Source organism: Equus caballus, chromosome 11, assembly GCF_041296265.1.
Source record: "Equus caballus isolate H_3958 breed thoroughbred chromosome 11, TB-T2T, whole genome shotgun sequence".
NCBI lineage: Eukaryota > Metazoa > Chordata > Mammalia > Perissodactyla > Equidae > Equus > Equus caballus.
Genome location: NC_091694.1, coordinates 22,022,688 through 22,164,869, shown reverse-complemented (window position 1 = coordinate 22,164,869; position 142,182 = coordinate 22,022,688). Strand labels below are relative to the sequence as shown.

At 44.9% G+C, this 142,182-nt stretch overlaps 4 protein-coding genes and 1 long non-coding RNA gene across 18 annotated transcripts; 1 reads left to right on the top strand and 4 right to left on the bottom strand.

Annotated features, from left to right (window-relative positions):
- Positions 1-34,698: 34,698 nt before the first annotated feature.
- On the bottom strand, positions 34,699-36,024 carry LOC138916252 (uncharacterized). The gene is made up of 2 exons (XR_011423232.1): positions 35,835-36,024; positions 34,699-35,380 (listed from the first exon to the last, which is right to left on the bottom strand). It is a non-coding gene; the product is annotated as an uncharacterized lncRNA (long non-coding RNA).
- Positions 36,025-36,996: 972 nt separating this feature from the next.
- On the bottom strand, positions 36,997-48,689 carry CCR7 (C-C motif chemokine receptor 7). Its single transcript, XM_001500181.6, has 3 exons — positions 48,606-48,689; positions 42,028-42,077; positions 36,997-39,075 (listed from the first exon to the last, which is right to left on the bottom strand). The coding sequence occupies exons 1-3, from the start codon at positions 48,613-48,615 to the stop codon at positions 37,996-37,998; spliced, it is 1,140 nt and encodes a 379-aa protein (XP_001500231.1). The 5' UTR covers positions 48,616-48,689; the 3' UTR covers positions 36,997-37,995.
- LOC102149228 (uncharacterized) lies at positions 43,130-73,729 on the top strand. Of its 4 annotated transcripts, none has more exons than XM_070227329.1 (5): positions 43,130-44,623; positions 48,592-48,691; positions 61,886-61,998; positions 64,449-64,574; positions 71,659-73,729. In XM_070227329.1, the coding sequence occupies exons 1-5, from the start codon at positions 44,471-44,473 to the stop codon at positions 71,737-71,739; spliced, it is 573 nt and encodes a 190-aa protein (XP_070083430.1). In that variant the 5' UTR covers positions 43,130-44,470; the 3' UTR covers positions 71,740-73,729. The 4 variants fall into 4 exon arrangements, 2 of the variants coding, with proteins under 2 accessions (XP_070083430.1, XP_070083428.1); XM_070227327.1 differs by lacking the exon at positions 71,659-73,729 and adding an exon at positions 65,544-68,056; XR_011423230.1 differs by lacking the exons at positions 43,130-44,623; positions 71,659-73,729 and adding exons at positions 46,844-46,965; positions 65,544-68,056.
- A 13,336-nt stretch (positions 73,730-87,065) lies between these two features.
- SMARCE1 (SWI/SNF related, matrix associated, actin dependent regulator of chromatin, subfamily e, member 1) lies at positions 87,066-107,016 on the bottom strand. 4 transcript variants are annotated; one of them, XM_005597432.4, is made up of 11 exons: positions 106,268-107,016; positions 104,222-104,273; positions 104,003-104,046; positions 100,980-101,084; positions 96,017-96,097; positions 94,986-95,117; positions 94,540-94,711; positions 91,368-91,540; positions 90,508-90,609; positions 89,640-89,850; positions 87,066-87,339 (listed from the first exon to the last, which is right to left on the bottom strand). In XM_005597432.4, exons 2-11 carry the CDS (start codon positions 104,226-104,228, stop codon positions 87,131-87,133), a joined length of 1,236 nt encoding a protein of 411 aa, XP_005597489.1. In that variant the 5' UTR covers positions 104,229-104,273; positions 106,268-107,016; the 3' UTR covers positions 87,066-87,130. The 4 variants fall into 4 exon arrangements, with proteins under 4 accessions (XP_005597489.1, XP_023508316.1, XP_070083420.1 ...); XM_023652548.2 differs by having other exon boundaries at positions 100,917-101,084; positions 106,268-106,372; XM_070227319.1 differs by lacking the exon at positions 100,980-101,084 and having other exon boundaries at positions 106,268-106,815.
- A 4,165-nt stretch (positions 107,017-111,181) lies between these two features.
- KRT222 (keratin 222) lies at positions 111,182-120,642 on the bottom strand. 8 transcript variants are annotated; one of them, XM_001500146.5, is made up of 6 exons: positions 120,453-120,642; positions 117,267-117,395; positions 116,202-116,422; positions 113,992-114,068; positions 113,675-113,810; positions 111,182-113,243 (listed from the first exon to the last, which is right to left on the bottom strand). In XM_001500146.5, exons 1-6 carry the CDS (start codon positions 120,546-120,548, stop codon positions 113,015-113,017), a joined length of 888 nt encoding a protein of 295 aa, XP_001500196.1. In that variant the 5' UTR covers positions 120,549-120,642; the 3' UTR covers positions 111,182-113,014. The 8 variants fall into 8 exon arrangements, with proteins under 8 accessions (XP_001500196.1, XP_023508314.1, XP_070083425.1 ...); XM_023652546.2 differs by having other exon boundaries at positions 116,202-116,437; positions 120,453-120,639; XM_070227324.1 differs by having other exon boundaries at positions 120,373-120,624.
- Between the last annotated feature and the right edge of the window lie 21,540 nt (positions 120,643-142,182).

Here is a 142,182-nt window from a genome sequence, read left to right as displayed (position 1 = left end):
TCGGGTAAAAGCTGGAGCCCTTCTCTGATGACAGTTCTGAGGTCACACAGCGTGGGGGAGGCTGCTGGGGGGAGAAGGGGTGCCATGGCCTCAAGAGCTGGGATTGCTCAACCGCTGAGCCTGGAGGGCAGTGGGAATCCAGCCTGGAACCGGGCAAAGTCGGCTCCACACCCTAAGAGATGCTTAGATCTTCACTTGTGGAGCCTATTTTCCAGAGAAATTTAATTCCACATTGTTTGTTCTCTGCTCCGCAGACGCCTCAGCTAAGGAAACCACAGAATCTCATTTGAAAAAGAATTTGGCCCCTGGAGCCCCCTCCCCACTTGCTGATGGGAAGGTGCCAAGACTTCGGTTGCCACCACACCAGCAAACCCCAAACCACAGGCATGCAGTGGAGTCACCTGGGGACAGAGGGAGGGTAGCTGGACAGTGAGCCCATGGGCCTTGTCACACGGGGGGCAGTTGTTTTGTGACAGGAGCTCTGGACTTGGAGCCCTCAACCTCAGTGTGGACCCAGGCTCTGCCACTCTGGTCTGGGATCTTGGGTGGTCACATCTGTGGCTAACCATGCTCACCCAGCCACTCTGGCCCTCCGCCAGACTCAGGTGAGGAGCTGAGCTTGGCGGTGATGGAAGCCACATATGGGAGTCAGGGAGGGGAGGAGGTGAATGAGGGAAGAATTTTCTAGTCTTGGGCTCTGCAGGTTGAGCTGGAGAGGCACCCAGCATTCCTAGGCACCTTCTAGTCTCAGGGGAAGGGAACCACATCCATTATGGCATTAATTATGGGTCAAGCGCGGCTCCAAGCACTTTACATAATTCACTGCATTTCTCCTTGTGGTAATCTTATGGTGTGGCTGCTATTATTCTCTTTTACAGGAAACTGAGGAAGCTGAAGAGACTCACCTAGAGTAACAGGTACCAAGGGCAGAGGCTTGGCAGAGGGGAGCTGTTCCCAAATGCTGTGTTCTTTCCACACCATGTCACTGGTCTCTGACTTGGCTCTCAGATTTGTTTCTTGGTGGGATTACAGTTGAAATCATCGTATTTTTGAGCTGGAATAGACCTGGTTCAAGTTGCTGTTTTAAAGATGGGGAAACTGAGGCCCAGAGAAGGGAAGCGACTTGTCCAGAGTCACCCAGCAGATAGCAGATCTATCCTCCGATGCTCACTGGTCATTTGGCCCACATGAGTAGAGCCCAGCACCCCTGAAGCTGAGGCTGTCTGTAGTGCCCAGTGGGACAGAAACTCCTTGCTCTGCCCTGGTTCAAAGCCTGTCTGTTGGTCTGATCCTGCCTGGTCTTTGTTTTTTTTGAGGAAGATTAGCCCTGAGCTAACATCTGCTGCCAATCCTCTTCTTTTTGCTGAGGAAGACTGGCCCTGAGCTAACATCTGTGCCCATCTTCCTCTACTTTATATGTGGGACACCCACCACAGCGTGGCTTCCCAAGCAGTGCCATGTCTGCACCCGGGATCTGAACTGGCGAACCCTGGGCCCCTGAGGCGGAACGTGCGCACTTAACTGCTGCACCACCGGGCCGGCCCCCATGCCTGGTCTTGAGAGAGTGTGGATGGCTCGGTGCACCCTGTCCCCACTATCATGGAGTCCTGTTGACTGGGTTCAGCGCTGGGCTGGTAGATAAAGAACCGCTTTATGCTGTCTCGTCTTAACAAGTATGTGTCACCTATGTTGACACGAGGGTGGGAAAGAGTTCAGCTTCCCATCTCAGCTCAACCACTGTCCAGCAGTGTCTCCTGAGCCTGGTCACTTCAGTGGTTAGCCAATATTTATGGAGGGTTTTCTGGGAGCAGTCTATGTGCTAGGTACTGAGAAAACAAAGAAGAAATAATGTCCCTGCCTTCAAGGAGCTCATGGGCTAGTGGGGGAGGCAAATCTGCAGTTAAACAATGACTACTTCACTATTTCATGACATCCTTGCACTGAAGGAGGACGTGTAAGATACAGTGGGTGTGTGGGGGAAATCAGAGTGGGCTTTCCAGAGGAGGTGGGTGCTGACCTGAGACTGGCAGGGTCCTTGGCCAAGTAGACAAAGCAGAGGCTTTTGTGTTTAGAAAGTGAGTTCAGCAAGTGCAAGGGAATGGATGTGTGTAAAGGGAATTAGGGGTAATTTAGAACAGTTGGAGTGTATGAGTTGGGATGGTGGTAATGACAGCGTGGGGACATTAGGTTAGCTATGGAGTGATGCCAGACATGCAAGCTTTCTGCCGTACAGAGATGTTTGGACTTCATCCTCAGGGTATGAAGTGGGGAAGCATGAAGGATTTTGATCAGGGGACGGACACAAACAGATCTGTGTTTTGGAAGGTTCACCTGGGCTGCATCAGGGATGGCCCGATGAGCCAGAGAGCCAATGTGGTGATCTGGGTGAAAGGGGAGGGGACACCTCAGGCTGGGGAGTGATGGAGAGGCCCGAGGAGTGATGGGATCGAGGGGCTGTGATCAGCTGGTGGTGGGCAGTGGGAGAGGAAGTTGGTTTCTGGCTTAGGTGACTGAGTGATTGGGATGCCGTTCGTCCCAACAGGGAAACTGGAGGTGTAGGTTTGATGGTGGGGATGAGGATTCAGATGAATGAAGTTTAGGAACCGATGATTTGAGGTGCTTGTGGGACATCCAAAGGGAGACGTTCGGGTGATGATATAAGGTTGGTTGATATAAGGGTTTGGAGTCCAGAAAAGTTAGGACTGGAGTTATAGATTTCAGGATCACCACTGCAAATCAAATGCACATGAGTTAGGTGACCACAGAATGCTCTGGAAGCAGTGCAGTGCAGGATGTTTTTGGCAGAAATGGTCAATGCCCTGTCCATATCCCCTCGGCACTGCAAGCCAGTAAGTCCATTAGAGGACTTTCTCTGCAGGGGGAGTGGGCCTGGCCCGTGCGTGGGACACGCCAGGAGTGTCCCTAGGGACAGATTCAGCCAGTGACAGATGAGAACTGGATGATGAAAACCACAGCTCCTCTCCCTTAGGGAAGCGTGTTCCTCAGGGTCTCCCAGAGGCAGTAGGATGGAGCTGGGTTGCCCAGAGGTGCAATCTGCCCCTATTGGCGCCTTCGTCTTCTCTGTGTCACTTTTCCATTTTCCTAGCTGGCTTCCTGGGATCACCTCCCAAGTAAACGATTTGTGTGCTCATTCTTGTCTTAGAGCTGGCTTCTGGGGGAGCCCAACCCAAGACGTCAGTTTACTTAATTAGGATGAGAGTCTGCACTGACCGCCTCCTGCATGTCTTGACTCCTAGCTGGCCTGGAGGTGGCTTCAGGTGCTTTCACTTCTGTGTCACCAGCACTAGGTCAACCAGGTCAAGCGATTACTCAGCAAGCTGTTGTTGAATATGTGAATGAATAAACACATCAGCGGCTTCTCACTGCTTTTAGGATCAAGACCAAACTCTTCAACCATCCCCACAAGGCTCCTTCCTACCTTTCCATCCTCACGTCATGCCACCCTCCCCTCTGCTCCCTGAACTACAGGCCTCTTCTCTCCTTCCCTTAAATTTTCCATGCTCCTTCCTCTCGGATGGCACGTGTGGTTCTCTCTGCCTCATCTGCTCCTTCGCCCCATCTGGGGTCTCTCAACACAGGCCTATTTAACTCCTTCTCCCTGTTCTCCTTGAGGAATCCTCTTGTCTTCTCCCCATCCTCCTCGATCAAGCTTCTCCCCAGGGAAGACTTCCCCGACCAGCCCTCTCCAGCCCAGGTCAGAAGGGGTCCTGCTCTTCTATTCTCCTGTAGCACTCTGTGTATCTTTGCATGCTCCCAGCATAGACTTTAGTTATGGGCTTATGGAATTATTAGATAATGTTTGGACTGGTATTTCTCAAACTTTTTTGATTGTGACCCACAGTAAGAAATACATTTTATGCTGGGACCTAGTTCACGTAATACAAGTATAACTGAATCAGTGCTTATCCTTACTATATGGGATACACTGATATTTTCCATTCCATCTCCTCCCATCCCATCCCATTCCATTCCATTCCATTCTGTATTTCGTTTTTTAAAATGGTGGCTGTGACTCACTAAATGGCCTGCAGCCTCACAGTTTGAAAACTGGTCTGGACACTCAGTAAGATGCCTGTAAACTCAGGAGAGTCGGGGCCGTATCCACCTTTGCTCACCACCGTATCTGCAGGGCATAGCACAGTGCCTGGCACAGAAATGTGCTCCATCAATATTTGTTGAATGACCCGTGTGATAACGTACGAATATGTATGAATAAGTGAATGAACTGCCTACCCCACCCAGACAGGAAAGTGTGGCTTTGATCAGATTCTTCCGTTACTGAAAAAAACCAGCCCACTTCCTGTGGCTTTGATCTGCAGCCTTCATTCTAAACTGCCCTGCCTCAGCCAACAGCTTCCACAGCTCATTTCCTGCTTTTTGGCTGCCTTATCTCTCTCTTCAAATATTCCTCAGTTTTCCCTTTCTGGATGAGTATGCCTGCCCTCCTTCCCACGCCTTTGGTACAGGGTGAGGTTGACCTCTTGGATCAAGTACTTCCCAAATCTCAGCTCCCTGGGGGGCAGGGCATTTCTGGATCAGGTACATCCCTTGACTTGTGCTGAGTGTTCATTGGTCCATATCTTGATGATGATCTTCAAGGCAGAAGGGGATGGGCCTGGGGGATAGACATTGATGAGAGAACCAAGCAATGTATAATTACAAACTATGAAAGATGCTATGAAGGGAAAGTTGAGGTTGCCTTTAGAGTACAGAATGGGGAACCTACCTCTGGAGGATCAGGGAGGGCTTCCCCAAGAAGGAGACAATTAATCCAAGACCTGAAGACAGGAGGAATTAGGCAGGTGGAGAGGGTGAAGGAGAGAGAAAGAGATGGTAAGTGGAGGGAACTGCAAGTGCAGAGACCCTGAGGTAGAAGGGATAGTGGTCCACTTGAAGCTAAAGAAACTCAGAGCTGGTGCACAAAGAACAAGGGGCTTACAGTGATGGGGCTGGAGAGCCAGCCAGCGGCCAGCCCTCATGTGCCAGATTAGAGATCTTAAATTTATCCCAAGAGCAGTGTGGAGCAACAGTGTTTGAAGAAGCGTTATGACAGCGTGTTTTGAAAGATCTTTGGCTATAGTGCGGCTGAAGGGTGCAGGTGGCGGTCAGGTGAGGAGGCCGGGAGACAAGTTCTGAGACTGTGGCAGTTCCGAGAGGAAGCAGCTCTAGGGTGGTCACGGAGATGCAGGCACGCGACCAGCCTGAAGAAATACTGTACTTAGCAGGTCATTTGTTCACTCAACACTTTTAAACACTAGAGTCTGCTCTGCACTAAGTGCCCTGGGGAGCCAGAGCTGGGCTGGGCTCTGCCTTTGGGCGCCTCGCAGTCTCTCTAGGAGGACAAACTGGAGGCAGATCAGCCAGGCTGCAAGGGCAAAGTGCTCTGGGAGGTTCAGCTGGCATGTGCCCCAAGGCACACGCCCAGAGGGAGAGCAGGCACCTGTCGCAGGGGGCTCCACTGCAAACACTGAGCTCCAGGCACAGAGAAGTCAGGGCTCTGGGGCAGGAATTCATTAAGGTCTTCTCCTCCACCCCACTGGTTTACAGGATGTGACCCCAGGAATCTTCCCTGTGCCTCCTGGGGTCTGCCTGCCCCGCAAAGGCCCTTTTCCTGGGAGTAGTGGAGCCTGAAGGTCTGAGAGGGCACAGGGGTCTCCCCATGTGCCCGGGCAGCTGAGCCCACTAGGCCAGGTGAGGGCGGTGTCCAGCTGGGTCCCACTTTCTTCCTGCCTCTGAGTCACCTTACTTGGAAGCGCAGTCTTTTGTAACCCTGCTTACTCACAGAGTCTCCACCCTCCTCGTGGCCGCCCTTCCCTGGGGGAGGAAGTTGTGGAGGAGCCCTGAGGTGTCTCTGTGAGCAAGCCTCCCCCAGACTCCCACCCAGGAAGGCATGGGTCTTCCCCCTTGGAGTGGGAGCTTGCTGAGGGCAAGGATGTTTCTTTGCCTTGAAAGTGGGGCTCCTGCAAGGCCTTGAGGAATTTCCCTCCCGGAGGCCTGGTTGCCAGTAACCTCCCCAAGACCCCCATGCCCCTTAAAAGGCTCTGAGAGACCCTCTTGATGTGTGGGATGGTGACTGGTGGGGTGGGTTTGTGGGGCTGCAGCTGCTGCCTCCCCATCTGTCCTCTTGATGCCAACGACTGACTGACTGACTGTCAGTGGTTCTAGCAGGGCTTGGGGCCTGGGCTGCCGAACAGGGGCTTCCCCACTCTGCCCGTTTCGTCCATAAAGCCCCAGGCCTGCTCCCTGCTGTGGCTGGGAAGGGGGTTGGGATTTATGGGGCTGCTGGGTATGTGTGGACTTCAGGCTCCTGATCTTAGGGCTGGTTTTCCCATCTACCCTGGGGTGCTGACAGCATGCGCTCCCTCCCTGGCATCTGGCTCCCACCTGGCCTCGTGTTTCTGCTTCATAGATCAGGCAACAGACCTGCACAGGGAGGGTAAGAGCTGCCTTCTGGAAGGTCAGAGGGAGAAGAGACCCTGCTGACCAGCACCAGCCCCACCATTGGTCCCCAGGACTGAGAGCTCAAGGTCACCCAATCCAGCTCCCTACCTTCCTGCCAGGAAAGGATTCTCTCCAACCTGAGCTGTGAACTGAAGCAGCCTCCAATTTTTGCTTCGGTCTTACTACCTTTTTTTCAGGGGGTGGGTGGGGTGGAGATTAGCCCTGAGCTAATGTCCGCTGCCAATCCTCCTGTTTTTGCTGAAGAAAACTGTCCCTGAGCTAACATGCATGCCCATCTTCCTCTACTTTATGTGGTACGCCTACCACAGCATGGCTTGACAAGCAGTACATAGGTCTGCACCGGGGATCTGAACTGGCGAACCCTGGGAGGCCGAAGCAGCCGAAGCAGAATGTGCAAACTTAACTGCTGTGCCACCTGGCTGGCCCCTGGTCTTACTACCTTTGAGTGTCTACCCACACCCCCTGAGACCACATAGAGGGGGGCTCGGGAGAATAGGACACCAGTTTCCCCCCACCCCACTTTATCCCAGCATTCTTAGTCTTTGGATGGGGTATCATGGAGCCGCAGGGCTTTAAAGAAGACGGTGGGGTTTAACAGCTGTGCAGTGGTGACAAAGAAGAGAAAAGGCAGTTAATTGCCAACAAGCATTGTAAGTGGAATCTTCTACAACTGGTGGAACTGGGAGACAGCTCCACAGACTCCCGTGTGCAGGTAAAGCGAAAAGGTCACGTGTGACCCAGGGATGCACCAGGGGCTGTGGGAAGATCAGAGGGCACAAGGGCAGCCTATGTCTTTGTTATTGTTAGTGCCATTGAGTTGATTCCAACTCCTGGTTGTCCTGTGAATGGCAGGCCTTTTTGTGCCTTCCTCTCACCTTCTGGCGTTGTATCAGACAGTACTCCACTGCTATTCATAGGGATTTTGTGGCCAATTTTTTCGGAAGTAGGTGACCAGGTCCTTCTTCCCATATGTCTTAGACTAGAAGCGCCACTGAAATCTGTCCACCATGGGTGACCCTGCTGGTGAGCAGTGGCGTTGCTTTCAGCATCGCAGCAACATGCAGTCACCACAGTGTGACAGCTGACAGACAGGTGGTGTGGTTCCCTGACCAGGAAATGAACCCAGGCTGCGGTGATGAGAGCGCTGACTCTTTATCGCTAGACCACTGGGGCTGGCTCTGTGTCTTCGAGGGCCTCAGAAATATCCCACACAAACTCCTTTCTAGAAGAACTGAAGAAAAAAACTCTTGGGAGTAGCACGCAAATTGAGCAGGGCAGAACCACTGGGGGTGAAACAAAGAGGAGGTTCAGAAGGTTCAGATGCTGAGAGGGGAGGTGTCCAGTGGCGGTGGCCTCAAAGAGAAGCCATATTTTCAATACTTCTGGGATCAATAGCAAGGAACCCAGGAGCAGAGAAGAAGGTACGAAAACTCCCCTGGCTCATCCCTAACCCCTACATAAGAACATCCCCTAAATGGACAGGGAAATCCCCACTTAAACACACACAACAGAGAAGGATTGCAAACAAACCCCGTACAAAGATGTTCCTAAGAAAGAAGGTAGGATGCCAGACCCTTTCTTCAAACAGAAGCTTGCTAGTAAGTGTAGACAAATAAAACAGGTAAGTCAGAGCTAATCCGCTTGAAGGGTGCTGGGCACTGAGGAAAGGAGTAAGCACCCCAAATGTTCAGCTGCCTTGTCCTCCTGCACTCTGCCCCCACAAGGGTTCTAGACGTATATACAGTTCTGTACTCTACTATACTTATAGTCCCACCCCCTCCCCGGCAGTGAAGGAAGGCTGCCCTGGGTGTCAGAGCAGGAAGTGGTCCCTGACGGACTCCTGCCCAGCGCTCCTTCCCTGACGCCAATCTGCCTGTCATCACTTGTGTCCCTCCATTCACTGAGAGCCTTCTCTTACCAGACCCTGAGGAAAACCCAACAGGACAAGTTCCCCTGGGTTGGCCCCGAGGAGCCCATGTCAGAGTCACTTAGTGGCCCCAGAAAGAAAAAAGAGAAACGTCAAAGCCCTGTGTGAGGCACCATTTTAGGTGGGGAGGGGAACGTGGGAGTGGGATGTAGCACTGTCTACTCCTTGCGTTGTTGAAGACAGAACCTGCATATTCTGTAACAAGATCCCCTGAATGAATTATGCTCTCAGCCTGGCCGCCAGGAGTCCCCTGGCCCACTTTGACCCTCAGCGAGAGTCTCTGGGCAGCTTCCTCAGTGTTGGGGGCACCCTCACAGTTCTCCCTGAGCCTCCTCAGGATGAGTGGCTCCTCGTGGAATGTCCTCCCACACTGTAAGCTCTAGGAAGTGGACCATGGCTGTGGGGAACTCCTTGTGGTCGCCTTGGCTACCCCTCAGACACAGACAGACACAACGATATACATATTCTGAGGTATTGAAGAAGAATTTGCCACACCCTGGAGAATTCTTTCCACCAAGCATTCCCTCAGAGCCCTGAGCGACCCAACTCCTTCACTCCAGGAACCCTGCTAACTGATATTTGTCCTTTTAGTGATTATATCTTCCCATGCACAGAAGCTGGCAGTCACGGGTTCAAGTCCCTGTCCCATCACTAATGGTATGCTCATGGTCATGTGTTCCCTGCTAAACTCAGTTTTTTCATCTCTAGAATAGGGATAACTGTGTCAACCTTATAAAGTGTTAGGGACGCTTAAAGGATATGTGTGTGACAGGATGGAAATTATTAGTTCATGAGTGTTCCTTCACAGTCGTTCCCTTCTCCCTGCCTGTTGGAGAAAATCCTGGCTGGCTTACTCAGATTCTTTGCCTCCCTCAGCCTCTAAGGAGGGTGCTGATTTGTCAGAATAATCCTTAGGCGAAGGTGATATAGAATTGGGAGGAAAGAAAGGGAGAAGGATCCGGGGCATAACTAAGAGAAGAGGGACGTGTGAGAGCAGCTGCACTGCGTGACGGAGGAGAGTGGGGAGAGAAAGGAGGCAGAAGAAGCATCGCTGTGAATGGATTTTGTTAGGGTTAAGGAATTCAAGTAAACACACTGAGCTATTTTGAAATTATTATTTTTTGGTTGCCATCTTTGATGATAACACAGCTTTGGGACTGGACCACTTGGGTGATGACCTTGTAAGTGGTAGATATGTCAAATGCTTGGCACGCAGTAGGGACATAGGCACCATGACTGGTGCTGTGTCTGCTTAACTGTGAATGATGCCTGTGTGCACGTGCACAGTCTCCCACATGGGGCTGGGTGTTTCTTGTGTGTGGGTGTGACCACGTCAGCCTGGGAGCTCCTCAAGGGCCGGGACTACACTTTGTCTCCCCGCCCCACCACTCATTAGTTTGGGGGCTCCTTGAATTCTTCATTAGACCAGTGACTCCCAATGTGGGGGTGTTCTTCCACCCCGAGGAGCTGCATGAGGCCCCAGAACAGGGTCCTGCTCACAGATTGTGTTACATCTCTACTTTGCCTGACCCATGGCTTGACCCTGCCTGGGTGGGACGTGAAATTAGAGGGAGGAAGAGGGGAGAGGTCAGGGCCTAAGATATTTTTTTCTGTCGTGTGCTGGCCAAGAAGGCAAAGAGAAGAACAACAGAGAAAGCATCCTGCCCCAGCCCAGCCCCTGAGCTAAACATGTCATTCCTGATAATGAAAAATCCTATCCCCACCCAGTGGGTTCCCGTAAGTCCAGGTGAGCTCTGTCTGGTCCTCCTGACTCTGTCTCATGGGGTGGGGCAAGGGCTGAGCCAAACCAAAGTTCTGTCTCGCGAAGTTGAACGTGTTCACTTGTGTTTGGCAAAGTGGCAGGATTGGGGGTGGAGGTCATGATGACAACAGCTCAGAAACTCCTGCAGGAAAGGAACAAGGTGTTTTCATGTGGACAAGTTAGAATCTGTCTGTCTGGGTCACGGCTTGGTTTTTGTATCTCAGCCTGGCTGTTGGGTAAGGCTCTCCATAATTCAGTTTAGTTTGCTGCAATTCAACTAGATTCCAACATTTATTGAGTGCCTACTATGTGTCAGTTGCCATACTGGGTGCCTGGGGAAATCTTAAGAACAAGATCAAGATGCTGCCTTTAAGGAATCCTTCTCCATCAGGGGGACAGACCTGCACACATCTCTGTCTGTTGCAGAGAGATTGAAGCTACAACACAGGTGTGAACAGGGGCCGGGGGTGGGCACAGAAGACAGAACAATTAATCTTCTGGAGGGTTGGGGAAGACTTTGTGAAGGTGGGAATGTCTGATTTGGACCTTGAAGAATGAGCAGGAACTCAAGAGGTGGAGAACGGGGGAGGTGGAATTTGTATGAACAAAGTGGGGCATGGTGAGTAGTTAAGTATGAAGCAGGGGGAGGAATAGTAATGAGCATTTACTGAACTTATTTAATCACCAGTTTCCTTGCATGTGTACTATCTCATTTAATCCTCCCAGTAATCAAAGGAGGTCACTACTGATGAGGGAACTAACATTTGGAGATTGAGCCAGGATCCGAATCAGGGTTGTCTGACTCCAAATTCCATGCTTTTTCTACTAGGCCAGTAGTTTCTTGAGTATATTCTATGAAACTTTTAGGATTCTGAGGAGGCGCTTTAAGGACATGTCTGATTTCGGTTTCATATTTAAAATATATTTTGGTCAACATATACTCAAATGTGTTATGTAATAAAAAAGAGTTTTCCTCCCATCTCTGTGCATATTTTTGAATTTCTTGTAAAATTGTACAACGTGTCATTGATTAGAAGGCCTGCACAGCCTGTTCAGGTCTATCCGTGTAAAACTGTAAAAGAGAACAAACTCCCACGCCCACTACCCTCCATTACAAGGCAGGTGGGACTTCCAGCCATGGTGGCTGACTACATGCACATGAGCTTATCTCCTCTTCCTCCACAAATGTCTTAGGAATAAATAATAAACATATAAATCTTTCCAAAGAAGAGAGTTGGAGGAGGGGTGGAGGCATCCACAGACAAGAGAAATCTTAACGGATTTCTGGAGGAGTGGTTTGATGGAGGAGTGGTGACTGAGGAAGAAGGACAGAGGAAGCTGCAGTCTGGAATGCACATGGCAGGGTCTGCAACCAAGGAGGGAGCTGCCCTGCCCATGGAAGCCTGAAGAAGCTTGGGACTTGGATATGCTGGGTACGGTGGAGAATGGGAAGGGGACGTGTGGCTGAAAATAGGGGCTTAACTGAAATTCTATGAGTGGGACCATTAACCTCCCTGACCCTGGTCTGCTGAGTGCTCAGCAGGTGTTTGCTCTGCACCCCTCATATTGCTCCTCCCCCCTAAAATGGAGGGTCTTTAAAGAAATTAAATTGTCTGAGGAAGACTGGGAGAGCTGGGTTTTAAGGCGGCATGCTAGAATAAAGCACAGTGCAGGCTGACATTTAGAAGTCCCAAACCGTAAAGACCAGCTCACGCTGGAACAAAGCCTGCCATTCATCTCCTCTTATCCATGTACACAAAGCTTCCAGGAAACTCTTCTACTGCTTCATTCTGAAATATGAATGGACAACCATAAGCCAGGAGCTATTTGAGGAAACCTGAAATGTGAAATAGAGAGACGAAGATAAACAAACTGAAAATAAAATGTCTGAGGAGACAGAGACAATTTATAGGTAGGAGAGAACTTAAAAAGAGAATTCAAGGAGACACTGTATCTGTAAAACATGAGTAGTGCTATGGAAAAGGAACAATTAGAGAACATAAAGCCCCTGGACATAATATAACCAAAATTCTGTGGAACTGTTGAAAGTTAGGGTCAAGCTAATCTCTCAGAAAATAAAGCAAAAGAGGAAAGAAACAGAATTTTATTAGAGAAAAGATAAGTGACTGAAAAAAAGAATGCAAGAGATCCATGCTTGATTAATAAGTATTTCAGGGAGAAGAGAGAAAGCCGGGAGAGAATTTTCAAATAAATAAGTGAACAGAATTTCCTAAACCAAAAAGACTCAAGTCTCGAGACCAACAGAGCTCATCAAACCCCCAGCATAAAGAACACACAAGATTTTGAAATTTCAGAATACCCAAGAATATGAAAAGACATCTCCTAAAAGTTCCCGGAGAGAGAAAAATGTCACCTATGAACAAAGGAAAACCAGAAGGCACCAGATTTCTCACCAGCTGTGCTGGATGCCAAAGGACAATGGAACCATAGCTTCAAAATTCTGAGGAAAAATGACTTCAATACCCAAGTAAACTGTCTATTAGCAACCAGGGCTGATCAAAGACATCTGTAGACACGTAAGGACTAAGAAAGATTACTTCCTACATACTCTTCTGTAGGGAGGTATTTTAGGGTGTGCTGCAATAAGACGAGGGAGAGACCAAGAAAGGGGAGAAGACGGAATTTTTGTCAGCTTGCAAGTTAGCTTGGTGTGTAGTTTAATTAATTTGTTTATTTAGTATGTGTTTTCTCTTTGATAGGTTTTGATACCAGGGTTTTGTCAGCTCTGTAAAATGCACTAAGTTCTCCGTCTTTTTATGCTCTGGAAGCGTTTGCACAGGGAATAATCTCTTTCTTGAATGTTTGCCAAAAAAACCCAAACCCAACCCATTTAGATCTTTTTTTAAAAGCAATTATTTGACAATATTTTCCATGTTGTCTTTCATCACTGTTTTGTGACCTTTGTGGCAGGTCATTCTGCTATCCGATCTTCATTCTTATTTTTCTTTTATTTGAAAGAATCCAGTTTTGCCAAGTCAGAAATCAAATTTCATAGGCCCCCTTGCAGAGAGGTGGGGCACGTGACACAGTTCTGGCCAATGAGAAAACACACATGTACTGAATGGGGTTTCCAGAAAAGCTGTTATTTTCCTGATAAAAGGGACAGATTTATCTGTCCCTTTGCCCTCCTCTCTTCCTCCTGCCTGAAATACAGATTGGATGCCTAGAGGTGGAGAAGAAATCCTGTGAGCATGAGGACAGAAACCACCTTCTAAAGATGGTGTAGCAGAAAGACAGAATGAGCTCTGGTCCCAGGTGGCATCACGGAGTGGCTCATCACCCTAGGACAGCCTTCCTCTGCATTTCCTGTTCTATAAGAAAAATATATCCCTTATTAGTTTAAGTTACCAACTGTTCATTTTTTTTTTTTTGAGGAAGATTAGCTCTGATCTAACTAGTGCCAATCCTCCTCTTTTTGCTGAGGAAGACTGGCCCTGAGCTAACAGCCATGATCATCCTCCTCCACTTTATATGTGGGACGCCTACCACAGCATGGCTTTTGCCAAGCGGTGCCGGTGCCGGTGCCGGTGCCAAGTGTTCACACCCGGGATCCGAACCAGCGAACCCCGGGCCACTGAGAAGCAGAACGTGCGCACTTAACCTCTGCGCCACTGGGTCGGCCCCCAGTTTTTGTTTTGTTTTGCAGCGAATTCACCTTCAATTGACACAAGCTTTAACCTCAGAGCTGCTTCCTGGAACACAGAGGGTTTTAGATTCTATGAAAAGGTTCTGAGTGAATTGTCATTAAGGGGGACAATTTTCTCCTCTCCCCATTCTCCTATCAGTCCTTAAAACAGGAACTTACATCCTCTTGGAAGAATTGGGAAGAAACCTTTCGACTTTCTTGGCATCCCCTCCCTGGTTCCTCACTGTGAGAGGAGGAGTGACCTCTTGGGTTGGTGGGGTTGGGAAAAGGTATTAAGTGTGCATTGCTCAGGCCGTTCCTGGCTTTCTCTCTGGGACTGACCTAACCACGAGCAGCGTGTGCTCTCTCTGCTCCTGCCTCCTCCAGGCAATGAGCACCAGGGCAAGCCCAGTCCCCGCTTGGGAGGACTTCAATAGTCCAGCTGCTCTGCTGCGAGTGGGTGGGTAAGTTCAAGTCAGGGGAGAAGGAAAAGGAAGCCCATTTGGGCCTTGGGTCTAAGCCACATCCTCCAATCCATCTGGACCAGCAATAAAGCTGATATTTTAATCCCTACTTGTCTCCTGTGACTATTTCTCAATTGGATCAGAACTTGGAGAAGCGAGGATGTGATTAACCAGCACCCACAAACCCCAACATCTGTTGAATACTTAGCCCCAGTGGGAAAAGCCGTGGTTAGATGAAAACAGCGGTTTAAAATTTTGGCAATTATTAGACAGTACTTCTCTATGCTTAATTGGTTATATGTCTTTTGATCTCACCATAAAAATGTGTTACGTTATTTGTTTTTTTGAAGGTAAGAGCCTGGATTGAGCGCCGTATGCTCTTCTAGGCTTAGCTGCCACTAACTTGCTCTGTGACTTGACTTTTCTGGGCTCCAATTTTATCAGTTATAAAATGAGTGGGTTAGACTAGATAATGGATAGGAGTCAACCCAAGCTTTGATATTCTTTCATTCATTCAACACAGTTTTATTGAGTACTTACTGTGTGTCGAGTGCTATGCTGGAGACTGGTTATACAATGTTGTACAAAACAAATATAGCCCTATCATCTTGTAGTTTAGAGTCTAGTAGGAGAGACAGACATCAAATAAACACAAAAATGAATGCATAATTATAAGCATTTTGCTCCTTTAATCAACAAAATTTTAATAAGTGAGCAATTGGCTTGGGTACAACGTTCCTGCTAGTCCTCGCTTACCCACACTCAGGGAAAGCCTCGCTAGTCCAACAGCCTCACAAAGCGGTGCCACTCATCATGCAGCTGTGTCAGGACCACTGTGCTCAGGCAGACTTATCAGAGAAGTCTGCAAAGGGCTGGATTCAAAAAAAAAAGATCAAATGTTCTTAAAAAATTACAAATTAATAACATGCTTGTTATGAAAAGTCAAGCAAAACAGAAAAAAATAAATGAAAAACAAAACGTCTTTCCCTTTCCCCCTCCAAACTCACTTGGAAATAGAAACAATGGGTGGACGTGTATCCTCCCAGCAAGCCACGTGCTGAATTGTAGGCTCTAGGAGAGCAGGGATGGGGTCTGCCTCAATCATGGCTGTATCCCTGCTGGGTGCCCAGGAAATGTTTGTTGGCTGAATTAATGAGTAAGTAATAATCACACACAAAGGCTTATATATAGGATTTTTTAAAAAGATCAAAACAAGGATCATACTGTGTATGGCTTTCTCTTGCACCTTGTTTTTTTACTCAAAAAATCCATAATGGACATCCTTTCTTGTCTTGATTCCTAATGTACCTATTCCCCTTGTTATGGGTTGAATTGTGTGTCTCCGAAAGATATGTCGAAGCCCTAATCTCTGGTACCTGGGAATGTGACCTTTTTGGCAATAGAATTTTCGAGATGTAATCAAGTTCAGATGAGGTCATTTTTGATTAAGAGGAGCCCTCATCAATATGACTGGTGTCCTTATAAGAAGACAAGAGACAGAGACACAGGGAGGAGCCCACGTGATGGAAGAGGCAGAGACAAGCCAAGGAACGCCAGGGATTGACGGCCACCACTGGAAGCTAGGAAGAGGCAAGGAAGGATGCTACCCGGGGCCTCAGAGCCAGCGTGGCCCTGCTGACACCTTGGTTTTGGACTTCTAGCCTCCAGGATTGTGAGACAATGAGTGTCTGTTGTTTTAAGCCCCTCAGTCTGCAGTATTGGTTACAGCAGCCCTAGGAAACGAACACACTCCTCTTGAAGGATGTTTGGGTGGCGTCCAATGTTGAGTTATTATAACAGTGATGACTCCTGCCGTTTTCTGAGCAGTACGGCTGGGGCCTGGCCTGTTTGGAGGGGGAGCCCTAGGATGTGTTCTTTCTCTAGAAACCCCTTGGAGCAATCATGGACCCCAGCCTTGCTGCCTCAGCCTCAACTCACACCTTGGCAGGGTTGCCAGGTTAAATACAAGATGCCCGTGTCATACATGGAACCTATCTATTCTAAAAAATTATTTGTTGCTTATCTCAAATTCAAATTTAACAGCTGTATTTTTATTTGTAGGCATCTGTATTTTTATTTGCTAAATCTGGCAACCCTAAACCTCAGGCTTCCCAGTTGTCATCCCAAACAGTGGGGCTAAGGACAACCCACCTGAAGGAGCCCAGAGATCCTGGTTTTCTGCAGGAGCTTTGGAAGATCTCTCCTAGTTCTGGATCTCTGACTCTCCCCAGCATCCTGATTGTTCTCAGTGGAACCTGGATGTCCTGTAGCCTCTGCCTCCTCCAGAACCAAGCTGAGCCTCTTGCCCACCTACACCAGAAGCAATGTGCTCATTTGCTCAGCCCCACCTTTACACCAGCAGTTCATGTCCGTCTCTCTTCAGCCTGCCCTCTCCCTTCCCCACTCACCTCCACTGGGCTTGGACGAGACAGATGTGGACCCAGCCATTAGGGAGGTAACTAATCAGTTCCAGGTGTGCCCAGTGAGACGGGAGAATGAAGAGTGCTGTGAGAGCCCCGGGCAGCGGTGTGCAGAGTCTTCCAAACTTCTACTTTTTAAAAAATCACTTGGGGGCTTGTTGGAAATGCTACTCCTGGCCGAAATCAGAAATCTCCAGGGAGGGGACCTGGCCTAGTCTGGAGGCTCAGGGAAGGCCTCTGCAAGGAGGTGGGGTCCATGCTGAGGCTGAAGGCTCAGTAGGAGTTAGGCAGGTGAAGCTTTGGGGGCAGAGCTGAGGGTCCAGCAGAGGAAAGAGCACAGCCAAATACAATGAGGAGAGAAAGGCCGCGGTGGGGTGTGGTTGAGTGTGGACAGCTGAGAAGAAAGCCTTGAATGAGCCTGGAGAGAGCAAATGAGCCACATCTGGCTAGGCCTTGTTGGTCCGGTTAAGAAAAAAAAGCAATGAGAATGAAAAGAAAAAGCAATGAGAGTGCCCTTGAGGCAGGGACCATGTGAGCCTTTTTAATAGATGGGTGATGGGTTCCCTCCCTCCTCTGACACTTGGCTTCTGGAAGTGTCTATGTTGCGCTCATGCTCAAACAGCTGCTCCCTCCCCACAGTCTGGCACTCACTCACCTAGCTGGGGCTTTCTGCTAAGTCTGGTGGGAATGAGATGCCATGATGCCGTAGATGTTAGCTTCACGGGCGGAGGGGACAGGGGGACTGTGGCTTGTGAGAAATGGGTGTGGGAGTTCCCCAACCGATTTAGAAAATCTCCATATTAGACAAGTAACATTCTAAAATGCTGTTTCTGTTATTGAAAAGACACTCTAAGTGTTCAAGTATGTAGTAGGCATACCATGTGTTCTCGTGTGGTCCCTTCCCTCTGAGTGTGGGCTGGACCCAGTGACTTGCTTCTAATGAACAAAATATGGCAAAAGTGAGAGAATGTTACTTTTGTGATTGGGCTATTAAAGGCTGTGACTTTCATCTTGCTTGCACTCCCTGTCCATGACTTGTTTCTCTTATTTGCTCTGATGAAGCCAGCGGCCGTGTTGGGAGCTGCCCTATGGAGAAGCCCATGTGCCAAGGCACGGAGGGTGGCCTCTGGCCAGTGGGCAGTGAGGAGGAAATCGAGGCTTTCAGTCCAACAGCTCACGAGGAACTGAATCTGCCAACAACCACCTGAGGGAGCTTGGAAGTGAATCCTTCCTCAGTCAGGCCTTGAGATGACTACAGCCACGGACAATGCCTTGATTGCAGCCTGTGAAAGAGCCTGAAATAGAGGACTCAGCTAAGTTGCACCTGGATCCATGACCTTCAGAAACTGTGAGATAATAAAAGTTGTTTTAAAACGCTTAAACTTTAGGGTAATTTGCAGCAATAGGTAACTAACACAAAGTATAATTTGGAAAAGGCCAGTCCCGCCTGTCACCATCAGAACATATATATTCACTAATTTGGATGTCTTCTTTTGTCACTATTGGTATGGGGGAGATACCATACATCAGGGTCCATGGTCTGTGTCTGTCAGAGTCTAGCGAGAAAACAGAAACCACACCGGTTATCTTCACAGAATTTAATATCAAGAATTGTATCACTTAACGGTCAGTATAGTGTGAAAAGTGAAAATCACCAAGAACCAATAAAAAAAATCACTCTCAGAAAATCCTATAGATCATCAGGACCTGGGCCTTGGAAACTCAAAAGCCAAGAATTATTTAGTTTGATATTGTTTTTGCAGCATTTCAGCTTCTCTTCCATTTCTTTGGGGCGGTGGAGGCTAAGAACCTATTTTGAACATGAACAGAGAGATTTCTCTCTCTCTCTGTCTTTGATCATCATGATTAATTGAATTAGCTAGTTGGGTGGGAGTATGATGGTTACACATTGTGTAGTGAAAGCATTTTCCCCATTCCCGACAGTCATACAGCTGTGGTTTTTCCAGGCCTGACTGCCCATTGTGTTGATGTCCCAGTTACTAAACCACTTCCCTAGTCTGGTTCCCAGTTTTTGACCTTTAAAGAAAGACCAGTGTACGCATTTATGCAGATAATTCTTGGCTTCCATTTGAATTATTTCCTTACAGTAAACTCCCAGGAATTAGATTATTGGGTCAAAGAGAGAGGAGCAGCTTTATGGGTGTTGCTAGGAATTGCTTTATTGCTTTTAAAGGAGCTATGCCAACCCAACCTCAATGATTTAGAGGGGAGCGGGTAGCTTCAGGGCAACAAGTTATTCACTCCTAGGAGATCAGCTTCTAGGCCCTTCAAAAACTACCTGAAAGGGCTGAGACAAGGGGAGTAGAGTCCAGTGCAGGTCCTGGGCTGAGAAGTTGGAGGTCTGAAGGTCTAATGGCAAGGGGGCAGAGTGAGCAGTTGAAAGCATCAAATATGGACAACAGGTCCTTAGTTCAAATTCTGGCTTTGTTTATCAATCTTTCTGAGACATTTGTTTTGTCCTCTGTAAAGCAGGAGCTATAGTAATACTGAACCTCACAGAGGTGAGATGAGGAGTAGATGGATTACTACATGTTAAGTGATTAGATCAGCGCATAGGACCAGCACAGGGTAAAACATTGAACGCAAATTGAAAGCGATCATTATTACTTTTTCTACTATTTAGTGATTGAGCCCCAGTTTCAGTCTCTTGGTTCTGTTTCCCCTGTGGCTGACCATCTCTTCCTCTTGGCTTCTGCACAAGACCCCATCCAGGCTCCCCAGTTTGGTCTCTCTGAGGCCAAATCAGTAGTTGTCTTGGCTTTGAGGCCTTGAGTCGGATGGTCTCTGGATGCCCCCTTGTGGACAGCTGGCTTTCTTTTGCTCTCCTGCTAAAGGTGAAAAACAGTGTTGTACTTGTGAGAGACCAGGTATGTTTGTGTGTTTTGGGGTTGGGGAGTCCTTGTTTCTGCAGATAAAACAGGAAATAGCACATCATGCCATCCTCCTCACTGGCTAGGAAGGGGATGGATCTACATGTCTATATACACTTACACACGCGCACGTGCACGGATGGGAGCTGCGTGTGCTGGTCTGCATGTGTGTGCACATGCGTGTGTGTACACTTGATGCGGCTCTTCTTATCACAGGGGTCTCATGGAGTTCAGCTGAGACTATGTGGTTTGAGAAATAAAGCACTGTGCTGATGTGAGGCCGTTATTGTGTATAATAGCATTATAATCACTCGGTTTATCCTCACTCTTTTGCACATTCAGTTCCATAGATATTTATCGTGTGTACTATGTGTCAGGGCTCTGAGGTCTGGGGAGGCAGCAGTGATAAAGACAGAATCTGTTTCTGTCCTCTCCCAGTCACCTGGGTGAGACAGATATGGGGGCCTGGAATTGGCCCCCAAGATATGTCTCTTTGGCATGAGGATTTAGGGCTGGTTACTTTGCAGACAGGAAAACAACTGAAAAGTAGAATTTACTTGCCCTTTGTTAGGAGACATTTACACAGTAAAGGAAATCTCCATCTGTAAAGATGCTTCCCTCTCTGTACCAGGAAGAATGAGGATGACCTTATCTTTAGAAACTCCTATCAATACAGAATGCAAGGACTTAAATCTGCATACTAATCTTATTCCTGTTTCTGGTAACCTCCTGTAACTGACTTCCCCCACCCCCAACATCCTCCTTTGTCTTTAGCTGGGTATGATATTTAAGGTGGGGGCTTCAGCCATTTTGGCGAGTTGCTCAGCTTGCCTGGGCCTCTCCCATGTATACATCTTATAAAGCTTTGTTTAATTTTCTCCTGCTATTCTGTCTCATGAGTTTTTTAATTCGTTCTCCGGCCAGAAGAACCCAGAGAGGGTAGAGGAAATGTCTTCCTCCCCTACACAGACAAGTGAGGAAACCATTGCAGTACAGGGGAGAGGTAGAGATGCTGAGGAAGGCTGCCTGGAGGAGGTGACACCTGAGCTGATCCATGAAACTGGGTACTCTAGCCTCCCTCAACTTTGGGCAGACGGGTTGGTATAAAGAGCACTGGTGGGGTTTCAGAAGTGCAGGTTTAGGGGCTGGCCCGGTGGCGCAGTGGTTAAATGCACATGTTCTGCTTCGGTGGCCTGGGGTTCACCAGTTCGGATCCTAGGTGTGGACATGGCACCACTTGGCAAGCCGTGCTGTGGTAGGCATCCCACATAGAAAGTAGAGGAAGATGGGCACGGACGTTAGCTCAGGGCCAGGCTTCCTCAGCAAAAAGAGGAGGATTGGCAATAGTTAGCTCAGGGCTAATCTTCCTAAAAAAAAAAAAAAGTGCAGGTTTTAACCCCAACACTGAGCAAGTCCCTTTCTTTGGGCCTGTTTCCTCCTGGGTCAAGCCAGTGGGTTGGCCGTGTTACCTACAGTTGATGTTTTCTGACCTTTTATTCCCTCAGCCTGAGGAATGCTCTTTCCCTGCACTCTTTTGTCATACTCCACCCCCTTCCCTGAAGAAATGAAAACCAGACTGAGTGATGAAAAGCAGTGAAACATTGATATACTCACGTGGGACACGTGTGTGCGTGTGTGCACACCCACCCACACCCACAGGCTCATGCACGTGCACACACACACATGTGCTCCTCCATTCCCACACTGCCCTGCTAGAAACCCCAGCTACCTTCCGGCTCACCAGTGAGCTGACAAGGGAGGGTGGAAGGGAGGGGAGACATTCTCCCTGGGGCTGAAGGAGGTGAGGGCTCCACAGACCCAGCTCCTTCCACACGGGGCTGCTTGGGCAGGTCACCTTGCTTTCCAGAGCCTGCTCCAGGTCAGCAAAGTAAACACCCATCTGGCAGGGTTTCTGTGAGGATTAAAACAGACAGATGTACAGTGACCCCCACTCTGTGTAGGACCTAGAAGGCTTTCAGAAAATGGGAGCTAAAAAGCAATTACGTTAAAAAACATCTACGAGGTCAGACACTTGTCCCTGCAGGAGGGACAGATGTGACAAGAACACCACTCTGACCTTCCCAGTGACGATCTGGGGAAGGACATCAGACGCGTATCAGACTCACCATAGGTGGCTCTGCACTCTGCTTCTGGGAATGCAGCTTATTAACTGGGTAACTTCGGCCAAGTTGCTTAACCTTTCTAAGCCTCAGTTTTCTCATCTCTAAAATGGGGACGTAGTAGCTCCCTCATGGAAGTGCCGTGAGGATCAACTGAGATAGTGCATGTAAAAGCACTGAATATGGTTTCTGGCATACGGTGAACACTCAGGAAATTGGTAGCTCCTTGTATTGGTCAGGATAGGTTAACTGGTTAACAAATAGGCCCAAGAATGTGTAACGGCTTAGAGACAACAGAAGTGTGTTTCTTGCTCCTGTAATGGTCTCAGGAAACACCGGGTGAAAGCACAGTGGGAGCCCAGGAAAGGGTGTGATGTATTCTGACCAGGGTCGGAGAGTGGGATCTGAGGGGACCTTGAAGGAGAGGCAGGACTTCCACAGGGTGAGACGGAGAGAGCAGGGCGGGAAGGTCACTGCAGGCTGAGGGAATCACATGAACAGTCAAGAGGCGGGAAAGCTCAGGGAGGGGGAGAGTCAGAGGCGGGAAGGGTGGAGAGGTGTGCTGGCAGCCCACAGGGAAGGTCTGGAATGTCAAGATAAGGGGCTGGAAATTCAGAGTCATAAGTCATGTATGGTCTTTCTGCAATGGAGTCTGGGGAGGAGGTGGTCCTGGAGATAAAGGAGGGAAAGAAGCGGGAGGAGGAGGTGAGGAAGGAGAGAGAGAAAGGAGGTGGGGAGGAAAGTCTGGGCTTCACAGTGGAGAGGAGAAGGGGGAAGGGAAGGGATCTTTGACCCCTCCCCCCATCCTTCTCCCCGGGGCCCCCAGGACTCCCAGTTGTCACCTGGCAGCCTCCTTTCTCGGAGGTCTGCCCACTGGGGGCCAGTCCTCCATGCTCTCCATGTAGGGAGAGGTTTTATCTCCTCTTTCCACTTTGTTCTCCTTCCAGGAAGGAAGCGGCTCCAGATGCTGTGGGTGGGACATTCCTTGGCTCTGCTTGCCGTTCCCACATTTCTCATGATTCCTGGTGACAGAGCTGGCACCTCTAACTTCCCTCGAAGAGGGGCAGAGTCTTGCTCAAGAACACCCTGTACCCTAGGAAATCCGAGCCTTGTTTTGAGCCACCCCAGCCCTCTACGTGCAAGACCTGCCTCCAGAGACGTGCTGTGGCAATTCAACTCACACCCAGGCCTGCAGGGCACCTGCCATATGCTCAGCACGGTGCCGGGTACCTGGGATGATACACTGAGAAACAAGACAAGACTCTGCACCAGGAGCTCATAATAGACTGGGGGAACGAGATATTCTTTTTTTTGGGGGGGGGGGGGGGCTGAGGAAGATTCGGCCTGAGCTAACATCTGTTGCCAATCTTCTTTTTGCTTGAGGAAGATTCACCCTCAGCTAACACCTGTGCCAATCTTCCTCTACTTTGTATGTGGGATGCCACCACAGCATGGCCGCCGGCGAGTTGTGTAGGTCTATGCCTGGGATCCATATCCAGGCTGCTGAAGTGGCGTGTGCAGTATTTAACCACTAGGCCATGGGGCTGGTCCCAAGATATTCTTTAGATAACCATAAACCCTGTGAAGTAGACCCCCAGGGAACTGAAAGAAGGAGAGTTCCCCTTAAAACATTACTTGGAGGAGGTGGCTTTGGTAATGGGTCACCAAAGGAGACATAGGATTCTGACAGGTGAAGATGGCTGGGCGAGATTTCAGGGGGGAAGAAAGAACATGTGCAAAGGAAGAGAGGAAGGGAAATGCAGGCCTCATCGGGGGACATAGACCAGTCCAGTTTAGCTGAAACAAAAGGAGTGTCGGGAAGTCATGGGGGTGCTGAGGCTGGGAGGTAGTTGGGGTTAGTTGGAGGAGGGCTTGTATGGGAAGTTTGTGTTTCATTGAGCTGGCAATCGGGAGCCTTGCAAGGTTTCTGAGCAGAGGAAGGATAATAAGGTAACTGGCAGCCTATGCTTTATGGGGAACACACCTTCTCAGCTGCCTTTGCCCTGTTGTGACATCTTCCAGCCCTCAGTGCGGAAGTCAGGCCCAGAGCAGCACTGACCACACTCACGGGGCCGAGGACTTGGGATCAGCAGGCTGTGTTTCTGGTGTCAAGAATTGTCAGGCTCACTTTTAAAGGACTGCTGTTCTGGAGGAAGTATCAGGCCAGAGAGGAAAGAGAACCAGAGAGGCCTGGGCTTGCCTCTCAGCCTCAGCACTACCAGCTGAGGGACTTTGGGTACATTGGTAAACCCCTCTGGGCCTCAGTTTCCTCAAAGTGACATGGGATAATAGTACCTATTACTCACGGGAAAATGAGACAACCACCCTGGCTTACTTCAATAAATATTAGTTTCATAAATATTGGGATTGGCATGGGTGGGGCAGGGGGAGAGGATCAGATATTCAGTGCTGCTGACAGCTCAGCCTGGAGAGGCCGTCCTTGTTCCTTTTCCTCTTGTGCCTGCCCTGGCTGGGGAAAGCAGTTCGCAGCTGTAAGCCCAGCCCTCTTCCCAAGCTTAGTTGTCTCCTTCACCTGCCCTCCTGCCTACCTGGTAGGATGGTTAGGGCCCTGGGGTCTGTGCCATTCTGGCCATAGTCACATCAGGCCAGTAGGAGCTCCACAGCACCGGAGCTTGTGGTCTCCCGGGAATGAGACTGCATGTGGGGCCAGGGTCTTTGGGCCCTATGCCCATGCTGGCACAGCCACTGGATCCAAGAAAGGGGCAGAAATCCAGGTCCCAGCAGGAGCTAGATGGGCTGGCTTGCCATCTCCCTTTCCTTTTGTTAATTTTCTCCAGGAGGAGAGAGACTGTGGATGAGCCTTCAGGACGGGGGCTCATTTTGCCAGTTTTTTTCCGAAGTCCATGAGGGGGGAGGCATTTGAACTGCCCACCTCCTTTGGCTGGTCTCAGAGTGAGAGCAAATGGTCTCGTGGCCTCACCTCTCTGGACCTGGCCGGTAGTGGGGAAATCAGACAGATCTTGGTTCTAATCCTGGCTCTGCCACTTATTAGCTGTGACTTTGTGTGCATTATTAACCTCTTACGGCCTCAGTTTCCTTGACTGTAAAATGGGAATAATAACAGTACCAACTCACAGTGTAGTTGTGACAAGTGAGCTAACGGTTACACAGAACAGTGATCAACACATATTAGGAGCCTCTTAAATGTCAGTTTCCTGCTCCCTTCCTTCCTTCCATACTGGGGAATATGATGGCTGCCTTGCAGGCAGAGCTCTGTGATGGGACACCCTTGAGTAGGTGGAGGCAGCCCCCTTCCTCATGGAACCCCTCAAAATCCCAGTCCAGGACACAGGGAAAAACAGGAAACTGGTGATTTCACTCCCAGCCGCAGACCTCTGGGGTGGAGTCTCCTGCCTCCCTTGCTCTAGGATCCAAGTGAAGCCGAGAGATAAGCGGGAGTGGCTAGCTGGAGTAGGGCCGGAATGGTGGAAACCAGCTGGACCTGTGCTTTCCCCTCTCTGAGGCCAGCATCTTCTATCAAAACTTAGCAGTCCGCATGTCCCATCCCGCTCTCTGCCAGCCAAGTGAAAAAGAGCCAGTAGCTAATTCACATGATGTTAATAGCAAGAAATGAATCAAGGATATTCACACCCTAGGGGTGTTGATAGCTGTTAATGGCTTCCTGGTTCAGCCAAACTGCCTTCTTACCAACACAACTCGCCTCCCTGAAGCCGGCTGGGGCTCATCTGGAGTGCTGCTTGCCTGTGGGCAGTGGAGGCCCAAGTTTTGACTTTAGTCTGGGGCTGGGGAGCCAACTGGGAGGATCTGGAATAGGGCTAACAGGGGTACACAATCCAAAGGTCAAGGGCAGACACAACTGGAGAAATGGGTCACCTTTGTGACTATCAGCTGCTGAAGAGTGGGTGAGCCAAAAGGCCTTAAAAGTTTAGGTCAGACTAGATGAGACCTTGCATGTGGCCCACTGCTACCACTGCCCCTAACTTCAAGAAGGGAAATGTCTGGAAGGTAGAGAGGAGGTAGAGTGGGAGGCAGGGTAGGACATGGAGCTTCTTCATGCCCAGGAGGAGACTGGCCATCTTCAAAGCAGGCAGCTAGGACCCTCTGTGGTTATGACCATGTCAACCTCATCTGAGTCTTTTGGCTGGAGAAGGAAGGCAGTGGTGGCTGAGGTGGGCTGGCTGCAGCCTCTCTTGGGTGTAGCTGAGTAGCTCTTTGGGTAGAATATAGCTCCCAGGAGGCCTAGGCCTGGGCTGAGCTCAGTGTGGGGGAGCAGCACCTCTCAACCTTATTGGGCTCAGAGTCAATTGGGATCTGGTCAAAATGCAGATTCTCATTCCAAAGGTCTGGGGCCCGAGCCTCTGCATTTCTCATAATCTCTCAGGTGCTGTGGTGCTGCTGGTTCAGAACCACGCTTGAGTAGCAAGGGTGGATAACTGGGAGCTGAGGACTTTCCGGGCCTCAGGCATGTCCCTCATGGGCTGGCCTGTGACCTCTGGTGTTCCTTCCCACTCTGACACTGTCCGTCTCTAAGACCACATGTTGATAGGTGGCCAGAGTGCTGAGTTCATCCAGTCAGCTGCTCCTCTGGGTGCTTTCCCAGGTGGGCAAAGGAAGGTGGCTGCCCTTCGATGGTGATTAATAAGAATAGTTAACCACTGGTAAGAACTCACAGGGATGAAACCTAATCACTTATGAGTGGTAGAATCTGGCCCCAGGATATTTTTGAGGCCTACGGGACCCTAGGTTTAGGGAGAGTGCAGCGATGGGAGCCATTTGTTTGTTTGGCAAACATTTCCAGCCAGGACCTCTCAGGCCCTTTTAGGGGTTGAAGGTCTTATGAATTCTTTTGTCGGGGCCTAGCACAATGCCAGAGCTGTGGCATCTGCAGAGGCTTGGCACACAGCCCCACCTGCTGGAGCATATGGCCCCAGCGGGAAAGCAGACACCTCAAGACCCTCAGATGGTGTTGGAGGCCCTGTCCCCCAGCAGGGGAGGCAAGTCAAACTGGCCATGCTCATGCAGGAGGGCTCCAGGAACTCAGGCCTCTCACGGCAGGTAAACACCGAGCTTTGTACCCCAGGAAGCTCCTTGTGCAGAAGCTTCAGCCTCCCCCTCTCTCTCAGGGCTGGGTTCCTGTCAAGGAGTTAGAGAAAGTTTCTAATATGCATGTGTGTGTGTGCACATGACTGTGTGTGCCTGTGTGCATACGTGTGTCTGTGTGTGTACTTGTGCCTGTGTGTGTGCCTGTGTCACCACCCATGTGCAAGTGCTCTATTATCTTTTCCTTTTTGCAGAAAATCAGGTCAGTGGTTTGACTGTTGTCGTTAACCACATGGTGCAGTGGGGAGGGGGCCTGAGCTGCTGTGACCTCCAAGCACTGACTGGTGGAGGGCAGGAGGCTGAGGGCTGGGGTCTGGGGCCACTGGGTTTCCACCGCTTGGCTCCGCAGGCCATGGGGTCCCCGGAAAGCAGCAGCAATAGCTGCCAATCTGGAGAGAGGACATCGCCGGCCACATCCTGTTTCCCTTTTGCATTCCTCTGCCTTTCCTTGAGGCCTAGGCTGCCTGCCTGGGGCTGAAGCCTCCCTGGTGGACGCTGTTGAGTAATCTGGGAACCGGGAACCGGGCCTGAGGAGAGGCAGTGGCCCTGTCTCACGGCTGGGGGCTCCGCAGGAGGGGTAGGAAGTGCAGAGAACCCGGGGTTAAACCAGGGTGGAGTGGAACTCTCCCCGCAGGTAATAATAACAACAACACCAAGGCTCCAGGCACCGAACACTTTCACACCAGTCTCCTCACCTCGCCCACAAGGCCCTTGGAAGGGGAGAGAGTGGGCGGTATTGTTACGCCCCATGTTGCTGACAAAGGTGCTCTGAGAGAGAGAGTGAGGTCAAGGACCTAGTTCAAAGGCATCCAAACTCCAGCCCCGGCCTCAGACTCCCCTTCTGGGGCCCCTGAGGGTGCCTGGCCCATTGTGCCCTGAGGGCCTGGAGAGGGAACTTTCCCTGTTGCTGCTGTGGGTGGTAGGAGGCTGAGGCCGCAGCTGCCATGAGCCAGGGATCCCGGCAGGCTTAGCTGGGCCCTTTGGCTGTGGGTCTTTTGCAGGCTGCAGTCAGGTGCTGGCCAGGCTGCAGTCATCTCAGGGCTTGACCGGGAAAGGACCTGCCTCCCCAGGCCCTAAGCTTGAATGGGATGGGGGACAGAAAGCAGAGCATCCTCTGGCAAGGACAGCCCCTCTACCGTCTTCTCATCCTGTCCTTGAAGTTCACCATTGCCATGTCCACCAATCGGCCCCACCCCCCCCCGCTCCCCAAGTCCATCACCACTCTGCTTTTGCTTCTGTGGCTGTTTCCTCGAGGCTCAGACAATAGAGGCTGATGATCCAACTGCTGAGAGCCCAATTTCCCCTCCCCCTGCAGCCAGAAATCATCTGTTACCCATCGCTGGGGCCCAGGCTGCCAGACTGAGACCTTTTCTTTCCCTCCCACTTCTTACTGGAAATGAGCCCCCGTCCACCCCCCGCTACTCCCCCCAACCCCCTAGGCCTCCCTCAGGGAGGTTCAAGGACTCATCTCTGGCTCCACCCCTCTGCTGGGCACCCCTTTGCAGCAGGAAAGCGGGTAGGGGCTGGTGCCCAGGGCCTCGGGAGGCCCTTCTGGGAGGGGAGCCTTGTTGTGACCTCTCCCGGTCAGCTGAGTTGCCCTGCGCTGGACGCAGACTCGGAGGAGCAGCTCGCCTCGAGGTTCTGATGCTGACGTTGCATAGACTGTGCTGGAAATTACAGAGTGCCTCAGAGGGAAAAACAAACTGGGGTTTCAGTTCCCATGGAAACGGCATCTGTTTGCTGAGGGCACGCGTCAGAGTCTGGATCTCGTGCTTGGAGGGGGCGGGGGGTGCACATGGGAGGGCAAGGTTGTCTTTTTACTGTCTGGGCCTCTTCCAGGATGGCATGTCTGGAAGGTGCCCATACCTTTAGTCTTGACTAGCAGCTCTTCCCACAGAGAGGCGTGTCTGCCTGGGCAAATTTCCGCAATGCAGGGGTTTTTGGGTAGATTTTAAATTTATGAGTCAAAGGCCTGGGAAGACCCTAAACTCAGCATTCATACACTTATTCCGCAAACGTTTTCTGACCTGTTCTGTGACAGGCACTGGGCTGGGCCAGCCAATCAGGAGTTGGTCTGTACCTGCTAAGTTTGGTGTGAAGCTTCCCTTCCTGGAAGGAGCTGTGGTCCGAAAGAGGCCTAATGGGGACCTGGTGGGGATCATATGATATGGGAGCACACAGGTGCAGCCATGCCCTCCCTTCATTCTGCCACTAAGCAAGTGACTTTTGTTCTCCTGTGTCAAGGGAGCAAATTCCTACATCTCCTGGGAAAATGACCCCTAAAAATTTGGTCAAGGCAGGTGCCCACACGAGAGGGGATTTTTCCGGTGACCGTTGTGGGAAGGGTGTCTACCTTTGCCCTTTCAACAGACTGTTGTCTAGGCTGGAGCTTTTCTGGTCTGGTCTACACCACAGTGACAGAGGTCTTTGTTCTCTGTTAATTTCTCAGATATTAAGCAAGCCCATAAGCAGAGTGTTTATTTTCGCATCACTTTGGAGTCACAAAGAGCTCCTACATCCGCTATTGCATTTAACGGAATTGTCCCGACAGCTCTAGGAAAGTTGTTGAAACAACATCACGCCTGTTTTCAGGTGGGGAAACTGAGGCTGGAGAAGACAGGGCACCTGTCAAGGTTACACAGATGGTAAGTGGTGAAGCTGGTGAGGGAGTCTGGCGCCGGATCCTCTTCCTCCTCGTCAAGGGGCACCTGGTGACCAGAGCTCCCGCCCCGGCTGAACTCCAACCCGCCTGGGGAATGGGAAGCAGCTGTGTGCTGGACAGACGGGGCGGTGGGGAAGGACCGCCCTGTATCTGGTCTCACAGGGGCTGCATATCAGAAGGACCACAGGCCCCACCTTTCACCCAAGTCAATTCGCTCTTCAGTGCCTCAGTTTCCTTCTCAGTTAATCGAGGGAGTGTGTGTGGGGATCTGAGGGATCTATGTCCTTGTGAGAATTCCAGTGAAATCAAGGGTCCTGTTGGTGGCCACTTTGGTGGCCGTTTCTCTCTCCACGTGGGTGACTGTAATGGGCACAGGGCATGACGGTGAGGTAGACACCTCTTAGAGCTGGTTTGTTTCCCAATTAACTCCTTGGTGTCTGGCACCACCTCACCAGATTGTTGGGCCCTCAGGGAAGGGCCAGAGCCTGGAACAGTTTTAAACAGGGAAGGTTAGGGTTGGGGTGGAAAGCAGAGGAGGAAGAAAAAATCCCAGGCCTTGAGGTCCTGCTTGGTTTGAGGGTGGATGTGGTGGGGTCAAAAAGGCCCTAGGGACGTGAAGGTTCTGAAAGGATGGTGGGCGATGGATGGTGTCCACCTCCTATATTTGCATCTGGCTAGGAAGGAGGGGAGGAGAAGACGAGAAATAAACACGTCTGAACATCTGCTGTTAAGGAGGGAGTCTGGAGTTTCTGAACCAAGGATCAGATTGCAAGGCCTGGCCTGACCAGGAGACAAGATGTTAAACGTCGGGGAGAATCCAGGAGGCAAGGCCACAGAATCCATGCATCCCTCACAGCCCTGCAACACGGCCATTGTTATCCCCGTCCCACGGAGAAGGAGGCTGAGGCTGGGAAGTTAAGTGGTTTGCCTGAGAAGGAGAGGTGGGGCTCTGGTGACTGTCCCTCCAGGGCTGATGGAGGGGTGTGTTTTTGGGGGAGGACAGGGCCATTGTTCTTACTTCTTTGGGTCTAAGATCTTCTAAACTCTTATAGGACCATTGCTCAGGCTAACTTGCCTGGAGACTCGGTTCCTGCCTTTCTCCATTTTTCTTGCTGTCTCTCTCCCTCTCCACCTCACCATGCCCTCCCCCTGTGCTTTGTTCTGCTCTTCCCCAACGTTAAGTCAATCAAACTGTGCCAATGGGCTGTAGGTGTCTGAGTGTTACTTGTGAGTGTCCATGGCCTCTGGGTCATGTGTGTGCTACAGTGAGTGTGCATGAGGGATGAAGGGACTTTTGCTGTCTGTGGGGTATGTGTGCACATATTTGTACTTCTGTGTGTATGTACTCTTGTCTATAAATGTCTGTGTGCTTCTTAAGCATACTGTGAATGTATGTATTTATGAATGGATGCCAGCAGGACTGGCTACAGAACTTGCTGGACTGGCACAAAATGAAAATGCTGGACCTCATATTCAAAAGTTATGAAGAGTTTCAAGATGGAGATAGCCAGGAGTTAAACCAAGCGTGGGCCTTCTGGGTGCAGGGCTCCACGTGACTGCGCAGGTCTCAGGCCCGTGAAGTGGTCGTGTATGTGAGTGAGTGTGCTACGTTGTGTGTGTGTGTGTGTGTGCTGATTGTGTGACTGGTGTGTGTGTGTGTGTGTGTGCGCGCCCCCGCGCTGGGGCACGAAATCTGAGCCATTTCCTCACAAGCCCCGGGCCAGGTCCCCGGCAGCTGCTGGTGCCCATCAAAGGAAAGGTGTGTTTTATTTTTGGCGCCTATGCCGCCTGCTCCCATGGTGCCCCGGGAGGCTTTTGTTTTACTGCCTTTGTTGGAAGGGTGACAAACACTTCCCTCCACCTGCTGCCACGGTGGCCCCACCAGAAACCACAGCTGGGGGTGGGGCAGCTTCCTCAGCCCCTCACCCACTCACCCTGCACCCCTTCCAGGCATCAATATGCCCAGAGCCCTGCCTGGCTGACCCCACCCAGACAAGGTACCTGTAGTACATCAGAGCTGGAAAGGAGGGGGAAATGACTGGGTCCAGCGCCCTCATCTCACAGCTAAGGAGATGCAGGCCCAGAGAGGGAAAGTCACCCACCCGTGTTACCCAGTGAGCCTGTGGCAGAGCCAGGATGCCTGCCTCCGGTGCATACAGCCCTGCAGGGCTGGCCTTGGGAGGAAGCCCAGCCAAGAAGCAGAGCCCAGAGGAGAGAAGAGGAGATCAAGCTCCTGGGGAGCAGGAAAGACCTGGTTGCTGCCTGGGGTAGGGTCACCTCCCTGTGGCAGGTGGGGGCTGTGTCGTTGTTATTTGATTCTCCTCCCCTCAGGTCGGAGCTGTGCATCCAGCAGGTTTTGAGAAATGTTGGCTGGCACATTTTGAAGATCTTGACACAATGCCTGGCACAAAGTAGGGCTGCATATATACTTGGTCATGAATAAACAGCTATTTAGCTGGCCTGTGGAGTGGTGGGGCAAGAGCATGGGCTTTGGAGGCCACCTAGAACTGGTTGAAATCACCAAGTAGCTTTATCACGTAGTAGCTGTGTGACTTTGGCAATGTAACTCAGCCTCTCTGAGCCTCAGTTTCCTCACCTGTAAAATGGGGCTCTACTAGGGTTGTTGTGAGGATTAAATGGAGTAAGATATGATGCTTAGTACGATGTGTAGTACATGATAAAATCCTAATAAGGTTGTAGTTATTCTTGCTAGCTGTGTGACCTCTGATAAGTTATACAACTCCCTAAACCTCAGTTTCCTCACCCGTTGTCCTAAGAATTCAGCGGGAGGCGCTGTACCTGGCACATCATAGGCGCTCGGGAAATGTGAGCACCTCTCTCCTGCTAGGTTAGCCCCCTCCACTTCCTCAAGGCCTCTTCCACTCTGAGGCTCTGTGATTCCTGCCACCCCTTCCATGACACCGAACCCCCCACCCCACTGTCACCTCGCCTCTGTCTGACTATCCCAGCGATGAAAGTTCACGAGCTCTAGGCAGTCCACGGTCTCCCCAAGTTTGGGGGGTAGGGGGCATGGGTTGGGGTAGGGTAACTGAGAAGGAGGCTGGGGGCGGGGCAGGTGTAGTTTTTGGACCAAAATCCAAGTCCTGCCTTCGGCGAGGGATCGAAGGATTCCAGGTGGGTCTAGGCTGCGTCTTGCTCTGAAGATGAAGACGAAGGCAGAGCGATGTCTCCCTGAAACAGCCAGGTTCAGAGCTACCCACCGTTCTCCCTCCTCCCGTTTCCCTGGACTCTCAAACTTGGAGGTTGCCAGCCCCAGCCCTCCCCAGCTGGGCCTCCCTGGAACGAGGGCGTGCAGGGACAGCGGTGGCGGGAAGAGGAGTTGGTGTGGGCAAGACGGCGGTGTCCAGGGAGTCAGCTGCGGGGGAGGAGGCAGAGCCGGTGCCGTCGTAGGTGACTCTTGGCTCCTGGCTTGACACAGGCCTCCGACCACGCCACAGAAAACTCCCCCCAGGCCTGGGAAGAATGCACCACTTGTTCTTTGCACGTGATCATGTTTCTGCTTCAGTCGCTCAAGTGCAGTTTGCATAAACCATACAAGAGAAATGTGCATGCATTTCCAGGCCTTGTTTTAAACACTGGGAAGAGGTTGGGGGCATTTCATCTGCAGCATCTGTTAAACTTCACAGTGTCAGATATTTACTTAGAACAAATATAAACTGTTCTGTCCTAAGCAAGCTGACACACGCATGAGAGGACTCCGGGCCAAGATGTGTTTCCTCACCGGCCCTCTTGCTAGCGGGCACGCATGTCTGACCTCGGGACATGTTGCACCACGAGGGAATAGAGCCGGTCAGAACCAGCAAAGCCTGACCTCTCCCTGCCCGTGCAGGGAGATGTTCTTTACCCGGAGACGAGAACCTGGAGGCCAAACCGTGTAGTGATTACTGTGACACATGGAATAACCTAGTGAGTGAATTCCCTGGGGTTACTGAACAATAGACAAAAATTAGGTTATATCCATCTTCAAGGGGAGTGGGGAGGGAAAGAACTCACAGCAGCAGAGAAGTCTGAACCGGGCTGGCCACACACACACACACAGAGGAGCCCATGGGAGAATTCATGTCCCCTCGTTTCTGATTTCAGACGAGATCAGTTGAGATTCATTAGTCTAGAGCTGCTCTGCCTGGTGAGCGAGGGGCTGCGTAGCCTTTTCTGCAGCAGACTCCTTGTCTGTGCCTCTTTCTGGGCCTGAGACAAGACAATGCGGGTGTGGGGCGTGAGGGGCGGGTATGAGTTTCTCCTCCCTGAGCGGCCTCTTGACATCTGCTCCCACGGTGGGAGGGCTGGGAGGGCCGACGGCGCTGCTCTTTAGCGTTGAGGGAGAGGCTCTCTCTCATTCTCTCCCTGGGGTTTTTCTAGGGGCTCAGATCAGGGAAACTGGGCCATTTCTAACCCGCTCCTGGCAAAGAAGGCCATGGGCCCACCTGTCTCTAAGACTAATATAGCTTATTTCTTCCCACCTGAGATTGGGAGGCCTGGGGGAGCTGTGTGTGTGTGTGTGTGTGTGTGTGCGTGCGTGTGTGTAGGTGTGTGTGTATAGGTGGGGCATCTTTCTCCCCACTGACAGTACTCTCCAAGTCTGGCCCTGAGCGGTTCAGTCCCTAGAAACCGCCCCTGCCCCACCTCCCTCCCCTCTGCCTTCTGCTCCCCACTCACAATTGCTCCTTTTCTCTCCCCATCTCGTTTGCCTTAACCCCCAGCCCCACACGCCTGTTTTTTCTCCCTCCAACTGTTCGCTCTCAACACAGAAATGCAACTGAGAACCTAACTCCTGAGAGATCCTTTCTTAGGATCAGTTGCCTGATTTCCTTTGGGCCTGCTGCCATATTTCTTTTGCACTTTATTCTCCTGGACAGAATGGCAAGGATGAGAATCATCTAAAGGGGAGAGGAGAAGTTTTCCTTAGACAAGAGGATAGTGCCTGCCAGAGAAAAGCTAGACGGTCTGGGATGAAGGTGGCATATGCCAGGGTGGATGTGTGGGGGTGTGCAAGCAAGTGCAGGAGTTCTGGGGGAAGAGCTCTGGAACCCAGATTCAAGTACTAGTGTTGCCAAGAGCTCCTGAGAGACCTCAGGTGAGTAATTTCCCTCTCTGAGCCTCAGTTGACTCACCTGCACAGTTGGTGGGAGGACAGACTAGCTAATCTCCAAGTCGCCCTCCAGTTTGATTTATAAATTGTATAGGCATGGAAATGGGGCTAAGGAATTGAATTTCGCTTCCTTGCAGTTAGCTACCATTTATTAAACATCTCTTAATGGTTACCAACAACTCTTTTCCAAGGATTTCTAAACATTTTACAGATGGGGATTTACTTTCTCCTCACAACAACCCTGGGAGGTAGGTCCTACGATTATCCCCATTACACAGATTAGGAAACCAAGGCACAAAGAGACTAAATAACCAGCCCAAGTGGTGCAGCTGAGATTCAAATCAGGCAGTCTGGCTGCAGAGTCCGTGCGCCTCACCACCACATCAACATTCCAGGCACTGTGCTCAATGTTTGCCAAATCCTCTCCATTTTGCAGTTGAGAAATCTGAGACTCAGAGCAGTTGAGCAACACTGAAGGTCACACAGCTGGGAAGCACTAGAGATGAGAGTCAAAACTGGCTGGCCTCCAGAGCCTCTGCTCTCTCCACCCCCCTCCCGAAATCCTGCCAGATCCTCAGGCCCCCAAAGCAAGTTTACCCAATATCCCTACATTGCAATGTCTCCTTAAGCAAGTCAGTTCCTCCCTCTGGGTCTCAGTTTCCCCATCTAGAGAATGAAGGGGCGTTGGACCAGCTGATCTTTGAGGTCTCTTGCAGCTCTGCGAGTCCCTGATTTGAGAGGTGTGCTGCTTTTGGCTGAAACGGCAGATCTGTGGCCTGAGGATGCAGCTGGGGTGGATGAGTGGACAGGCAGCTGGTGGTGGAAAGAGGGGACAGGGGCCATGAACCCAGGAAGATGGACAGTTGTATGAAGCAGGCGAGAAAGAGAGAGAGAGAGAGAGAGAGACCCTGGGGGGCCCGTGAGTCCCTTCCTTCTTCCCAGGGGACCCCCAAAAATCAGGGTAGGCACGTGAGAGTGTTGGGCCAGGGAGCAGGGGCCAGGCCCACAAGGAACCGAGGTCAGAACTTCTGAGATACAGCAGTTTGGGGAATTGACATTACTGGGGGTTTTGTTGTCTTTGTAAATACTTGGAGATGTCCAGTTATTTTAGAAAAATTTATTTGAAGCCGAGGTGGCGTGTTTGTGCGGTTGGCTGAGCTTCCTGTTCACGACCGCTCTGTTACATTCCTCCCCTTCAGGATCTGAGGATCGTGTTCCCATCTGCAACCTCATTAGGATGTACACACCAGGGGGGCTCCACACCCACCTGCACCCGGGCACGTTCCCCGCAGGGCCACACACGCATGCTGGGATGGCCCCGCTCAGCCCACGCTTGCACACACACAGCTGCAGCTGCACTTTTTAATATTTGATGCCGCTTCTGTGAATGCCAGGCTCATTCTTCTCAGGGTGCCGGTTCCTGGTTTGGAGGCCAGCTGACAAATGCCCAAGGCATCCTGCAGAGGAGGGTAATGTAATGTGCTTATGAGAATAGGGAATGGGAATAGGGAATGGAATCATTACCAGGCAGGCTCTATTTCCATCGAGGCTCTTTTCACTTTGGAAAATTGTTGAAACTACCTTTTGCATGGGTGTCTCAGCCCTCCCCGTCTGTGCCCTGCCCCAGTCCCCAGGCTATTGCAGTGCAGGGCCCTTCGGACACCTCCTCATACATCACAGGTTGGACTAACCTTCTCTTTGGCTTGGAGAAATCACGGTTCTGGGCAGGCATCAGGGCACCCTGTGATATGGATACTTCGCCTGGTGGGGGGGCAGTGGCTATTCCTTGATCCCTGCCCCTCCACGATGGGTATCCACACCATGAAAGGCCATTGTGGCAACAGTGAGGGTCATGGGTGGTCCTGGTTCTCAGGCATCCAGCAAAGAGTGCAGCCTATCACATGGGTCTCATCGTAAACCCCTTTAATCCAGCATGCAGTGGTCTCTGAGCCCTGGGAGAGGCCCTCCCTCTCAACACCAGTTCTGAGAACCTGAGGAGACTGACAAAGGGCCAGGGGCTCTAGTTCCAGACTGAGTTGGGACAGATGAGCAGACCAGCGTGTAAATGTTGTGAAGGGTCAGGGAGAGTTCCTAGCCATAAAGGTTACAGGGATGACTTGGTTCTTTCCAAAGCTTGGCTCAGACCTGTGTCTCTGCGTCACTGCTGACTGCACAGGCTGGGGTCCTATCCCATGAGCTCTGGTAGGGTATTTGCAAGATGGACACCCTGTACTTCCCCTCTTTCTAACCCCTTCAGCTTCTTGGGCCTGCGTCATTGGATGTGCTCAGAGCATAGCTCAGCAGACCTCGTGGCTCTGAGCGTCTCTGAGAAACGAAGACTGGGGAGAGGGGGGGTAGGTGGGGGTGGCTGGGTGGGGCGTGGGGGTTTGCAAAATAGGAACACACTCATTTGCCATTTACCAGAGATCTTTTTCCTTTCTTTTAAAGCTGTTGTTTCCACAAGGGAAAACTTTTATTTGTGTATGAGTAAAATGTGCTCTCTTAATGAACTGAAAGCAGAATAGGATGAGAGATTTTTGTCCCGTGACAGAGAACAAAGAAGCAGCTCATGGGCTTTCAGCAGCCAGCGTTGTCACCCACCCCTGGGCCCCTAACCTTTCTCCCTGGCCTCTCCTCCCATCCCAGCAGAGCTGAGACCTGAGAAGGGCTGGCCACACGTCATCCCTGCTCCAGAGCGCTGGCTGGGAACACAGTTTTGGCGGGGCTGAGGCAGCTGGCCTGGCCTGCAGGAAACACCACACCCCTTCGCTGTGGAGCGCCTGGGAGGGCAGCAGCCTGAGGAGAGGTGGCAGGCGGGGGCAAGTGTGCTTTTAGGAAGGCTTGGAGGCTGTCATTTCTTGTTGGCTCTGACGACAGTGGAAAAAGAGAGATGGAGGGAGGGATTCAGAGTTAGTTTGACCCATTGGCGTCCTCCTTTCCCCGCCGAGCCAAGAAGTCTCCCCATCACCTCTGTTCTTGGAGTCAAAGCCTTGTTTTCTGGAAGACCTTGCCTTAGCCCTTGAGTCTCAGAGAGGACTTCTTTCTAGGTGGGAAGAAGCTTCATCGAGAGGACTCGCCAGGCTCCTTCCACCACCCTAGCTCTCGACACCTGTTCCCTCACTCCAGGAGGTGTGAACTGTCTCTGGACTTTCACTTTTGGGTTTTGGTTAGAGGGACAACAACCTTGGTTTTGGAGCATTGCCGGATCTGGGGTAGCTTATCAGCCATGTCTGTTGGCAAGTTTGATTGAGGTAGCTGGGGTTGGGGTTAGCCTTGTCTGTGGCATGTATTTTCACCTTGAGATAAACCTTAATGGCTAGAATTGCCTTTCCATCTGCCGTGCTTGGGTCCTGAGTCATTGCATCTGCTCCCCATCCCCAATCCAGGGGCCCTGGGAGAGGTCCTTCTAGTCCAGACAGAGGAGCCTTCTATGGGGAGAAGGTGGTGGTGGTCTCAGCCTCCATACTCATCGAGGAACGCCGGGTGTGCCGGCAGGAAGACCACTGGCGGAGCCGCTCCTGGCTGAGGCAGCCCAAGTCCTTGAAGAGCTTGAAGAGGTCGTTGCGGAACTTGACGCCGATGAACGCGTACAAGAAAGGGTTGACGCAGCAGCGGACGCAGGCCAGGCTGTAGGTGACATCGTAGGCAATGTTGAGCTGCTTGCTGAGCTCACAGCTGCCGCTGTTGGTGATATTGAAGTTGGCCACTGTCTGGGCCAGGACCACCCCATTGTAGGGCAGCTGGAAGGCAATGAAGACCACCACCACAGCGATGATCACCTTGATGGCCTTGTTGCGTTCGAAGTTGCGTGCCTGGAGCAGCGTGCGTATGATGACAAGGTAGCAGAAGCTCATGGCCACCAGGGGGATCAGAAAGCCTACCACCATCTGAGCTACCTGGATGGTGATCAGGGCCTCCACATGCTCGGTGATGAGAGAGCACCGCAGGGTTTGCTCACTGCTGCTCTTCTGGATGCCGCTGTACAGCAGCTCTGGGATGGAGAGCACCATGGCCAGCATCCAGATGCCCACACAGGAGAGCTTGCTGATGAGAAGGACGCGAGCACGGTGGCGGTGGGCCGAGACAGCCTGGACGATGGCAACATAGCGGTCGATACTGATGCAAAGAAGCAGGAGCATGCCGCTGAAGAAGCTTATCTTGTAGATGCCAAAGATGAGCTTGCAAACGTGGACACCGAAGGCCCAGGACTTGGCTGCGCTGTATGCCCAGAAGGGTAGGGTCAGGAGGAAGAGGATGTCTGCCACGGCCAGGTTGAGCAGGTAGGTATCAGTCATGGTCTTGAGCCTCTTGAAATAGATGTAGGTCAGCACGACCAGCCCGTTGCCCAGCAGGCCCAGGAAGCAAATGATGGAGTACATGATTGGGAGGAACCAGGCCTTAAAGTTCCGGACATCCTTCTTGAAGCACACAGACTCATACAGTGTGTAGTCCACCGTGGTGTTGTCGCCGATGTAATCGTCCGTGACCTCATCTTGGCACAGGCACACCTGAGGGGAAGGAAACAGAGGAATGCAATCCAGTTCAGCTAAGCAGCTCTAAATCTCACTGCCTTGGATTGCCCAGAGCAGCGGTTTCAAAGCATGGCTCCCATCAGGAGCAGCATCTATATCACCTGCAAACTCTTGGGCTCCACCTATGACCTACTGAACCCAAATCTCAGGGGGTGGGGCCCAGGAATCTGTTTTTCTAAGCTTTCCAAGTGATTCTTTGGTCTGAAACCAGTGCTTCTCAGACTTTAACATGCATATGAATTACCCGGGGATCTTGTGAAAATACATGTTCTGATTCAGTAGGCCAGGGTGGAGCCGGAGATTCTGCTTTTACGGTAAGTAGCAAGGGTCTTATTTTGCCAGCTCTGAGAGACTCGACCTTGTATGTGCTGACGGTGGACTGGAAATAGTCCGGGCTTTGGGGTCTAATGAGCCTTGAGCCAGTTAAACACACTTCATCTCTCTGAGGCTCGGTTTTCTCATCTGTGAGTTGAAGATGAACTATCTCCTTTACCTGGTTGTTGTGAGGTACCCAACCCAGGTTCTGGCACCATTTCATCTCCATGGAGGTTTTATTTTGCCTGCTAGAAAACCCAGGAGAGTGGGAACATGTGTCTTTCTTCTTGAGCCTCCTTTAGAACCTGGTAGAAAGAGCTTTCCAGGGGGCCTACAAAATGCCTTGGCTTTTGAGGGAAACTCCACCTTGGGATTAAGTTGAGGAGGGCCTGGGTTGTGAAGAGAGGAAGGCAAAAGCGCTGTTAAGAGGCCATGAAGCCCTGGTTTAGGGCAAGCTGCTGTGATCATGGGTGGTGAGCGTCTTGAAGACTTTTACAGATCCCTGGGGCCTGTGGCGCAGCTCCCGGCGCAGCAGGAGCTCAGGCCATGTGTGCTCTGAACTCCTTGGCTATTGTAGGAATGGGTGACGGGGCCATGGGGCCATCATCTGTGACTGAGGCCTCTTGGAGCCCCTGGAAGGAAGCACAGCTCTGTCTCCTTCTTTCCCTCTGTGCTCCTACCCTCCCCCACCTTTCTGCCTCTCTTCCGGCAGATCCCGATCAGCAGGGCTCAGCTGCTCAGGGCTTTTTTTAGCTTGTCTGCAGGGCAGAGTGAAGGTTCAGCAGCCTGCTGTGATTTTATCAATGAAGGAGGACACATGCGCCTCGGGCCTCTGTGCACAGCGACAGGGACTGCTGAGTTGCGCAGGGCTGGGAGCTGGGCTGCAAGACTGCCGCAGGAAACTCATGGTCCCTCTTCTGGGCAGCTCAGCTCAATGGATTTTCATACAACTGGGGAGCTAGAGAGACGTTAGAGATGAAGAAAGGGAGGCTCTTGAAGAAGTAATGTGGCTGGATGTGGCTCGCTCACGGTTACGCAGCCAGAAGTGGAACCCTGTATTCCTACTTCTCTGTATCCTGTCTTTGTCTTTCTCACTTCCAAATTCTGGAGTCATCACTGTTCTGCTTGGGGACAGGATGAAGATGACATAATGCCAGGAGTCTTTTCTTTGGGCATTGATTGCTACCTTAAGAAGAAAAGTCAGTGGCAACCCCTTTTCCCTCGTCCGGGCGTGATTGCAGCCTGGGAGTCCTGGGAGAGGCTGGCTGCCCTCTGCCACCCATGGTAAAGCCCGAGGCCTTGGGTCTGGAGTTCCTAATCATAAGGGTGTTTGGGGCCACCCTGGAGGCAGTGCGCCCAGCCTCTATGAAGTGTGCTCCCTATGACTCCGTCCTGCCTTCTCTTCCCCCTCATCATCCCTCTCCCTCGCCCCACGGGCCGCTAGGCTTGATGCCTCTGCAGCCCACAGCCCCACCACATCCTGCCCCATATGAGCCACCCCTATCCCCCCAAGTAAAGAGAAGAATGAGACACAGCTGTCCCTTCCAGCCTCCACTTCCGGCAACACAGCCCCTCCGGAGTCCTGGAAACAGGGGGGAAAGAGGGGAGGGAGTGGTGATGGGGAAGGGGACCCAGCCGCGGGCTGTAGCCCAAGCTCCGGGGGGCCTCTGGGATGGGGTTTTGGGAAGAGCGCCCAGCTTGAGGCCTGTCTCTGGCCAGAGCTCCTGGAAAGCTGCCCTTCTGGCCTCCAGACCTGGGGAAGAGCCAAATTCTGAAGCACTGCCTCTCCAGCTCTGGCCTCAGTCACTCCCCTCCCCCTCCAGGAACTTCCACCCGCAACAAATGGGGGAAAGACGACTCTGTGAGTTTTAGTTTCTTCTAACTCTGGCGCTTGGTAGGGCAGATTTCCTGTCTCCATTTCTGGGACGGAGAAGCAGAACCTTGTACATTGGGGGCCTTTGCTCCTGCAGACTTCAGGCTCCTGCAAAGTATCTGTGCCGTCTACCCCCCTCCCCAGTATCTGGGCCCCATCCTTTTTTCCCTGCCCCACCGTGGGGCTCAGATGGGTCTCTTTATTTCACAAAAGGGAACCAGGGCTTGGAGGGGAGCCTTTGGCTGGCTGGAGGTTGAAGATGGGAGACAGATTTGGGGTGATAGGATAGTAACCAGGCCACCTGACCAAGGGTTCTTTTCTCAGCTCTCATATGAAGTTTTACACGTGTGGGTGTGTGCACATAGGTGCAAAACCCAGTAACCTCACAACCTTTGCTTTTTGCTGCTCCTCTCTCCCCAAGAACTCAGACAGAGCCCACGTTTCTGTCTCCTGGATGGAGATATTGGAAGTGGGGTGGGGAAGGTGGTGTTAACTTATTTTCCCTTATGTTTTAATTTAAATAGAGTAAAGGAAGTTCAGAGGACATCTGTGGCTTTCTAGGGTCACTCAGCAGATGGAAAGGGGCGGCCATCAGCTTAATGAATGGTGAATGGGTTTGTGTCTGGGTCTATTTCCTTCCAGCAAATGCCCAGCTCCTCCACCAGAACCTTGGGAAGGGGAGGGCTTGGGGAGGGGGGTGTGGAGGAGGGTACAGAGCTTCCCTTGGCAGGAGAACTCACCTGGAAAATGACAAGGAGAGCCACCACCAGCATGCTTTTCATTGGCTTCCCTGCAGGAGACAAGGTGAGAAAGTTATTGCTTGACAGGGACTGCTCTTGGTTATTAAAGAAAGCTGAGGAGACTGGAGACACTCTTGGGAACTTCCAACACAAGCTCCAGGTACCACGTTTGCCGAAACAGAACATCAGAACCAGATTGTGCCTTGGAGCACCTGGCCGGCCGCCCAGCCTCACTGCCCTCACCTCCTCCACTCCGAGGTCCTGGAAAAGAGCAGGATCAGAATGCAGGGCAGCCCCTCCCCGCTTCTTGGCTCTTCAGGGCCACTTCTGGAGTTGGAAAGTCCACCCTGGCCCACACCACCCCCCAAGGCTGATCTTCAACTGACCTTGACTCCTGGGTCTGAGTAGCCCCCTTCCATGTCAGGTTATGCAGGAAGCAAGGCACTGAGGTGGTGGGGATGGGGTGTGTGTGTGTGTGTGTGTGTGTGTGTTCTGCACTGCTCTGGTGTCAATAGCCATCGGGGAGCATTTTTTCTGCAACCAGGTGGGTGGACAGCCACACATGAAGCCTTGTGTCTCCTGAGGGAGGCCCGCTGAGGGAATAGGGTGATTTCACAGGGCTGGGTGGGGCAGTGAGGTTATCGGCTTCTCGAGGATGGGAGAGTGCTTTGGGGTTCCACCAGCCCCCCAACACGCCCTCATTCAACTGATGTTCATTCATCACTGACTGGTGGTTCGACTGGCCCATCCCTCAGCCTGCTTTTGAGGCTGGGACCTCTTCCCGTTTACCTGTGCAGGCTCAGAATGGAAGGGGTGCCTAGGAATTGTGTGCTGAGGAAGGAAGTGAATGAAGTGAATGAAGGAAGTGAATGAAGGAAGGAAGGAATGAATGCCCTGTTTGCCCTTCTTCCAAGGGAGGGAGCACCAAAGTGGCCTGAGGGGACACTGCCTTGTGGAAGGCATGAGGGATGGAGACCGTTCCCTGAGGTAACCACTGGCTTTTTGCTGCGCTGAAGTGTGTGTATGTTTTCTCTTCTTTCACTTGTTTCCGGCCCAGCGCCTGGGAGATGGGCGAGAGGGGAACCTGGTCTGCTCTGGGGAGGGACCTCGGCCAGCCTGCCCAGCAGGGTCAGAGCCTGGGTCCCTTCTGGAGGTCAGGAGGCCCTCCTGGGGTCTGAGCAGCAGGTTGAGGCCCCAGGTTAGCACAGCCCTGCTGTGCTGCGGACAGAGGATGGGTGCTTGGCTGCTCAGTTCTGCTTTGTGGCTGAGCTGGGGGCTGCACCAGGAACTTATTTCCTCGGAGGGCTGAGCAGGGAGAACAGTTCGCAGGGTTATTTAGGGTGAAGTCTTATCTCTCCTAAAAGTCTGGGAGCACCGTGAGGGCAGGAGCTGTGCCCTCTTCACCTCTGTAGCCGCCTCCCCATACCCTGACCCTCAGTTCCCAGCTGAGGCCTGGCCCACAGGAGGGTCAGTAACTGCAATGCTGCAAACGAATGTCAAGGCAGGACTTGCAGGCCCGTCGCACTTCCAGTCTCAGTAGCGACAGGGAAATGCTCCGGACTCTGCTTCAAGCCCCTTCTGGAGGCTGAAGGCCTCTGAGCTTGCCAAGAGGAAGCAGCGCGTTCCCAGGCATTGTGTCCTTGGCCACAGCACCACCTGCTGGAAATCCCGCCGCATAACATTCAATCACAGTTGTGCTGAAGGGGGACCACCTAAGGAGGGGGATTCTGGGTTTGGGGATTCCTGGGGGAAGGAGGAAGGGCATCATGCCACATAAATAAACAAATATTTTTCCTGACTCAAGGAAGTTATACTGCATGCTGCTGCTAGACACATCTTCCGGAAGCACAGCTCTGATGCCAGCACTCCTCCTAAATCCTTAGGAGCGTGCTCCCCAGCCCTAAGGAGGAAGCCCCTGATGCTTAGCATGGCAGTCAAGCCCTCCACTGTCTACAGGAACTGCCTTCCTGGCTGGATCTTCTGTTTCTGGGGACACGCACCCACTGCCCCATCGTCCTCAGCTTGCGCCCGAGTATTTGCCCCCGGGTGGGCATGGATCCTCGTGCAACATCGTAGCTCCCTTCTCTCGTCCCCTCTGCCTTGCTAAGTTACCCCATGAGCCCCTGAGCTTGAGTCCACATCTCCACCCTTAACCACACTCTCTTTAGGGTCCAACGCACCGCCCATCCTCCACTGACTCATCTTGGTGTCAGCGCTCGAGGTTTCTTTGTACACGTACAAGCCTTTCGGTTACTCTAGAGAAAGCCCGCTCTGACTGTTAGTGAGAACCGAGAAACCTCAAAGTTTTGATAAGTCACAACAGGTGAAACACGAGGAGCAGGAGCTGTGTTTCTGTTTTACTCCATCAGCCCCTGCTCCTGGGCTCGGTTCCAGTCCTTCGCCACTGGCTGGGGGAGGGGAGGCGGGTGGCTGGCGTGTGTACATGCGCGCGCGCACGTGTGTAGGTGACTTCTCATTCCAGGTACGTGGAAGATGGTGGATGAGCAGGGATCTCGTAGGACCAGAAGGGGCCGTTTTCAAGAACGGGAACTTAGGGGAACTCTGGTGTGTGGCAGAGGGCGCCCGGTCAGCGACCGTGAGTCAGATCATTTCTGTCTGTTACAGAGTCATAAAGCAACTGGCCTTGGGCAGCAGCTCGGTGGGACCAGCACAGTTGGGAATCTCAGGGGGTGGGGGTTGGTGGACTTAGGCGTGGGGTATTTTCTGAGTTCTTGAGTTTCTAGTAATGAACAAAATGAAAAGAAAATTCCCTAGAACTCCAACCTGAGCCCTTAGAAAGAGGAGCTTCCTTCTGGGCTGGGAGGACCAGATTGCTAGTTGACTGCTCCCCCTCAAGCCAGATCTTCCATCCCCACATTTTCCAGGCCCCCCAGGCCCCCCAGGGGTTCACGGCTGCACAGCAGCTGGCCCCAAAAGACACCCCAACCCTTTTCTTCTCTGGAATTCCTCACTGCCAACACGACTTTTCTCTTTTTGGGGGCCGAGGAGAGGGGGAGGGAAAAAGCAGCAAAGTGATACAGGATCTGGAGAGAAGGGGAGAGGCCTGGGGACCCTCTTTTAGACGACAGGCGGGGACGGATGACAGCTAGAGAATCTTACACTCTCTGCACGCCAACTGCTTTATCTAACAGCATAATCCATATTCACTGAGCTCTCACCACGCACCAAACTGTTTCATCCTCGCAGAAGCCTATGAGGTGGTACTGCTGCTATCCCCACTCGGCAATAAGGAAACCGAAACACTTCAAGATTAGTAACTTTCCACCGGCCACACCACTGGCTTGTAGTGGAGCCGGGCTTTCAATCTGTTTGACTCCAGAAACCACACTCCTAACTGCTCTTCTATGTTGCCTCTTAGTCTTCATGTATCTCTCCCTTACAACATGCTGTGAGCTACCTGTTGTGATTTTCATTCTATATTCCAGAAAATAGAGGCCCAGAGAGGTTAAGCCACTTGCCTGGGGTCACACAGCTGCTAAGAGATGGATCTGAGGTTTGAATGGAAGTCTCACTACTGCATCACGCTACACTGTTGATGAGCCTGCTGTGTATCGGGACCTCAGTGGAGCATGAAGGGAACTGTCACTCTCTCACATCCCATTGGTCACTTAGTTCTGTTGCCTCTATCCCCTAACATCTCAGAGCTGGCCCCACCTCTGCCCTGATATAAGGCTTTGCTGCCTCTTTGCTGCCACAGAGCTCCTTCTGAAACACACCTAATTGAAAAATAAAAATTTGCTTCCTTTGACTCACCTAATTGAAAAAGAAAAATCCTCACTGGCTCCACCTTGCTTTCAGGATAAAGCCCAAACTCCTGCGCAAAGCCACACAGTATCTTAAGGTTTGGCCCTGCCTGTCCCTCCCACCCCCACTTCTCCTTTCCTCCTTACCATGGCCAGCCTCTTTACACCCACCTCAACTTGCTTCTTTCTTCTCTACTAGCTTTTGTCAGAGCTGGCGCTCTGGGAGCCTGCAGGCTGAGCTCCCAGGATATTCTGCTTGGCTGCATGGAATTTTCAAAAAATTGCACCCACTGGTCTACTCTGCCCGCCTCCACTTACTAGATCTTATGTCCCTTCCCTCACTTAACCTTGTTGGTCACTGATGGCAATTGAGTTTGCTATCCCTGCTACTTCCTGGGCCCCTTGCTCCTCCTTGTCTGGTTTGATAACTCCTACACATGCTTCAAAACCCAACTTAAATGCCCCCGACTCATGTTCACTGTTCGTTTCTCTGAACTTCGCAATCACCTTGGCTTTGCCCCATCCACACTGTATCTTACTCTGTTGCAGTGGCTTATTGACGTGTGTACCGTGCTTGAATTCCTCAATCAATGATAGTTGACTGAAAGAAAGTGCCAAGCAAAGAGGAGAGATTCTTCCAACGGCTCCCCTGGGCTGCAGCTTTCTCCTCCTCCCCAGCCAAGGTCCCCAAAGGCCTGGAGGGATGGCCCTGAATTCCTTCAGCACCCCTCTCTGCTGCCCCTTCGGGCTAAACTTCGAGTTGAGTCTGTCACAGATTCATTTTTCTTTTCTCTGCTTTGGAAAATTCTAGCTGAAGTCTTAGGCCCCATCTCTCGAAGGTGGGGAGGGCACCTCAGGGCTGCTCATTCAAATCATGAAAAAGACCAACTCAGCCCTGGTTCGACGTTTTCATTTTGTGTAACAGAAACTCTGCCCCCTCACTCACCTCTTGCTCCCTGACGGGCAGATGAAGAGAGAAAAAACAGATCCTTCGTGGCCCACCCGCCCGCCCAACGGCCGGCCCGGAGTCCGTTCTGAGCAAAGCTTCTCAGTGGCTTCCTTTCCTACCGGTATTTCAGGCTTGGCCGTTGGGGATCTCTCGAGTTGAGTGATACAGCAAGGACATCCCTTTCTCCTGGACCAATGGTTGCCCTCCTTCCCCTCATCAAAGCCCGTAAGGCTAGCATCCTCAAACCTAGGTCTGGGGGGGGTACCCTCGGTGGTGTGCTGGAGCTGGCTCTCACAGGCTCGTTGAGCCAGTGGTGTACATTTCTTTCTGTCTTTGTGCTCAGTCATTTCATGACTTGAAGTCGTCGTCTGAAGGCTTGAAATCAGCTATGGGGGGAGAATTTACACTCTAAAAATTGGCAAACACTACAAATCGGGGCCCTTCCCCCGTCCTGGGGAGCTGGTTTTCCAACATTTACCAGCACGCCACTGGGACCCTGCTTGGTTTCCTCCCAGAGGTCAAAAAGAGAGGCGGGAGTGGGGTCTGCATTCTGGGATGGTGGGCAGTGGGGGTGGATGTCTGAGGAGTGGGGCTGGAGAGCAGGCTGCTGGGAGGAGAGGAAGCTGGGAGAGATTTTAAAAATCTCAAATCACCTCAGAGTTCTTGATGGCATTCATTCATTCCACAAACATTTTCTGCTCACGCCCACAATGCACCTGGCACCGAGATGCAGGAATTAGAGCCTGCCTCGGAGAGTGCACAGTGGTGGGTGGCGGGGTGGTGGGGGGGCACTTTAACCCTTTCACAGCTGTTTGCTGGGTCCACCCGGGGTTCCGGGTGGGCGGGAAAGGCAGAGATAAGGCAAGAGGCTGTGGTGTGGTGGGGAGGGGTGTGAGGACAGCACAGGACGCGCCAGGGAACCTTCACTTTTTAAAGCCAACCCCTTGCGGCTTTGAGGCCGCCGCGGTGCTTTGCTTGCTGCTAAGAGCGAGCCATCCAGGAACCCGGCCTTCGTAGCCTCAGCAGCCTCTGACTCCACAGCTGAGATTTATAAATGGGGTGTTTGGGGCTGGATGAACCCCTCAGAGCCCCCTCAGGGTTTATCGTGTACTCTTTCTAGTTAAGTCTGAGGTTAGAGCAAAGGGCGGGCTTTTTAAAGGGAAGAGTGAGACAGGGGGCTCTGCTGGAAGCCGGGGCTGTGACTTCTCCAGGCCAAATGCCCCTTGCTGTCCCATTTCATGTTGCTCATCCAGACTTTAACCTGCAAGAGGCAACAGCAAAGCTGGTGCGACGTGTGGCAGAGAGAAAACAACCGCAGCTTGCATTTGCATTGCCTAGAACCACCGGCACAATGCAGTCACCTTTAATTTCCTCTCCTCATAACCCCAAGAGAACAGAGATTCTAATCTCTATTGCACAGGGGAGAAAAGTGGGAATCAGAGAGGGAGTGGAGGGTCTGGAGCCCTTTGAGGAGAATGTCCCCGCGATGAAACAGGTCCCAGAAGGCCTCACCCATCACCCCAAGCTGAGATGAGAACAGGTGCTGTCCAGATCACCACTGAACCCAGCCCCGCCGCCTTCTTGGGTCCCTACTGTTCCAGAAGGACAGAACCTTGATGTCCTTGTCTTTCTTGGTACCAGTGGTTAGCCTCTTTACCTGGATCTGAAAGGGGCACCTTTTGTGCCTGGGAGAACAGGGTGGCATTCTCTGGGAGCATCTGCCGATGTCACCATACCAAAACCTGATTTCTCTAGATGCTCCCCCACGCCTTCCACCCCTGCCCCCTAGCCCCATTCCACAAAGTCAGTCTGGGTGTCAAAGTGATCCTGGGACTGTTCTTTCTCATACAGGGAGGCTCACTCACCCAGGTCCATGACACGCTTGGGACGGCTGAAACCACACAGGAAGGCTGCGCCGGGCCTCGCACTCCCCCTGTCTGGGGAGGAAGTGGTATGAGCCCCTTTTAAGTTGTGAGAGGAGCCACCCTCTTCCCTGCCCCTCCCACCTCTACTCCTCCCTCCAATCACCCGGGGCCCCTCCAGTGCCTTCTGGGACCAAGGAGAATGACAGGGTGACAGAAAGTGACAGCTCACTCACTGGTCACAGGATAATGAATCATTGGGTCATTTATGTTCAAAAAGCCCCCTGTGCAACCTGGCAGCGTCCAGACGTCAAGACGAGGGGCCCTGCTCAAGGCAGGGAAATAGGGCCATTTATTGATTCAACAAATGTTTATAGCCTGAAGACCCTGTGCGGGGGAGTCAGAGATGGGTCAGGGGTATATCCCCGTCCTTCCCCTGCTCTGCTCAGTGTCATAGGGGACTACTTTGCCCTCTGGCTTCTGGGCAAGTTTGGCCAATGGGAGGCACTGACAGGTGAGGGAAGGTAGAAGGGAAGGGATATGCCAGGATGTATGTTTTTAATTTTCTTTCCTCTTCTCTTCCTTTCCTCGTTTTTTTCTTAATGAACAGCTTTATTGAGATACAATTCACATATAAAATTTACCCTTTTAAAATGTACCAGTAAATGTTTTTTGTATATTCACAGCATTATGCAACCATCACCACAATCGATTTTAGAATATTTTTTGGTAGTAATTTAGAGGGGAGAGACAAAGGAAACTTCTCACCACCATGAGGCTGATGTCACTTCCTGGTAACATTTTTTATCACCTCCCCCCAGCAAACACCCTCATACTCATTAGCAATGACTCCCCATCTCCCCTTCATCCCACCCCCCACCCCTGGTAACCACAAATCTACTTTCTGTCTCTATAGATTGACCTATTCTGGACATTTCATGTACATAGAGTTATGTGATATGTGGCCTTTGTGTCTGGCTTCTTTCACTTAGCATAATGCTTTCAAGGTTCATCCATGTTATAGCATGTATCACTTCCTCATTCCTTTTTATGGCCTAATAATAATCCATTGTATGGATATATCACATTTTGGTTATCCATCATCAGTTAGACATTTGGGTTGTTTCCACTTTTTGGCTATTATGAATAATGCTGCTATGAACATTCGTGTACAAATTTTTGTGTGGACGGTACTCTTATTTCTCTTGAGTATATGCCTATAAGTGGAATGGCTGGGTCATGTGATAACCACATGTTTAACCTTCTGAGGAACTGTCAAACTGTTCTCCACGGTGGCCTCACCATTTTACATTCTCATCAGTAATGTATGAAGATTCACATCCTTGACAAAACTTTTTATTGTTTGTCTTTTTTATTCTAGCCATCTTAGTGGGTATGAAGTGGTGTCTTATTTTGGTTTTGATTTGCAATATCCTAATGACTAATGATATTAAGCACTTTTTCATGTGCTTATTGACATTTGTATATTTTCTTTAGAGAAATGTCTATTTAAATCCTTTGCCGTTTTTAAATTGGGTTATTTGTTTTTTATTGTTGAGTTATAAGAGTTCTTTATGTATTCTGGATACAAGTCCTTTATCAGATATCTGATTTGTAAATATTTTCTCCCATTCTGTGGGTTTTCTTTTCACTTTCTTGATGGTGTTCTTTGAAACACAAAACTTTAAAATTTTAAGGCCCGATTCATTTACTGTTCTTTTTCCACTTGTGCTTTTGGTGTCATATCTAAGAAACCATTGCCTAATTCAAGTTCACAAAGATTTATTCCTATCTTTTCTTCTAAGAGTTTTATAGTTTTTAGCTCTGACATTTAGCTTTGATTCATTTTGAGTTAATTTTGTATATCATGTTCTCTTCTGTTCTTAGTTTGCTGGATTTTATCAAATGCTTTTCTGTGTCCATTAAGACAACCTTGTTTTTTTGTCCTTTATTCTATTAAATATAGTATATTACATGGATTGATTTTTGTATGTTGAACCAACCTCGAACTCCTGGGGTAAATGACTTGGTTATGGTGTATAATATTTTTTTAATATGTTGCTGGATTTGGTGTGTTAATATTTTGTTGAGGATTTTTGCATCTGTTATATAATATAATATATTCTGTATAATAATAATATAATCTGTATAATAATATCCCTTATAATATAGTGTCTGTAGTTTTACTTTATTGTGATGTATTTGTGTGGCTTTGGTATCAGGGTAAGTCTAGTTGAAGATTTATCAATTTTGTTGATTTTTTAATGTACCAACTTTTGGTTTTACTGATTTTATCTACTTATTCCTATTTCTATTTCATTTATTTTCACTTTAGTCTTTATTATTTCCTTTCTTCTTCTTGAGTTATGTTTACTTTGCTCTTCTTTTTCTTTTTGTTTTTTTTAAAGATTTTATTTTTCCCTTTTCTCCCAAAGCCCCCCGGTACATAGTTGTGTATTTTCAGTTGTGGGTCCTTCTAGTTGCAGCATGTGGGATGCCGCCTAAGCATGGCCTGATGAGTGGTGCCATGTCTGCACCCAGGATTTGAACTGGCGAAACCCTGGGCCGCTGAAGCAGAGCATGTGAACTTAACCACTCGGTCATAGGGCTGGCCCCTGTTCTTCTTTTTCTGATTTCCTTGAGGTGAAGTCAGTTCTTTGAGATCTTTCTTCTTTTTTTTCTAATATAGGTGTTTATAGCTATAAATTTCTCTCTAAGCACAGCTTTAGCTGCATCCCATAAGTTTTGATATGTTGTGTTTTCATTTTCATTAGTCTCAAAGTACTTTCTAACTTCCCTTGTGAGTTCTTCTTTGACCCATTGATTATTTAGCAGTGTATTGTTTAATTTCCACATATTTGTGAATTCTTCAAATTTTCCTCTGTTATTGATTGTGGGCAGAGAATGTACTTTGTATAATCTCAATTCTTTTGAATTTATTGAGATTTGTTTTATATCCTAACATATAGTGTACCCTGAGAATGTTACATGTGCATGTGAGAAGAATGTGTATTCTGCTGTTGGGTGAAGTATTCTGTAGATATCTGTTAGGTCCAGGTTGGTTCATAGTGTTGTTTAAGTCTTTTATTCCTTATTGATCTACTGCCTAGTTGTTGTGTCCATTATTGGCAGTAGGGCATTTAAGTCTCTGGCTATGATTGTTGAATTGTGTATTTCTCTTATTTCTCCCTTTAATTCTCTCAGTGTTTGCTTCACGTACTTTTGAGCTTTGTTGTTTAGGTTCATGTATGCTTATTTGTTATATCTTCTTGATGGATTGACCCTTTTATCATTATAAAATGTCCTTTGTCTCTAAACAACTTTGTCAAAGTCTATTTTATCTGATATTAGTATAGCCTTTCCAACTCCTCTTTGGGTACTGCTTGCATGGTATATTTTTTTCCATCACTAGGATGTTTCTCTTCTTTCTCTGCTTCCAGTGGCATCCCAGCCATGAATACATGTCTTTGATCTGAGTCCATCAGCCAGCCCCAACCTCTATGGTGCCAGAACCTGATGAGTAACTCCTATCTTGGCTCCACGTCCTGCCTTAGTTTCTGAGCTCTGGTAACCCCATCTTCTCCCTGGGTCCCTCCAGCTCCAGGGATGATGGCAACTTCTTGCTGTTATTAATCTCTGAGTGACCTCACCATCTCCTGTTTGACTTCTTACTTCTTCTGTCATCTATATAACTGGCTCCTTATGTTAAATTCCTTTTGTTTGAAATACCTAGAACGGGTCTTGTTTGCTTCAATGCTAACTGATACAAGGTGATTTCTGTCCCTAAGGAGTTTAGGGTAAAGAAGAAGTTAAGGTTAGATTACACCCTTGTTGCCTACAATTATGACCAAGACCAAGCATGACATGATGCTTTAGCTAAAACAAGGGAAGAAAATCCAAGATTGTATAGGGCTGACGACAGAGGAACAAGTAGATAGAATAGCTTTTCTTCTCCCAAGAATTATGAAGAACATTCAGTTAGGGTATAGTGCAGTGAGCCTAGCTCTTCACCAGCTCCCTGTATGATCTTGGGTGAGTTGCTTCCCCTCTCTGGACCTCTGTTTTCTCAAATGTAAGGTGAGGATATTGGACTGCCTAGGAGATTCCTAAGCTTTGGTATCTGAGACTCTGAAGTGTAGGACTTTCTTGTGGCCTCCTGCCCATTGTTTAACCACTGTCTGTTATTCCAAATTCCCCAAATGGAGGCATGAGAAGTCCTTGTGGAACTTTCCCTCCAGCTTCAAGGTTTCAGCTGCTCTAATCATTGGCATTTGGAGCCCACCTGCTTTTAGGGATATAGGCAATCTCTTTTACTAAGTGCAGAGGACTCTTAAGGGTTATGTCTGGGCAGGGTGTTGGTAAGGATGGGCAGGGCAACTTCAGTTTGGAACTATTCCAGAAACTTCCTCCTGGAGACTTTTTCTATGTGCCAGATGCTTCTGAGACAAAATGAGCTTAGAGGCAAAAGACCTGTGTTCCAAACTTGCCTCTGCTATAACTTACTATATGACCTTGGGCAAGTTAAATCCTCTCACTGGTTCTTGGATGCCCATCTGAAAAGTAATGGAATTGGACCACATAAGCTTCAAGTTCCCTTCTCAGGATAATCCTTGTTATCCTCAAGGATTTTCTTGGTTCTCCAGCTGGTATAGGTCCATATAGAAGGTCCCAGATCAGGAGTATCCACAGTGTTCAGGGCAGGACTGGTGAGCTTTGTGGTAGATGCACCATGTTGTTGGGGGGCACGGTTAAGGGCTGTTTCTGATTCTGATCCCTTTAGTAGCCTCAGCCTGATGCTTAAGTGGTGGTGCCCACCCAAGACCCCTTTTGTTCTCTCACAGTTCTTTCCAACCCCTCCAACTCTGGCTCCGACTTTGGCCTGCGAGCCTTCAGTTTCAGTTTCTTGGCAGGTCTCTGAGTGAGGCAATGGAGATTCCCTGTATCTCTCAACACTGATTGTGAGCTTTCCATCCACATGTTAGCATACAATTAGTGACTATTCACTGCAAATCCATCCTCTATGATAGGGACAGTATAGCAGGAACCCAGTATGATTTTGCAAATCCCATCCCATCCTTCAAGGCCCAGGCAGGCCCATTTTCATTGTCCTCCCTCCTCTGAACTCCCACAGCACTTGACTTTAGGGACACCCAAATTGACGTATACAGCAATGGCATGTACACTATTTTCTGTTCTGGAACAGACTTTATGCTTCTTGAAAATAAGATTGTGCTGTGTACTTTTTTGGTGGTCTTTACATTGCCTCAATCAGTTCTGTGATTTTAAAAACAGATTTTTTCTTAAGTGTAGTTTGGTGTAGTTCAATAATAGTTCGATAATGGATCCTGTGGGTGATATCTTATATCACAGAAGGTTCTGTCTCAGCCCACTTGTTAAGAGCATATATTCTATGCCTAACAAGAGAACTGAAGTCAGCTCCTCGAGACTGCTGCCTCTTTCTCTCTAGAGAATCTTAAAAGTAAAAGCAGGGATTCTAGAAGTGAAACCCCATATTGAGGCTCAGGGCCTTGTGAGAGTGGGCACCATCATGTTCAAGCTGTGCTGAGGATGTGGTTTGTTTTATAAGAGAAGGCAGACTCTCTGAGTTCATGTTGTCCAGTTGGAGTGCCATGGATACTCCAAAGTGTCCATACAAAGGTCATGTCCATAAGAGGCGTAAATTCATTGTGCCTGCTTATATCTGGGGCACCTTTGGACCACTTGGTCTTTGGTCTTCCAAAGATGGATCACCTTACATAAATGAAGGCTGTTCAACACTGAATACCTAAATAAATTACATAAATCTAAAAAATTAAATAAACATTTAATCGATTGGTGAAGTGACTTCAGCCTTTTCCTAAGATGCCACCACTCCCTTAACCTCTTTCTTGGGAATCCTTTTCTTCCTTTTAAATTTAATTTATTGGTAGCTGACTGCATATCCTGTTCTCAGCAGCAGCTTGAATGGGACTAGCATCATGTCAGAGCAGAGAATACCTTGGTCCCAGGGAATGGAGCCTAGGATAATTGTTTTGCTTCTGTGGTGACTTCATTCATTCATTCAGTAAGTATTTGATGAGTACTTATGTGCCAGGCATGGTGCTGGCCTCTACAGATACAAAGATGAATCCTCATGGTTTCTGGTCTCGCTAAACTCACACGGAGCACGGTGGGTTTATCAGTCGGCTCTGGCTGCCGTAACAAAATACCGCAGGCTCAGTGGCTTAAACAACAGAAATTTATTTTACCACAGTTCTGGAGTCTGGAAGTCCCAAATCAAGGTCCGGCAGAGTCAGTCTCTCTTCTTGGCTTGCGGGTGGCTACTTTCTATGTCCTCACATGGCCTTCTCTCAGTGTGTGCCAGGCCAGAGAGAGAAAACAAGAAGGCGAGTTCTGTGATATCTTTTCTTATGAGGATGTTGACCTTCTTGGATCAGGGCCCCACTTTTATGACCTTATTTAACGTTAATTACTTCCTTAGAGGCCCCATCTCCAAATGTATCCACACTGGGGGTTAGGACTTCAACAGATGAATTTTAGGGGGCTCAAACACTCATTCCATAACAGTGGGGAGATGGAAAAATAAAGAGGCAATTACCCATAAGCAGTGAAAGTATAAAGACATACATGAAAAAGTATACACTAAATTCAGGATGGGAAAGGAAGAGGATGTAAATGCAGAGGATATCCAGGAGCTTAAACTGTGTTGGTAATGCTTTGTTTGTGGCGGACAAAGGTCTCATTGTATTATTCATAATATTTAAAAAATAATGGAAGACAAAATTATGGTACAATGTAGTAAGAGCTAACGGGGATGGTGGGCAAGCCCAAGATGACATAGTAGCACATAGGAGGGTAATCAGGAAGGCTATGGAAAAAATGGGGAATAGCATCTATGGGGAATAGCAATAACCCAGACAAAGGGAAGAGGGTAGTGGTGAGTGGTCAGTAGCAAGTGCCAAGGCCAGAAGTCTTGCCTGACAGAACTTGAACAGGTTGTTTACTTTCTCGGAATTGCTCAATTTGGGAGTTCAGGAGACAGAGAGAACCACACTGTGTAACTTGGCCTCCTTGTAGGGTAGACATGGCCTGTGGGCCAGGTTTCTGACCTTTGTTACCTGCTCTACGGATTGGCTGAGTTTGGCACATGTGATATCTTTTGCTTTTGCTGTGTCTTTGAAGTGAATCTCTCCCTGCTGCTGTGCATTGTGAGACAGATGGTGTGCAAAGCATTTCTCAGAGTTGACTGTTCCCCACTACTCTGCTTGTCCATTTGTCCTTCCGTCCATTCCCTTGTCAATCCATTCTTTCAGCATCTACCTACTGAGCACCTGCTCTGCCAGGTATTGGGCCAAACGCTAGGACTTGAAGGCCCAATAAGCCATGGTCAATTAATGACCAAAGAGCTTGTCAACTAATGGAAAATAATGTCTCCACATTTGTTTGGGGTTTCCATATTTCTAAGCACATTCTTATATCTTATCTCATTTAACTTTCAGCACTGCTCTGTTTGGTAGGTTTCAATTTTCTGATTGAGGAAACTGAGACTCAAAGAGAAGTGACTTGACCTTTGACTCCAAGCTAAGGGGCTTTTCCCACCATGTCAGGCTGACGCTAGGAATGACCTGAAGGGCTCAGACCATGGCTGTCCCCTCCCTGCCTGGAAAACATGCCCTCGGAGAAGACATCCTGTACCCTGCCTTGTTCTCTGAGAATGTGCGCACTGCCTTTGGGGAAGTCTTGCCCATGAACAAAGGTTTCTGAGAAGGAGCAAGGAGCAGGACTGGAAGAAACCTTCATAGTCATTCAGTCTAACCACCTACTGACGGCTTGGTGACCTAGAGGATAAAGAAAAACTTAGCCTACTGTAAACTCAGCCTCCTGTTGTAAGAAAGAACAGGGCATGTTTTGAACAGGGCGAGAAGGAGCAGAGACCTTCTCTAGAAGGTCTGGTCTGGAGAAACTCAATAGAAGGAAGCAGACCCAGAGTCCCCTGGAGGGAGTCAGATCTGCAGAAGCTCAGCCCTGCCTTTCTTGCAGATGGAGCCCTGGTCAAAGTACCAATTTCTTGGCTCTACCCAGAGTGTCCTATGGCTTCTAGTCCCTCTGAGCATGTAATTCAGTGGACAAAAGTCCAAGATCACACCTCTTACCCCTGCCCTCATCTCCAATCCCTGTTTTATTTCACTTGGAAACAATCTATTCCCATGTGAAGCCAAGGAGAGGGGGCCTCCACCACAGGCAGATTTGTCATGGATTTAGGGCCCCAGCCAGACAAGGACACTCCAAATTTGAGAAGGGTTCTGTGTTGAACTTACCTAGAATTTTGTAATCAGAAAATCTAAAAAAGCAGCTCTTAATTTCAGCATCTGTGTACATCTTGTGTTGGTTGGTCAGTATCAGGAATTATATTTGGAGAGAGGCTATAATCTTTTTAGGGTTTAGGGCCTTTTAAGGTGTTAATCAGGCCCTGGGCCACCAAGAGAGAGAGAAGCAACAAGTGTGAGGTGAGGGGTTGTCAGGCTGCAGGGAGGAAGGAGGTGGTGCTCCAGGAGGACGAAAAGAGAAGGAGGTCCTGGCAGAGGCTAGCAGGAGGTCTCAGGTCACCCTGACACCTGTTGCCACGGCCCGGTGGCAGTTTCCTGCCACTTGTCAGGACGAGTGTGCACAATGGGCTTGCCTTGACAAGAAGATGCTTCCTGTTTTGCTGCGTGGGTTCATTGTTGGGCATTGAGAGGAAGGCTTTATGGGTCTGTGTTTTCTATGTCACCAAGCTCCCTGAGGGAAGGGGTGAGGACAGGTGAGGATGGGGGTGTGAAGGAAGGGGAGAGGGAAAGCAGGGGAGCAGAATTCTCCCAGAATAGCTCAGCAAAACCTCATCCCATTCTAGTTTCAGCCAACCAGAGAGGGAGGGGCTGGCTGCACTGTTGTGCTGTCCCCAAACAGCACGAAGCCAGAGCCCCTGCGTGTGACTGAGGGTTGCCCAGAGTCCCCCGGGGCTCCTTTTGCCCCTCAGTGAGACCCAGTGTTGACTTCAATGGTGACCTTTATCCTGGCAAAATGGCAAGGGCGACCAGAAAGTTGGACTAAAATAGCCTCTGTCGTGAAAGCAGGGGTGGAACATGACGAGGTTGGTCTCATGGCAAGTGATGAGTGAGAATCCAGAGGGCTCGCTCCCCACCCCCAGACCAAGCCTACTACTGGGCCAATCCTGCGTATGTGACAAGTGAGTTTGTACGTTTTGCTTATTAGAAAACCCAGGTGTCTTTATGTTTGCCTAGCTCGAGACCACCTGTTACGGTAGAAAAGAGTGTGGGTTCCAGTCTCGGCTCAGCCAGCCAAGTTTCCAGGAGCACCCCCCCCACCTCTTGTTTCCTCATCTGGGGATTGAACCAGATGATCTTGGATGTCCTCTCTGGTCTCGTGTTTGGGGATTCCATTGATCATCTCCTGGACGGACTGCGGGGTTCAGAGAAGCTTGTGTTAAGCACATTTAGGAAATCCTAGCAGAGCTTTGGTCAGGAAGAAAAGACAGGAGGAGTTCTGAAACCATCCTGTTCCTTCCCACACAATCGTTTAAGGAGGGCTGGCTGCTTCATTGTCCTCTTGTGCCTTCTTCACGGCATTCAAAGCCCTTCTCACCCTGGCCCATTCACCAGCTCAGGCCTTAGTCTCTGACTCCCCACCTATGTACTCCAACCTTTCTGGCCCAACTTTGAGTTCCCTCCAAAACTGTGCATTTTCATTCTTCTGGGCTTTTCCACATGCTGTTCTCTCAGGCTAAGATGCCTATGGCTCCTTCTCCCCCTTTTAGACTCTAACTCATCATTTAAGACGCAGCTCCGAGAGCTCTCACCTCCTAAAGAATTTCTGACGCCTCCAGCCCACAGAAGGCTGCTCACACTGCTAAGACAGCATCTCTCAGTCTAATTTGTATTGTAGGCGTGTCTGCAATCTTTCTCCCTCCATCAGGTTAAAACTAAGGGCCGCCTTTCTTATTTCTTAGATGCTTAACACAGCACCCGGCATATTCTTGGTGCCCAACCAGTGGGTGTTAAATTAAAGCGAAGCATATTTCTGTTGATTTGACCCCAAACAGGCTCCATCTAGAGCTAATGAAATAGTGGCCTCTTTGGTACTGCTAGAGAGGAGCGGGGCAGAGGAGTGGAGCCTAATGGGGGATATCTCTAGTTATGTGCATGGCCACCTGTCCCTGCTCCTCAAAGATTAGTTTCAGCTTTGCCTTCTGAGTAAAGCTCATGGGGTCCCTGCTCTGGGGAAGCTTCCAGGCTGATAAGACAGGTCACCAATTTCAAGACTCTTACCTACTGTTTGAGGAAGGATGACAGCTAAGACTCATTCAGCACCTATTGCATGCCAGAGCCTGAATCACCTCATTTAATCTCACAACAACCCTGTGAGGTAAGCAGTGTGCTGCCCATTCTAAAGATGAAGAAACAGACTCAGAGAAGTTAAGGACGTTCCCAAAGGAGACTCACAGCCAGCCGCAGAGAGTGAGGAATGGAACTCCCTCGTCTATCCTCTTTCCCCTACACAACACTAGTTTGTAACCAGGAACTCAACTTCACAAGCACTGAAAGCCCCAAAGTCAAATGCCTCTGCTGCCCCCACACCAGCAAAGATGGAAGCCCCATGTAGCCCTGTGCCTGTACAGTGCTCACTTCTGAACCCATGTCTTATGAGTATGAGTGCTTCTGATTGGTCGAGAGTAGATCACATGCTCATATCTTAGCTGCAAGGGAGGCTGGGAGTTTGAGTCCTTGACCTCTACTTGGGGAGGCAGGACCATAACAAGGGCATTTCCTCCAGAAAGAAAGGCTATCTGTAAGACGAATGTGACAGGTGTGCACTACACTGACTTACTCTAAATGTCACACCAAAGGAAGATAATTTAGATGCTTTAACACATTCCTTTTTCAAGTCCTCCTCCTTTCTTAAATGAGGTTTGAAGAGACAATTTTTATTACATCATTTTTTTTTAAAGATTGGCACGTGGGCTAACAACTGTTGCCAATCTTTTTTTTTTCTTTTTTTTTTTTCTCCCAAAATCCCCCCAGTATACAGTTGTACATTCTAGTTGTGGGTCCCTCCAGTTGTGTCATGTGGGACGCCGCCTCAGTGTGGCCTAATGACTGGTGCCATGTCCGCGCCCAGGATCCACACTGGCAAAACCCTGGGCTGCTGAAGTGGAGCGTGTGAACTTAACCACTTGGCCATGGGACTGGCTGCCAATTACATCATTTTTCGAGATATAATTTACATACATGAAAATTCACCTATTTTAGTGTACAGTTCTAGGGGTTTTTACAAATGTGAACAGTTGTGTAACCACTAGCACAAACAAGACACACTATAGGACAGTTGCCTCCCAAAATCCCCTCACACCCTTTTGTAGTCAACCCCTTCCTCCACCCCCAGCCCCTGGGAACTACAGATCTGGTTTCTGTTTATAGTTTTTGGAGCAGACTTTTAAAGCAAAGAACAAACAGAGCCAAGGAGATTCTATGTGTAAATGTCAATGTATGCGTGCCAGAACCTCCCGCTCCTTGAGCCCTGTCCCAGGGGTGGGGAAAGACAAATACTGCAGATTGACTGAAATGGTCAAAAGCATCATTTCCTTTCAAATGTCAGGTTTAGGGCTCATGGCAGGTAGAAGGATGAGGTAACAGTTGTGGCTCCAGCTCACTGCGTGGATCCTGCTTAGAGTGATGGGCAAATAGTGCCTGCAACAAACGCAGTGCTGCCCTCAGATCCAGGTGGAGGGACACCCGTCTTCTTCTGACTGCACTCCTTTCTGTCAGGTGAAGGACGGGCCCACCACTGGTCTGTGTCTCTACTTCTGTCATGCTCTGGGACCCAGGACTCACAAACCCTAGGCTCAAGAGGTGGCCAAAGGCTGGCTATGGATTGGTGGTGTAGACGGAGCTTACTCCAGGCTGGGGAGTAGGAAGAGAAGGAGAGTGAGCTGCAGGCCTGGGCAGGGGGCTGGAGGGAAGCTCATCAGGGAATCTGAGAATTCTACACATAAACAGGGCCTCGTAGGTCATTATGAAAGATATTTTTCCTTACGGAAACATATTTTCAAAATAGAATATGGCCTATTTTATTTTTTAGTTAATTAATTAATTTTTTTGAGGAAGATTATCCCTGAGCTAACTGCTGTCAAACCCCCTCTTTTTTGCTGAGGAAGACTGGCCCTGAGCTAATATCCGTGCCCATCTTCCTCTACTTTATATGTGGGATGCCTACCACAGCATTGTGTGCCAAGCGGTGCCATGTCTGCACCCGGGATCTGAACCGGCAAACCCCGGGCCACTGAAGCGGAATGTGTGCACTTAACCACTGTGCTACCTGGCTGGCCCTGGCCTGTTTTATTTATTAGTTTATTAGCTCGATTTATAACATGAATACCTGGGCAGGCAGTATGTAGGCCTCTTTTGATTTGTTGGTCTCTCTTTTGGGGGAAAGAAAACTCTTCAGTTTCCAGAACCTTCTCTGATTGACCCTATTTTTGTTCCAAAGCTGAAAAGGGCAAGGTACAGGTAGCTGGGGCAGGGATATTGCAAACACTCAGGTAAAGAAGGTACATGGGAATTTGCTGTGGGAGCACAAGAGAGAACAGGAGAAGGGGAGGGTTCAACACGAAGAACTCTGGCTTTTGAGTTGGTTCTGGTTTCAAATCCAGGTCCCACTACTGATTGTTTGACTTTGACCGAGTCGCTCAGCTACCCAGAACCTCAGTTGCAATATCTGTGAAAATACCTCCGATAATGGGCTTTCTCCTGAGAGTCCCTGTGAGGATGAAATGAAGTGGAGTCAGCAAGGCACCTGGCCGAGAGCGGGTTCTCAGCCGGCTCATTCCCTTTCTCCCTCTCCTTCCTCCTGTCGGCTGAATCGCCCGAGCCCATTTTGGCATTTTGTAGATTTCTACAGCTGAGAAATCTAAAAATAAATTTGAATTATGGTGGGTTTAGTGCTGAGGTCTCTGGTAGGCACTTCTGTGTAAATAGCAGAAGTGAGAAAAAAAAAAGGCCATTTCATTTCTAGTATTTGAAACTCGAGTTAACCCCCATCGTGTGGGCGACTCAGTGGAGGGGCGGGAGTGGCAAGGGGGAAGGTTTGGTATTTTTTCTTTGTTGTTTTTGTTTTTATTCTGTGATGATGTCGGGGACTCTCCAGGGACATGTGTCACAGAGCTATACGGAGAAGGGGGAGGTGAGGGCAGGGAGGTGGGAAATTTGATTCTGTCCCTGACGTTATAGGGCAGAACAGCGGGGAGGAGGAGTGTCGGTCAGTGGATGGAAAAGGGGACCCCGCACTCAAAGGCCCCGTGGCCGTCATGCCCTTCCTACCTCCTGCTCCGAGTCACCGTTGGGTAAGTTCCTTAATTCACTTTTCAGTGAGCTTCTGAAGAAAGGCCATCTTTGGGGACTTGCCTTATTCCTGAAATGCTAGTAACGTCAGAGACTTGGTTTAAAGGGGGTGTGTGTGTTTGTGGGTCACAGATACTCACAAAAAGAGAAAGCAAGAGGCTGGCTAACTTGACCATGGGCCCACGTTGATGGGAGTCACAGGTTATTCTTATTCTCTTTATTGTTATTTTTAACAAAATGCTTTCCCATCCCTCAAATCTGATTTTCGCTATTCCTATAATCTATGTTTTATAGGCTCAGTAAGATGAAGTAAATTTCCCCACGGTCCTATGTGGGACAGCCAGGACTTGAGCTGCCCCCTTCTTTATACGGGACTGGCATTGGCCATCCTAAGAATGATGTGTAACTTGGGCTCAGGTCTTGAGGCCTGGGGAATCCATCACCCCGACTTTTGCCCCATGGTCTTGACTTCTGTAACTCTTTCTTTTTTAATGGACATAAGGACATTGTATGTCAATGTAGTTTTTTTTTAAAAAGGAGTGAATAATCCAAATAGAAACATACCATACCATGTTTGGGATTTGCATTGATCTAGAAGTCTCTGAAGGTGATTTTATGGAGAATACAACCAAGTTGTCTCCTGTTTCCACTACAGAGAACCAGAGGGAAGGGATTTAAGCAGTAATAAGAAGCTGTGGGATAGATCTGAGGGGAGAGCTTCCTGACTGTAGGGGGTTGATGAGTGTAGGAGCCACTGGTGGATAGAAGTGACACTTTTCCTGTGCCCTGAACCTCCAGCACCTTGCCGTTTGCCAGTGCCTGCTCTCATCCTTCTCGAGCCAGCTCAAACGCTCCCAGCATTGCCGTGAAGAACCACGGGTTTTCCCTCCCTCTCTGTGGTGTGACTCTGGTACTTCTTCGCACCTGTGTTGTTCTCCCTGACTTAAAGCCAAGCCCTTGAACTCCTCCCTTCCCTGAGTTCTCAGAGGGCAGGGAGGCGCTCCATTCATCTTCGTCAAACCAGTACCTAAGGCAGCACCTGGCGCACAGTCAGTGCTCATTGAAGGTGCACTGAACTTCACAATGATGAGGTGCCTGTTGGTGGTGGTGGGTTTTTTTTAAACCTTGTTAAATTTGATAAGGTCAATCCCCAATGCCAGCATGCATAAAAACAGGTGCTCTCATGCGCTGTTGGTAGGAATGTAAACTGGTTCAACTCTTCTGGAGAGTAATTTGAATTGCTTAGAATTTTGTATGCCTTTTGACCTAATTATTTTCTTTTGTTTTCTCTGCCCCCTCCCCTCCTCTTCCCTCTTCTCTTCTCCCAAAGGGTTGGTGAACAGCTTTTCATAAAGATATTGCTATTGTTATATTCATAGCAATGTTTTTTAAAACAATAGCAAAAATGGGGTCAATATTAGTATGGATTTGGATAAATTGTGGTTTATGTATGAAAGACTACCATGCAGGCATTACAATTGATGGTAGCATGTGAATATTCTTTAACCAAAGAAGCAAAGTGACCAAAGCCGGTTACAAAATAGGCAGCATAGTATGATCCCAGTTTTGAAGAAAACATAAGGAAGTATCCTGGAGAAAATCTTTGGAAGGATTTACACCCGAGCCTTTTAACTCCTTACTTGGGTGGTGGGATTTTAGGGGCTTTTAAATTTCTTCTTTTTATTTCTCTGAATCTTCTCAATTGTCTACAATGAATGCATTACGTTTAGAACGTGGAAAAACATTTTCAATGTCTTGACTTGATTCTCTAAGTAAACTACTTGGTCCTCAAATTCTGAAAACTGTAGAAACCATATCAAAATGCAGGAAGTTGGTGTTGGAAGAGCTATTGGAAGGCCTTTGGGCCAGAGGTTCTCAAATTTAGCTGCACATTAGAGTCACCTGGGGAGTTCTCAAAACTCTGCTGCTCAGTCCACACGCTATGCCAATAAATCGGAATCGCCAGGGGTGGATCCGGGCATCAGAGTGTGTTGCGTCTCCCCAGGTGATTCTAATGTGCAGCCAACTTTGACAACCACTGCTGTTGAGCGGCTCTGTCTAACACAGCAGCCACTAGCCACACGTAGCTATTTAAATTTAAAAATGAAGTAAAATTCAAAGTTCAGTTCCTTAGTCACACTAGCCACATTCTAAGCACTCAGTAGCCAATGTGGTTAGTGGCTACCGTTTTGGACAGCATAGCTGTAGATCTAGCCCTCGATTTTCCGGAGAGGAGACCAGAGAAGCTCCTGGCAGGTGGGTGCCTTCCTTCTAGCAGGCCTGATGCTCACGGGAGGAGAAGGTCCCTTTCCTTGCCTGCTCCAGGGCTCAGAACACATCTGCCAAGGCCATCAATAATTGTGTGCCTAGAAAGTTCCTTCTGCTTTCTTGTGTCTACCCCATCTTCCTCCTTGAGCAGCGGGAAGCTTTATGCCACATGTTTATTTTCAAGGGCTTCACAGGACCAGGCCCTCCAGAGCTGTTCAGCATGGTCAGGCCAGCAGGCGAGCTGTTTACTTGGAATCCAAGTGCACAGAGGAGAGCAGAACAGAGCTATTTTCCACGGCTGCTGAGAAAGGTGAGTGAGCTGAGGCAGAATAACAAAAAGCCACTTCAAAAACACACCAGAAAAAGTCAGAAAGCAGAGACAATCAAAGGTTTGAGACACACACCCCCCCCCCAAAACCCTGACAAGAGAGCGAAAACAAGTCACGGGGGAGCCTCTGGCCCTGAAGGTTTCGAGACTGTCGCGGTTGCTGACTTGAGAACGGGCCTGTCCCAGCAGTTCCGAGAGGAGCCAGGAGCTGAGGCTGTGGGGGCTCAGAAACCTCACCTGATTCTGAGAACTGTGTGACCTGGGTGGTGGGACAGTCCCTGAGCCCTCTGTGTCTCTGGGAAGACAGGGGTGTGTGGGAATGGCAGGGTCAGATTGGCTGGGTGAGTGTGGGGGCTATTTCAGCCCAGAGACTGGCCACCGGTTAGGTAGCAGAATCTTACCTGGCCCTGGGCTCCCGGGACCTACTGCCTCAAAGGGTGGGGTTCCCATGCACATAGTCCATCAGGGAATTCAGTGGCATAAGGCCACCCATGTCCAGGAAGCTCCTACTTCAGGAGCCAACCATGAGGATGGCGAGCCAGAAAAGGAAGCCTGATGCTCTCCTCACCTCATCCCATTTCCCAAACTCTGCCACAGGGCAGTGAAGTACAACGAAGAGAGCCCTGGCGTTGGAGGACTTGAGCTCATGTCCCTAGCATTGTGACTACTTGCTATGTGACCTCGGGCAGGCCAGTTTACCCCTCCAGACCTTAGTTTCTTGCCCAGTAAATCGTAGGGTGGGTCTAGACCAATGGGTCTCAACCTGGTGAGCTGTACAAATCAATGAGATTCTAGCTGTTCTGAGATCCAGCCTGGGCATCAGGACCCTTAAATGCTCCTTAGATGATTCCAATGTGTGGCCAAGATTGAGAATCACTTGTTTCTCCAGGGCTCCTCAAGTTTAGCATGCATAGGAGTCACCTTGTTAAAATTCCGATTCTAATTCCACAGGCTTGGCGTAGAGTCAGAGAGCCTGCATTTCTAACAAGCTCCCAAGTGATGCCCACGGACCACACCTTGAGTAGGAGCAAGTCTATCTTTAATGTCCACTTCACTCTAACCAGCAAGCTGAATTCCAAGCTCCAGCAACTCAATTTGTTTTTGTTTTGGTACCTGGCAATAGTTGCATATTTCTGCCAATAGACGTGATTGCTTCTAAGTTCTTTCTTTTTCCTCCCTCTCTCACAAGAATCATTTAAATTCTCACTTATCGTTTGAAATCTGACTCGATCCTATGAAGATGAATCAGAGATCTTCCCTTCAAGGGCAGAAAATGAAAGATAAAGCCAGACTGTGATGTGAGTTCAAGGAGGGGCAGAGGCCATTTTTATTGGGAGGGTTGGGAAAGACTCTATGTAGCTGATAATCAGTTAACAAGTATTGAGCTTCTGTGTCTGCTGGGCACTGTTGAAGTGCTTTACATAGTTGTCTCATTTAACCCTCATAACAACCCCGTGGTAAGTACTGAGAATGACCCTCAAGTTACACGTGAGGAAACTGAAGCTAGAAGAGAAACAGAGACTTTTCCAAGCAAGGAGCAGTGCTGGGCCTTGAACTCAGGTCTCTGTTGACTGCTAGTCCACACAGAATGTGGGCAGTATTTCAGCTGCATGCTTGACCAGATCTGACCAGATCCAACCAGACTCAGCCAGATCCAACCAGACCCAAGCACACCTGACCAGACTGGACCAGACCCAACCAGACCTGACCAGAGTCAACCAGACTCAACAGACCCAACCAGACAAGACCAGATCTGACCAAACTCAATCAGACCCAACCAGACCCAGCTTCTGGGCACCTAGTTGTTGTTGGTAGGGAAAGGGGTGGGATGGGGTTTGCATGAGTTTAGGCTGCTTAAGCAATTTCTCCACTTACCTTCCATAATTCCTCAATCAGAAAAGGGCAGGTGGTAACAGTTTTCCACACCCAGCCCCTGGGCCCAGGAACTCAGGGCCCTTGCACGGAGCCGGGCACCTGGCTTCACACTTTTTCTCACTTGGCTACCTGTCCCAGCATAAATCTCTGCTGCCTGCATCTTTTTATACTTGTATCGTTTTCTTATCTCCTGGAGAACAAGCAGCGTGTCCAGCTTGGTGACTGTTTTATTTTCTTTTTATAGGCTTGTCCCTTAGTCAGAGCCTAGAGTATAACTCCCAAAATAGTGCTGCATAGAAGATAGTCCGAGGCTACCAAGATTGCTACAAATTCTAAACTTCTCAGATTCCACTAGGTTCTTAACCAAAATGGTAGTCAGCAGCTCAACCCAATAGTTTTTCCAACTTGGCTTCATCCGTTTTGTCTCACTTTTATGGGACTGGGGTGGGAGGGGGAGAAAGAAGGAATGGAGACTTCCTTGTTCCCCTACCAGATCTTGGGTCTTGTCTTTCCATTTTTGGTATCCCCATTACAGGATATTATGCAGATAGATGCATAATAATGTTTGTCAGATGAGCAAATGAAGGCAACTTGGGTGTATTTTCTTATTACATCGAACGCACGGCAGCACTGATGGCTTCTCTTGCTTGGCCCTCAAGCAGGAGAGTCACCTAGCACAGGCTTTAGCTTGTGAAGGCCCCGGAACCCTGTGGGCACAGTTACTGGGAAATCTTTCTCTTTCACCACATCTTCTCAGGTTCTGCAACAACAGCTCAGGAAGGTGAGATTTTCTTACAGGGCCCAAGTGCTTGATATGCCAGATGAGTTGTAGAATGCCAACCTTGAGAGCAATCAGGAGAAGCCCAGTCCTACTTAGGCAGCCCTGGGATTGTAGAATGGAAGACCTGTGGAAGGAGGAGACTCCTCTGTTCTCTGCCTTCCGGAGAAAGGGTCATCTTATTGTAGTGGATATTCTTAAGATCATGGATATCTAACCTTGGCGGCTGGGGTGAGAAATGTGAAGGGTTCAATGCACGTGGAAGAATTTCCCTTCTCCAGATAGTTTTTGTCCTGTCATTAAAAAAGAAAGAAAGAACATACAAAGAAAAGAAATTAAAGATGTACCAAGGAGCTAAATGTGCTCAAGAATCAAAAGTAGCTTTGAGTTGGTCAACTGGACCCAGTCGGGGGAATGTGCCCATTTATTCAACTTGTGTGCTTAAGTAAGAAAATGTTGTCAGGCCAACGTCTGAAGACTTCCTCTTATTTCTTGAGTCTTACAAGAAATAAGCCAATGAGAGGTATGCCCCCACTGCTGAGGTGACTGTTCCAGCGGGAGAGGGTCCAGCAAGAGGGGCAGCAGTTAGGAGAGGCCCCCACAAATTCTAGCTCTGGACACAGATGGGTGTGCTGTTGGTGTCATGTTATTGCTGTAGACCCAACCCTCTTCCTCTGTCTTTCCCCGGGGGCCCGTGTGATTAATGCGTTTACATCATCTCCTCTGAAGGCATCATCCATCCCAGGGGAATAGAAACTGGTGATTGGTGCTATTTCTATCCCCTCCTTCAATAAATAGCTGCTTTTCTTTATTTATTGCTAGTGTTTTTCATTGTGTGGAACCACGAGGTGAGCCCTGGGGGCGGGAGAGGCAGGGATCTTCACTGAAATCTCTCATTTAGCAAACAACTTTCCTTGAGTGTCCATCTGCTTCCACAACTTTTATCTATATGTTGTTGACTTTTAAACCTATTTCTTGGGGCTGGCTCTGTGGCCGAGTGGTTAAGTTCGCGCGCTCCGCTGCAGGCGGCCCAGTGCTTCGTTGGTTCGAATCCTGGGCGCGGAAATGGCACTGCTCATCAAACCACGCTGAGGCAGCATCCCACGTGCCACAACTAGAAGGACCCACAACAAAGAATACACAACTATGTACCAGGGGGCTTTGGGGAGAAAAAGGAAAAATAAAGTCTTTAAAAAAAAAAAAACCCTATTTCTTTGCTTTGACCTCTCTCCTTAAGATTAAACTCACATTTCTAATTTAAAAAAAAGAGAGAGAGAGAGAATGGAAATTGGATGTAGGCGATTGACGTTAGCCTATGGAAGTCATTCTGCAATACATATTCAGTGACTCCATTTCCAGGTGCAGTCTGGTGTTGGCGGTGTAGTGGTGAGCATAGCTGCCTTCCAGGTGCAGAAGTTGAGGCCACAAGACGGGCTGTGATTTGCCTAAAGTCTCATAGAAAATTAGTGGCAGAATTGGAACCAGGGCTTTCCCCTCAAAGCCCTGGATAGAGCCTTAAAGCCATGGTAAGGTAATCGATTCATGTATTCTTGGGTTGCTATTATTAGGCACCAATCTGTCTTCCCCAGGAGACTGAGTCCTCCTGGGCAGGGACCTCCTCTTCATCCTCTCTGCACCCCAGCACCTCCCAGCCCAGTAGCGGGCACTTACTGGGGGCTCAAGAGGGGTGTGGGGAGTTGAATTGGGCGGTTGAATCTGACTTGTGGGACTCCTAGCCGTAAACAGCATGAAGTGAGGCAGGCTGGCCCCACCCCATCCTCTCCACTCAACTATGTCCGAAAAGGCTTAGCTCAAAGCTCACCTTATTTAAGAAGACCTTCCAGACCGACTCAGTCTCTGAATTTTGGAGCAACTCCTGTCTGTTGCCCTCATTTAACACCCTCCATATGCTAATTTATGTGGGGACGGGGCAGTATGACATACCGGTTTTAATTATGGGCTGTGGCTCTACCATTTTCTAGCCATGGGATCTCAGGTAATTCCTTTGGGCCTCAATTTCTTTATCTGTAAAATAGATCCAGTAATAATTCCTCTCTCATAGGCTCGTTGTGAGGATTTTCATTGGGACAAGTCATGCAAAGTGTTTAGTGTGGTGCCAGGCACTCAGTACATTCTACCTATTATTGTCATAAGTTTTCACAACTAACTGTTTTGTTTCTCCACCTTCTCTGACGATGGTTACCTCACCTGTGAACCAGAGGAAATAATTTGTAATCTTGGTGGATTGTTATGACAACCGAATGAGAGAATACATACAAAAATGCTTTGTAAACTCTGAAGGTTTGGGTGTGAAGTGTGACTGCCTCCACAAGATCACACAACTGGTAAGAGGTGGCGCCCTCCTGGAACAACCACACCCTCCCCCAATACTCGTACACACAACATGCACACAGCAGCAGCCGCACCGCCACCACCAGGAAACGTCTAGGTGGTCTGACCCCTACTGGCATCCCAGGGAAGTTGCTCTCTTGTTATTTTGATAGCCACTGGTTGAGCACCTCTGGGCTATGTGAGCAAGCAGTGGTGGAGTGGAAAAAGATGAACGAGACATGGACTTCATCCTCAAGAAGCTTACAAGGCAGCAGGGGAGGAGTGTGAGCAAATGCTAATCTAAAAGAGGCTGAATGACACAAAAGTGGTAGCCACAGAAAGATGGAAGGAGGGTATGGGAGCAAGAGGAGGTTTTGTGGCAGGGTTGGCATCTGAGCTGGTCTTTGAGATGGGTGGTGTATTAGCTCGCCAGGGCTGCCGTAACAAAATGCCACAGCCTGGGTGGTGTACGTGACAGAAGTTTATTTTCTCACAGTTCTGGAGGCTGGAAGTCCGAGATCTAGGTGTTGGTAGGGTTCGTTCATTCTGAGACCTCTCTCCTTGGCTTGCAAATGGCTGTCTTCTCTGTGTCTTCATATGGTCATCCCTCAGTCTGTGTTGCCTGTGACCAATATTATCTTCTTATAGAGATGCTAGTCCCATTGGATTAGGGCCTACCGGTGTGACCTAATTGGACCTAAATTACCTCTTCAAAGGCCCTATATCCAAATACATTCTGAGGTACTGGGGGGTTGGGCCTTCAACATATTAATTTGTGGGGGGGACACAATTCAGCCTATCATAAGTAGGATGTTTTCTTTTTTTTACATTTGGCAACTTACAAAAGTACTCATAAAATGTGAAATGTTGAAACGCACAAAAAGGAAAATAAAACCACTAAGACATGACCGTATCTGCCCAATCTTTTTTTTTTTAAAAAAATGAATATATACCTTTCAAAATGGGTTTGTACTTCACAGCACCTGTTGTTTTGTAACCTGCTAGTTTCTCTTGACAAATCTATCATGAACTTTCCACCTTGTCATTAATTGTCCTTCCACAACATCACTTTGAATGGCTGCATAGTGGTCCATTATAAGGATGTAGTCAGTGTATTCAGTGAATGGTTGGTGGGATTCTGATTAGCCAACATTGGGGTAGAGAAGGAGCAGTCTTATGGGAGGGAATGACGTGAACCCCAAGGACACGATTGTTGGCTACACTTCAGCAAACTGGAACCAGCCAAAAGAATTCTCAGAATCAGGTAGATTACACTTACAAGAATGTAATTGTGTGTGTGTGTGTGTGTATGTGTGTGTGTGGGGGGGTAGATTGTGGATGTGAGGGTGCTGCTATTTCTGAGAAGTCCTGGAGGATCCCAAGAATAATCCAGCTGTACAATTGATGTCTGACTAATTAGAATCTCAATTAGACCCTACAGGGCAACTGAAATTCAATATTTGACTCTACAGGGTGAGACGGAACTTAATGAAGACTTCATCATTTTAAGTGAGATGCTGCTTTTTTATGAGTGATTTTTAGTGACTACTGATGGTAACCTTTCCCATCCCTCATTCCCCTCTTTCCTTCCCTACTGTCCATCCCCAGTGAGGAGAAATCTTTGGTAAAATGAAGCCAAGAGATAAGGACTTAGTGATGAAGATTTGTTGGTCTTGCTTCGCACTGAAGACTTGGGGGGACCCAAAAGGGAAGTTCACGTTGTACTGAGAGGAATTCTAGGGGAGACAGGAGGCAGGGAGAGGGGAAAGGGAGCACGACTCCACCCTGCCCACCACGGCAGATTTTAATGGACCCAAGAGGTGATTCAATAGGAAAAAAGATGCTTAGTTCTGTTAATTTCGATAACTGAGCCTTTCAAATTGTGTTTATAAAGCTCACAGAATCTTAGGATTCTTTTTCTCCATTTTGCACATGGGAGAAGAGGAAAGTGCAAATGACTTTCTTGTGATTTGATAGAGAAACAGTTTAGGAATGCAGAGATTCAGCCACCATATTATTTCCAAGACAACCCATTCTCAAGTGAGAAAACCAGTCAGAATTACAGCTTTTTTCTTTTTACAGGACATGGCAATTTCTAAAGCCTTAGGAATCTTACCAGACCCTTTTGTTGAACCAATACGTCCAGGGACTGATTTATTCTAACCAAGTCCAGCCAGGAACAGAGATGAATATTCACACGTGTCCACACATTGCCCGGGAGGACAAGATGTATATTCTTGTGAAAATCTTCAACCTGATGCCTTATCAAATCTGACTCTTGGAACTGATTTTTGATGTAGGATGGCACTTCTCCCTCCCCAGCTGTGGGAGAGAGAGGCCATCTTCTGCAGTTCCTTCTAAGGTACCCGTGTTCACGATGCCGGATGGTACTTTGGAAGTGATTTCATCAGTTGGCATTCTAAGGACAAAAGCAGGCCTGCTGAGTTCAATTTTACTGGCAGAAACAGATAAGGAATGGAGAGGATATTACTTATTAACTGTGAAATGTGGAGAGTATGGCGCTTTTGTTTGCCGACACCAGCCTTTGAATTCCCCGTGATTGCGGAAATTGTAAGCTTTCTTTCGGTAAGGGATTATACTGACACTCCTCCCGATGCTGTGGGCGTGAAGAGGGTTACGTAAATGATTGCTACTTTTAGGAGCCTCCAGCCCCTCAACTTTAGCCACGACATAGGAAAAGCGAATTCAGGAAGGATGCAATTCACTTCAAACCTTGAACAAATCCACATCATGAAAACCCAATTCAGATTATTTGCTATAAAAAAAATATTATCATTTTGCAACAATTCACTACGTGATGATTTTAAACAGACAGTTCTCATGCGTTTTATATCTTTTTTTTTTTCAAAATGAATCTTTGTTGAGACTGCGCTGTGTGGCTAGCTCTGTAGGAAAACCACATAGGCCATGTCTCTAAAGCAGACGCACGCCCCCTCATTCTGTGCAAATGAGTCTTTTGGTGTCTTTCAGCACCCACCTCTAGTGCCTCGTGAGAGAGTCATGCCACCCAGGAAAGTAGAAAATGCTTCCTAAGAAATGCTTGCCAACAACATGTACAGGGGCTAACAGATGCCCTGCTGGGGACCAGGGAGCCAGAGAAGCAAGGCATGCACCTGAGGAGGAAACACAGGACAACGATGAGCCAAAGGCCCAATGCCAGCGAGGTGCCCAGGGCAAGGGTGGCCATCAGGACATTTCTGTGTCATGCAATTATGAAAGCCACCTCTATTTAATTCACTTTAATTAAAATAGGAAGGCCAGTTCCACCCCGAAGTGAAAGACGCTCTCAGGAGATGCAGAGTGAGCTCTGAGGACCAGGAGGCAAAAGTACCAGCTCTCCTGAACCCGTCACTGATGACTGAGGTGGTGCCATTTCACTCTTCTGGTTACCCTTCACTAGTCCCTGATCTGTTACCCTTCCCGAAGAGTGAAGTTTCTCTTGGAAGGAAGAGAGAGGAGGGTAGCACACTAGCGCCCTAAAGTGCTAAAGCCCAAGGTGGGCAAGGAGAAGGTGTAAAGGGAAGGACAGGTGTATATGGCGCAAAAGACAGTTCGTCTCGTTCCCCATTGGATGTAAACTCCCTGATGACAGGGGTTTTTGTGTTTTTTCATTGATGTGCCCCCAGCGCCTAGAACCCAGTCTGGCACATCGTAGGAGTTCAGTAAATATTTGTTTCATGAGTGATTCTCAAACATTGAGATGAGCTAGTCCTTCCAATGAAGCAGTTGCTTTACTGCGAAGCCCTATGGGGACAAAAGTGGTGTAAGGTGGGGTGCCCGTCCTCAGGTCTGCCCCAGGCTAGCCCTATAACCACTTGGTATTCATTCAGGAACATTTCCCCAGCCCCTTTTCCGTAATACACTGTGTCAGTACATATTTCTTTAACACTCACCGTGAGCCAAGCTCTGGGGATACCATGATGACTCAGGTTGGGACCACGCCCTTTGGCAGGAGACACAGACTGCTAAAACCACAGACAGGGGAGTATCTCACTCCGCCTGGAAGTGGAGGCACCAGGAAAGTCCTCACAGAGGAGGGCACACTTGGGCTGCTGTTATCAGCCTGGGGTGGGGCTGGGGGAGCATTCCCAACTACTCGACCCGCTGAATACATCCTTCCCTCTCGCTGGTCCTTCTTTGTTCACTCCCGGCTCGGCTCGCCCCAGGTCCTGGTGCCATAAGTATACAGCACAGATACGCGTTGTCGTTAATCCCAGCAAATCTAAGAACTGTTCTGAGAGCTTGGTGACATTATTGGTGCTGGAATGGTTAGGGGACCGTGACTCCCATTTGGCTGTTGCTCCTTGGTCTGGCTCCCTTGGGAACTTGTTGTGGGAAGGGGAATAGGCTGGGCAGGATTGGGGTCTTCCCGGGTCCTCTGAACCGTAGAAATTCCACTGGCCCATACCGAGGACCAGTGGATGGGAGGCCCATGTAGTGTAGCATAAGACAGTGATGATGTCTTCAACAAGGCTCCCTGAATATGATAACCGTGACTTCCCTTCATTTGGAGACATCCATGCCTAGGCTGGAGGGCCTTTGACACGGCAATATGGTGGCACATTGGACGAGAAGGCATTTCCACCTACACAATTTGTCCTGATTTAGTAATTCTTTCACGTTTTTGGGTCTGAGACATCAGAACCCCATCGCCTGACTCCTACCAGAAGATACTGTTAAAATGCAACTAGAAGAATGTTGTTTTGGTACTTTACACATCAGCTGCTAATCTTGGCAGGATTTTCCCTTCCCAGGGTATAGAGAGAGAAGAGGAAGTGAAAACAGGAGGGGAGAATTCTCTTACAGCACCTCTTGCCTTGCAGAAAACAACCAAAAACCCCCTCGGGTTTGAACAGGGCTTTGTACTTTTTTGTAGCTGGTCCCCATCCGCGGATTACCTCATTTGGTTCTCAGAGCTCCCCCAGGTGGGAGGCACGATTCTGAGCTGCTCCAATTTCGCTCTCATTTGCAGACAGGAGGCATTCCTGGGGCTGGAGGTGAGGGCTAAGGACTGGCTATTCCAGGAGAAGGAGGTAATTCTTCAGAGGCCCTGGGGTTTCTGAGCTTTTTCAGGAAAGCTGGGAGAGGCTCATCCATACCTGGTGGAGAAAGGTCTATGTGAACAGGGATTGGAGCTGACTGTCGTCTGGGTGGAGCTTTTCGGCCATGGAAGACAGAGGAGCTGGACTCCTCGGCGCTGAGTCACCATCTGCTGATCTCTGCCAGCTGTGGGACTCTCCTGGCTGCCGGGGATCTCCCACCCTGAAGCGTGGGGCCTTTGAGAGCTCCTGATTGTGGTATCTGCTGCCAAGAGAGGGGTGTCTTCCCCAGAGCCCAGTAGGCATGTCTCTATTCTTTCCTGTTGCTTTAACAGACTTCATCGATAACTCGGGGTATGCAACAGGCCGGTCGGAAGGTGGGGAGAATATGGAGGCAAATGGGATGAGGCCCTTGTTCTCCAACAGGCTGTAGTCTCCTGGTACAGACAGACATGGACACAAACACAACACAAGGGCTGAATCAAGGGGCTGTGCGAAGGGGACGCAGTGCTAGAGGCCACTGAGGCAGCCTCACATTGGAACCCTGATGCCAAGTCCCAGGGCAGAGTCTCCCGGACGGTGCCCCCTGTTCTGGGGACCATGAGCTCTGCACTGAAAATCAGCAATGCTTGATAGGGCAAGTGTGAAGTTGCAAGTGGGCCAGAGGGTCTGTATTGGGATGGTCCCAGGGATTTCAGGATGCCATTCCCATTCTCCCTTGGGAAAGACTCCGTAATATGGCTTAGGTGAACTGAGAATAAGAGGCTGGGACATGGAGGGCAGACAGAGGACTTGCTGGGGAGGAGACATCATGGTGACCCTCTCCTGCCTCCTGTGGGTTTTGGCTTGGCTGGGGTTCGGGAGCTTGGGGCCTAGGCAAAGCTGGGGATCAGGGCTGCTGAGAGGGAAGGGATAGTCCTCACTTTGTGGGACAGAGGTCAAATGCAGGACCACTGGGCATCCCAGCAGGACTGAGAGGCAGCATGTCGGAACAGAGAACAAGGCTGTAGGATCGTCATGCAGGGGCCGCCCCCTCACACATCCCAAAACCCATTCTTATGCCTCCTGGTCTAGAGGATTGAGTCAAGGCTGAGATTCAGTCTGGGCTGGGAGCCCTGTGCACAAGGCCCTCCAAACAGGCCGCCCCTCCCCCCCCCCCCCCCCCCCCCCCGCCAGTTCCTGGTTTATCACTGCTCCTTTCTATCTCTGCTCTCACTCCCCACCAGAGCTTTCCTTCCCTCCTGCAATGCCCTTCTTTCCACGCCCAGTGCCCTTCACTTCCATGAAACCTCCCCTGGTGTCCTCAGGCAGGAGTGCTCACCTCCCTCCTCTGAGCATCCCTGGCTCATGGGACCATGCATGTGACACCTGCTGGAGGTGTTCACATTCCGACTCCGTCTCCGAGATTCTCACTCCTTGGGCCTGGGCCCAGGTCTCCCTCATCTCTGAGCACGCCCCATCACGGGGTGTCTGCTGAGTTATCAGTACCTATTGAATGAACACATGGCAAAGATCTGACACTGGCTCCTTTGCCTCTGTCTGCCGCCTCTTTTCTGGAGAAGAGGTGGTTTGAGGAAGAGCCTGGGGAGAGGGAGATGGGAAGGAAAGTCACAGCAAATTCCCCTGGGATCGAAATCTCATCAGGGTCAGGATCGAGGGCTCAAGGGGCCCCCTGCCAGGGCAACTGGGAATGACAGAGCAGTTTGCTGGCCTGGGACATGAGGAAGGGGGCAGAAATCTTTGCAAACGGGGCCCTGGCATTGTAGGAATTTGCCTAGCCTACGGGCTTGGGATGGGGTCGGTTTTTGGTGAGGCCAGGAAAGTCCTACCTAGGTATATTCCAGCCTCTTCTGTCTTTCTAGGGTACAGCGAGTGGGGTGAATGACAAGGAGCCAAGGGGCTGGGCGGCCTCCGAGTGTGGCCACCTTTGACCCCAGAACCGTGTTTTCAAATGGATAAAGCTCTGGCACAGGGTCAGATCAGCAACTATTCAAATTTTATACAAGCTAATACCTACTTCCTTCTCCTCGGTCCATGCTTGGCCTTCCCCAGGGAGAGGCCCTGGCTCCTAGGCTAGGCCCTGAGTGGAGAACTTGATGTGATCGGGCTTCATTGGCATCCGTGGAGGCTTGAAACTGGATGAACAGGAAGCATCTTGTTTAAAACTTACATAAACAATCTCAGCCTTTTCTGAAGTACCATGGAGGGGAGCGAGCGGAGCCTGCGGTGCCTGTGAGGGACTGTGGGGGAGGGAGAGCAGCTGGGTGGCTGCCTCTTGTTGGCACTAGACGCACCTCTGATCCCCAGAGTGGGCCCTCGGCAGCTGGGAACCTGTCCTGGTGGCCTCTTGCCCCTCCTTAGTCATCACATGCTCACCCCGAATGCTGTAGGAAGCTGCCGCTCAGTCTAGCCCCGCTGTCGATCAGTCTCCCTCTCTTCATTTTGCTGGCAGCCTGGATTTATTATCCTTTAAAGATCATCTCTTGGAAGGACACCAGCCTCTCATTACGTCTTCCAGCCTGCCAGGGGGCAGCTCAGCTAATCCGGCTTTCTTGCGCCGGTGTATTCGCTTCTGGCCTGGGTGTTCTGACGCCACCTCTGGCACCAGCAGGGTGGGAAGACGGACGAAATAATTAGGCCCCATAAGTTGAAAGGAGAATTAATTCCCCTGTACAAACTTTTGTTTCTTCTCTTCCAGAATAACTTCAAATGTGTTAATCCAGGACTGTTCTTTTTTCCTTTCGTAACACGTCTGATTTATTGCAGTAGTGTTTTGTGTTTTTTTCACCGTATTTTTCACTAGAATGTAGTACATGTGAACTTTATAACATTAAAGATATTTTCCCTTGTTTGTTATAAAATGATTTAACTATATTAAACTCAGTTTTGAAAAGAGAAGAAGAAAAAAAATCACCCCTAATCTTACCACAAACAGTTTCTCAGCTTTTCCTTCCGGTCTTGGTCTGGATGCGAATTTAATCGTACACAAGTGTGATCTCCACATACGTTTACTTCTTGAAAGAGCCTAATCTGATAGCGTACGCCTTGCCCCATGTTGTTACATCGCATTAACACACAAAAAAGCTTCAGTATTATCATTTTTTCAATCAACCTCCTGTGGCTGGAAGTTTGATTGCTTCTTCTTTCGGGCTTGGAACAGAGATGTTCATCTGTCTTGTCTGGGCTCTCTCAGTCCCTGGGGGCCAGAAGTGAAGGTGGTCTAAATTGGGGGTCTAGCAGGCTCCCAATGACTCCAGTGATCCTTTCTTGCTCCCTCCCCGCCCCAGGCCCTGGGCCAGACTCCTGCCAGTCGGCTCCTGTTGTGCTCAGGTGCCCACGAGAAGGAGCTCCCACCACCGAGTAGGGTAAGAGCATTTCCAGGGCACATTGGTGCAAAGTTTTTCATCCATGGGAGCACTCACCATCTCCTCTACCAGTCCAGAGAGGGGGACTGCGTCCTACTGGGTCTTTGTCCCTGGTGCCTGGGAGGGTTCTTGGAATGGAACAGGTGCTCTGTGGTTGTTTGTTGAGGAATGAAAGTCGAAGAATGATGCCCAGCTCACAAGGAAACATGTAAGCCACCGACCCCTGCTGTTTCCCCAGGCTGGGCTGCCAAACCTGACAACGCGGCTCTGCTTTAGGGGCTGAGGGGCTTAGACTCAGGGCCAAGGGCCCCTTTACTCGACAGCTTACTTCTACCTCCTAGGTAGCCTCGCACCTCTTTCCTTAGAATCCTGGTCCGTGCTGTCCCTTCCCTATTCTGAATTCAACTAGAAAGTGATAATGGTTTTATAGAGCAGGGTCCCCATCCCACCCCCTACAAGCAACTTTAGGTGCCCCTTTATTTAATATGGTGACCAGCTTGTCTCTGCCTGCCCAGGACTTTCGCAGTTTTGACATTGAAAGTCACCCCTCAGTCCCAGATAAAGGGGACAGTTTTGTCTTAATTCCCTGCATCCAGTTAACAACGTCCTGTAGAGGGCGCTGGAGGCACAGCACAGGCCACAGGTTCCTGCGGGGACCCAGCGTTTGTCGGCCCTCCTGGGTGGGAGGTAGGATCACCGGACACCCTCAGAGTAGGGATTCTGCCTCCCGCCAGAGTGGGTCATGAAACAGCACACCTCCTCCCCTGCGGCTGGAGAACGCCCGTTTAGGGAGCTGACGCCTGTTGGAGAAGAGGCAGTTACCCCGTCAGACAAGCCTGGTGCTGGGAGCCCTCTGTTTCTTGCTTCTGAGAAGGCAAATCATAGAAATAAATTGCATCATTTCAGACCATCAAGCTACCCAGGGTGTTTGAGCTCTAAGTACCCTGACAGCAGGACACTCCAGGTGCATTGACCTAGAACATCTTAGGCCACAGGAGAACAAATCTGCTTGCTTTTCTTCAAGTGTGTCTATCACCTCTCCACCTTCCCCTGGTTTATAGACCTACCTTAGGAGATTAAGTGGGAAATCATAAAATTGACTTTCAAAGTGGGTGGCGATAATGAAAAAAAGAATCTTGCTACAATGATTCTAGTAAGAGAGCAGATGTGCACAGATCTTACTTTGGGCGTTAGGCTGGCTGCAGGCAGCGGCAAGTCAGCTATTGTGATCAGCACAGGTTTCTGGGCGCTTCACACACATCAGCCCCCTGCTTTGATGCATAACGCCTATTGCTGCCATGTTGCTGTGTTCAACTAGGTTGCAAAGTGTTTAGAACAGATACCATGTGGTGGGATCCTTTACTAATTCTCCTGCTTGCTCACCCTTTGTTGTTAAGCTACATACTTTGGGCAATAATTACAATTCATTAAACGTGCTGTGAAAACTGTCTTGTAAGAAGAGCCTGGCTGAAAGCACCAATGAAATGGGTTAAAAACACAGAGCTGCTGTTTATGTTATTTAACTTCCCAGAACTCCAATTTGTCCATGTTTAAAACAGGGATGATGGTCGTCATATCCTCTCATTAGGTCGGTGTAGGGGTTAAATGAGATAATGTGTGCAAAGCACTTAGCTCTGAGCCTGGCATCTCGTGGGGGTTCAACAGCAATTTGCTGAAGGATTGAGTGGCTCCATTTTTCTTAACTCCAAGCTGACTGCCTATTCTGTTAACCCAATGTTGCTTCAGCTAAAATTGTATTGGACTTGATTAAGTTATGGCTTTCTCCGTATTTAGATATACTCACTGAATGGGTTTGATGTTTCCCAGGTTTTCTCAGGTACTCTATCTTGAACTGTCATCATCATCACCATCGCCATCACCACCACCACGAGCTAACGTTTATTGAGTGTTTACTATGTACCAGGCTTTGGGCAAAGTGCTTTTCGCACACTCTCTCATTTTCTTCTCACAACCACTCTGGGAAATTGATGCTGTAGTCATTTTATGCCCCTCGTGCAGGTGAGAAAACTGAAAAGGCCAAAGTGGACTTGAACCCAGAGCTGCACTAAAGCCTGAGTTCTCAGCCACCACTCGTCACGTGGCTAATTTCATCCTTTACAGATTGGATTTTCTGAGTTTTGCTTTTGGAAACCATTTCAAACTCTAGGTTCCTGGGTACTGGTTACAACTGGTTTTGGATTTCTGGTGACATTGACAATGATAAGACAGCTAATGGTGCTGTCACTTGCTATTTGGGGAGAGAAGTAGAGGATTTCATTGCAAGGAAAGTGATCCCAGTCTAAATAAACTGGCATAATGGGCAACCTTAAAAAGTACCACATGGTGAAGGATGTCAAATTCTTGGCAAAGTTTCCACCTAGGTTTGAACAGGTTTTTGAATAGCCCAAGGATCTGCTCTCCCCAGAAGAAGCTGAAAAGAACAATTCTAGTCCTGGCTCTGAGACAGTTGGATCTTAGATGAGTCACTCACTTCTCTTCCTTGGGCCTTGGTTTCCCCTTTTGGAAAATGAGAGGATTAAAGCAAATTGGTGGTTCCCAAAACTTTGATGTGCTAGATTCCTTGGCTCCAGCCTGGGAGACTCTGATTCAGCAGGCTTGGGAGCACCCAGGCAGCGTCCCTGGGGAAATTCTGATGCCCATTAATTTGAGGGCCGTCCACCTAGATTGTGTCTGACATTTGATTTTCAAGCTAATGATTTTCAAGCGAACCCCAGGACATGTGGAGTGTTTTCTGAGGAGGAGGAAGATCTATCCAAAGCACACACAGTGGAGGAGGTGGGTAAGGTTCAGAGAGTGAGTAACTGCATAACAGCCGTCTGATATCAGTACTTCCGGAAATTTTTGAGACTCAACCAGGGAGGTCTTTTAAAAGGTTCCCCAGGGCTCACAGACTGACAGGAAACCGCAACAGGGGTAAAATGCAAACATAACACACCCTATCAGACATGAGGGCAGTTCTCTACCCAGCACAATAACTTATATCATCGAAAAGTTTATGAGTCATTTGTTTTAAATCTCTGTGTGTGTATTTTTTCATTTTGGTGGTATGGAGATATCTAAGGAAAGGAGGTGGGGATTCAAAAGGGAATAATTTTTACACATACCTCTCCCATTACAAGAACACTGATCTCTAAGTAGATTCTTTTGTCTTGAGTCTTTTGGATTATTACTCCACAGTGATGAAATCCGTAAGGCAAGTCTTCAATCTCCATATCATTTAATACCATGAGTGACAGCCTGAGGCCAGTTTGTTTTTTCTCCAAGAAAAATGATTTGTAGGAGCTGATTGATCACCTCAGGACCAAGATTATAAATATAGATTTCATTGGTAAAGTGATCTACTCTAACATTAAATCCAGGAATTAGAAAATAAGACTCAAAAGTACGAAAAGCACATGGTAATATAGTAAGTGCTCAACAAATGCTAGGCTTTTATTGTTATTAGATGATTGTGGGATTAACCTTCATGAATTTGCCCTTGAATTTTAAGCTGCTGTTGACCCAGCATGGTTTCTAAGAAGACAAGGTTCCTGGAGCTCCAGGGAGCAGGAAGCGCACCTTCTCTTTCGTGCAATCTTCCCCAAACAGCTTTATCCCCACTCCCATGTGGGATCCTTCAGATGATTTTGGATGGTGTGAAGACTGTTTAAATAATGTTCTTTAAAACAGTATGTATTTAAGTGTAAACATAACTAGCAAAATATCTGTCTTTAAGATTATTTTCCTTTATGACAACAGACAATGGTTTTGTATTTATGCTGATACAAAGTTTCCTTTTTTTTTTTTTTTACGATTTTATTTTTCTTTTTTCTCCCCAAAGCCCCCCAGTACATAGTTGTGTAGTTTTAGTTGTGGGTCCTTCTAGTTGTGGCATGTGGGACGCCGCCTCAGCATGGCCTGATGAGCCGTGCCATGTCTGCAGCTAGGATCCGAACCAGCAAAACCCTGGGCTGCCAAAGCGGAGTGTGTGAACTTAACCACTGGGCCATGGGGCTGGCCCCCAAAGTTTCCTTTTAAAATAAATTATTCAAGTGGAATAAGTAAGCTGATTCAAAGAAAGCTGTTAAGTTATAATGGTACAGATGTTACCGAGAAAAATTGTGGCGTGGTATGCAAATGACTGAGATTTGAGAAATACTGTGTTAGTGAATTGTACCTGTTTTCTCCCCTTTTTGCTCCGTGTGAAAATAATAATCGACATTCATTTCACAGAGTTTGCATCCAAAATATAGTTATAAAAATTCTGTGCTGGACAGGACCCTAAGATCATCATGGAACACCCCTCCGTATTTTAGATAGGTGGTTTCTGAGGCCCAGAGACGCTGTACCTTGATTAAGTGCAATACACTGCAGAGGAACTATGCTTTTACTCCATTAGAGAAAATACTAGTGCTTTCTTGTGGTCTAGACCTCAAAATAGAAAAGGGATAGTCCTTTACCCCAGTTCACCAAGAGAGACACTGGAAGAGAGGAACTGTCCTACCGCAGGGTCTCAAGGGGCACCAGTCCTGAAATATTTGAAGGTCTTTTCCTTGGAAGAGGATTACATTCAATTCTCTTTGACTTCGAGGTGTAGAAGTAGAACCAGGGGTTTGAAATTATAGGAAGACGGATTTTACCTCAATGAGAGGAAATAATTTCAGTTAACGAAAGAAGGAATGAGCTGTCTGACAAAAGGATGGGCTCCCTAAGTCTAGAGGTGTTTACTTGAGCAGTGCTTGACAATCCTAAGGGACGTGTGGAAGGGAATTTCTCTATCCAAGGGCTCAATGGGTGCTTGAGGTGGTGGACCTAAGGTCCTTGCCACTCCTGAATGTCAAGGAGTCTGAGGCAGGGGCCAGTCCCCTGGCCGAGTGGTTAAGCTCGCGTACTCGGCTTTGGCAGCCCAGGGTTTCACTGGTTTGGATCCTGGGTGCAGACCTAGCACTGCTCATCAAGCCACGCTGAGGTGGTGTTCCACATGCCACAACTAGAATATACAACTATGTACCGGGGGGCTTTGGGGAGGAGGAGAAGGGGGGAGGGGAAGGCGAAGAGGAAGAAGAAGAGGAAGAAGAAGGAAAAAGAAAAGATTGCCAACAGATGTTAGCTCAGGGCCAATCTTCAAGAAAAAAAAAAAAGGAGTCTGAGGTGGCCTTTCCAATGGCTCATCACAGGGTGCCAGTAGCCGCAATTATTGTCTCAGTTTTATGTAAAAAGCAATTAAATCATTCAGGAATGTCTCCTCCCCACATAACACTTTTTACTCCTGAATACACGCAAAAAAATTATAAGAAACTTTTTGGTGTTAAATGTGAACATAAGCCAGCTAGTTTGTTTACTGCAATATATTTTTTAAAATCAGGTTAAATACTTGACCGTCTGGGATTTGCATTTTAATCAGTTTTACCAATATCCAGTAATTGTTAGAGAAACATATAGGTCACTCTGGTAAATGGAAAGTTCCACCATTTCACTCAGAAAGCTGCTATTACAGGCTTATATGTGAACCATAAAATGTACAATTATGAGGTAGAACCAGGTGAAATGGTCATTTTGCACATAAAAACCTACATTGGCAATTTGATATGGTTCAACCTAATATTACAACATTTGTAAGCCGTTTTATAATTACCAACACATTTAGACGTCGTTTTCTACTAAACTCAGAATTTTCCTTACCATACTGATCAAAGAAACATTATCACAGTAAGCCAAATTATAATCAGCACGATTTCTTCTAAAAAGGCTGAGTTCCTTTTAGCTTGTCATCGCGCAGGGATTTCTCATTTGTAGAGACGTTAAGTCCCTCTAATGTGCAAATTATTAAGAAGTCAATTGTTGTTCCAGCGAGGTTTGCCCAGCGGTGAAAAACAAGATAAAACTCCTGCATTCCCTGACACCAGGCGGGGAGACTGTGTGTGGCAGAGCTGGGGGTGGAGGGGAAGTATTTCTGAAATGAGGATTTAAAGTGTAATCCCAGCCTCATTGCTCGTTCACATGAGAAACCAAAGCCTCAATTTAACTGCAGGCAATTGGAGTTTCACACTGTCAGCACCAACTGTCTAAAACCTCAAACGAGTGTCTAAATGTGAAGGCTCCAAACTAAAAATCTGGAAGGATTTAACCTCAGATTCTCTTTTCAAACATAGGGAATGAAGTACTCTGTCTTTTCCATAGGACATTCAGATTATCACGTTAAAGAGAAATCGCTCCTAGTAATTTTTCCTGAAAGCTCTGCTTTACAAAATACATAATTTTCATATACTATAGGAGAGCTGTTTAAAAGACATGCTTGTTGAAAGATGGAGAAAGATATGAAATTTGAAACTCCTGTACAAAAACTGGGGGACTATCGGGTGGCGACACAAATAATCTATAATCAATCTATAAATCAAAATTTTGGATGAGTTTATTATGAGCCAGGTCTGAGGACTATAGGCTGGGGGTCTTCCTTCCCCAAGGAAGGAAGTACACGCAAGAAGTGGGGTGTACAGAGAGGTTACATACCATCCTGGAACAAAGGGCATCTGTCACATATGACAGGAATATGCCTTTTACAACAGTCATGAGATTGCTAGCAAAGCAGGTCAGTGGTCACAAGGTGAGCACAGCAGGTTGGTAATTAATCTTTAGTTTCCAGGAAGAGATGCTTGTCCTTAAGGAGATGCTGGTACAGGGGGGAAGCCATAGCCCTATCTTTAAAGAAATCATTCTTCTCAGGCCTTTTTGGAAAAACAAGGTCAGGCTGAGTTAGTTTTAAACCAAATGGCTTTACAATATACTCCAACATATCCTACAGCTTTTCATTTATTCATCAGGGGGATTCCCTCTCTCCCATTTGTTAAAAATCAATAAAAGTAGATTTTTATTGATATTTTTTACAAGCTTTATGCATTCATACTCAAAATAAACTAAAAATCATGGCTATCTGTAGTAGTAAGGGGATTGAGATAGAAAATAGTTCAATCTATTTTACAGTTGAAACAGGCTGTTTGTGACTTGCCCAACGCCCATGGGGACATGTGAAAAAAAAAATCAAAGATGTTGACTATATTCCACATTCTCAAAGAAACTAGGGAACATCTCAAACGTTGGTGGTTTCTACGTCTATCACTCTGACAACTGGGAATTTTAATTCACTCTTTGCCCCCTGCAGTTAACAGCTGTCTAGTCTCCTGATTAATTCACCTGCAGCCAATTGCCCCAGCATCGTATGGGCAGGCTTGGTCTAGACACACTTGTTTTCCCACTGCCATCTCCAGCTTAGCAAAGGACCACTTTCATCCTCTTGGAGACTTCAACACCATAGTAAGTAACCTGATGTCTTGCTCTGGCAGTTTTCCCACCCATATCATTTAACAACTTCTCTGCCCAGTTTTGACTATTAGAGAATGTAACCAAGATACTCAATTTGTCAGGGATGAGATGTCTGAAGCTCTTTTAGCCCTACAATGCTGACACCCAGAAACAGTCCTACTTGATAAATTAGTTCTTTGATTCACAAAGAAGCAGGAGAAAGATTCCATGCATTGTTTAGAAAAACAGGTATCAAGTGTTGTTTCCATGTGACATCAAATTTCCTTTCCTCCTCGCTCCCAAGAGGCTGAACAGAGTGCAGTCGTATAGTCACCATGTGCCGTGAGCTCAGTAGCACTAAATTCACTGTAAATCAAGTCTTGCCCATTTAGAGAAGTTATCTCTATGTAAGCACAGGGCTTACATTTATTTATTGAGCCACACTTTTTTCAAAGATAACTTAAATGTCATCGGTTCCTTCATGCTTGTACGTAAATGTAGAAACATTATTTCCTTTACTTTTGGAGTCAAAGACCAAGCCCCATATGTGACATGACTACAATGGAAGGAAACTAATCTTCCCGAGTGTCTTGTACAAATGAACCTCCTACTGCGGCGGTGCACGCCCCCGGGCGAGACAGGGCCCTAACCGAGCGCGTCTATAACCGCTGCGTGTGGCCATACCACAGTCACTGCAGTACAGTAAAAAAATTATATGCTAGTTTTGCACAAAAATATTTAGTGCATTAAAAACACTGAGACTTTTTTTTCCATCTTTTTATTACATTTGGACTTTTAAGAAACATATACCATCAGATATACCACTATTCAGTAAAAATCTATTCTAGTTTTTGGGACGCATATATGTCACAAACCGTCTTGCTTCTGGTCTCTGAGACTTTACTGAGTTTATCAAAAAGGTAGGCTCTGATCTATGGGATCCTGAGCCTTGAGGTTTTGAATGTTTTTGATTATTGTAAAACAATTTCAAGTGGATGAACTTAATTCCCAGCTGCTTTTCTTCGAGCACGGGCTAATCATTCTGAAGTTAGATGCTCCACTGCAAGAATATTCAATTCCTTAAGCCTTATGATCTATTCTGTCTTTGGAAAACTTGGTAAAAAAGTAATCTCTTTTTCTGTACAATAAGGATGAATTTACAGGAACACACCCACTATTAATTATAACAAAAAGCAGTATAGTGTATATGTGCCATGTTCACTTCAATGATGATTTCATCAGCTAGTAACTACTTTAACTATGGAGACTATTTCCGGATCAATACGATCCAAGTGTAGGTGCAGGTACACTCAACACCTCAACACAACTCTTGGCATCTGACATTGATTAAAAATAAAAAAAGGGTCCGTGAACAAATACATACTCACACGTGATTACGTGTTCAAGAAGCTCCTCTGCGGAAGCAGACAGGAAAGGGGGCTGTCGGGAAGCTGTGGGGGAGCTGGGAAGGTTTAAAGCTATGGCTTTGGTGAGCACCCGAGTGAGCTGAAGGAAGGCATTTGTAAGAGCAGATTCTGCAGCATCAAAGGATAATTTTCTAAAAGAAGTGGGCATTTCCTCAATTAATTTAAATTCTGAGGCTTTCAGCAGTTGAGGACTAAAACAATTCCACAGCAAAGAACCATCTTCACCAACCCTTAGAAAGGTGACTGTGCCACTCGGCTCATGATGCTAAATGGTCCAAAAGCCTTTGGTGCTGTGACATGGACAAGAAAAATATTAATACACAAACCACATGACACCATTAAAACTCAAAAAACATTTTTTTCATTTAAAAAAGTATTTAGAACACATAAAACAAGGCAACGTTTATTCTTTTTTCTCATCTTCTGGTATGGGGTCTGTTGGTGGCTCCTCCACTGTTGCACTGTTGCTCTCCGAGCCAGTGTTACTATCACTGGTCCCTTCCTCTGCCATACTGTCCACCCCCTCCTGCCCACTCTCCTTGTCCTCAGGAGTAGACGTGCCTTCTTCACCATTCTGTTGGCTTTCTGTCGTTTCTTCAAGGGGTGTCTCCTCTGTAATCACACATTTGTCACTATTAGTTCCAAGACAAAAATTTCTTCTTCTAATTACGCTGACAGTCTAGAGCTGCGCTGTCCAATATGGTAGCCCCTAACCACGTGCATCTCTCAAGCAGCTGAAATGAGCTGATGTGACTGAAGAACTTTTAGCGTGTTTGAAACAATTTGGGGTTTAAAAAACTACTTTTTTTCTTTTTGAGGAAGATTAGCCCTGAGCTAACATCTGCCACCAATCCTCCTCTTTTTGCTGAGGAAGACTGGCCCTGAGCTAACATCTGTGCCCATCTTCCTCTACCTTATACATGGGGTGCCTGGCATAGCCTGGCTTGACAAGCGGTACGTAGGTCCGCACCTGGGATCTGAACTGGTGAACCCCAGGCCGCTGAAGCAGAACATGTGAACTTAACCACTGCACCACTGGGCTGGCCCCTAAAAATCTACTTTTTAACTGCAAATTTATGTAATCTAAATACAAATCAAGTATTTCTAATGAAAATTTAGATGTGCTATAAGTATAAAATACATGTCAGATTTATGCAAACAATTAATACCTTAAAAACTGGTGATCACATGCTGAAATGATATTGTTTAGGATATACTGGGTTAAGTAAGATATTATTAAAGTTAATTTTACTTGTTTGGCTTTATTTTTAAGAAATGTCATTAGCAGAAAACGTAACTACACAGTGACTTGCATTTCTTTCTATTGGATAATGCTGTTGTGGAGTGCTTTGGATTTAAGAAGCAAGAAGGGAGGTGTGGAAATGATGTAAGGTCAATGTTTCAGGTACTCTGTTAAAGTCACGCTGGGCTGTTTTCTGTAAGAAATAAGAGCATGAGGTTTTTGCTCTAACAGTCTCAAACAATTTTCCTCACTTTTTTTTCTTCAGCTAGAAGGATAAAATCTGAGTAGAGACCTATAGGCACACACTACTGACAGATGACAAAACAGAAGCAAAGGACTCAGTGTTGTCTAGTTGCAACACGAGCAACAAGCCATACTCGATTTCTCAAGCTCTTGCCTTAACCACAAAAATGCCCTCAAGCTCCAAATTTAAGACAAAAAACATGTTCACACAAAACAGAAAAAGGCTCAGATAATGAAACTTAAAATCTGACTATCTGAAATGTTAATCTGCTGAATTAAATTTTGTAGAAATATATGGTAAAGATATTTATATTCCATTAAATGTTTTCTGATGTTAAGTCAGAAGTCGGCAGTTGAGGACTAAGTATGACTCCTGGCCCCTCCACTTCTCGCAATGATGGTCCGGAGAACCTTTGGTTGTGTTTCCTAAGATACTTTTAGCTTAGTCCTCTTTACAGAGTGCACTGGGCAGGGTCAAAATAGTGCCGGAAGGTAAGGTGATCTCAAAATTTCAAGTAATAATCGATTGAATCAGTATTTTATGTAAGTTTTACATGTTACTTTTTGCCTTGAGGAATGCTTTTAATCAGGAAGATCAGTATACCTGGAAGTAAGAATTTTTTTAGGATGGGATCAACAAACTTTTCCCGTAAAGGCTAGACAATAAATATTTTAGGTTTTGCGGGCCAGGCAGTGTCTGCTGCAACTACTCAATTATACTGTGGCAAAGCGAAAGCAGCCACAGACAACATGTAAGCAAACAAGTGTGGCTGTATTCCAATAAAACTTTATTTACAAGACCAGGCGGTGGACAGGATTTGGCCTGCAGATTTTACTCACCCAACCCTGTCCTAGGACACCAAAAACGACTCATCTTAAGAGAAATGACCATATCTTATTTAAACAATTTTAGCAATAAAGGTTAAAATACTGAGCGCCAATACCATGTCAAACCCAATACTAAATGATTTTATGTCCATTTTCTTCTCTGTCCTTTGGAATTCATTGTTGGAGGCAGGTACTAGGATATGTACAAATGAGGGAACAGATTAAATAACTTAATCCATGTCATAGTGCTAACAAGTGGTGAAGCAGTATCAGACCCAGATCTGTCTGACTCCAGGGTCATCATACTTCATATTCCCAAGCCAGAAAACGACATGACTCAATCTGGGCAAATAACCAAGACCTCGAATAGGAAGACTGAAGACAACACACCACTGCTGTTTTGTACTGATACCAACATTTTAAGCGAATCTACTGTAAGAGATTAAGGTTTAGAAAGAAATAGGTAGGTCATACAGAGAATAACTCAAGAGGCAAGATTAACAGAGTAACCTCTGAGAAGCATTGAGAAAGAAAAATCAAAATTAAAGAAAACTATACAAACTGTTGACATTTCCTTTGGTGTCAACTGGGAGGTTACCTGTCTCCATCGGAATGTTCTCATCGTCCTTCTTCTCTTCAGTCTTCCCGGCCGCCGGCTCTTCCTCAGGAGCCGCGCTGCTCTGGCCGCGTTCCGCCTGCTCTGCTGCCTCCTTCTCCCGTTCCTCCTGCCTCCTGCGAGCCTGTTCTTCTGCCTGGGCAATTTCAGCTGCGATTTTTTCCATATCCACTTCTACTTTCAAACCGCACAACTAGGAGTCAGAAAAAAATAAAACTCTCCTAATGATGTTCTTTCAATATTTCAAAACTATGCAATATTGACAAATTATTTCAAAAGTGAGTTTTCTTGGCTATGAACTATATACAAATATATGGGAGAAAAAAATCATGGTTCTAGGTTCTTCTCTGGAACTCTTGTGTCTAGAGGAAAATAAAGTTGCTCTAGTGGCCATGTAACAGCAAATACCATGGAACAGCTGGCGAGGCAATGCTGAAAGTACTGGATTACAGACAAGCCTTCCATTTTCTACGTTAGGCCACCAAACACTCGACTTACTTGTTTTAATACCAAGTGCAAACCGTAAACTACACCGAATGACGATATTTGAGAACTAAATCTCAGAAAAACGAAAACAATTCACGATTGCATGAGTTTAAATTAAAACACGAGAGGGTTCTAGAGTCTGTAGGCCTAGTACATGTGTGTATACTATATGATACTTCAAACCTACTGTAAGTTCGCCAGAAAATGGGAATAATTTTAGACAGCAAAGATCTTACCAGTTATAGCCAAGTTAATCCTGTTTCAAAGCCAACAACATTCAACAAAAATACTATTTTGGAAAAAATAACGAAAAAAGGGTAACAGACACAGTGATAAAAGTATAGTGAACATATTAAGTTGATACCCTTTTAAGTTCATTGTTAAATGAATCCGTGCTTTCCAGGAATTTCCTCTTCTTTTCCTGGTGTCGCTCCTCAATTTGAAGAAGTTCAGCTTCCAGTTTTCGCTGTAAGACATATGATGAGGCTTTATAAATCCTGCAGTATTTTCTCTAAAGCAAATGTCAAACACAGAAAATCTGTCTCATTTTTTTAATGGTCCACACTTTCTCACAGTGTGACAAATGTTTCGAATTTTTAAATAACTTTTTACAGAATGTGTCTAGCTTTTACAATATAAAATGCAGCATACAGGAGTGACTAAGATTAACAAACATATGTTAAAGAATACTGTCTCAGGCCCAAGCAATTTCTTCAGGAAAAAAATATTTGGTAAAGCAGTAAAGATTGATTGGATATCTCAAATTCTTAATGGATATACTTCCCATCACAAGGCTCTATGTCATAGTCTTTTTGAGGAAGATTGGCCTGAGTTAACAACCACTGTGGAGGAAGACTGGCCCTGAGTTAACACCCGTGCCCATCTTCCTTTACTTTTCATATGCGGGTGCCTGCCACAGCACGGCTTGATCAGCGGTGCTAGGTCTCCGCCCAGGACCTGAAGGGGCGAACCCCGCCACGCCGAAGCAGAGCACGCGAACTCAACCACTGCACCACTGGCCGGCCCCTCTCTGTTACAGTTTTAATGACAAACTTATTAAATCTCTGGGAAAGGTCCACTCCCTCAAGCCTCTTCCCTGAATCAGGAACAGGTTAGACTAAACACAGAAATACTGAAGAGGCACACTGATGCGTGGAATAGAATCAGGTCACCTGATCTGTGGCATAGGCCTATTTTACTAGAACATATGTTTTGTGACTTTACCTGATGAACCATCAAGGACTGCACCTGCCGTTTGAGGACCTGCATTCTAGCTGTTGTGACGACTGACCGAACGTCTGGCACCACACTCTCACTAAGGATTTCACTGATGAGGCGGTGATTTCTCTGGAAACGGGCAGTGGCTGTATGCTTCATTGAAAAGCCATCATCATAATCTGGAATAAACAAAATGTTCTGGAAATTAGGTCACCAGTAATCATAAACAGGAGAGTGTAACACTTGACCAAGGAGCCATGGCTCTCACTGGTCTAACAAGTGGGCCTACAGGGCATTAACGGAGCACTGGGGCAGTCACTTGATAAAAACCATACAGAGGACCTAATGTGTTCATTGGCCAAGATGCTGGTTTTTCTCACAAAATCTTTAAGTGACGACATGTGTCTGAGAAGAATTCAGCTGAAACACAAATGAGATAAAACCATGTGTCTTTTGGCCTGGAAATCAATGTGAAGGCTGCACGTGACGACAAAAGCGAAATTCTACCAAATGTTTCACTCTCTTGGTAGCAATTTAAGGCGTTTACAACCGATGACAACATACGAACGGGGCAATGTCCTTGTCATCGCAGCACTTCAATATTAAAGTAATGAAAATGCCCACTGCAGAGAAAACATTATCTCTAGCAATATTCAGTTTCCCACACCAGCAAATACATTTTATGAGATTAAAAACCCACTAAGGCCCTAAAGTAATTTTATAGGAAAAAAAATAAATGTTTAATACCAAATTTTACTTTTAATTTTTATCAATTTACACATGTATACAGTTGTTGTCAGTGCGTAAATGTACTGCGTTGCTTTCATCCACTCAAGCTCATACACATATAGCACGGATCTGGTGTATATGCTTATTTCTAATAGCTATGCAACAGTGTTTCCTAATCTCAACCTGTGCTCACCACCTCCACAGTTTTTGACTTACCTGCTAACAACTTGTACTATCATTTACTTAATATTATTTAAATTAACTCACTTAAAAAAAAAAGAGCTCCCTCTTAAGCAATACATATTAAAACAAAAGTTCCTCTCTGAACCACCTAATCAACGTCGTGTCCCATTAGAGGTGGAGGGACCACTCCTTAGGAAACTCAGCTACAGAGGCCCCAGTTGTGCTGCCATGTCATAGTTCAGTACATCCCCTGTTATTTGGTATTTAAGTAGTTCCTAAAACTCATCATCCATAAACATCACCACTACAAACGGTTGTAGAAATTACTTTTTGTTTCCTTTTCAGGTAATTTCTTTAGGATATACACTTCTGAAATTAAAATTATTGGAATAAAAGATATTATTTAAAAAAAATTCTGGGCCTTCTTACTTTTTAAGGAAGAGTTTTTCTATTCACATTTAGATTATATCTGGTATATTTGTGCTACCTCCATCTAACTTCTCTCTTCTGTGGCTAGTTTTTGCTCTCTTCTTTCATCTACATGGCACCAGTGCTGGCCGCTGGTAGGGGAAATAAAGTCTTAGCAATCTGGGCCTGTCTTTCCTTGTACTTTAGGTGTCTGATTTTTTTTGGTGGGTGGGGAGGGAATAGGCTTATATTTTCTATTTATTTTCTAACTTACCAGCTATTTACTTTATCTCATGAACATTCTCTAAAACATCATTTAAAAAGCCTTCCCCGTCTTGTGTGTATAAATGCATGTTTCTCGTAGTCTTTCAGTTGTCTTCGCAGCTGGTGGACTCACAGTCTGCTACCCTTCTCTTCGTTTTATGGACATTTCCACTTCTCAAGTCTCCCTCTTTCTACCCAGTTCTGAGGGATAAAGTCCAAGGTCTAAAGTCATTCTTATCTTGGCATCTTAATTATTATCTGTCCTTTCTTACTAGCAGCTTTAAGATTTGATCTTAAACTTAGAAAACACAGTTGGCAGAAGTTTGAGAAACAGAGAAAAGGATTCTCTTTTGAAGACTGTTCCTGAATGAATCTCTTCAGTCCTTCTCAATGTTCATGCTGCTATCTTTCACCTAATGAAAACCTGACCTATTTTCTACTTATGGCTTCTATGTTGCCAGCCTGCTTCCTCTTGTACTGAGCCCCATCCTTCCAATTATTTGTAGACTGGGTCTTTTCTACTTTTTAATTCTGCGTATGTTTTTCTTGCATTAATCATCCAATTTAGTAGTTAAGGTCTGCATATGCTCGTGTGTCTTTAGCGCTGCCGATTCTGTTTAACATTCGATACTGTTTCTATTCCATATTCTGTTCTCTATATTTATTACTATATCCTATTCTGTATTTATGAGAATATTTGTCAATATCCGAGTCCATTCTTTTAAAAAATCATTTTTTCCTCTCCTTTAAAGTATATCATGCCTTTAGGTGGTATTACTGCTTCCTCTCTCAATAGCATCTTCTTTAAAGTTCTTACAAGCTTCTTTGTTACTGCTACTTTAAAATAGGATCTTAAATTATTTTCTTGATGTTTTTTGTTGCTTGTAGCTAGAGCTTCCAACCTTTTCCACATCACAGCAGCACACAGAGAAAGCACTACTTGGACAGTACGCTTGGTATGTGGATGATATGCTAGCTGGAGGTGTCTAGTTCTGGTGCTCCTCATAGCTTCAGACCCCGCCTGGCTGCAGGGGACCAGGGGCCGAATATGCACACCTGCAAACTGTGGAATGCCAATTAGGAAGCTCTGCTATTTGTGTGTGTGTGTATAAAATTTCCATGTGTGCACCCTCATGAGTGTTATCCTAAGCTATATTTATAAATTCTAGTTGGATTTTTGAATTAACTGGAAAAGAAATTTCAGGCTTCTTCCCTCTTATTAACTTTCTCCCTTAAGAGCCTTTAATTCAGCAAATCAAGGGACCCAGTAAGAAAACAGGATATAACTAGAAGGCACTTAGCTTTTTAAAAGCAACTGAGGCAAAATCTTGATCTGATTCAAAAACCTTTCATGTATTCTGAGTACAAAGATTTTGATAAAAAATAAATAATTTTAGCTATTTTCTGCACTAAAAAGGACATTTCCTTTTCTTGTGGGAAATTCACATACAAATCTTACTCAAAATAACTATTCAAAATATTGAAATGGTACTTAATTTATGCTTTGTTTTCCACTTAGGATATCAATTAAAAACAAGAGATTTTTATTTTACTTCTCAGAGAAAGCATAAACGAAACCCCACTTTTCTTTTACCATCTGGATCTTCAGCAGGCTGAATGCTCATGTAAGGTTCTCCTTTCTCCATGCGAGACTGTCTCTGTCGACTTTCTTCCTCTAAAGCAGCTTCCGCACGACTTTTTGCATTTATGTAAGCAAGGTACGCTGGGGAATTATGATAGGCCTTCATAGATTCATTGTACTCTATCTGAAATTCAAATGTTTTTCAGTTTTATAATTAACATTTTGCAGGTTATAATGAATACCTATATTATCTCATTTGAATATCAAAAGACATGACAATTATCTCCGTTTTACAGACAAGGAATCTGAAGCCCAGAGAGATTAAGTGATTTGACCCAGGCAGACAAGGCCCGAGTGCAGCCTCAGCTGTCTGATTAGATCTTATGTTTCTTGTAAAATAACAAGCAAATGTTTGTGCATTTCACATTGTACCCATCCCTTTGCAGGCCCCATTATACCTTTTCTGCTTCGTATTCGTTTAAATATTCTTGTTTTTCTTCATCAGTGAGATCTCGCCACATGCCACCAATAATCTTGCCAATCTCCCACAATTTTAGGTCAGGGTTGGAAGCCTTTACTTGGTCCCAGACCTTAAAAAGGAAACAGATGACATTTCAGTATTGATGCCTAAAAATAGAGACCTTTAAAAACACTTTTTAACATGGAAATTTTTAAATAAAACAAAAGCAGAGGGGATAGTGTCATATCCCTGTGTTCTCATCAAGCTGCTGCAACAGTTATCAACAGCTGGCCAATCTCATTTCATCCAGACTCTGCTGGCTTACTTTACGGCAGGTCTCAGACATCTCCAATCCCTGCAGACACTTAAGATGAGCTAACTCAATAACCTAGTCTGTGTGTCTCTAAAAGTTCACGATAATTTAGAAGGAAAGTGGTTAATTTGTATAATACAATACACCATATCCTCAAATATATACAGATAATTATGACCAAAAAATTGAAAAATTTCTAAATAGTGTGAAAATAGCCAAATGCTCTTCTTTCATAAAGATATCAGCTATAATTGTTATTTTAAGAGTAATGTAGGTTCATCATTAGAAAACAAAAAGAGGGAGAATTCAAGGAAGTATAAAGAAAATAAAAATTACCATAAGCTTATTGTTTAGAGATAACTATTGTCTTTTAGGCTTTTTTTCCTTTAAACTAACAATGCAGTTGCTATTATTTTTATAAAAATGATATTAACACACAGTCTTGTATCCCTTTTCTCAATTAACGTTTTTCTCATGTCATTAAATATTCTCCAAAAGACTACATAGCATTATCTTAAGGATTTTAACAGTTTAACTGTTCTTGTTGGATTTTAGTTCTGCAATATTGAAACTAGAACTAACTTCCTTGAAAACCGCAATTCTTTATCCTTTCCTCTGGCTCTGCACAGAAAAGCTGGCTAAGCCTATCTGAAATCCAACGTAAAGCCAAGAACAAAGACGCAGTGCTCATTCCCTTCCAGCTCCTGGGCACCTACCTTTCTGCTGTACCTCATGTAGGGCATCAGCGGCTTATCTGGTGGCTTTGGGGGTTTTGGAATCGTAATACCAGAGGATGCCTACAAAAGAGTTAGACACATTCATTATTCAATTGCAAAAAGTTCATCAGCAAACTGAAAAGAGAGTCCCTTAAAAAATTCTAATGCGCCTTTCTTCTACTCGTCCATGGATACAAGATTCTTATATTTTCTCCACTGAAAATAGCTATCACTGCAAATTCAGAAATGTTCACATCAAAAGAAAATAAAGAAAATGACTTTAAGCACATAATTTAAAAATATTTTACTTAGCAGTTTATTGCCACTGCTTTGACAACCTGGCTGTAAGAACAAATAAAATATTACATAATTATCCATACATCGAATACATGTGGTTATATATCAATTGTCCCACATTTAGGACATTACCTGGCACTCTTTATTTTGCTCAATTTACCATTACACATACAGTCAACACTTGATTATCTGCATGAGTCTCTAACTCCTTCAGCACTGACCACACGCTCACTGTCTGCAGGAGACTCCATCAATGTGTACTATTTAAGGGATGCTCCCCCACGTAAACACCACCACCACCGCCAAACTACTTCCTAGATTCAACAACGGAAAACCAAAAACCTTATCTCCTTTATCACGACTAGAGCTTCTACTTTTCTTAAGGTTCTATGTCCATATCTAGGGTTTTTTCTAAAGGGGATCAAAAAGTGTGAACTACAGTCATACCTTTTTTGTCCTAATCACAGTGTAGGAGTGAACAAGCTTACCAGGAACAGAGAAATGGCAGACATGGGGCTTGATTAAGTTATTTTAAGGCCTTATACCAAGAAACTCCATTTGATTAAAAAATTTTGGTTTTGTGGGGAAGACACAGAAAGGAAAAGGCAAACAGAAAAAAGGAGGGGGGAGACTGAAAAATTTTTTAAAAAGGTAAAGAAAAAAGTGAGTTAGAGGAAAAAAAGGGAAAGAAAGAGAAAGATGAGAGATGTGTTCTTCTGCGGGCAGCTACCTAGGCGAGAGACATCAGATGGCTTCTAGAGGGCATCCCAGATAGCTCCATCCAGGAGCGCCTATTTCTGAACTTAGTCTCATCTGAACGTACATGATTGCATCTGATCAAGGAGCCAGATGTCTAGGAGACTCCTGATACTGATTCTCCTTGCCAGGCTAGGGGGCAGAAATGCTGGCTTCACTCTAATTATCAAAAGACGGGGGTTGGCAAATCCTTATAAGAAAACTTAAGTGACATTTTCTTCCTTTGCCCTTCTATTGCTACTGTGATAAAACCCCAGGGGAACTCCTCCATCCTGGGCTGGGACCCCAACCATAACTTTATTTTTCATCCAAGGGCTCAGGGATTAGCATGATTATGCCACCTTCCACTGCTTCAGTGTTTCCTCTTCCTACAAGGAGTGTTTCCCTCCATCCCTATATACTTGTCACTAACTCTGCTTCTTCCAACATGAACTTATTAGAAAGTATTTCACCTTTGCAGCAGCAGCTCCTCTCTTTCCACTCCTCCCACGCACTCTGACCACACCTCCTGCTGGTGCCCATGCAGACAGACCCTGTTTTCAGCCAGCAGGGGCAACGGAGGTGAGTCGTGGGGGATGGAAGCTGTCAACAGCGGTGGTACGAACAGCCAGTAAGAGGAGATCTGTCTCAGGGCTGCAGGAATTCTTGTGTGTGTGTGTGTGGGGGGGGGGGGGGGGGGGCGGCGGGAATTCCTACAAAGCTAACCTTATGTCACATCCGACACAAACATTCACAATTCCATGAAATGGGTTACAAAGAAAGTTGGAATTGTGCCAATAATTGAAGTTGGCAGACCACTATTAACATTTTTTTTAAAAAGAGGCAAAGAATTCTAAAATGTCTATGTTTTAATGTGTTGAATTAAAACACTGTAAAAACAAATTATAGTAATATTTGAGCTTTGATATTTTTCAATGAACTGCATTTTATAACATTAACAGATTTGCTTATTTCTTTCTCTCAAAGGTAGGCACCCAGATCATCTACATACTGAGGTCATATTTTTATTACATTGACCAATTTACAAATACAAACAAAACAAAACCCAAAACATAATGACAAAGTTAAATTCTAGCTGGTTTTCAGGATACTAAAGATCTATATCACTCAACACCCCTATTTATTTACCATCTCAGACAGACATCTTTCTACAATGTCTTAAACATTATTCTGAAAAAAAAGTTAGTTTGCACTGAACATACTTACAACCACTGCTTTGTTGTAATCCTCTGGTTTGAGATGTGAAAGATCGCTGGCCCCTTTACTAAATGGCCCGGGGTGATGCTTTTGGAAAGCTTGTTTCCTTTTTTAGCTGTTTCTTTCCTTGCTCTATCAGGAAACCTACCTCTAGGCAGCAATTGTCCCTCTTTCCAATTTTCTGCCTCCAACTGGCAATGAGTTGGGGGAAAACAAGTAATTAATTATGTTTGTTAAAACTGCTTACGTAAGAGTAAGGTCCTGGGAATCTCCTATGAATAAAGTCCATGATTTTGTGAAACTTATTTTGACTCTCAAGAGTTTTTGTTGTTTCTTCCCAATCCTCAGCTTATTTAAGGGTTTTCTTCTGGGATGGACTTTCCATTAAAACACAGAAATAAGCTGTTTTCATATTCTATCTCAATCTGTTTCCACACCTGTGCTTAAGAGAAGGTTCATCATCATCTGAATGAAGAACTGGCTGGGAGTGAATCCCATCTCACAGCTATCATAAGCACTCCAAAAGGTTTCCACAAGCTATATAAAGAGTTTATTGCTTGAAAGCGATTCAAGTGTCCTGGGGACATCAGGAAAACCAGATGTTCTGCAGAGCCTACAGGAAGTTACTTCATAGAGCTTCACAGAACCATTCCGTCAAATCACTTACTTAAGGAGATTTGCAGACAATAATACCAAACAGGAGTCAAAAAAAAAAAAAAAAAGGCAATACATAATTGGGGTCATCTTAAAATAAAATGCTTTTAAAATGGTAAAAATCAGATCTATTGAGTTCTAACACAACTTAAATTAGATATCTTAAAAAAGTAGCATAAACCTTAAGGCATAACTAATTTTCATAATTTTCTTAGAGAGTGACTCAATGACCTGAGAGAGAGGTCACTAAAAGTCGAAGGCGCTGCGATTAACACAGGCTAAAGCCTCTCCATTTTCTAGGCCCTTCAGGTGGTTAAGTCTAAGCAGTCCTGAAAAGACTATAATACGAGAAAATAACTACAAAGAACCAAAACACCAACTTTTCCATGCCCAACATCCTGCCTATACCAATCTACCCTGAAGCTAGTGCCTACTCCAAATGTTGGGTTCTAACATCCCCAAGAAGGAATGGGGAGAAAGAGATAACCGCCCGAGGCTCGGAGACAGCAAGGACACTTTCCTTTTCCTAGTTAAGTTTCCACGAACAATCTCACTTTATTAACAGAGAATTCCCACAGATACATCCAAGTTGAGAAGAAGATGCTCACACAAACGGAAATACAAAGGATTCTAATATTACAGTTAACCACCATTTCTATTCCATTAACATAGATAATCAAGAGCTGACTGTATAGAGCTATTAAAATGTAATTCTCTTTTTCACTGCCCATGAATAATTTTCTCCATTAACATGAACGATCCAAAACTGATTTTGCTCCTTGTTTAAATTAAAATGTTCTTTATCATTTGATAACCTTGCCACCCATTACACTTGTGAAACAACACATTTAGGCCAGGGAAAAACACGTACCGATGCACATAAAAACTGTATGCATTGTGAAATGCATACAAACACACACTTTGTCAGAATTCTTTTCAGATACCATGAAATATGCATGGCACATAAAACTTGATATGCTTATGAAGTACAAATTATGCAGAAACAATGAAAAATTTAGACAAACAAAACCTATCAAGCTAAGCAATATGCTTACCAAGATAGACATAGTTTGATAGTTACAGGCTTTCTGCTTTAGCTTGACTACAGGGTGAGAGGGCTTTTTTGAAGTCACATTAATTGAGTTATTTAAGAATACAGCAAACAAAAACCAGTACTAAAGAGTTTACAGCCATTCTGGGTTGTATAAATTCTCACCAATACCACATTCAAATGTATGTAGGTATTTGGCTTTTGGATTTATGTTTTTAAATTTATTTTTGGTAAATCATTCTTACAGTTATTTGTTTCTTTGGTACTTAAACTTCTTTGAATGGAGTTTATAATGATTCTAAAGTAAAAAGTCTGAAGTACGTAGTCCAATTTTGATATCTTAGATTGATCATTTAAATGAAACATCCTAAGTTTCAGAAATCATATCCCTTATCCTATGGATTATTAATGTACTTCTAGTTGTAGATATCTAGTCTGGTACTTCAAATTAATTTCATTCAACTTCCATTCTGCAATTCTTTGAAATGACATAAATTTTTTTTCTCTTTTTAACGAGAGAGAAATGAATCTCAATTAGAAGGTCAAATATTAAATCCAAAAGACAAATAATTATGTGTAGCAGTTCAAACTGCTAAGCCAGACAAAAAAAAAACCAGGTCTGTAAACCCAGCCTTTACTAGGAAACTGAGTTCTTGAGCCTAATGCCAATTACCTTAAGGGAAAGATACTCTTCATCTCAAAAAGGGTATTTTAACCATAAGAAACTCTAGGTTTGTCTACATATAGTATAAGCATTAATTGCCCAAGGCTTTATCTCTACCAACCACCAAACAGAATGAATTCTTCTTTTCTTCCATATACATATCCAGATCTCACTATTTTCTTTTCGGTGTAAGATGGTACAACGAATGTTTAAAATAGTCAAAAAGCCAGGTTAAAAAATTTTTTTTTAATGGCTGTGCTGATGATTCAAAAGGACCTAACTCTGAAGGCATTTCTGGTCAATTCCAGTTGTTTGCCGGATGCTGTAATAGTTGATTCTCCTACCGTGACCCGGCTGTTGGTGCCCGGGTTCCCTCCCAGCCTGTAGTTGTTGTAGGCGAGATGACTGTATGGATTGTATCCCACAAACCCTGGTGTGCTGGGCATTTGCTGATGGAAACAAATGAGACAAAAACACGAATGAGAAATGAGCTCAAACGAGGAAAACACAGAAATGAAAAATGATCTGCATATGGCATGCAAAAGCAACCTGAATTTAAACAAGCAATGATGTGTTGTAATTGTTCTTTTTCTTTCATTGAGAAACCAGTCTGCAAGTGGTTTTTTTTTCTCCTTCCTTCTCTTTGCAGGGGCCAGTGGTATTTGTGTGTGTGAATGTGAGTGCTTGTTTTTTGGGAAAAGCAGTACAGTGAAGTGTCTTAACCATTCAGGATTAAATTTATAGTCCACAGTATGATATAACACTTGGCGATATGTCTGAGATAGGAAAGCTTGAAATGTTATAAACTAGAAGTCTGAAAACACTTTACATGCAAAACAAAACATGATTTATTTGACAGTTATGTGGATGCTGCCAACGTATTTATCTACTAAAAACAAATAAAAACAAGAAATGCATCGCTTTCAAAGACAGTTTTAAATCATTTTATATAATGTGATAAATGAGAAGAGACTCCAATCAGGAAGCCAGAAGTTGTCAATAGAAAAGAACATATGTGGGATTTAATGGATGTCACATACATGATTTCAAAACAAAGACTTGCAAGAAATGCATGGATATCATAATGGGGTACTGTCTCATCTTTTTAACCCAGTCATTCTTTTATAGGCTTTCTCTTCCATCTCTTCTTGATCCATCTTCCATAGGTCAATCATGGACAATTTCTGCATTTAGTTTTAATGTGACAGTTGACAGATTTGAACTTTATTTTTCCCTCTAGTTTCCTGACAGTCTAGCCCCTTCCAAACACAACAGCTCGTTGCAGCAATGGCATTCTTGGCTTTTGTGAATTATGTGTTAATGTGATCACAAATGGGCTCTTGTATAGCAGTGCCCTCATGCTTAATACAATGACATCCAATGTTAATGAGAATCAAGGTATAATGCACAAAAAGGATGTAGCAGAGAGACCAAAAGTATTTTACCTAATGAAATTCAATCAAAACAAGTGAGAGTAATTTCATTTGAACATGCAATTAAGAATATCAGACCTGACTTTTATAATATAAAATACACTTAACACATCCCAACTAAGCTGTAGCTGTATAAACACAACTTTCTAAAACATGCCGCTGCACAAATCCTTAGTGTCCGAAAGTCATTCAAGCAGATATTACATTTGATACTCTTTAGGAGAACAACTGATCAATTTCTAGTCTATTTAGTTATAGAAGACGCAAATTAAGCATATTTAAGTAGGCAAAACACAGATGAAGCATCAAAGGCACAAAAGAAGTGTATGTTACTTGGAGTGGTACATTTAGGGCGGGGGGTGGTGGTGGTGGAGGTGGTGGTGGTGATGGTGGTAGAAGTAATGGAAAAAAAAAGGAAGGAGGATAACTCATTTAATATCCACTCTGTTGGATGTCCTGATCCCTAGTCCTCTGTATTTTGTGTCAATGTGAAATTATAATGGTACAGAAATATGACTAAAGAAAGGCAAAAAAAAATCCCTTTCTACATTTGAGAAGTCATAAGGGGATGCTTGGTTTTTGAGCTGTTTTTATTATCTCAAAAAATCAAGTTTGTCTTCAAGATACTATACACTGTCAGAAGCAGTATTTACGTCAAAATGACTTATTCAAAGGTTGCGTCAACAATGAGAAGCACTGTTCAACATTATGAGGCAATAATGTAAGGGAACTAAAAAAAAGAGATTGAAACTAAAACATTACAATGATACCATTTCCAAGAATGAAGTACATGATTAGCTCTGAGGTCAGGAATCTCAATTGTTCAACTCCATCTGTATAGCCACTAGCAGAGTGCCAAGGAGATGGTCATAGGAAATGTTCTTTGATTTAAGAAAGAAAACAAACCAAACACAGGACTTTAAGATCTACTGGAAGTAACTTTAGAGACTGTATATTACATAAATTGAACTGAGAACATGTGATACAGTATCTCTTTTTAAAAGTATCTTACTAAGGAAAAGCAAATTGTTGATAAACGTAACTAAAACATATATCTGAGGGTTAGTAAATAAGAGTAGTTATCTAATGGAGAAAACAAAATCACACAAGGACCTAATTAGTAAACTAGGTGGAAATTTAGGGGGTAGGAGGTACGGAAGGAGGGCTAGGAGCTGGTAAAGAACTGCTTTTGAAGGGTATGGCCAATGTTAACAGTGTTTTTGTTTGTTTTTAAAAAAACAACAACAAGGAATCCATTTCAGCAAGGCCTGAAAAATCTGTTACTGTTTTGTGGATCGGACAATTATTTTACATGCTGACCAAGCTGGGCTAGAGCTTGCTGGGTGAAAAAACTAGTTCACAACTGTTATTTAGATACTTTGAAAAATATCAATTCTCAAACCCATAAAATATTATTTATGGAGTGGAATAAAATTCAATAGCAAGATCTGACCCACAGATAATGAAATCCTTGCTTGAACAGCTTGAAAATAAAGATTTACAATGAGTGTTATTATAGAACTGGAAGCTTTATTGTTTAATACGAAAATTATATATAGACAAGGAGAGAAAAATGTAACCAGTTGAAGGCTAGGTTTAAAAATAATAAATGCCAGAATGAGTATTCATTCAATATCAGTTTTAAAGACTCTTAATAGAGATCAACAAGAAAGAAGTGTTAACTTGTTGTTTATTTCCCATTAAAAAAAAGAAGTGAGCAGGAGGTTGGCATTTCAGCAGTATGTTTCTTTAAATGTTGGGGTTGGTTCAAGGTAAGATGCAAAGAGTTATTTTATTTAGTAGGAAGTGCTGTTTTTCAGCTGAGTTTTTCATCCTGTTGCTGTGATGACTGAGTGACTGTCACTGGAAGACATCTGGGTTTTTGTATCAAGGCCAGACTTGGCTATTACATTAACAAGAAAATTAAAACTTACTGTTGCAGGAGCTGGGGTGGGAGGTGGGGCATAAGATGGTCTTTCTGTTTGAAAGAAAATAAATAACTTCTTGTAAACAACTGAGATATAATACTATGCAACAAAACTACCAATGGTCCTGTTTTGAAGAAAAAAAATGAGAGTATTTTGGAATTCCCACTTGCTAGGGCATTAGTTTCTTATTAATATAGATCGATAAATATAAAAAATGAAACTTACTTGACATTTTGGAAGATTAAGTTCTCAGTTCCTTAAGAATGAATCTGAGACACTAAAATAAAAAAAAGAAAAAAAAAAGAAAAAAAAAGAGAATCAAAACTCAGCAAGCATAAGAGAATGTTTTCCTAAAGAATAGGGTAGTTTATAATTGGTACTTCTTAGTAAAATTACTTTATCTTCTAGTAATCAAGTCTTTTGCATATTTTAGTAATTCTTTAGGTCATTTGGTTGATCAGAATTAAATGACTAAAACAAATCACCGGGGATATTAAACGTAATATTAGACATATACTTTCAAGTTTTTTCTTATGATACTGAGCCACCTCTTGTATGGAAAACATTTTGTGGATGCCATGTAAACATTCAATAAGACCGATAAAAACTGAATGACAATAGAATGATGTATTATCAGGGCCCACTCCAACAAGGCCTACCAGATACGGACAGCCCCCAGACCAGCAGCAGCTCTACCTTCCTTTTAGGATAACAACTCCTATTAAAATGGAGCGGCATTTCACTCCTGGAGGTAGTGCAAAAGGTACTTGGTATGATAATGCGCTTTACATTCTCTTCTAGTGGTAAAAGAACTTTCTAACTGCTGGGAATAAATTTTGGGCATCTACCTGAAAAACTATCAAACCTTCGCAGTCCATTTCAAAATATATCTCCTCAATGGAGCTTTCTTGATAAATCACCTGGGCAGAATTACTGCTTCCTCATCGAGACTCCTACCCAATATACATAGATCTATGATATTGTTTACTGTATTGTATTATACCTGTTCATATGGCTAGATGGTGTGCTGCCTGGGAACAGAGACCATCTAATTCATTGCTGTAGTCCCAGCACCTAGCTCCATTCTTTATAAATTTTGCCCTAGCATTTACCAGCTCACAACATGACCACACACACGAGCTTGTTCCTGACATCAATATACATCACACACGGTGCGTACAAAGACATTCATTTTTAGAAAAAACCCAGATAACTTCTAAGACTACAGGAGTACTTTCATCCAACATTATGTGAAACAAACAGGATCTTTTTGCTTCTATGTTGCATTTTAAGGGACTTCCCTGGAGCATAGGAATAAGAGGCCTGGTGTGGAAAGAAACGGTTTACTTTCTCACTGGCCCAAACTGGGTCTCTCCCCCTTTCCTTAAGGAACAGGCAGAAACCATTGATTCTAGTGGAAATCTGCACATTTAGGGAGCTGTCAACCAACATCCAGTAGGCCTTGCTGTGGGGAGCCCTGAGAATAACCGCCACAGGCTGCCGGGTACATCACACTTGATTGTTAGCACATTAAAATTATTACTCTCCTTTGCTATCCTATAAATTCTAAGAGTGGGTTTGTACATTTACCCACCACTGGATCCATCCTCGGTGCCTGGCATAAACTACTAGATAGGTATTTGTTGAGTACCTTACACGGAACAGGCTTCTTACCTACACTATCTTGTCTGACAGTCACAACTACCAAGGAGATACGTACTGCCATCCCTATTTACAGATGACAAAAAGGAGTCTCGGCGAGTTTAAGTAACTTGTCCAAAGACACACAGCCAAGAAGTGCCAGAGTCGGGTTTTAAACCCAGGTCAAACGGTTTCAGAGCTTTCGCTCCTCCCTCTAAGCCACACCGCGAGTCCTCCAGCCGCTGCCTCAACCGAGGGGAAACCAGCTTCCGGGGGGCGAGGACCACCGGCTGGCCCCCAGGGCTTCCTCTGCGGTCCTTTCCTTTAGGCTTGTCGCGGAGGCTGCGCGTCACCAGCAACTCCACCAAAGCGGGGTACGCACAGGCGCTCTGACCAGTTCCGCGGGGTGCGGGGAAGGGGCAAACCTTGCCGCCAAGGAGGGGCCCCAGATGGGACTCGCTCCCAGCCCTCGCTCCGCTAGGCCTCAGGGAGGCCGCCATCGGGCCCCAGCTCTGGCCCCACGGCCAAGCCTGAACCCCAGCAACCCCTGGGAGCTCGGGTTCCAGCCGAGCCGGGACACCACGACTTGCCACCCTCCCGACCCGGCCAGGCCCGGTTGGGAACACTCACCCGCGGGCAGAAGAGGTGCCCGCAGCTCCAGCCTCGCTTCCCTTTGTCCCGCGCACGCCCCGCCCCTCGCGGCCGGCGCTTCCGCGCTCGCACTTTCCACACTCCTCCGGATCCCTCTCTGCGCCCCCCCCGGCTCTCGGCAGAAAATGCACCTTCTAGGGAGGATGCGGGGAGGCTTCGCACACTCAAGGATTTTTTTTCAGGCCCCAGACGTTCCTCAAAACTCCCGAATCTGGGTCCTTTTCCGCCCGGCCGCCGATTCGTCACGGCGGCGAGGGCGGAGGTGGCGCGACCGCGGGCTAGGCCGGGGCGGCGGCAGGGCCCCCCGAGAGCTGGGGGCCGCGGCCTGGGCCTCCGCGCGGGCCCGGGGGACAACGGGGCGCCCCGACCCGAGGCCCCGGAGCCACTGTGGCCGCGCGGGCCGCGCTCTCTCCCAGGCTCCGTGCCCGCCAAGCGGCTTGTTTCCCCCGGTCTTTTTCTTTCCTCTTTCTGGCTGAGAGAGCGGGTTATCAGGCGCGGAGGGCTCGGTTCGCGGGGTTTCCGGCCTCGCAGGGCGTCCTGCCCTCACCGCCGGGCATCAGCTTCGGCGAAGAGTGACGCGCGCGTCTCAGTTTTTCCCGGCTCGAGCGCGGGGCGATTGCCGCGGGTCTCTGAGCCGAGGCCCAGAGGTGTCCATCCCTCGCCCGGGTTGTGTGCCCTGCAGCCCGGCCTGGGCTCCTTCGCTTCCCTCTCCGGAACGACTGTCCCCCACCTTCAGCTTAAGTCACCCCCGCCGCCCAAACCCTCCCCTGATCTCCCACAGCTCTTCGATAACTTTATTGTGGTCTCTCTCCCACTCGTTGTATCAGACTCTGTTTGTCACCTCCAATGCGTTATGAAAGCAAAGGTTCAGTCATCTGCGTTGGTCGCCTTCCTATCGCCAGTACCCATTAAGGCCTCGACCCGCTGTTAGATGCTCGGTAACTGTGTGCTGAGGCAGCCTCTGGTCCGGTCCCGGGCTCTTTGCACTAGATCGTGAGTACGCTGGTTTACCAGTTAGAAGCCCGTTCCTTGGATCTATAGACACCTGGCTATGTTATGGGCCACTGTGGAGGGAGAAGGAACAGATAGGGTCCCTGACCTTTGATGACTTGAAAGCAGTGTTGACGTTTAGAGCGATTGATTGAATTCTTGGCCTGCCCTTAACCCCCATCCTGGGTGTACCAGCAGGGACTAGGGCATCTCCAGAAGTCTGTAAAGCCAGGGGCAAGTGACACTGTCCAATTCTTCCACCTCCAATATTTTTATACCCATGAATAGAGATTAGAGAAATTGAAGAGCATATTGAAGGGAAAGACTAAAAGAGAAGTCATCAAAAGATAACAGGCAGCCTGAGTGGTGCTCGAGATAATGTACATCAAATTGCTTTTTTAGTATAAAAGCATCAGAGACATGTAAAGGATTAATGTAAGATACACGAAGGCCTCGGTAGGGATCCCAATACCCTCTCTCTCTGGCCTTATCCAGCAACTCCTGCCTGGGTTCTTTCCTGCCTTTGGGTTATGGTGGGGGATGGGCAAGTGAGGTGCTGGGGCAGATGCTTGTTGTGTCATCTCTAGGCAGTCCTCTTGAAGAAAAGCTGCAGCTGCTGGGTGTTAGGAAGAAAGTCCACTGTAATGAGAAAAGGGTGGCGCAAAGATCACGAAAAAGGAAAGGAGGAGATCTGAGTGGAGCAGTGACATTGATAGACTTACCTCCTGGTCTTTACTCAGATGTCACCTTCTCAGTAGGTCTTTCCTGACCTATTTAAAATTGCAATTTATTCCCCACCCTCCACTCTATTCATGGTCTGTGCTTTGTTTTTTCTATAGCACTTACCACCTAACATACTATATTTATTATCTATTTATTTTGTTGTCTTTTTCTTCCCAACAGAATGAAAGCTCCCTGAGGGTGGGGACTTTTGACCTCTGGAAGAGTGCATGGTACATTCAGTTGTTCAATATTTGTGGAATGAATAAATGAATGGCTATCTCATTGTCCTCCCTTTGGTTTACTCCCCAAAATTTGCAAAATTAAGAAAGGAAGAAAAGAGGCAAAATATAACAGAGAAAAAAACCCTCTTCCCTTGTCCTGAAGAAATTAAGACTACAGAGTGAAATATTCAGCAACTGAGGCCAGCCTTGTGGCAGAGCAGTTAAGTTCGCACATTCTGTTTAGGAGGCCCGGGTTTTACAAGTTCAGGTTCCAGGTACGGACATGGCATTGCCTGTCAAACCATGCTGTGGTAGGCATCTCACATATAAGGTAGAGGAAGATGGGCACGGATGTTAGCTCAGGGCCAGACTTCCTCATCAAGAAGAGGAGGGTTGGCGGCAGATGTTAGCTCAGGGCTAATCTTCCTCAAAAAAAAAAAAAAGAAAAAAGAAATATTCAGCAAGATGGATTCTACTTATGTGGGGTTGTTAGTTTGTTTTTTCCCCAAGCAAACATCAGAACGTATGATCTTGCATGTACATAGATATTTATGGGGACCACAGGACAGACTTTTGGAACAGTGATTATTCCTGGAAAATACGGGATACATCATTAATATGACTATTTAAATGATATGTAACTCTCAAGGTTGTTGGGAGCCTCACAGGGCCTAGCTGTAAACCCCGGAGATAGACTTAGACCCAAGGAGTTTAGTTTCCTTTCTGGCAGCAGGATCCAGGAACTGGCCTGCTTTCCTCTCTGGCACTACTCATACTTCCTTGAGCTTCTTCTTCCTCCCACACAGGGAAACCAAAACCAGTAGGTGACTCAGCTGAGATTCAAGTCCAGGTCTCTGATTTCTTTTCGTGGTACTGTGGGAAGAAGCTGAGGAGGGTGACAGAATTGGGGACAGAAAGAGAATCATGCCTGGGAAGGAAGAAGAAAAGGGAGAAAATGGGAAAGAAGAAAAAAGGAAAACCCACAGTCCTTGGACACCTGCTAGTCCCTGCATTGGCTCTAGGAGGTCTATGAACCCTTTAAAATTGTACACAATTTTTATGTGTACCCCTCCCATAGAGGGTTAGTACTTTAACAGGCTTTCGAAGAGCTCTTGCCTCAAAGATTTTGAACCAACCACTGAGCCAGGCAATTTTCTGTGGTATATTTTAAAGAAGCTTTTTGAAATGAATTTTTTTTTCTTAAAATAGAGAAAGGGAGGACAGAACTCTGCCTTGAGCCAAATAGCTTATGAAAGTCTGGTTGTAGGCAAAATGGTGAAATAGGCTGATTTTCTCAGCTGTTTCTGTGAACGCAGAACGTATGGGTATTCAGTTCTGTCGCTAGAAATAGTTGTGAAATATTGAAGCCGAGCAGATTTCCAGGACAGAGTGGATTCACAGTGTTTTGTAGAACTTGACGGAGTGTGGTTTGTTTTTACAGCCTCTGTGTTACCTTCAAAATACTTCGATGACTTGGAACATGAGCTTAGACACATGGTGTGGAAAAAGATGAAAGTAATTGAAAACAGGATAGTCCTGGAGAATCTGGGGTGTGACCTTTCACCCACAGATCTGATTTGCGAGTCCAGGGCAGGTGTCAGCCAACTCAAGCTACAGGTCAGATCTGGGCTGCCTCCTGTTTTTGTAGTTTCATTAGCCCACAGCCGTGGCGATTTATTTACGTATTATTTGTGTATTAGCTGCTTTCACCTACAAGGGCAGAGTAGTATATGTTGTTGCTACAGGGATCATATGGCCCCAAAAACCTAAAATATTTGCTATTTGGGCTTTTAGAGAAAAAGTTTGCCAACCCTAGTCTAGGGTCTAAGTGTGTGAGGGAAACTGGAAAAGGCCTGTCCTGATTTGCACATATACCTTAGTTCACAATATTTATTTGTAGTGTGGCCATAAATATTGTCAATCTGTGTGTACATGCTGGCCATAATTTGTAAACATAGAGCCAAATTCTGCCCTGTGCACAAACTTTCCTTTGATTTCATGTGTTCATGTGTGTGTGCATATTATTTAACTAAAATTTAATCTTGGCCTATGTCCCGTAATACATTTCCATTTGAAACTTTCAAATTAATTTAAGCATTTTTTGACTTTAGAGAAGATTTTTGTGCTTTAAAAACTAGCATGTTAGAACAATTTAAATTGGGTAACTCACTGGAAAAGAATAATTCTTCTGACAGCAACTGCAGAATTAAAAAATTCCCTTTACCTGTTGTGTTTTGACCTATTACTTAATCATTGTCAGCTACAGTTGTCCTCACAAATTCTTCTCTTGCAGTGACAATTTTCATCCACATAGTACTGTATATTTGAGTATTGCTCTGCCGAATATATTCACATGTATTTTATTTCAAACAACTCTGTGAGGTGGGTGGGGTAGGAATTATTACCAAGCACCACCTTTGCCTTTAAGTGTGAAAATTGAAGCCTAGGGAATTTAAGAGATTCCTTCCTGGTTACGTGGGTAATTAGTGACAGCTGCAGGGCTGAGATCCTACAATTGTTAGTCCTTGGAATTACTCTTTATTTTTGTATTTTGTCATGGAAGCATGCATTTGAACTATTCCAGAGAGACTGAAGAATGCTTTCTATTCATCCATAAAATAAGGATAATATTATGCATCTTGTAGGATGGTTGTAAGGATTAAAGATTATGTATGAGTATGCTGAGTACAGTGCCAGGAGCAGGGTAAGCATTTTGCAAATGGTGGCTACTGTTATTATACTTTCCCTAGGATTATGGGATTGTTTTTATGTTGATTTTTTATTAAAATATACCATTTATTAGAATATACCATTCTTAATTGTTTTTGTAAAAAAAAGTATAAAAACCATTATCTCTCCACTGTGGTTGCAGTTGTCCTGGTCCCCAAGTGAGCTAACCATTTTGGAACATTTAAACTCAGAACAATGTATCAAACTCAAATACAATGTAGCTTTAGAGTTCATGTTTCAAGTTTTTTTTATTGTAGTGGTATCATTTACTTTGGTAAATTCATATCCCCATTTAAAATGTCCCAAAGCAAAGAAAACTGTTATAAATTCAAGAACTGTATTTTAAAATGTACATGGTATGCACACAATAGCTGCATAGTGGAATTACTTAACAAGCAGGTACATTCATGATGCTCAGCACTAGGTTTTTAACACTGCATAAAGATTACACTAGATACATTGTTTTATTATGATTACTGTTGCTTCCTACAGTAACTTTAGTACAGTAGCTTATATGATTGCACTTTTCAAAGCTTTAATAAAGTTAGTAGCATTTAACTAATATTGAATGAAAACACTTTTACATAGAGGATGTATTTTAGGTCAGATGCTTATGCAAGTCTAAGCACTTAGCATGCTGCTATATCCTTGACAGAACAAAATCATCCCTTTCACTAAATAGAAAAAGCCAAGCTAAAAGGAATCCGAAGTAATTGAAAGAAAATCTAAAATTTTATATCCCTGTATTATGTTAAAGATTACTTAACATAATTTTCTTCTAGTTAAAATATGCAGTTTTCTTCTGGTTGAAATAAAGGAGAGAGAGAGATTGGGGGCAAAGGCTGTACTGAAATGTTAACATAGCTGTAGCCCTTTAGCTTGGAAAAAAAGTATGGTGAGTTGTACTCAACATTTTTTCTGCTTAGAAAAAAATTAATAGCTTATAAATTTCTAATGTTTTAAAACAGGTATTTATTATTTAAGGTCTTAAAATAAATCTACCTGTATTAAACAAATTAGGTTGTTTAAAAATCTTTGCAACAATACTTGACTTATTCACAAATATATTTTCTGTCCATATTTATTACAGTTTGAACAATTTAAAAACATAAATCTTGCAAATACTCTTGGCTTGGACAACAATACTGTTATCTTAATTCACACAAATGATTGCAAGAAATATTTGTAATACTTTATAGAATATCTTATCTAACGCTCACATCAAATACTCAAATTAATCACATTGAACTTTACAGATGGGAAAGTTGGGATGGTGAGAGGTGAGATAGCTCTGTTTTAGTAATTGTAGTAATTTCTTGTTTTGTGTGTGCAGCTGGCCTTCTGATTTTCTGTGGGGGAGGACACAACATTGAAACTTCTTTGAATAAAGTAAACTCTTCTGGAAGTCAGATAACGATTACAAAAACTTTCAGATGAAGATTAACTTAATCGTCAATTAGCCCTGGGGCATACTCTATAGTTTGCTCAGAACTGCTCGTGGAAACTTATTTTTCTAAGTGTGCCAATGATTGTCTCAAAGGAAAAATTTTGGTTAAGTAAATAGTGAGTCCTATTTAAAAGTTTGTTTCTAATTGCTTTCTTTTTTAAGTAGAAAAATCTTTTGAGATAGAACCAGTCATCAGATAATGATGAATAACTCAGTATGATTCTTAAGATAATACAATCATATTTAAACAAACTTCCCTTTTCCTTAGAGTATTCAGCCATAGAGTGAAATTTCAAAGACTTTGCTAAGCCATCTTCATGTGTATAATCTCTGATAAAATTTCCAGGGAAAAAGAAGACTATTTGAAGAATGACTAAAATAGAAACTCTACTGAATTTCTGATTTTATTTTTAAGCTTCCCCTCTCCAAAAAATATACCCATAATTAGGTTCAGAGAAATTTTGTCCTTTACTTTTTTTTTTTCTGAAGAGAATCACACATAGATCATAACACACGTACTTAATAACTTACATTTTGGGACAGAAGGCAGTCAGCATGGCCCACCTTGGTCCATCCCAATGTCATTTTCAAATCAAGTCACATCCTGTCTTTGGGTTAGTTAGCTGCTGATGGAGGTTTGATAGAGGGGATACTGCATGATCTTCTCATGATAAGCCTGACTTCTATGTCTGGCAGATTATCCTGCTTAGTCTGTAAACACCCTTCGTCGGTGGCTGCTAAATGAAGGTCAAATCGAAGAGAAACAGATTTTTTCCTTAAGCGAGGGTTATCTTTAAAGAAGGAACCTTCCCATTCTTTGATAACTTCATCCACTTTCTCTGTCCTGAAATGATAAAATAAACTTTTCTATATGAAGAAGTATAGATATATTTTAAAAAATGTAATATGTATTCCATGTGAAAAAGAAATCAAGAAATTTGTATAATTTGTATTTTACATTTTAAATTATAACTTACATTTTGGAATTTATAGTTTACATACTTTAAAAGTCATGTGAATATAATTTCTAGGGAATTCAATGGAATTCTCATGGTTTGGTTATATTTTTAGAGAAACGGTGAATTAAGTACTCAATCCTTAGTTAAGTACTCCATCTGAGTTTTCATTTATATATATTTATTCACGTCAGATTAAAAACCATGGTATATTAAAATTATCTTTGGAAATATTCAAAGATTACTGAGATTACTCAATTGAAGTTAATTTCTTTGCATATGTTTATTATTATTTCTTGGTCAAAATTATTTTACTTACTGAATAGTACCATGAGCTTCAGTGCTTTCCTTCACGATATTTCCATTTAATATTGCCTGTTTGGTCACTGTTTCCACTTTTTCATTCTCATACTTTTGTGGGACTTTCGTTGAAAAAGATATTTCATTTATAATGGCTGTGAAAATGTTATTTATGAAGTATTAAATTACAGTGTGGAAGTGCTATTCACAGTCAACTTATGTCAAACTTTATTCAAATATTGCTTGGTTTTGCTACTTTAGAGTATTTAATTTATTCATAATCCCTATAAATGACATTTTACTTTTCAACTTAGTTTACTTATATCAGAAACTCACCTGAAGGTAAAACAAAACCAACTCTACTTGTGGTAGGTTTTTCTTCTTTTTTCTCACCTTGGATACAACCATAATATCTGAAATTGGAAAGAATTACATTATAGGAGCAACATTGTATTAGCATATAATTGAAACAAATGCTCACCAGTAAGAGAATGGATAAATTGTATGTTCATACATTGTATATTCAATGTATTAACTGTATATACAGTGTATATTCATACACTGTATATTAATACAATGGAAATACTATTTAGCAGTGAAAATAAATGAACTAAGTGTACACTGTATGTTTATGGATGAATCTTCCAAGTATAACATTGAGTGGACCAGAAAAAGATAAGTTGTTGCTAAGATTATAAAGGTTGGGGGCTGGCCCCGTGGCCGAGCGGTTAAGTTCGCGCGCTCCGCTGCAGGCGGCCCAGTGTTTCGTTGGTTCGAATCCTGGGCGCGGACATGACACTGCTCATCAAACCACGCTGAGGCAGCGTCCCACATGCCACAACTAGAAGGACCCACATCGAAGAATATACAACTATGTACCGGGGGGCTTTGGGGAGAAAAAGGAAAAAATAAAAAAATCTTAAAAAAAAAAAAAAAGATTATAAAGGTTAAAATAATATGCAAAACAATTTCATATTTTGCCTAGGGATATATACATATTAGTATAAAGGAATGTATGAGGCTAATAAGCATCAAATTTGGGAGCCAGATTAGACTGAGGGAGGAGGATGAGGTGGGGGTGATGTGGTTTAGGTGTCGGGGTAAGGGTGGGTGGGGGTGGGGTTGGGGGAGACTTCAACAACATTGTAACTGTTTCACTTCTTAAGCTGGGGGAGGTGCATACATGAGAGTTCACTATACTTTTTTTGATACTTTCTTGTATATCTTTTTTTTTTTAAGGTTGGCACCCGAGCTAACATCTGTTGCCAGTCTTTTTCTTTTCTTCTTCGTCTCCCCAAAGCCCCCCAGTACATAGTTGTATATTCTAGTTGTAGGCCCTTCTGGTTGTGCTATGTGGGGCACCGCCTGATGAGCAGTGCCATATCCACACCTGGATCTGAACTGGCAAAACCCTGGGCCGCCAAAGCAGAGTGCATAAACTTAACCACTTGGCCACGGGGCTGCCCCATGTATATCTTAAATATAGCATAACAAAATTTAAAAAAATACTGTTAAAGACCACTTTATCAACATCTTGAATGATTAAGCATTAAATAAAATTTACAACCATTTATTTTATTTAATAATAAATTATGTATATATTTACATAGCACTGTCTTAAGCACTTTACAAATGTTAATTCACTTAATCCTCACAGCAATCCTATGAGGTAGCTAACATTATTCCCATTTTATAGGTGAGAAAACTGAGGCTCAGAGAGGTTCGGTAACTTGCCTAGCACCACTCAGCTAGTAAGTGGTATATTTTGAATTTACGTTTTTCAAAGATTTAGTAAATGTCTTATTGTAGGTTAAAGTAGTTTCGTCTAATTTTATAGAGGTCTCAGAATTCTGAAGCAAGGAAGAATAAAGTTTTCTTTTTATGAGAACATGGAAAATTGGAGGTTGTGCTGTATTCAAAGCCATGTGACCTTCTAAGTGATTATGGATTATGAAATTTTGTGAATTAATAAGGATTCTTCTTTTGATACCTTTTGTTATCAGGACATCTGGAAGTCTTTTAAGTCACGTACTCCGAACAACACTGCTTTCCATGGTTGTAATATAATCACATTATTATTATTATTAATTACTATTTGTTTGATGTTTGATGTGTGGTGGGTGTGGGCTCTTGGGTGGGGGCGGGGACGTAGTAATAGTATGTGAATTTTCCAAGCTTTCTTTGTGTGTGGTCCATAGAAGGCACTGACTAATTCTAAAAGAGATGAATGGCAAGGGAAGTGAGAAAGTTAAGAAAGGTCATTTTTGTAGCAATTGAGAATTGTTACATTTTGTTCCAGGCTCAGTGTGCTCTTTGTTGTAGCTAATGTCCCTGACTTCGGTTGTTATGTTCATAATTTGGGGAGGCTGATAATAGTTCTTCCACATATTCTTTGCAATGGCTACTAATCCTACTTTGTTGTAGGCGGTCAATGAGTATGCCGTGGTGATGATGGGTTTTTAAGATTTAATTTCTCTGACTACATCAATGACGTCAGTGGTGCTGTATTTCTGGCCACTTGTTATTAACCATATGGAATTAGGTACCTGATTTCTTCCTTTTCTAGGAGGCGGCGATAAGTTGCTATTTCTTGTTCTAGCCTCATCTTTGTGTTGAGAAGCATCTCATGCTCTTGAAGCTGCTTTTCGATGCCACGCCTTACTTCCTGTAGCTCTTTTTCTAGTCTTTCAATCACGGCCTCTAAGTCTTGCAGCTGCGTCTGGTAATGTTGCTCGCTGGCGTGTAGGGAGTGTTCAAGGCCCCTTTCCTGTTTTATATAGATCTTCATCAGTGAAACAAAATGTGTTTCTGAAATCTGATTTGCAATGTCTTCATCCTGTTGTGTTCTTTCTTAAAAAGGTTGCAATAATTGTATAACACTTAGGCAAGGGGTTTTTCTTACAGCTTTATGAATAACCCAAGTTAAAAAAAGTTATTTATGTTTTATACATGTAGCTAGAGAGCTTACTATTTCAAAGGACTAGTGTGATAATTCTTATGGCAAAAAAAAATTCTTCAGTGTGAACTTGTTGTATCACTCTGATTTACAGTCATCCCTCGGTATCCACAGGGGATTGGTTCCAGGACCCCCCAGGGAGACCCAAATCCAAGGATGCTCAAGTCCCTTAGATGGCCTGTCTTACCCAGGGATTCCACCTCTATGGTGATGGAGGGCCGACTGTATTTGATTTTTTAAATATTGAAAGTATAGAATATTGAATATCAAAGCCAGAGCAGACTGCTTGTAAAAGACATTTTAGGAAAGTGTTTAAATATTTTTCTATTAGAAGTCTCAATCTCACTGTTATGACTTTGGTTAATGACAAAGGCTCTATTCCCCTACTCCAACAATTTGAGAACCCCAGCCTGATCAGGAAAGATTACTTCATTTTTATAGGCATGAGCTAAACCTTGAATGAATTGATAATAGCACTTGTCATGATGGAGGCAGGGGTGGAGGGGCGGGTAGATGAACTAGGACCAGGGATAGAATTCAGTGGCCTTGATTTTTAGCTTCTCACTGTAAAGTAATGGACATGATTCCTTTCCCTCTCTTAATCAGGTGACATCTGGGGACTCAATGGGCCGGTCACTTTTGAGATCATTCTCACCACAGCATGGAGAGATTCAATTTCCACTTGCAGGTGGTACCACTGGCGACGGGCTTCCTTGAGTTCTGCTTGAGCAGCCTTTAAAGCCTCTTCATCTTTGTCCATTTTTTTGCTTATATCTTCTTCTAGCTAGAAGAAGGCCAATAACAACAATAACAAAAAAACAAAGAGCGCTCTTGAAAATGAGACATTTAAAGCAAATATAGAAAAATAATATAAGAAGTGAATCATTTTTTTCTTCAAATTGTTAGATTACAAGTGTATTCTAGTGCTTAGTTACTAATATGTGAGCAAGTCTGTCTCAGTTTTCTCAGATGTAAAATGAACCTCAAAAGTCCTTTCCGACCATGACAGTCTATGAAATGCAGAAAAACACATCTGTTTGAATGAAAAGTAACAGTTTGCAGGACGTAAGTTTGAGACCTCTGATTCTTAACTTTCCATTATTTATGATATCATTAAGGAAGACAAATTGAAAATTTGCTACTATTTCCCTCCCATATTTTCCTGTAGGTTGCTTTATAAAAAGCAGCTATAAATCCTAAACTGATCAATTCTGGGACTGGGTGTATGGACAAGGAGTAAATACTGCTGGAAAGTATATTATGAATAATTTAGAGAATTAAGGCATTAGAGGTTCTAAAATAGACTTCAGTATTAAGAAAACCCATTGTTGATTTACCTTTATAAAAAATGTTCTTTTTAGAAGGAATGTTAATCTTGGCTATCTAGGGTAGTAGCAAAAATGACATCTTTAAAGATTGTTTTCTAAATGTCCTCATATTAAATAACAAGAGGAATATTGTTTCATCTGTAAATGTTTTTATGCTGATGTTGGAATTAAATTGTCTTTTGACAGAACTCTTAACATTTGGCCCCAAGAGCAATAGGAGCAATGCGTGGAATTGACTGTAGTATTTTGAAGCAAAATGACAACTTTTTACAAAAATGAGTTTTAAAATAAAAAAATTAATTTGATGATACAATAGATTTTTTTAAAAGGATACGTTGGAGTCAGTGAAAGTCTATGAATACAGTTTAGGGCAAGGTATTAGAGAACAAAATTCCCATGTTCTTTTGGTTTATTGTGTCACTTGTTCTTAGCGTCACTTGGTAAAGGCAAGCAGAAGCACATATCAGAGCAATGACAGAAGAGAATGTCAGGAATTTAGGAAATAGCAGAGCATAAAAATGCTGATATCTACTGGTCTTTTGATTTTGAGTGTGGAACCACAGCAAGGTTGTGTGGTAGCTGGATTCCAAAGATGGCCTCCAATGAACCACATCTCCCAAAATTCATGTACTTGTTTGGTCCCCTTCCACAGTGAATCTGGGCTGCCCTGCATCTTGCTTTAGCCAGTAGAATGTGGCAGAAGTGCCAGTTTTAGGCCTAAACCATAGGAAGTCCTGGACAACTTCCACTTCTTTGCTTTTGGGAGCCCTGATCCAACATACAAGAAGTCTGGATACCCAGTGGGAGAGATCATATAGAGAGGCCAGAGGGAGAGAGACCGTGAGGCCACATGCAGAAAGAGAGAAACAGGCCTCGTTGTCTCAGCTGAGCCAGACTTCCAGAAATCTCCTGCCAGGGTGCCAGACACATGAGTGAGCCACCTTGGCTGTCCCAGCTAGGTTTTGCCCCAAGATGACTGCAGTCCAGCCAATGTCATATGTCCCAGAAGAATCACCCCCACTGAACCCAGTCAACCCACAAAATCATGGCGGGGATACAATGGCTGTTTTAAGCCACTAAGTTTTGGGGTGGTTTGTTCTACAGAAAAAGTAACTAAAATAGCTTATGTTTCCTTATTTTGTAGCAATTAATGAGGCTTTCTTGAATTTATTCCAGCTGACTTCCTGACTTCTTTAAAGAAAATCCCCTAAAGTAGGTTTATGTTAAAATGACTCTGAACGAAACTTACTGTAGTCTTGCTTTTTCACTTTAATTTATTCATTTCAGCATTGTGACTTGTAAACTAAATAACTTTTATTTTTACTGTTGCAAAAGAAAATGTTTTTTGGTTTATAATTTTCAGAAATTGTCATCTATTAATTTTTTTTTCTGTAAAAGGTAAGTGAACTATTCTGACACTTAAATCAAATATCCCAGTGATTTTGCTTAATCTAGGATACTGACCATTCTTTATGAAGACTGAAAATGTTACCCAAAGGTGAAATTTATAATGTTACTAAAGGTGAATTGTTAACGGAATGAAGACCTATGATTTCCCAGCAATATCTTTTTTCCTTTTAGTTATATTCTCTAGTAAACTCTTTGCTCTGTCTGGGTACTTGGAATAGAATTTGAACTCAGATATAATAGGTAAACTAAAAAAAAAATCCCTGAAATTCTGAATCTTTGTTTCTAAAATATTTGTTTGTACATTTGTTTAAAGATTAGAGACCTTAATTAATTGCTAAAGGTGATTTTCACTTTAAAACAAAGTAAGTCTATGAAATCAGGAGTTAGCCCTTATTTACCTGGGCACTCTCTTTTTTCAATACTTAAATATTGCATGCTTAGTATTGGAAATAAACATTTCTCATCTTATAGTACAAAAGCAAAAATCTATAATCTAAGTAGAGAGTCATTATCAATTTGGGGAATTTTGATCATTCCAATTTATATCATTGTTCCTAAATGCTATGTTCACATACTCAGATGATTTCTATTTATAACAATCTGGTATAAAACTGAACTCATTACAAAGATGATGGAAACCTTTTAGACCTATTTTACTTAGTTTTTTCTCTACAAAGTGTGCAAGCTAATAAATCTTACCATAAAGCTTGTCATTTTAAACATGTTATTTACGTAATCTCTATAAATAACTCCGTAATATCTTTGAAGGGTATTTGAAATGCTTCCTTCCTGAAGGATGTCTAAAAGAGGTTAGAGTGAACCATTTTATTGTATGTTGACCCCATGTTTTGTTAATGATAGTCACCTCATAATTTACATAAAAACCAAATGCATCAATCGACATTTATCTGCTGCTAGTTTGACAGTATAATCACAGCATTTTCCCCTGTAGCCCCAGTCACACTGCAGTAACAGCTAAATTCCTTCCCCAGTATATGCTGCATTGAAAAGGAAATACTGTACCTCAGAGAGGCCGGGGCAGGAATTGGATAGACATGGATTGTCTCCTTATCCTGGAAGGTGCCTGTCTATGAAATCATTACCTGGATCCTTGTTGAGAGCACGGTCTCTATCTGATTTCTGGTGAGGAGCTTTTCATAGTGTGCCCTGATCTCATTGAGTAGCTGGGACAGCTCCATTCTGTTCCCATCCTCCACCTTGGCTAACTGAACCTTATCGATAGGCTGAGTCGCTGCGGCAGAGCCTGCTTTGTCTGCGTCGCCAGCGGAGACAGCCTGTGGAGCCTTAAAGACGCAGAGCTCCTTTTTCAGAAGCCACGGATATTCCCGTGTTTCTAATCAATTATTCAAATAATAGGTAAACCCTTTTCTCCTATTGTTTTTGGTATCGTAGAAATGTCAGACTCTCCATAAAGGAACAGGAAAACGAAAACATCCTCAGTATTTCTAAATTGGTTCTTTGTAAAACTGAGCACTTTTGGGGGAAAAATTAATTCATCTTGTAGAAAGGAAATGGGGCATAACAAGGAAAATTATATTTTGTTTTCTGAAGATATTGCGTGGAATAAATCTGGGCCCACAACATGATAGCTAAACTGTTCTTTTACAATTTTTCTCACCATTTGGATTATTTAAACAGAAATCCTAAGGGAGGGGCATTAGAATATGTTGTAAATATTGAATATTCTGACAGTTATGGGAAAAAGCTACCATCAGATTAAGTTGACAGTTGTCATTGGCCACAGCACTGTTTGACTGTATTTCTCTCAAATGCGTATAGTGTGGCTCCTGGCCAGCTCCTGGCCTGACAGCAGGGCTTGACGTACTGAGGTGAATTCCTGAAGGCATATTATAGGTGAAGCTATAGCTAGAGATAAATGCTAATAGAGTATGAGAGCTGAGAGTTAAAATTTCCCGCGTTTTAATAAGGTTGAAGAAATGGAACCAGATGGTCCCTGCACAGGGTGTATTCACCGCGGTAAGATTTATCGTGGGGTTGCTCCCTCATTAGTAAACATATGGTTAATGACAACTCACACTTGTAAATATAACATTTGTGCAGCTCTTCTAACTTTAAAAAGCACCTTTACATCTGTCATTCCGTCCAGTCTTCACAATCCCTGTCATTTTGTAATCTGTAAAGATGCCAAACCTGAGGCAGGAGAGGTTAAGGCGTCTTGCCCAAGGTCATATGGCAATGTAATGGCATCCTTGGGATTAGAACTTTGCTTGTTTCTCTGTATTTCATATATTGCCCTGTCTGCCTCTGCGTTCTCTCTCTCCTAACCTAAATTCCTTGCTTAATCTGGCAATCTAGTTGCCAGGTGTGACTGAAATATTTTCGAGAATAGATCTATCATTGTTATTTGTAGAGTGACTTGGCTGAGATTGTATCTAGAGCGTAGTTCAGGAAATAATCAATCTTTGGCTCTAGCACTCACAGGGCCTTTGAATGTGCATGGTCCTCCTTTAATTTCTGAATTAATTCACTGCTGGCCAGCCCAGTCTGTGCCGGGCATTCCCGTAGCTTCAGAAATCTTAGCAATGCAAATAAGGAAGGATGTCATTCTTATAGGGATCATCTTGAATCCACTCTAGTTATTAGAAAAAGAAATCACTTGAAAATGTTGTACTTTATTAATAGGAACAAATTCATTGTAACACACATCACAACTCCCAAAATGCTGAGGTTGAGGACACCATCTCTAGGGACATTCATGAGAGTGAGTCCCCAGGTCCTTGGGAATTAGAATTCAAGACCGAAGGCCATTCATTCATTCATTCATTCGGTTATTTGAGGGCTACTGTCTGCACAGCAGTGTGCTGGGTGCAGATAAAGTGCTAGAGGAGTTCTGAAGAGGAGAGGTGACCTCCTAGGGCATGTGGTGGGAAGAAAAGATGCAGAAGGCATTATAGAAGCAACAGTAAAAAAAAAGAAAAAAAAAATGGCTCAGGCCCAGATCATGGGAAGGCAGGCTATGAAGGCTGGATTTTATTTGGTAGGTAATGGAGAGTCATTGCTGGTTTATGACATGAGGAGTCATAATGGTCACATGGTCAGATTAATTTGGGAATAGTGTGAAAGATTTCAGAGTAAGGACACTAATTACAGAACCGCTGTTCGTGAAAAGAAACATAAAACTATTTTTGAAGTTCAGAGTGAGAGATCGTGGGAAAGTGAATTTGAGTAATGCCATGGGAACTGAGCAGAGGGAGCATGCATGAAATCAGAAAGTTTTAGCAAGTGGCAACTGATTATGAAGGGAAAGGGTGGAGAGGTCAGAGATGACTCAGATTTACACTCTCTGCAGCTAGGACATCTGCGGTTCCATGATCAGAACAGGGAAGGGAGGAAGATAATTAGATTAAGTCCAGACCCTTAAAGCCACATGATGTAGTGGGAAGGACCTGGGTTCAAGCCTCTGCCTACCAATTACTGGCAAAGTGAGCTTGGGGAGTGCACTGATGCTCTTTGAACTTCAACTTCCTCATCTGTAAAATGAAATTAATGATGCATGCCTCATACCACTACCACTGTCATTGGTGGTTACCATTATCACCATTCTCATTTTGTAGATAAGGATACAGAAGTACAACAAAGTGCAGAGCCAAGATTCAAAGCCAGGCAGTCTGACTCCAGAGCCTACCCTTCAGAGCATACCTAATTTGAAACTTCTTAGTAATCAGAAGTAGAACACTTGGCACATAATAGAGGTCTTCAAATCCCTGCTACTTAGAGTGGGAACTTGTTAGAAATGCAGATTCCCAGGCCCCGCCCCGGACCTGTTAGATCAGCAGCTGCACTTTAACAAGATCTCTAAGTGATTTGGGTGCACACTAAAGTTTGAGAAGTGCCAGTTTAAATCACTGGTTCTCACACTTGTTTGCACATTGAAATCACTTAGAGAACTTTAAAAACTAGTGATGCCCCCCCCCCCCCATATTCTGATTTAATTAGCTCGGGATGTTGCCTGGGCATCAGAATTTTAAAAACTTCCTGGGTGAGACTAATATGCAGCAAAGTCTAAGAATCACTGTTATAAACGTTGTTTCCTTCCGCTCATTTCCCTCTCATGCTTCACCCAGAGGAGGTGGGTTGTTAAGTGTGAAGTAAGACTCCCAAATTTAAACTCTGGCAAGTCCATAGCCTCAGGTAGAGAAGACATATACATTGCTTGATTTTTCTTTAACAAATCAATCTTTATTCTGGGCTCCCATTCCGTAGAGGATGTATAATTAAATCTCCTCAATGGGACTTCCTGCCTTTTCTCCAAAGTGATGCATCTAAGTTTTGGGGACCCTCTGTAGTTGTGACTAGGGGGCCTGTATCGTCCTTGATGGATCTGTCCAAGTCTGTGTTCACTAAGTCAATTATTATTCTTCCCACTTGTCCCATTCTCATTGTTGGGGAAACAATTAAAAACAAAATCTCCCAACCGGGAAATCCTCTCCATAAAGGTAGCAGAGAAACAAAACACTTTTATAATTAAATAAACATTAAACCAGAATGCGATGCACATCACAGGCAATCCGCTAAGAGATTGCAAAGACAGAAAGAAATCTCACCCTTTTATACAGCCAAGCAGACAGAACCCATTACATCCCTGTTCTCAAGATAAATGGTAACTAGTCCTCAAGTAAGAGAACTTGACAGCACCATTTGTCATGCAGAGTTCATCCTAACTTTCCCTGGTAATTGGGGTCACTGTCTGTGTTAGCTAACGGGCTTCATATAAAGGGAAACAACACTTTATAATGGGAGGTAGGTTTGGAGAGAGTCTCCTACCTTCCCACAGGAACTGGGAGACCCGGGCGCTATTTTCCTCTGATGTTGACATTCCAAAGATATGGTTCCTAGGTCCTTGAGAAAGACATTCCTGGGTTGTAAAGCTGGCCAAAGGCTTACTTAGCTTTTAAAAAGATTTACTTATATTTTAAAGAGACAGAGAAAGAATTTACAATTACGAGGTTTCTAAAGTAAAAGCTCTAAGAAAAGGGACTGGGAGGGTTGTCTCTTCTCTTAGTTCAACAGGGAGAATTAAGCCTATTTGTTTAAGCTTGTGTTTGGCCTTACGGCATCCAGATGCTCTCTTCCATACTTCTTTCCACACTCAAAGGCTTGAGAATCACTGTGATGCTTCCGTGTGCCAGTGGCATGGAAATGCTAGGTAGATTGTTTGTGGCTCCATCTGCCCAGACACACTGCGCAACCGTAATCTATTTGGCTCTTGTCCCTTTCCTGGGGCCACAATCCAAAAACCAGGGCGCAGTGCTCCTGAGCAGTCAGGTCCCCAACTAACCTCCTGTTGACTCAGAAGCATGGCCTGGGGCTCCTCTCTCAAGGACCCTCCGCTGCCTCTGTCTCACCACTTCTTTCTCCCCTCTCCCTTCAGTCAAGGGAAGCTCTTCTGTTCGTCAGGGTTCTATTCTACAGTGCAAGCCCTGAGACCTGTCTGCCTTGTTTATGGCTCTGTCACCACTGTCTAGCTCTGTGCCTGGCACGGACATGGCAGACAATAAACATGTGCAGATGGAATGATGTTTCTTCTGAATGTTTTGCCTGGGCCCTGAGTCCTCCTCATTCTAAGACCAAGGACTTGGTTTTTGTTTCACTCTCCCCTCAGGCGATGAACCCAGAGTGACCTATTTGCTTGAAGGAGGTGAGGGGCAGGGAGTGAAGTACTAGGAGACAGATAAGTTCCGTAGTTCAAAAACCTCACGCTGTCCCCATTTTCAGTGTTTATACATCCAAGCAAGTCAGGCATGCACACATCCTCCATCTTGGTAGATTTTGGGGACTTTGGTATTAACCTTTGACATAAATAACATCTTTTCTAATCAGCTTGTACTTAAGATTGGCTTGCTGCTTTAAGGAGGGAAACAAATTTTGAAAGGAAAAGAATGGGCTCAATTATTTTTATGCAATGCGTGTGGACACATATGTATGCACTTTTTATGCAATGCACTTGGGCAACCTTTAAAATTCCTAATTTTATTGTATACAAGGGTCACATCTTAACCCATTTAATGTTCTCCTGTCCTACACATAAATATTGTGATTAAGTTTTATTCTAAAAAACATACCAGATACAACTGATGGCAACACAATTTTCTATTAAATGGCTTTCTCGTCCAGGCAGTTGTAAATAGGAATCTCTTTTCTTTGGACAGATGTATCAGTCCAACTGATTTTTTGATTTGGGGGATAATTCGTAGAGCTGGGGTATTATTTTGTTTATTAGGTGTAATTTCTTTAGCAGCTTAGGATATTGTGAGTCTGTCTTTTTAATCAGTCATGCATTTTAATAGGATTATAGATGCATAATTAGTCAGCAAATAAAGATGGATCTTTTTTTGTACTTAAAAAAATTGTTGTAAGTGACAGGCCTTTATTTTCCTGGTTTGTCTCCTTTTAGTTGTATTGTTGATTTTTCTACTTATAGGAGCATGCCGGCACATGGTATGGTTTAATCTTGTGTTTCATGTATCAGGTAAGCATATAATTAGGCAGAGATTTGTGTTGGAACGTGTTTGTCAGCATTTTTCAGCACGTTCCAAGGAGCATGAGTAATGCTCACATGCGTTTCCATGTGTCCTGCACACACATTTCAGATGGAGTGATGAAGCAGGGTATAGTACGCACGCAGGCTCACGTGTTCATGGTGGATACTGAATTCATTCTTTGCTGCTGTAACTCAAGAGTAAAAGGCAGAGTTATTTCTCTAAACAAGGACTTTGCCTTTGTGTCCTATTTTCTCTGGCATCTTTCGCAGCGCTTCCCCTTTCTACCTTGTTCACAGCAGCCCAACACACAGATGTTTCAGGCTCAAAAAGTAGCGTGAGTAGAGGGTGAGGACATTTTAGGATCAATTACTCTGTACAGTTTCGGTGTGTTACAAATACAATTCATGTTGTTATATTGTTACCTTTGCAGACTCTAAGCACTGAACAAAACTATTCAGCAATTCAATTTCCTTTTCTCCGTCTCCCTTTTTGTCTGAAGGTGCCTTAATTAAGTCCCAACCTTTGAAGTTGTGGTTCTTAGGCTAAAACTGTGCACCCACCCACCGCTTGACTTACAATATTCGCCTTTCTTTTCTGATCCTAGGAAGAGAAGGCTTTGTTGGGTCCTAAATACAACTCCCTCACCAGTTTGGCAGGTGTTTCCTTCACTTCCCTTCCTATCTTCGAAAGACTGATTTTTCTAAATCTTCTGTCTCTAGCTGATGACCTTGTCCCTGCTGCCTTCTGTTAAGTGTCCTGGAGAGTCCAGTCTTAGTTTATTCTAGACAATTGAATCCCTTGCCTTGTAGTCATCTTTTCCTGGCTTTTATCTTTGTTGTCTTCTTTTTCTCTGTCTTCCAAAAATTTTTTATTTTGTGTAAAAATTTTTTACTTAGGCCATTCTCACAGGCTTTTTGCCTTGCACAGCACATTTTAGCATCCTGACAGGTATTCCCCAAATTTTCCTAAAGGTCCCTTAATCCTGCTCAACTCTTCCCCTGAATGCAGCTGTGAATATTCTTCTCTTCAGCTTCGTCCATGTTTCTGTTTATAGTATTCTGTCACTATTATTCAGTGGTTAATAATACATATGTGTTTATTCATTGAAGGGCCTTTTTCATTTTTAATTACACTTTGTTTTCAGATAATTGTAGATTGAGTTGTAAGAAATAGTACAGAGAAATCCCACATTCACTTCGCTGAGTTCTCCCAATCGTAACATCTTATAAAACTAAGGGACAATATTACAACCAGGATGTTGACATTGATACAGTCAAGATACAGAACATTTCCATCACCATAAGGTTCTCTGCAGTTGTCTAGGGATTTTTCTGAGTGTTGGCTCTGGGTGGTATTCTGGGTACCCTGAAGGATGCAGAAAGGAACCGGATACTGATACTGTCAAAATTGTTTCAATTCGAGGTAATAAGTGGGGAGTGCTACAGAGAGGCACCTCCAAAGATGGAGTAATTACTTTTTTTTTCAATTATTTTATTGAGGTCATATTGGTTTATAACATTTTGTAATTTCAGATGTACGTTATTATATATCACTTTCAGTCTAGACTGCATCGTGCTCACCACCAATACCCTAGTTTTTATCTATCACCATACATATGTGCCCCTTTACCCCTTTTGCTCACCCCTGCCCCTTCCCCTCTGGTAACTACTAATCTGTTCTCTTTATCCATGTATTTGTTTATCTTCAACCTATGAGTGAAATCATATGATGTTTGTCTTTCTCTGGCTTATTTTACTTAACATAATACCCTCAAAGTCCATGTTGTTGCAAATGGGATGTTTTTGTCTTTTTTGTGGCTGAATAGTATTCCATTGTATATATATATACACCACATCTTCTTTATCCAATCATCAGTTGGTGGGCACTTGGATTGCTTCCACATCTTGGCTATTGTGAATAATGTTGCAATGAACATAGAGGTGCATAAGTCTCTTTGAATTGTTGATTTCATGCTCTTTGGATAAATAACCCAGTAGTAGGATAGTGGGATTGTATGGTATTTCTTCTTCTATTTTTAATGTTTTGAGAAATCTCCATACTGTGGTCCGTAGGGGCTGCACCAGTTTGCATTCCCACCAGCAGTATATGAGAATTCCCTTTTCTCCACATCCTCTCCAACATTTGTTATTTTTTTTGTCTTGGTAATTATAGCCATTCTGACAGGTGAAAGGTAATATCTCATTGTAGTTTTGATTTACATTTCCCTAATAATCAGTGATGTTGAACATCTTTTCATGTGCCTGTTGGTCATCTATATATCTTCTTTGGAAAAATGTCTGTTCGTATCGTCTGCCCATTTTTTGATCGAGTTGTTTGGTTTTTTGTTGAGTTGTATGAGTTCTTTATATATGTTGGAGATTAACCCCTTGTCAGATATACGACTTGCAAATATTTTCTCCCAGTTGGTGGGTTGTCTTTTTATTTTGTTCATGGTGTCCTTTGCCTTGCAGAAGCCTTTTAGTCTGATGTAGTCTCATTTGTTTATTTTTTCTTTTGTTTTCCTTGCCTGAGTAGACACAGTATTTGAAAAGATGCTGCTAAGACCGATGTCAAAGAGTGTATTGCCTATATTTTCTTCTAGGAGTTTTATGGTTTTAGGTCTTACATTCAAGTCTTTGATCCATTTTGAGTTAATGTTTGTGTATAGTGTAAGATAGTAATCTACTTTCATTCTTTTGTGTGTGGCTGTCCAGTTTTCCCAACACCATTTATTGAAAAGACTTTTCTTTCTCCATTGTATGTTCTTGGCTCCTTTATTGAAGATTAGCTGTCTGTAGATGTGTGGTTTTATTTCTGGGCTTTCAATTCTGTTCCGTTGATCTATGTGTCTGTTTTCGTACCAGTACTATGCTGTTTTGATTACTATACCTTTGTAATGTATTTTGAAGTCAGTGATTGTGATGCCTGCAGCTTTGTTCTTTTTTCTCAGGGTTGCTTTGGCTGTTTGGGGTCTTTTGGTGTTCCATATAAATTTTAGGTTTCTTTGTTCTATTTCCATGAAGAATAGCTTTGGGATTCTGATTGGGATTGCATTGAATCTGTAGATTGCTTTAGTTAATATGGACATTTTATCTATGTTTATTCTTCCAATCCATAAGCATGGAATATTTTCCATTTCTTTATATCTTCTTCAATTTCTTTCAATAATGTTTCATAGTTTTCAGTGTATACGTCTTTCACCTCTTTGGTTAAATTTATTCCTAGATATCTTATTCTTTTTGTTGTGATTATAAATGGGATTGTATTCTTGACTTCTCTTTCTGCTAGTTCATTACTAGTGTATAGAAGTGCAACTGATTTTTCTAAGTTGATTTTGTACCCTGCAACTTTGCTGTAGTTGTTAATTATTTCTAATAGTTTTCTGATGGATTCTTTAGGGTTTTCTATGTATAGAATCATGCCACTGTAAATAGTGAGAGTTTCACTTCTTCCTTTCCAATTTGAATACCTTCTGTTTCTTTTTCTTGCCTAATTTCTCTGGCTAAAACCTCCAGTATTGTGCTGAATAGGAGTGGTGAGAGTGGGCCCCCTTGTCTTGTTCCTGTTCTTAGAGGAATGGATTTCAGTTTTTCACTGTTAAGTATGAGATTGGCTGGGAGTTTGTTAAATATAGCTTTTATTGTTTTGAAGTACTTTCCTTCTCTACCCATTTTGAGAGTTTTTTTAAAAAGGTTGGCACCTGAGGTAACAACTGTTGCCAATCTTCTTTTTCTTTTTTTCTGAGTTTTCTCCTCAAAGCTTCCCAGTACATAGTTGTATATTCTAGTTGTGAGTCCTTTTAGTTGTGCTTTGTGGGACGCCGCCTCAACGTGGCCTAACGAACGGTGCCATGTCCGCTCCCAGGATCCAAACTGGGGACACCCTGGGCCGCCGAAGTGGAGTGCATGAACTTAACCACTGGGCCACAGTGCCGGCCCCAAGAGGTTTTATCAGAAATGGATGTTGGGTCTTGTAAAATGCTTTTTCTGCATTTATTGAGATGATCATGTGATTTTCATTCCTCATTTTGTTGATGTGGTGTATCACATTGATTGATTTGTGGGTGTTGAACCATTCCTGCATCCTTGGTATAAATCCCACATTATCAAGCTGTATGATCCCTTTAATGTATTGCTGTATTCAATTTGCCAATATTTTATTGTGGATTTTTGCATCTATGTTCATTGGTGATATTGGCCTGTAATTTTCCTTCTTTGTATGGTGCTTGTCTGGTTTGATATCAGGGTAATTTTGGCCTCATAGAATGAGTTAGGAAGCATTTCATCTTCTTCAATTTTTTGGAATAGTTTGAGAAGAACGGGTATTAAATCATCTTTAAATGTTTAGTAGAATTCTCCAGAGAAGCCATTTGGTCCTGGACTTTTGTTTTTTGGGAGGTTTTTGATTTCAATCTCTTTACTTGTGATTGGTCTATTCAGATTCTCTATTCCTTTTCTTTTCTTTGTTTCTTTTTTCTTTTTTTTTGCTGAGGAAGATTCTCCCTGAGCTAACATCTGCTCCTAATCTTCCTCTTTTTTTTGTATGTGATCCACCCCATAGCATGGTCACTGACAGACGAGTGGTGTAGGGTGTAGGTCTGTCCCTGGGAACTGAACCTGTGCTGCCAAAGCAGAGTGTGCCAAACTTAACCATTAAGCCACCAGGTCTGGCCTAATTCTCTATTTCTTCTTGATTCAATTTTGTGAGGTTGTATGAGTCTAAGAATTTATCCATTTTTTCTAGGTTATCCAATTTGTTGGCATTTTTCATAGTATTCTCTTATAATCCTTTGTATTTCTGTGGTATCCATTGTAAATTCTCCTCTTTCATTTTTAATTTTATTTATTTGAGCTGTCTCTCTTTTTTTCTTAGTAAGTCTGGCTAGGGCTTGTCAATTTTGTTTATCTTCTCAAAGAACCAGTTTCATTGATCCTTTTCGTAGTTTCATTGATCCTTTCTACTGTTTTTTTAGCCTCTATTTCATTTATTTCTGCTCTAATTTTTATTATTTCCCTCCTTCTGACTTTGGGCTTTATTTGTTCTTCTTTTTCTAGTTCAGTTAGGTGTAGTTTAAGATTACTTATTTGAGATATTTCTTGTTTGTTGAGGTGGGCCCATATTGCTGTAAATTTCTCTTTTAGAACCACTTTTGCTGCATCCCATAAGAGTTGGAATGTTGTATTTTCATTTTCAGCTGTCTCCAGGTATTTTTTGATTTTTCCTTTGATTTATTTTTTTTCAGTGAGGAAGATTGGCCCTCAGCTAACATCTGTTGCCAATCTTCCTCTTTTGCTTGAGGAAAATTGTTTCTGAGCTAACGTCCATCCCAATCTTCCTCTATTTTGTGTGTGGGACACCACCACAGTGTGGATTCATGAGTGGTGTGTAGGTCCACACCCGAGATCCAAACCCATGAACCAGGTGCAGCCAAAATAGAGTGCACAAACTTAACCATTACAACACTGGGCTGGTCCCTCCTTTGATTTCTTCATTTATCCAAGGGTTGTTCAGTAGGATGTTGTTTAGTATCCATATGTTTTTGACTTTCCCAGCTTTTTTCTTGTAGTTGATGTCTAGTTTCATAGCATTGTAGTTGGAAAAGATGCTTGATGTGATTTCAATCGTCTTTAAATTTATTGAGGCTTGCCTTGTTTTCCAACATGTGGTCTATCTTTGAGAATGTTCCAAGTGCACTTGAGAAGAATGCGTATTCTACTGTTTTTGAATGGAATGTTCTATCTATATTAAGTCCATCTGGTCTAGTGTTTCATTTAAGTCCACTATTTCCTTGTTGACTTTCTGTCTTGATGATCTGTCTGTCGACGTAAGGAGGGTGTTGAGGTCCCCTGCTATTATTGTGTTGTTGTCAGTTTCTCCCTTTAGGTCTATTAATAGTTGCTTTATGTACTTTGGTGCTCCTGTGTTAGGTGCATATATATTCATAAATATTATGTCCTCTTGGTGGAATGTTCCTTTTATCATTGTATACTGCCCCTCTTTGTCTCTCATTGTCTTTTTTGTCTTGAAGTCTGCTTTGTCTGATATAAGTATTGCAACACCTGTTTTCCTTTGCTTGCCATTTGCTTGGAATATTGTCTTCCATCCCTTCACTCTGAGCCTACATTTGTTTTTAGAGCTGAGATATGTTTCCTGGAGGCCGCATATTGTTGGGTCTTGTTTTTTAATCCATCCAGCCACTCTGTATCTTTTGATTGGCGAATTCAATGGATTTTCATTTAGAGTGATTATTGATATATGAAGGCTTAGTACTGCCATTTTATCTCTTGTTTTCCAGTTCTTCTATATTTCCATTGTTTCTTTTCCCTTGTGTTTCTGACTAGCATTTCAGTTTGGTGGTTTTCTGTTTATTTGTGATCTGTGGCTCTGCTCTGATTTTTTGTTTAGTGATCACCATGAGGTTTGTATAAAAGATCTCATAGATGAGATAGTCCATTTTCTGATAGCCTCTTCTCTCCATTAGCCTAAGTAGGTTCCAGCCATTTCCTCTTCCCCTTCTGAGTTATTGTTGTCACAAATTATTCCTTTTTGTGTTGTGAGTTTGTGACTAAATTGAAGTGTTTATATTTATTTTTGATGCTTTCCTTCCCTTTATCTTTTATGTTATATTTAAGTGTTTGCTGAAATTTTCTAATTTGGTCTGTCTGTTTATCTCCTTGCTCAAGGCTTTTTAAACGTTTGCCTTTTTGTTTCAGGCAGGAGGGCTTCCTTCATCATTTCTTGTAAGGGAGGTCTAGTGGCGTTGAACTCCCTCAGCTTTTGTTTATCTGGGAAAGCTTTTATTTCTCCAGTGTATCTGAAGGATAGTTTCACTGGATAGAGTGTTCTTGGCTGAAAGTTTTTGTCTTTCAGTATTCTGAATATCATTCCATTATCTCTTGGTCTGTAAGGTTTCTGCTGAGAAATCTGCTGAAAGTCTGATAAAGGTTCCTTTTCTTCTGCCTTACTGCCTTTAATATTTTTCTTTGTCATTGACTTTTGCCAGTTTTACTACTATATGCCTTTGAGAAGGTCTTTTTGCATTGATGTAATTAGGAGTTCTATTGGCTTCCTGTACTTGTAAGTCTGGATCCTTCCCCAGGTTTGGCAAGTTCTTAACTATTATTTCTTTAAACAAGCTCTCTGCTCCTTTCTCCTTTTCTTCTCCCTCTGGAGTACGTATAATCCTTATGTTGCTTTTCCTAATTGAGTTCCATATTTCTTGAATAATTTCTTCATTAAAAAAAATCTTAGTTCTCTCCTCCTCCACCTGAAGCATTTCTATATTTCTGTCCTCTAATTCACTAGTTCTGTCCTCTATAATGTCAGCTCTATTTTTTATGGTTTCTAGATTATTTTTTATCTCATTAATTGTGTTCTTCATATCCAGAATTTCTGTATAGCTTTTTTAAAGGTCTTCAATCTCTTTGGTGAAATATTTCTTCTGCTCGTAAATTTTATTCCTGAGCTCACTGGACTTTCTGAGTTTTCTTGTAACTTGTTGAGTTTCTTTATGACCACTGTTTTAAATTCTTTGTCATTTAGATTATAAATTTCTGAGACTTCAGGATTGGTTTCTGGAGACTTGTCAGTTTCCTTCTCCTCTGAAGTGTTACTGTAGTTTTTCATAGTGTTTGATGAAGTGATCCTTTGCTGACATATTTGCGGTAATATCAGGTCACAGGTTCCACCTGCCACTGCTGGGGGGTGGCTGGGGAGGGAACAGGAGCTGTGTTTCTGACCCTGCCCTGTCTGCTGAAAGTTGTGCAGGTAGGGCTTCCCTGTGTTTCCACGGGCTGGCCACAGTCACTTGGTGGGTTGCTCCCATTGGGGCGAGGCCTCTGTGCTCAGCAGGTGGGTTGCACAGGTGTGGGCCAGCCATGCACTCTCAGGTGGTTTGGCTGAGCCTCTGTGCTTGATGGGCAGGGCTCCTTTGTGGGGGCTGAGCTGCTGCCACTCAGTGGGGAGCATCCCCATGGGCAGGGCTGCTGTGGCACAGTGGGCACTCCTGCAGGCTGGGCTACCCTTCTGAAGGTGTTTGCGTGTGTGCCAGGCTGTCCCCACCTCCTCTTACAGTTGTGCTGATCACTGTCATTGGTGGACAGGGCTCCCTTACTGGGGCTGAGCTCTGCCACTCATTGGGGAGCATTCTCATGGGTGGGACCACTATGGAATGGTGGGCTATCACATGGGTCTGCCTACCACTCCAGGCTACCATGCCAGGCTGCCCCCACCCCCTGTTACAGTCACTCTTGGCTGCTGTGTGAGGCTCTGCAACCTGGCTCATTGCTACCAGGGAGAAGGAGAGGTATGCTCATCTAGTTTCAGTGCTTCCTCGGAATCCAGTTCACCCACCTTCAGATGTATAGCTGCATGGATCTCTCAGGCATCCTTTTGTGCTGTGTGGGAGTCCTCTATTGGTTATTGAATGTCCATTTAATTGTGACTTAAGTGGGGAGAGACAAAGGGAACGGCTTACTCTGCTATGATGCTGACAAGGCGTAATTACTTTTTGCCAAGGGGATCAGAGAAGGCTTGTAAGGACAAATGCAAATTAAAAATAAGAGGCCTAATCTCCCTGTTGAAAATAAGGGAAGAGACATTCCCTCACCCCTTTTTCTTAGAGCATTTACTTTAGAAAACTCATAGTTGTAAATTCTTTCTCTGTATCTTTGAAATGTAAGTAAATCATTTTAAAAGCTAAATAAACCTTTTGCCAGCTTTACAACCCAGGCATGTCTTTCTCAAGGACCTGGGAACCACATCTTTGGAATGTCAACATCCAAGGAAAATAGCACCCTGGTCTCTCAGTTTCTGTGGGAGGATAGGAGCCTAACTTTGGTGATTGCCTCTCTCCAAAACTACTGTTATAAAGATATGAGGAACTTGTCTTTCCTTTATATAAAGCCTATTAGGTGGTGGTGACCCCAATTACCAGGGAAAGTTAGGAGGAACTGCATGTGACAAATGGTGCTGTCAAGTCCTCTTACTTGAGGACTAGTTATCGTTTATCTTGAGAACGTGTGTGTGATGGGTTCTGTCTGCTTGGATACATAAGGGAGTGAGGTATCTTTCTGTCTCTCAATCTCTTAGTGGAATGCCTGTGATGCACATCGCGTTCTGGTTTAATGCTTATTCAACAATCAAAGTGTTTTCTTTCTCTACTACCTTTGTGGAGAGAATTTCTGAGTGGGAAGGAGATTGTGTTTTTAATTATGTTTCCCCAATAAGCTTCACAGAGGACATAGTGTCCAACATTGGCTGTGAAGGATAGCCTACATGTTATAGGCAATCTATTTAAAAATATGTAACATTTCCTATTTGTAGTTTAACCTACATTTTAGGCAAGTGGCAGTGGAGGCTTTCCCTTGAAATTAAAAAAAAGTTAATGGAGGTGAAATTTATATAGCATAAAATTAACCATTTAAAAATGTACAGTTCATTGGCTTTTAGTACATTCACAATGTTGCATAAGCAACACATCTATCTAGTTCTAAACTGTTTTCATCACCTCAAAAGAAAGCCTGTACTTATTAAGCAGTCACTCCCCATTTCCCTGTTCCCCCAGCCCACATAACCATCAATTTGCCTTCTGTCTCTATGGATAGCAGCACTAATAATAATACCCCAAAGGTGGAAATAACTCAAATTTCCATCAACAGATGAGAGTACAAACAAATTGTTTTGTATTCATCCAATGGAATATTATTCAGCCATAACAAGGAATGAAGTACTGATATGTGCTACAACATGGATAAGCCTTGAAAACATTACGCTAAATGAAAGAAGCCAGACACGAAAGAACACGTATTGTACTTCTGTTTATTTATTTATTTATTTATTTTGAGCTAACTACTGCCAGTCCTCCTCTTTTTACTGAGGAAGCCTGGCCCTTAGCTAACATCCGTGCCCATCTTCCTCTACTTTATATGTGGGACGCCTACCATAGCATGGCGTGCCAAGCAGTGCCATGTCCGCACTCGGGATCCGAACTGGCGAACCCCAGGCCGCCGAGAAGCGGAGTGTGCGAATTTAACCGCTGTGCCACCGGGCCGGCCCCTTATACTTCTATTTAGATGAAATATCCAGGATAGGTTAAAAAAAGTATTTTTTTTAGGGAATATTTGAGCCCACATGGAAAGACATTATATGCTAGATTTGAACCCTTACCAGAGATGGTATGATCATCATATGGAGTGCTTTCTGGTGAACAGAAGTAGTAAAGTGGAAGAAGTGGTAAGTAGAAAACTCAGAGGGTGGCTGATGATGGGGAAAGCGAGAGTTTACAGAAATTCCTCTGCTCCTCTTTCAGCCCTACCCTGCCTAAGCAAGCTTGTGTCTCAGCATGAACCTTCTCTGACAACAGGGCTGGTGGCTTCCTGGTTCTGGATATGTGCCCTGCATAACTGTTGCAGTAGCAATAGTCTAGTCCTCAGTTGAGCATTCGTGTGTTTCAAATGCCTTGAAAGGACCCAGCTTTGGTTTTCCTCTTTTGTCCTCTCCAGACAGATTGTGAGGACAGCGTGAGGAGACCTGTGTGGATTACATTCAAAGGCAGTTCTTATCAGTAACCAAAGTTCATACATCTTTGGATACTATTTTTGCTTAGGGTCTTCCCATAGTGGCTTGATTTATTGAATTCTATTTTCAGGCTTAAATGCCCTCCCACTGCCCACACCGGCTAGATGAATGTGCCTATTCCAGAAGCAGACTCTCCACATCCCATGCCCCTTTCTGCCTTCTTACTTCTCCATGATGCCCATTGCATCCTTAGTTTTCCGCTGCCAGTGCAGAGCCCTCCAACTTTCTCTGGGCTGGACTCTGCTCCCCGACCACTGCAATCAGATGCATCTGCTTCTGTCTCCCCATCCTTCTTGTCTTCTTTGCTTTCAACTTCCCAGTCAGTCTCCAAGGATCTGAGCACCTTCCAGCTGCTCAGCACTGTTGTAAAGCTTTGGAAGACACATCACTAGTGTATCGCTAGTAGTACACTTGCATTTGTGTATACATGTGGATCCCTTCTAAGTAAGCTTATATATAAAAACTGGAGTCCCAGAAGTGGTACATTTTGGCTTTTTATAAAGAGACATTTTACAAAGGAAATTTTAGCTATACAAAAATTTTTTTGTTTTTAAATATATTTCCCCACAAGCTTGAGGAGGTAGTATCCTATCTTGGCTATTAAATGAACAACATTTAAAATATATAGATCAACAAAAATTTTATTTGTCCACAATCTTTAAGTGAGCTTCAAAATGCTTGGTAATTGTTTTCTCCTTAACTAGATCGCGAACTTCTCAAGGGCAAAAAGTGCATGTCTTACGTTTCTTTGAAACCTGCTCAACTCCCACTAATTTAGTGGGTTTTCCCACTAATCCCTTAGACTTAATGCTTATTTAGTGCTTTTGAACAAATGAATAAACATCAGAGTAGACAATGTTTTATTGACTTATACCTTGTTTTGAAAATGAATTGGTTATGGCTAAACTTCTCTTAAAAATACATTTTGAGGGGCCGGCTCCGTGGCTGAGTGGTTAAGTTCGTGCGCTCTGCTGCAGCGGCCCAGGGTTCAGATCCTGGGCGTGCACATGGCATCGCTCGTCAGGCCACGTTGAGGTGGTGTCCCACATCCCACAACTAGAAGGACCTGCAACTAAGACATACAACTATGTATGGGGGGAGTTTGGAAAATAAAGCAGAAAAAAAAAATGCATTTTGAGTTCTGGAAATGCTCATTGCAAGGCTTGGATTTAACTTTCTTGTTGTGTACCCAGGAGAGGAGTTTCTCTCTTAGGGATTACCGTGTATATTCAGGATAGAATGGCAATCTTCCTCTTGGGCCTGGGACTGTATTCAGATTAAAGACACTAACATGGCATACCAGCAATTATTCAGTTTAATGCAACTTAGTTACATCTATAGATCATGTCATTTTATGTGAATATAATATTTCTACTTCCATGAATAATTTTGAGCATTTGGAGAACATGCTGGGTCTGTAGTTTTTACTCTCAAAAATCATTATCTTTGAAACTTCCCCAAGCCACCACAAGACTAGCTACTCATGCCTTGGAAGATATGCTCACTGAAGTCAGCAGTGTTTGAGAATTAGGGAAACATTTTCTATTCTCTTTGGTAAATTCTCAGTGTTAATCATAAAGATTGAGTAAGACAGAACCAATCCGTTTTTCACCTATATGATTCTATATGATGCCATTGATAGTTTAGCTCTATTACCATTTTACTTTTAACTATAACTTTGTATCGTTAGCAATCAATAAGTTTTGAGCTATCTATGAAAAGTAATCTTGTATTAAGATAAAAGTGTGCATGATTCATTTTCTGATTTGGTGCCTAACACAGTTGCTGATTTCTTGAAGACTGTAGTCTGCAATACTTTGCTCATTTGTGGTACAAAGTATTCTGAAATTTGTGAACATTTTTTATTTCCTTTTAGTTTTTTTTGGCCCCTCAATTTGACTTTAGTTCCTCTTTGGCTTCTTACACCGCTGGTCTATTCAGTAAAATTTTTTTTAAAAAGTTTAATACATTTTAAGATGTCTTTTGGCCTAAATTACAAATAACTACATTTGGAAATTAATAAACTTTCTGAAATTTAGTCTAGTCTATATGAAAAACAAAACTGTTGTTAGGGCAAGAATGGTTACTCTTTAGTGATCCCACGTTCTGCCACACCTTTTGCAAACATTTTCACACTGTTGACTTCAGAAAAATTCACTATACTAATCCATTAAGCTTCAACTTCTTAATTACTTTTGTCAATGTGTTCTTTCCATCTATCATTGCTGACTCCAGAAATGAAATTTCGTTATATGTTGACATACAGGTACCACAAGCTCATTACCTTCAAAAATCATTATCTTTGAAACTTCTCCAAGTAGCCCAGAAAACTAGTGACTCATACCTTAAAAGAGATGGTCATTGACGTCAGCTTTGTTTGAGAATTAGGAAAATATTTTCAGTTCTGTTTGAGAAATCCTAGGTGTTAATCTTTAGGATTAACTTTGATCTTTTTGCAACTGTGTAATTCTATATGACGCCTTTGATAATTTAGCTATATTACCTTACTTCAGTACTTGCATATTGTAAGTAGGCAAAAATTGTTTTTTGAGTTGAATGGGGACCTACAAGACAGACTCCGCATGCTTCCTTTCTGAATACGGCATGTGCGTTTTTGTGTGTGACTCACTTCTGGAAAGGACCTCTCTGTTGTGGTTCTTGAGTTGAGATAATTCATACCTCAAAATATCATATTTAGTTCTGAATTTCTAGAGTTTTGTTAGCTGGAAAGTGATTTCAAAAATGATCTCTAAAGGTTTGAATGTTTACCTGTTGGTTAGGATTTTTGCTGTGTTTAACAAATTTTACATAGCAAAGAAGACTTTTGTGTTTTCCGTGCTATACGTATCCATCTTAGCACAATTTGTAGGCAATCGTCCATTTGTGTCTCTGGTTTTCTGTTGGATATTTCCAGTTGAGTGCTTCATTGTTACATCAAACGCAATACATGAACAGCTCGCTGTATCATCTTCTAAGTCTGCTCGCCCTCCAACTTTACAATTTTTATTCCACCTTGAAATTTTAGAACTTTTGTTTACCCTGTGTTAGCTCTTTAAAATCTAATAATTAACCAAATCCTGTCTCTCAGATTCTTTACTTCTCCCAGATTTATCTCGGTCCAGAAAAATTTCAATTTATCCTTAAGTTGCTGCAGTAACCTACTTACTTTATCTCTAGTCTCTATTTTCCCCTCTCCAGTCCATCTTGCATGCAGAGGTCATATTAATTTTTGTATTCAACCCTTGATAGGTTACTCTTAAGCCTAAAGCTATCAACGGTTCCCTGTGAAACTTAAGGTTATTCTATACTCCTCGGAGAAGCTCTCAAGACTCTCCATGATTTGACCCTCTTCCGTGTATCTAATCTTATCTCTGTCATCCTCCAAGGTGAATTCTTCACGCTGCCACATTCAACTTCATGGTTCCACATATATCATGGTCAATCCTATCACTTTTCCTTCAGTCATATTGGCTTCATGCCTGCCTATTCAAATCCTTCCTTCCAAATTCAAGCTTTTTCACTTTATTGGACTTAAAAGCATTGTTGAATAGATACAAGAGAATACTTATCAAATATGTACAAGGTATTAAGAAAAACAATGCAAGAAATGCCCATGAACCACACCCAGGTTAGAAATAAAACATTGTCATTACTGGTACCACTGAGTTGCTCGTGTGCTCCTACCCTCCCCCTCCTCTTCCTGCTCCCTGAATTTTGTGTTTATATTTCACTTGCTGTTCTTTTTGGTTTAACCTCACTTGTTTGCATCACTAGACTATACATTATTTTATAGTGGTACATGTTTTTTTAACTTTATGTAAATGGAATGATGTATATATCCTGCAACTTGCTTTTTAAAATATGTTCCTAAAATTCATCCCTGTTGTTGTTTGTTCTGGTTTATTAATTATCTCTGGTGTGTTGAATTCTGTCCTTAGGAAGGAATTCACAATTTATTTATCCATAATATTGGTGATAGACATTTTCAAAAATTTTTTTGCCATTATAGTCAGTGCTTCTATGAACATTTCTGAACATGATTCCTGGTGCACATGTGCACAGGTTTTGCTAGGGTGGTGAACTAGGATAGTTTAGATGGGAACCTTGTGCTTAGAACAGTGCATGGCATATAGTAGCAGCTCAATATTTATTGAAAGAATAAATAAATGAGAGGAATTTCTGGTTCATAGTGTATCTTCTTCAACTGTAGTAGATGATGCTAACTGTTTCCCAAAGTGATGGTACTGATTTATACTCCCATCAGTAGTAGATGTGAGTTCCAGTTGTTTCATATCCTTGTCAACTCTTGATATTGTCTTTTTACTTTTTGCTCACTAATGAGTATGAAATGTTATATTATTGTCACCTTAATTTATAGCTTCATGGGTTTTTCACTGGCCTCTCTGGCCATATTGAACTCTTATCTGTGAATTTCCTTGGCTTTTATCATCTGTACTACCAATTTTGGTGCTGTGTGATAGTCTGATGCCATTGAACTATTTCATGAGTGTCTCTCACATCTCCAGCTAGACTGTGGCTTCTAGAAGGGAGTGTTTCTCTCTTATTATTTACCGTCTAGTAAACAATAAGTGTTTACCAAGTGTTTACCAAGTGTTCAGACAAGCACTTGACCCAAGTTGATTGCTTCAGGCCAGAACAGAAAACCTCAATATTAGACCTCCTGATTCAGAAGTGTACTCATTTTTGGTAAATTCACAAAAGATTTAACAACTCCAAAATGCAGATGGATCTCTTCATATGACTTTATTGCATATGAGCAAAAAACTCCCCAAATATCTTGCTGATGTTTATTTTTTCCATTGTTAAAAGATCAGTCTTGTTTAAATACATCCCTTGGTCTTCAGCTCTTTTTCAGTTTGACTCTCTGAGCATTACATGGCTTATCCCATACCCACGACTAAGATGAAATGGTTCCCAGTTTGTCTTAGTTTTCATGGGCTGCTTTGTGTGATGCTCCTTAAGCTAGTCTTTGGTGAATATCTTTTATTTGTGATGAGACAACAATGCCATCAACAAGTTCTTCAACAATTGTCTTGTACCAAAATATTTTTGTTGGTTCTGTGAAAAGAAAAGAAAGTGTCAATTTTATGTTGATGTAAATGAATAATTTGATAAAGCATTCCACTGTCATCAAAAGTAAGACGGCTCTCTTATCGGACACTTGTTAACTTCTCTACCTACTAAATAGTTGGAAAGATAAGCATACAAATCTCATTGATTTCAATCTTTACTTTTTTAAACCTTCACTAATTTGGAGTGATTTTGATAAAGCTAAGTCAGAATTATGGTTAATACTTTGTTATTTATATGTTTTCATACATTTTTCCTCTTTCTACACTGTCAATTCATCCAGAAAGGGACTATAAATCGGTGAACTTCTAACACCTCACATGTGTCCTTATTGAAGGCAGAGCATGATCTACCATCACATCAAAGGCATGGATGGATCTCACAAACATCATGCTGAGGGAAAGAAGCCAGACACAAAAGAGAACATACTGTACAATTCCATTTGTATAAAGTTAAAGAATAGGAAAAGCTATAGTTGTGGTGCTAGAAGTTAGGAGAGCAGTTCCCCTTGGAGGCATTAGTGACAGTGGGAACATTTGGGGGGCTTTGGGGTTGCTGATAATGTTCTGTTTCTTGAGCTGGAGGTTAGTTTACACAGGTGTGTTCAATTTGTGAAAATTCATCGAGTTGTTTGATTTAT

Coding starts and splice junctions, on each gene's coding strand:
- LOC102149228 (XM_070227327.1), top strand. CDS start 44,471: ATGCGCGCGCGCACGTGTGTAGGTGACTTCTCATTCCAGGTACGTGGA. Junction 44,624..48,591: donor AGGGCGCCCGGTCAGCGACC/GTGAGTCAGATC, acceptor TTTCTCATACAG/GGAGGCTCACTCACCCAGGT. Junction 61,999..64,448: donor CTGCTCCGAGTCACCGTTGG/GTAAGTTCCTTA, acceptor TTTATTTTCAAG/GGCTTCACAGGACCAGGCCC.
- CCR7 (XM_001500181.6), bottom strand. Junction 39,076..42,027: donor CTCTCCTTGTCATTTTCCAG/GTGAGTTCTCCT, acceptor CCTTCCCCTCAG/GTGTGCCTGTGCCAAGATGA.
- SMARCE1 (XM_023652548.2), bottom strand. Junction 96,098..100,916: donor TGACCAGAAATGCCTTCAGA/GTTAGGTCCTTT, acceptor ACTCTTTTGTAG/GCATCCTCTGGTATTACGAT. Junction 87,340..89,639: donor GAACATTCCGATGGAGACAG/GTAACCTCCCAG, acceptor GTGTGATTACAG/AGGAGACACCCCTTGAAGAA.
- KRT222 (XM_023652546.2), bottom strand. CDS start 120,548: ATGGAGCTGTCCCAGCTACTCAATGAGATCAGGGCACACTATGAAAAG. Junction 116,438..117,266: donor TTGAATCTCTCCATGCTGTG/GTGAGAATGATC, acceptor TCACTGATGAAG/ATCTATATAAAACAGGAAAG. Junction 113,244..113,674: donor GAAGCTCATGGTACTATTCA/GTAAGTAAAATA, acceptor TTATCATTTCAG/GACAGAGAAAGTGGATGAAG.